Source organism: Panthera pardus, unplaced genomic scaffold, assembly GCF_024362965.1.
Source record: "Panthera pardus isolate Hobbes unplaced genomic scaffold, ASM2436296v1 HiC_scaffold_4, whole genome shotgun sequence".
In the NCBI taxonomy this organism is placed as follows: Eukaryota; Metazoa; Chordata; class Mammalia; order Carnivora; family Felidae; genus Panthera; species Panthera pardus.
In genome coordinates, this window is record NW_026526969.1 from 11,498,138 (window position 1) to 11,635,768 (window position 137,631).

General features: G+C 49.9%; 4 protein-coding genes and 2 long non-coding RNA genes across 17 annotated transcripts; 3 read left to right on the forward strand and 3 right to left on the reverse strand.

Annotated features, from left to right (window-relative positions):
* The first annotated feature begins 589 nt into the window (after positions 1-589).
* Positions 590-22,823, forward strand: RAC1 (Rac family small GTPase 1). Of its 2 annotated transcripts, XM_019422570.2 has the most exons (7): positions 590-854; positions 10,822-10,893; positions 13,566-13,683; positions 19,881-19,937; positions 21,345-21,407; positions 22,148-22,307; positions 22,561-22,823. In XM_019422570.2, the coding sequence occupies exons 1-7, from the start codon at positions 820-822 to the stop codon at positions 22,689-22,691; spliced, it is 636 nt and encodes a 211-aa protein (XP_019278115.1). In that variant the 5' UTR covers positions 590-819; the 3' UTR covers positions 22,692-22,823. The 2 variants fall into 2 exon arrangements, with proteins under 2 accessions (XP_019278115.1, XP_019278116.1); XM_019422571.2 differs by lacking the exon at positions 19,881-19,937 and having other exon boundaries at positions 599-854.
* A 756-nt stretch (positions 22,824-23,579) lies between these two features.
* Positions 23,580-61,269, reverse strand: DAGLB (diacylglycerol lipase beta). 3 transcript variants are annotated; one of them, XM_019422566.2, is made up of 16 exons: positions 61,069-61,269; positions 59,192-59,343; positions 51,066-51,237; positions 49,588-49,846; positions 47,815-47,937; positions 47,110-47,237; positions 45,529-45,655; positions 44,688-44,771; positions 43,165-43,242; positions 40,449-40,529; positions 40,231-40,358; positions 29,574-29,642; positions 29,419-29,491; positions 27,564-27,814; positions 27,283-27,474; positions 23,580-24,425 (listed from the first exon to the last, which is right to left on the reverse strand). In XM_019422566.2, the coding sequence occupies exons 1-16, from the start codon at positions 61,161-61,163 to the stop codon at positions 24,335-24,337; spliced, it is 2,103 nt and encodes a 700-aa protein (XP_019278111.2). In that variant the 5' UTR covers positions 61,164-61,269; the 3' UTR covers positions 23,580-24,334. The 3 variants fall into 3 exon arrangements, with proteins under 3 accessions (XP_019278111.2, XP_019278113.2, XP_019278112.2); XM_019422567.2 differs by lacking the exon at positions 23,580-24,425 and adding an exon at positions 24,512-26,892 and having other exon boundaries at positions 61,069-61,268; XM_019422568.2 differs by lacking the exons at positions 59,192-59,343; positions 61,069-61,269 and having other exon boundaries at positions 49,620-49,846; positions 51,066-51,211.
* A 27-nt stretch (positions 61,270-61,296) lies between these two features.
* LOC128774751 (uncharacterized) lies at positions 61,297-65,832 on the forward strand. The gene is made up of 2 exons (XR_008419207.1): positions 61,297-61,434; positions 65,206-65,832. It is a non-coding gene; the product is annotated as an uncharacterized LOC128774751 (long non-coding RNA).
* On the reverse strand, positions 65,528-83,526 carry KDELR2 (KDEL endoplasmic reticulum protein retention receptor 2). Its single transcript, XM_019422569.2, has 5 exons — positions 83,324-83,526; positions 73,733-73,833; positions 70,063-70,221; positions 68,735-68,987; positions 65,528-67,556 (listed from the first exon to the last, which is right to left on the reverse strand). Exons 1-5 carry the CDS (start codon positions 83,412-83,414, stop codon positions 67,522-67,524), a joined length of 639 nt encoding a protein of 212 aa, XP_019278114.1. The 5' UTR covers positions 83,415-83,526; the 3' UTR covers positions 65,528-67,521.
* Positions 70,188-74,704, forward strand: LOC128774750 (uncharacterized). Its single transcript, XR_008419206.1, has 3 exons — positions 70,188-70,757; positions 74,027-74,089; positions 74,467-74,704. It is a non-coding gene; the product is annotated as an uncharacterized LOC128774750 (long non-coding RNA).
* A 15,273-nt stretch (positions 83,527-98,799) lies between the features above and the next one.
* GRID2IP (Grid2 interacting protein) lies at positions 98,800-135,142 on the reverse strand. Of its 9 annotated transcripts, none has more exons than XM_053893952.1 (22): positions 134,569-135,142; positions 126,314-126,468; positions 118,134-118,382; positions 117,810-117,895; positions 115,157-115,226; positions 114,573-114,667; positions 114,076-114,259; positions 111,192-111,346; positions 110,002-110,148; positions 109,642-109,739; positions 109,349-109,466; positions 108,249-108,604; positions 107,477-107,890; positions 106,870-106,957; positions 105,981-106,058; positions 105,257-105,453; positions 104,759-104,914; positions 104,534-104,620; positions 103,509-103,638; positions 103,300-103,418; positions 102,527-102,691; positions 98,800-102,297 (listed from the first exon to the last, which is right to left on the reverse strand). In XM_053893952.1, the coding sequence occupies exons 1-22, from the start codon at positions 134,980-134,982 to the stop codon at positions 102,226-102,228; spliced, it is 3,633 nt and encodes a 1,210-aa protein (XP_053749927.1). In that variant the 5' UTR covers positions 134,983-135,142; the 3' UTR covers positions 98,800-102,225. The 9 variants fall into 9 exon arrangements, with proteins under 9 accessions (XP_053749927.1, XP_053749926.1, XP_053749920.1 ...); XM_053893951.1 differs by having other exon boundaries at positions 110,002-110,151; XM_053893945.1 differs by lacking the exons at positions 126,314-126,468; positions 134,569-135,142 and adding exons at positions 106,332-106,385; positions 121,031-121,145 and having other exon boundaries at positions 107,477-107,950; positions 109,642-109,742.
* Between the last annotated feature and the right edge of the window lie 2,489 nt (positions 135,143-137,631).

Genomic DNA, 137,631 nt, shown 5'->3' on the forward strand with positions numbered 1-137,631 from the left:
CTCAGTTGGTAGAGCAGGCGACTCTTGATCTCAGGGTCATGAGTTCAAGCCCCACGGTGGACATGGAGCCTGCAAAAGGAAGGAAGGAAGGGAGAACTGAAAGCAAATATCCCAAATATCGGCACCTTAATGGTCTGCCTACAGAACATTATCTCCAGAACTCGTACAAAGCATAGGGCATAGTAAACGCTCAGCATGCTGGAAACAAAATGCATACGTGAGAGAACAAATTTCAACATATTTTTGACCTAATGAACAGGAGTTTTCTTTGAAGAATGGTAGTGTGGTATTTCCTTCTTTAGAGTTTCAGGTTCCGAATTTTCAGGCGGAACCTCCTCCTCTCCTAAGTTAAGGATATCACAGAAGAAGGCTACACTTAGGCCAATCATCAGGCGGCACGAAGATGGCGGCCGGCCGGCCCCGCGCCCCGCCCCCGAGCCGAGCGCGCTCGAATTGAGCCGAGCGCTCCCGAGCGTCTCCCGAGCATCCCCGAAGCCGGCAGGAAGCTCGGGAGGCGCGCGGGCAGGAGCGACCCCGCCCCGGAGCCTGGGAGCGGCGCGCCCGCGCGGGCGGGGGAGGGGAGACCGGATGTGAGTGGAGCGGCCATTTCCTGTTTCTCCGCAGTTTTCCCCAGCTTTGGGTGGTGGCCGCTGCTGGGCTCCGGCTTCCCGTTGGCGGAGGGCGAGGCGGCGTGGACAGCGGCCCCGGCACTCCGCGCCCCGCCGCCCGCAGCCGCGCGCCCGCCCGCCCGCCGCGCCCCGAGTGCGCCGCTTCTCGCCTCAGCGCCCGGCCGCCGCCGCGGCCCAGCGAGCGGCCCAGATGCAGGCCATCAAGTGTGTGGTGGTGGGAGACGGGTGAGTGCGCGGGCCGGGGCCGGGCGGGCTCGCCCGGGGTCGGAGCCGGCCTCTCTGCCGCGCGTGGCGTGGGTCGCGGGCCGCCACTCACTACCCCCGGGACCGGACGGCACGGGCCTGGTTCCGGCTCCCCGCAACCTTTTTTTTTTTTTTTTTTTTTTGGTGGGGGAGGGGGTCGCCGACCCGCGGCCGGAGGGAAAAGTGAACTCCACCCTCCCGCCTTCTGTCGGGCCCGCCGTTCGCCGGGTGGGACCCCCCCCAGCCGCGCCGCCACCCTCCCTCGTCCGCCTGGACACCGGTGGGCTTGGAGTTGCCTTTCTCAGAAAACGACCCTTTCTGGGCTTTTACATCAACCTCTCGAGCCCGGTTGAGAGCTTCCGTGTGTCCCGGCGGTCAGGTCGATAATACCGGACGAATGTTTGCCTGGGCGGGTTTGGTGGCCCTAAACTGATTTACCACGGGCTATCTTCCGCTTGCACTTGGCCACTTGTTAAGATTTTTTTTTTTTTTTAGGTGATTATTTTTGCTCTTAACGTGGAGAAACTTCTGAGATTCTAGCTGCGAGGAGTCGGGTGTGATTAAGACTGTTCTTTTCTCTGAACGTGGTGTGGTCATAAAAAAAAAAAAAAAATTGGCTTTCGCTTCTTGCATTAGGTATGGGATGTAGCAGAACAGGCTCCCTGAGCGGAGCTGCCCTGTGACTCAAGGCATTTCTTTTCATCACTGTCTGTGGTGGTTACAGGCCCTAGAGGAAGACAAGACTTGGCTTATGCAGTTTTTTTTTTTTCCTCCCATAGAAACAAGAATCTCAGTGTAATCCGAGCAAAATTGTGTGTCTCAGCAGGGCTAGAGTAGTTGAGTGTTAACAAGGAAGCTCCAAGAATTACTACCAGTTTCATGAAATTCAGAAGGCAGTGGGTGCATTTTTCAAGTTTTGTAAAGTCTAAGGAAGCGTTCTGGCATCGCTCTATCTTTTGATTAATATTCCCCAAATCAGTCATTAGGACTGATGTGGCTTTTATGCCTCTCCAGTTGTGAATTGGCTTTGTTTAGATTGTTGCAAATTAGACATTCGAAATTGTTTCCACAGCTAATTCAGATGTGGGTACAGTTGAACTGGTTTTTAAAAGATGCCCATCTGGGATTTGTCAGAGTCAACATGCGAAACATTAACACTTCATGGTTCCATGTATATAGCCAACAATTACACCTCCCACCTATTTGGGAATATGTATGGTACCTTTTTTTTTTTTTTAAACCCTTCAGAAGAAAGTTTTATTTTCATCAGGGTTGGGGGGAATGTTCAGTTACTTAATAGGGAAGTCAGTAAACTGTTTAAGTGAAGTTTAAATTTAAACGTTTATCAAGTTGTCTTAACGCTTTAAGTGAATTTCTCTTAACAATTACAAATGTCGGGACGTCTGGGTGGCTCGGTTGGTTGAGCGTCCAACTTCAGCTCAGGTCATGATCTCGTGGTTCATGAGTTCAAGCCCCTCGTCAGGCTCTGTGCTGACAGCTCGGAGCCTGGATCTTGCTTCAGATTCTGTCCCTCTCTCTGCCCCTCCCCCTGCTCATGTTCTGTCTCTCAAAAATGAATAAACGTTAAAAAAAATACCAGAAAATATTAAAAATTAAAAATGTTCAATCAGTAATGCTTAGAATATGAAATAATGCTAGTTTTTAAAAACGCCGAATTGCTGATAATTCAATAACCCTAGTAATATCCTATGTAATATCCTTAATTGAAAATTTCTGGAACTAAAACATAAGCACAGCAGATATATTTAACGCCTACAGATTATGGACCTCTGCTGTTTGTATTGGCTTGTTTATCTAGTCGCATACTTGTTGAACGCCTACTGTGGGATCTGGATCCTTCCTTCAAGTCTCTACCCCGCTGCTTAGGGGGAAACCCTGGGCATATCAGTCATCCCCCACACGACAGGTGCCTCAAGTTGAATTCGTGAGGATTAAACCAGATCCTGGATACGAAGTGCCTCCCAGGTGTCTGCCCTGTGTGGAGTACGTGCTGTTTCTCTTACTCCGAGGCACTGAGGGACTCTGTGAGGGGAGTGGTAGGCATAAGACAGTTCTTGGCTTGGCTTAAAGTTTTCAGTTAGTTTTTTTCGTATTTGACATTGATGTAGACTGGGGGGCTAAGAATCCTGTTAGAAGTGGATTAAAAAAATGTAAGGTATTTATTTATTTTTAAAGATTTATTCATTTATTCAGGTAATCTGTACACCCAGTGTGGAGCTCGAACTCACGACCCCATGATCAAGAGTCGCATGCTCTGCCAACTGAGCCAGCCATGTGCTCCCTCTATTACTTTAAGGGACGGCATATGGCAAACGTTACTTCAGTGAAAAATTTAGACACATAATTTTCCATACCAAAAATATTTTCTGCTTTTACCCAAACAAAACATCAGCCTGATGATATGGTTGGAATGTTCTTTCAAAAGTTGTTAAAGCTGTAAATGTAGGTCTACATTTTGTGGGGCAGAGAACTCCATGGTGGGGAATCTGAGGCAATTAAGGGCAGTTTAAGCAGTAAAGGCAAATTGAAATTGCACAAATTGCAAGCTTCCTTATTTAAAAAAATATTCTTGGGAACTACAGTTAGAAGCTATGTCATAATCATATTATAACTAGGATCAATTAGCCTATATTCTTCTTATGGATTATTTTCTATATAGCAATTCAGTTGGCATTGAGTACAAAATGTGAGTTGAAATTTTGACACTTTTTATGCTATTAATCCTTCTCTTGGTCCTAATTCTGTTAGTCCTTCTTGAACACGGGGTCTGTCATTCTTATTTGATGGACATGTGACCCCAAGATTCTCTCAGTTTTACTTAGGTAAGACAGCATCTCACATTCAGATATTGCTAAGCCATTCAAAAAAAAAGTTTTTAATGTTTTTAAATTTTATTTTGAGAGAGAGAATCCCAATCAGGCTCTGCACTGTTAGCACAGAGGCTGATGTGGGGCTTGAACCCACGAACCATGAGATCATGACCTGAGTTAAATCAAGAGTTGGGAGGCTTAACTGACTGAGTCCCCCAGGTGTCTCTCCCTAAACCATTTTTTTAAATGTTTATTTTATTTATTTTGAGAGAGAAGGCATGAGTGAGCAGGGGAGGGACAGAGAGAGAGAGGGAGAGAGGATCCTAAGAGGCTCTACACTATCCAGAGCCTGACATGGGGCTCAAACTCATGAACCGAGAGATCACCACCTGAGCCAAAATCAAGATTTGGATGCCACCCAGGCACCCCTAAACCATTTTTAATAGTGTTGTTTTGGCTTTGGTTGACCAGGAGGCTGCGAGTGAATGAAGCCCCTCTTAGTTCACTCCAGATTGGGCTAGTAGTCTCTCCAGCCCAGTGTCTAATTTAGGCATTGCTGTCCAGGAATGTTTTTAGTTGAGCATAAAAAATACCTTCCATGATGATGTCATCTTTTTAGGAATGCACCAGTTCCTCTCTACTTGTTTCCATTGAACAATCACTGATGGTCCGATCCATGAATTTAAGTGCTTTGTGAATTGTCTGTGTGTTTTGCCTTCAGCATGGGGTTCCATATGTTTGTGTTTGACCTGTTGTAAAGGTGTTTGAATTCTGCACTGGCTTCTAAGTTTAGATTTGTTTAAAATAATTCTTTTTTTTAATATTTATTTATTTTTGAGAGAGTGTGAGCAGGGGAGGGGCAGAGAGGGAGGGCTACACAGAATCCAAAGCAGGTTCCAGGCTCTGAGCTGTCAGCACAGAGCTTGATGTGGGGCTAGAACTCATGATCTGTGAGATCATGACCTGAGCCACCCAGGCGCCCCTAAGTTTAGATTTGTTGTTTGACTCCGATCTTGGTGGTTAAAATTATACTATGCCTTTTTTTTTTTTTTCTTAACTTTCAAATGATAATCCCAGTAAAAGTTTGGGGTTGGATTCATTAGAGGAGTATCAGGAATCCATTTTTAGAGAACTTAAAGCCACTTTTTATGATGTTCTTTCTTTTGCATTAATCATCTAATGTATTAGTGCCTCCTACTTTTTCACCTCTGTATCACCAGGTAGTTCTTGTAATTTTTAGTCTTCCTAAAAAGGAGATGTTTTATCAGGAATCCTGCTCCCGGGGCAATTACCGCATGTCATCAGAGGAATATTTTTCCTTCCACGTCTAAATATGAAAAACTTCAGAGATACAGGAAAGTTGAAAGAATTGTGTAGTGAACACCTGCCACTTAGATTTTGTAATCAATATTTTGCTATATTGATATTGATCTATTTTCCCATTATCAGGGCGTATTTTAAGAGGATTTGATTTTGAAGAAGAATGAGGCTGATATGCAGTTAGATAAAAAGTCTTTTTTGAACTTTTTTGTATCTTCCGCAGATCCAGATAACTATTCTAGGGTTAGGTTTGGTGTTTCTAGAAGGGGCAGGGGTTCCTCTGTAGCTTAAAGGCTACTTCAGAATTGGACTCTCTTAGGGGTAGCATCTTCAGCATTGAGGGTTCTAGAAGCTACACAGTTTTTGAATTTTTTGAAGCCTCCAATGGTGATAATGGCTGGTTTTCCTAAGTTGGTTGTGATGTCCCTGTTAGTGACAATATCAAAATTTCACATTAGGTTTTGTGTTTTTGTGCGCTAAACTACTCTATTCATGTATTTCCTGAATTTAGTCTTTGCATGGTTATGCATTTACTGAAGGCCTACAATTGGAGCGTTTCCAAACCCCATTTCACAGGGTAAATTGAGGACTTTCATTCAGGGTCTTTCATTGATGCAACAAATATGAATATATATTTAATACTTTCACATTCCACTATGTTCTGTTAATATATCGTTAAGAACTAGGTACCTTTTTAAATTTTTATTTTTTAAAGTTTATTAGAAAGTGTGTGCAAGTGGTGGGAGTTGCGGGAAGGGTTGGGGGGGAGACCATCCCAACCATCAGGCCCCATGCTGTGGGCGCAGAGCCTGATGCGGGGCTTGCACTCCTGAGCATGAGATCATGACCTGAGCTGAATTCCGCCGCTTAACTGAGCCACCCAGGTGCCCCAGGATCTAGGTACTTTTAGACGGTAATACAGGCTCCTTATTTTCTCATTGAAGAAATCTGGTCTTTGAGTCCTAAGATCAGTGTATCTTTTTTTTTTTTTTTTAACGTTTATTGATTTTTGAGAGAGTGCGAGTGGGGGAGGAGCAGGGAGAGAGGGATATAGGATCCGAAGCGGGGCTCTGCACTGACAGCAGCAAGCCTGATGTGGGAGAACTCATGAACCATGAAATCATGAGCTGAGTCAAACTCAGAGACACTCAGCCTATTGAGCCACCCAATAGGTAGGCGCCCCTACCCTCCAAATATTAAACGTTTCCTTGAAGTTCTCCTAATGGGAAAATGAAGAACATAATAGGAACATGAGTTACTGGCTTTAATCTTTGTAATTTCTACTAGAGCAGGAGAGGCACAGATAGGCTTAAAAAAATGTTACTCACATGAACTTTCTTTCAGTAGATTCATGTTCATTTTCTACAGTTGTGGCAGCTTTCAAGGATTAAAAAGAGGTTGAACTCAGTGGTAGCATATATAAAAGTGGAAATTCCAAACCAGATAGTAACTTTCAGAGGTTCTTGGCCGCATCAGTCAAGGTTGTGACCAAATGCAGCTTCCATTCGTCGTGTGGGAGCTGTGTTGACTTTGGCCTCTAGAGTTTATTTGTGGAGTGTTTTTAAAAGGAGTGGACAGATAACACTAATGGGAGGTAAATCACCATTATTTTTTTCTTTTTATCTGTTTTTTTAAAACTAAGTAAATATTTAAATCAGCGTTTGGACATGTACTTAATTAAGTCGGAATTTTATAATTTAATAATTTCTTACAGATTAGTTTATAGCTGTAATGGTTGGTAATAAAATTTCAGCCTATCAGGGTATGCCAATACCTTGAATTCCTTTGCAGTTAAACCTTTCAAAAGATGATGCCTCGGCTAAAGGTGAAGTTTCAGGAAAAGAGATCTTAGAGCTTTTGGTTTATTATTATTATTATTATCATTATTAAAAACTGGTTGAGTTTTGGGGCGCCCGATGGCACCATCCGTTAGGCGTCCACCTCTTTTTAAAAAAAAAATTTTTTTTAACGTTTATTTATTTTTGAGACAGAGAGAGACAGAGCATGAACAGGGGAGGGTCAGAGAGGGAGACACAGAATCCAAAACAGGCTCCAGGCTCTGAGCTGTCAGCACAGAGCCTGACGTGGGGCTCGAACTCACGGACCGTGAGATCATGACCTGAGCCGAAGTTGGACGCTTAACCGACTGAGCCACCCAGGCGCCCCAAGATCTTAGAGCTTTTGAAACAGAGTGGGTCATATTTATAGTAATGGCTTTGTTCCTATACACATGGAAGAGATTTGAAACAGTACTGTTAAAGGAAGTACTACCATGACGTTTTATCATAACCGTTAAAACCTTTATAGCCTCTTATCCTTGATATTAAGAGGCAGTAACTATTACATTTTTACACATTTGTAATTTTGAAAAGAGGCTCAGCAATGATGGCCTTAGACTCCATTCTCTTCCTCAGCTACCACATCCAGCCCATGGCTGGGCCATCTTGTTCTGCCGCACGCCTAGGAAGCTCTAGAAATGGCCCACTTCTTTTTACCCTGAATCTCCCTCGTTGGTTCAAACCACTCTCGTTTTTCTGTCTCCAGTCCCAGCTTCCTTCCTCAGTCCTCCTTTCCACACCGCAGTTGGAGGCTGCTTCTGAAAATGCAAATTTAATGGTTTCTTGGCAACTAAAAACTTTCTGGGACTTCCCGAGTAGGATCAAGTCCCATGTCCTTAACAAGAAGAGATGACAGCCTCCTCAGAGTTTCCTTTGCTGCTTCCCCCTTAGTTCTTGGTTCTTCAGTTGTGCTGGGCTTCTGGGCCTCCCCATCAGTGCTGCTGTTTTTGCCTGGAATGTTCCTCCTGTCATGTCCCCATTCCTCCTAGGCTTCAGCGCACATTGCGACCTCTGTCAGCCCCAAGACTAGGTTAGATCCCTTTGCTGTACATTTCCAGAGCACCTTAAAAATTTTTTCTTTTAATGTTTATGTTTGAGAGAGAGAGACAGAGTACGAGCAGGGGAGGGGCAGAGAAAGAGGGCGACACAGAATCCAAAGCAAGCTCCAGGCTCTGAGCTGTTAGCACAAAACCCGACGTGGGGCTTGAGCTCACGAGCTGTGAGATCATGATCTGAGCTGAAGTCGGATGCTGAACCAACTGAGCCACCCAGGCGCCCCCCCCCCCCCCCCCCCCCCCGCCTATCCCCCCTCACCTTTTTTAAAGTAGGCTTCACACCCAGTGTGGAACCAAATGCAAGGCTTGAACTCCTGACACCGAGATCAAGACCTGAGCTGAAATTAAGTCTGTTGCTTAACCCACTGAGCCACCCAGATGCCCAAAAAGATACCTTTTTTTTTTTTTTCTTTTTTTAAAGTAGGCTCTACACCCAACGTGGGGCTCAAACTCAGGACCCTGAGATCAAGAGCTAGAGGCTTTAGGGACTGAGCCAGCCAGGCACCCCCCAGACCATCTTTAGTAACACTTGTCACACCTATAATTTTATGTAATGACTGCACTCTTCATTTTTTCTTCCAGTTTTTTAAAAATGTTTACCTATTTTTGAGAGAGACAGAGCGTGGGGGTGGGGGAGCAAAGAAAGAGGGAGACATAGAATCTGAAGCAGGCTCCAGTCTCAGAGCCGTCAACACAGAGCCTGACACAGGGGTTGAACTCACAAACCGTGAGATCATGACCTGAGCTGAAGTTGGATGCTTAACCGACTGAGCCACCCAGACGCCCCTATTTCTTTTTTTTTAAGTTTTATTTATTTATTTTGAGAGAGAGTGTGAGTGGGGCAGAGAGAGGGAGAGGGAGAATCCCAATCAGGCTCTGTGCTGTCAATGTAGGGCTTGGTCCCTCGAACCGTGAGATCTTGACCTGAGCCAAGATCAATAGTCTCATGCTTAACAGACCGAGCCACCCAGGTGCCCCATGCACTCTTCATTTTTTTACTTTAATAACTGCACAAATGGGGCACCTGGGTGGCTCAGTCTGTTGGGCATCTGACCTCGACTCAGGTCATGATCTTGCATCCGTGAGTTCTAGCCCTGTGTCAGGCTCTGTGCTGTCAGCTCAGAGCCTGGGGAGCCTGCTTCAGTTTCTGGGTCTCCCTCTCTCTGTCCCTCCTCCACTCACACTCTGTCTCACTCTCTCTCAAAAAATGAACAAACAAACATTAAAAAAAAATAACTGCACAAATTCCATGAAGTTTTGTTCCTTGGAATATCTTCAGTACCTGGTATACTTCCTTGCATAGCACATACTTTGTTGGTATAGATTGAAATAGAATTCATGCTTTCAGTAGTTTTGTGATGGAGTTGGTAGTTTTGCATCCATTTTATAGTTGAAAAAACTGAGGCATAAGGGAGTTGAAACTTACAAAAAAGTCCAGCCTAGTAAGTGATACAGAGGTGGTCCCAGGTCTCAAATCTAGGCTAATGACTATGCATCTCCACCTCCTGCTTATATAGGTTTGACATTGTAAGCTTTTCACAAAATGTATGGTCAATGAGTCATTTTTGTTGAGAAAGCCTTTAGGAGTTGGGAGCTACTTCCTGATGATGTAATGTAATGTTTGAGTCTGTGAGGTCTTCAGGGTGGGGGAGTTCTAATTTTTAAGCCCTTAATAATGTTATGAGTAAAACAAGTATTGGCAAACCGGATGGGCCTGTAATCTGTCTTTGCAGAGAGGTTTTTGCCTTAAGCTAAGAGTGCTAAGAAAATAGAAAAGCACTTCACTTCTTTATAGTGAATCCTAATTCATAGTAGTTGCGATTGGACAACAAATTCTTACAGCTCAGAGCTTCATTGTGTGAGGAGAGCATTTATATCGCTTCTCAGCCTTCTGGCTAAGATCAAGGGTAGTAAGGAGAGCATTTAGTGAAAACTTAGGCCGGGGACCCAGGCTCTCAGAAGCCCCTGAAGTCACCCTGAGAATGTCACATTTGGAACTCATTTTTTGGCTAAGGGCACAGTGATCTTAATTTGTAGGTGATACATTCTCATGAAAATTTCAAGTGGTTGGAAGACTCCAAGCCACCAGTCTGACCTCTGCCCCGTGGTACACTGTATCCCCCACTAGTGGTGCGGGAGGGCCTTCTGTCTCTGGAGAATTTCTACACGATTCTTTTTTACTTTCTCCTCTTTGCAGCTTTGCGAAGTTTATGCCAGCGTCCCTGAGCCGTTAGTTAATATGTCTGGAATATATTGTGTTAGCCGCTCTAAAGGCTTATGGTGATGTGTGAGGATGGGGGTTGCGGAGTGGCAAATGAATACAGATGAGTTAAAGTGAGTTCTGTATGGCTCTTTGTGGCTCACAGTTCTGTGTGCGGTGGTTAGTGACTAAGCACTCTGTTAAGAGAACAGTCCTTACTGGTGCCAGAGGGAAGGCTTTAAAAGGTGGTGGGTTTGAGCTACCACTCTGAGGCTGCAAAACGTATTACTTAGCAGCCAAGTGGAAGTTGCAGAGGAAGGCTGTGTTTGCATATTAGGATGCATCAAAGTGATTTGAGGATAGAACTGAAGATGCTCAGATGAGAGACTCCTACACCTAGTCGCAGAAGAGACTTTCCATTTTAAACTATCGTTCCTCTTCAACCTGTGCTTAATTAACAGCTGGTTCTGTGAATGCTAATTCCTAAGCAGAGCAGGAAGAAGGCTCCTTTTTGAGAAATTCGAGTTTGTTTACTTTAAATTTCAGGATAGAAAATGTGTAGGCTTCAGTAGAAGGTTACAGAAACTGTTTAATGCTAAGTACTTGGTGTATACTTCTTGATTTTTTCCTGTAAGTTTAACAGAATAATGACAGAATTACATGCATGTTGACTAAGCAACTTATGTCGTTTTTCTCTTTCCTTAGAGCCGTAGGTAAAACGTGCCTACTGATCAGTTACACAACCAATGCGTTTCCTGGAGAATATATCCCCACTGTGTAAGTATCTGGAGTTAAAGAAGCAATTTACTTGTGATGTGTTTTTTTAATTCTTTTGACCTTTGTTTTGCTGTAAAGGCATTCTTAATTCTTACGTGAACAGATCTGATTAGTTTTCCACTTAAACGTGAACATTGACCAAAGTCTGATTAATAAGAGAATCGGGCTTTTAAAAAATACTTAATCTGATGTAAAGTTTCTGCGTTGTGATGAAACACACAGCTTTCCTAATTGGTTTTTAGACATTCAGGAAACAAAGTTAACAAACCGAAGTGTGAAGACTGGATACAGTAAGAGTTTCATATAAATTTGGCACTTGAGCATCTGTGTGTGAAGGAGCAAGGAGCCAGAACATGAAATAGTCTGTTCTATTGTGATTGGCCTTTTCTGGCAAGTGATCCCAGTGGTTCCATGTCACTGTTGAGTTATCAGGCTGTGGAACGGAAACAGGGTGGTGCTGGGGGCGGTTACCGGAGGACGGAATTGGCCACCGAGCTGTTTATTCCCTTTCCGCAGCAGAATTGGGTGGAGATGGAAGTGTTTTTCCGATGATAGGATTACTAGGGAGCCCCGTGTAGCACGTCACCCTGCTCTGTCCTTACAGCTGCCATCCTAGTAGAGGAAGCACCTCAAGTCCCACCCATGCTGACCTTGTCGAGCACAACATGTGCGCTGCAGTGTTGCCCAAAGTTTTGCAGAAGTGGGCTCATACTGTCCGTGTTGTTCTGGTTTTATGGTGGGGACTTTCCTTTTCTACACATGTAGGTAGAACTAAATCATGATCACTGTAGGTGACTTTGAACTACTGTAGCTGATACAGTACACCGGTCATGGGTTTGTTTGGGGTTTTTTTGCCGTGTTGAATATCACTGCACGCGTCTTTGTGCACACGTGATAGATGATGACAAGTGGAGGTGTGCCAAATCCAGAGGGAATGGATATTTCGATTTCTGATAGGTTAACTACCCATGTGCTGCCCAAAGGCTGTACTTGGACCAGCTGGGACTGAAGCCGGCTCCTCTGGTTGGACTGTGGGTGACAGGAGTTGAAAAAGTTACTTTCTCATTTGCATTTCTGATCCCCGGTGGGGTTGAAATCCCTCAAATGTTCACCGGCCATTTGTAGTCTTGTGTGGATGGACTGTTGAAATCCTTTGCTTATTTTTTTTTTTTGAGATTTTTTTCTTACTGATGGAACTTCTGTGTACAAGAAATATCAATTCCTCTGTCTCTCCTTTGTCCTCTGTCTTTTTGAACTTCATTATGAGGTCTTCTGCCGTAAAGAAGTTTGACTTTTTTTTGTTTTAAAATTTTTTTTTAGTATTTATTTTCGAGAACAAGCATGAGCAGGGGAGGGGCAGAGAGAGCGGGAGGGACAGAGGATCCGAAGCAGGCTCCGCACTGGTAGCACAGAGCCCGATGCAGGACTTGAACCCGTGAACTGTGAGATCATGACCTGAACCAAAGTCGGACGCTCAACGGACTAAGCCCACCCAGGCGCCCTAAGAAGTTTGATGTGTTTATGTAAATATGCCACTCTACCTGCATGGAGTTTTATGTCCTGCTTAGGAAGACCATTCCTACTTCAGTGATGCAAAAGTATGTTTTCTAGATTTTTGTGGCTAACGCTTTAATCTTTAATTCATTTAGAATTTATTTTTTGGTACAGTAGGCGGGCACGTGATTCTTTTTCCCAGATAAAAAAAAGTCATGATCTTGTTCATTTGAATAACCTGTCCTTTTCTCACAGAAGCGGAATTAGGATACCCCAGACCTTGTCTTCATGGGAGCTAGTGTGGTCGTTACGTTCGTTAAGCCACATCGGAGCCTTACTCAGACTTCGGCTTTGCCGTCGCAGTTTAGGAAGTCCCTGAGTTTCAGTGTCGAGAGTGTGTGAAGGTGGCTTCCGAAATTGTATCTTACAGGCTGCTGTATTGGGTCCTGTTTGGTACTTGCCCTGGTTTGAATGGCAATGCCAGGTTTTCTTTTTAATGAAGTACTTGGTGGTACTTGTGGTTTGCTTTGGTTTTGTGGAAGTCCACCTTACTTTCTGCCTGTCAGCCAGGCTTTCCTGGGCCTCTGCTTATCGTTAAGTAATCACTGGGGTGACTTGGTATGCATGTAACCCAGTACACTCACTCTGAAACGGTCCACGACAGCCTCTCACATCAGGTTCATTTCGTGTTCCCTTCACGCTTGGGTCGCAGGCCTGGCTGGATGACCACGACCTGACTAATTGTTGCCCTGACTCAGTGCGGTGGCCGTGCCGCGCCACCTTGCTGAAGATGAGCCACATGTGGATGTGAAAAATCTCAGCAAGTGGGATTTGAAAGAGAGGGACTGATTTTATACTCTGTTTCTCTGGGGCAGAAGAAACTTAATGTCCTGTTGAAGAGGCAGAGGTTCCTGTTGCTGCCACTGCTTTGTTTCGGGTACATTGAGGAGCTTGTCCTTTGTTTCTTGGGCGAGTTTCTCCAGGTGTTGGTTTGTTTCCCTTACACTCGTCCCAGTTTCCCTCCAACATTAGCTCCGCCTGCTGGCCCGGCAGCCCCCAGACCGCACCTGGCCTTGGTGCATCTCCTCTGGGGCCCTCCCTGGGACAGTCACTCGAGTCCCTGATCTGTGCCCAATGCTCCATGGCTAAAGACTAACCGTTTTTACTCCATTCTGCAGCTTTGACAACTACTCTGCCAATGTTATGGTGGATGGAAAACCGGTGAATCTGGGCTTATGGGATACAGCTGGACAAGAAGATTATGACAGATTACGTCCCTTATCCTATCCGCAAACAGTAAGGATCGTGACTGATTTTTAATGTGTCCTTTAGAATATATGATTTCTGAATATGAAATTGCACATCACCTGTGGGTTTGCTTGCACAGTTGGCCCGTGAACAACACATTTGAACTCCACATGTCTGCTTAGATAAGGCCTGTTGGTACATTTCAGTGAGTATGTTTCTTCCTCCAGATCTGAGGGAAATTTTTTCCCTGGCTTACTTTAGTGTAAGAGCGCAGTACCTAATGCACTTAACATACGACTGTTGATGTTACTGGTAAGGCTTCCAGTCAGTAGCAGGCCATTAAATTTGGGGGAACTTTTGATTGCATGGGGGGGGTCAGCACCCCTCACGCTCCCCCCCCCCCCCCATGTTGTTCAGGGGTCTGCTGTATCGCCATCTTTGGGGCATCCTGAGTAGCAGCAAGCTCATGTTAGTTCAGTAGCGTGTGTCCCCTACATGGGAACCCAGAGTTGGCTTGTTCTCATTTCTCTGGTCTTACCTGGTATAGAATATGGTGCTGTGCAGTTTACATGCTTCCATTGTTGCAATTTATTTATTTATGTATGTATTTATTAGAATTTTTTTAATGTTTATTTTTTGAGAGCTAGAGTGTGAGCAGGGGAGGGGCAGAAAGAGAGGGAGACACAGAATCCCAAGCAGGCTCCAGGCTCTGAGCTGTCAGCAACAGAGCCTGATGCGGGGCTTGAACTCGTGAACCATGAGATCATGACCTGAGCCAAAGTCAGACTCTTAACCGACTGAGCCACCCAGGTGCCCCCCCTCTTTTTAAATATTTATTTTGAGAGTGAGAGTGTGTACAGGGGAGGGGCAGAGAGAATTCCAAGCAGGGTCTGCTCCCTCAGCGCAGAGCCCAGCGAGGGGCTCGACCTCCTGAACTGGGAGATCATGACCTGAGCCAAAATCAAGAGTCGGATGCTTAACTGACTGAACCACCCAGGTGCCCTGTTAAGATTAAGGTTTTTGAAAATCAAGTTAGTGACTTGTCTTTTGGGTTTAATATTATTTTTCTTTCTTTTTATTTTTTTAATTTTATTTGGACTCCATGCTCATGAATCTGAGATCGAGAGCCATGCGTTCCACCGACTGACCCAGCCAGATGCTCTTTAATATTATTTTTCTATGTTACTCATGCTCCTTTTTCTATGGCTTTATTATTATTTGTTTTAATGTTTATTTTTGCGAGCGTGGGTGGGGGGCGGCAGATGCAAGGGCAGAGAGAGAAGGGAGACCAAGGATTTGAAGCAGGTTCTGTGCTGACAGAGCCACATGCAGGGCTCGAACTCACGAACCATGAGATCATGGTCTGAGCCGAAGTCAGACGCTTAACCGTCTGAGCCACCTTTGGCTTTAGCACTTACATCTTCTCAGTGTAGAGTCAGGTTTCGGTTTTGTAGAATTATGTCCACAGTGTCCAGTCAGAAAAACTTCTAGATTGTTTTGCTTCCATTTCAGACGATTAAATGATCCGTGTACCAAAAGCTAATGAGAGTTGGTGGAAATATGCTTAGAGGCCACTTTTCTTTAAATTAGGAATTGTCTTATTTGCATCGTGTGCTTCTCTCATTACACATTTGTTCTTCGTCTTGAAAGTATTTGAAAATAACTCTGGAGACTCAAGTGGCTAACCAGCCAAAGGAATACGCACTAGCACAGACTCCTTAGGTTTCCACCCTGCGCCCTTGCTTCCCAGCTCTGTGACCCTGGCAGATTTCCCCAGGGCTCTCGTCGTCACCTGTCTCGTCATAGGATGAGACGAGCAGTACGTATAAAGCTACCGGAAGGGTCCGGGTACGTCACAGACACTCCAGTGTTGCTGTGGTGAAGACGCACATCTGGAGAGCTCTTCACATCCCAGCTGGCTGGGCCCGAATGACTAGAAGCTGCTGTGCGTGCTCTCAGCAAGCCCGGATGACCAGAGGGGTCAGGGTCAAGGAGACACCCTGGAGAAGGCAGGTGTCAACCCTTGGATGGACCTGACCGTCACCGTCTTGGGGGCGTAGTGTGGGTGAACATAACTGTAGTTCTAGTCTTCCCAAATCTTGTGTTTTTAAATTTAACTTCCTGTTTTTAGTAATGATAGTTTTTTATACTTTTGAGTACAGTTTTAGAATGCAACAGTCATTGTCTTCTGTATTTATTTTCTCCTGGAGGAATTGCCAAATCCAGTTGCTTTGAGCTGTAGATTTTTGCTGATTGTCCTTCAGTTGAATTGTAACCAGAACTATAAAATGGGAGGTTTGAATGAGTGATTGCTCAGTTAACCTCCAGCTAAAAATTAACTGATTAAGGTTTGAAAATCAGTTCATAATCACCAAATGGTTTGAGTTCTTCAACATGTTTAGGAAACTCTTCTGTCCCCAATGGGTGCTTGATAATTCCAGATTTTAAATGGATTTGCTAACCTATTGACAGAGTAGGAGTCTTTAACCCACTGGATCCATCTGGAAGGGTGGGGTGTCACTTCTGAGAAGTGAGAGCCACCTCCTGTGACTCACGGGTCCGGGCAGGGTGTGGCCTTTCTCTCTGAGGGAGTGGCTCACAGTAAGTCAAAGGTGACTTGGCCAAGGCCCCTGCTCTGTATGCCAGAACACACGCAGGTAAAGTGACAGATTGAATCAAGCCGCAGGGTGTTGTCCTTCTGGGGCAGGACTTAAACTTTCTGTGTCCCTTCTGTGTAAGGTGCTCTTTTCCTGCCAGACACTTGAACAGCTAAGGGGGTGAGGCACGACTCTAGCCCTCAGATGGCTCACACGTGCTGTGTGACACATCACGCGCCAGCAGATGGGTGTCCTGGGCACTTCGAGCAGAGAGGAGAGCGGCTGTGTAGCAGTTAAAGATGCGCCCGCTGGCCTCCTGTGGATGAGGACGTTTCATTGGCCCCCGGGGGGGCGGCCCCAAATGCGGAGATTGGTGCCTGGAAGGTCTCCTTCCTTTGGGCCACACTGTCCCCGCAGGGGGAGCAGGCCCGGTGGCTGCCGGCTGGCACCTTGGCAGCGGGGGTGCCTCTGGACTTTGTACTGACTGGAACGTGGTCTCTGGTTGTTGGCTCTATAAGACCTGTTTATGTGGTTTGTCCGTGACCGTGCTCAGACCTCCCCTGAAGGGCCGGTAGACGATTTTGTATCCACATGTCACCCTTAGGGCTTGGTGACTCCCCAAAATAGATGTCATGTTTCCTGTGGGCATTTAATGCTGCTGTCCTCTGTTGGGCAGCTTGGGTGGCGAAGTTAGGTCTGTTGAGGGCATTCGTTTCTGCGTTCTCCAGAAGATGGCAAGCAGGTAGTCCTGTTCAGTAGAGATTGCCCTTGAAAGTTTCATTTTCCTAAATTAAGTAATCCTTAGGGCTTTCCTGTCCTTTAATAAGTCTTAATCTTTATATTCTCTTTTTAAAAACGTGCCGTAATAGGGGCTCATGATGGTTTGGTGGGATAAATGTTGGGCTCTTGATCTCAGCTCAGGCCTTGATCTCATGGTTGGGAGTTTGAGCCCTGCATTTGAAGTAGGCCCGACGTGGAGCCCGCTCTCCTGCACGTTCTTGTGTGTGTCTTGAGTTGACTTGTCACCGTGGCAGCGTGACCCGTGTAGTGCTCGGGCCCAGCGTCGTGCGTCGTGTCCAGTCAGCTGCATTTGCCTTTTTGTCCAGGACGTGGTGTGAGTGGGAACCTGTGTGCCTCGCTGGGGTGACGAGGCCTGAGCTCCGTGTGGGTCCGGAGAGGCCTGCGCTGCCCGAGGTGCCGGGCCTCTTGTGTCCGGGCCTGCGGGGACCTGCGGGGTGTGTGCGCTCAGCTCGGGAGTGCCGGGTGGTGGCGCGGAGGCAAGGAGAATGGCTGTGTTTGGCTTGGCCGTTTGGATTTTCACCTGGCTTTTTCTGCTTTGTTCAGGTGGCCGCCTCTACCTGTGTCCTCCGGCCACAGGTCACTAGGAACACACCTGTGGCTTGAACAAAGTCGGGTTTGTTCATGTGCCCCAAACGAGACCTGCACCTCGGGGACTGCGGGGTGTGTGATTTGGGTGAGGGCTTGCTCTGGATTGGGTGCTGGCAGGAAGCAGGGTAGTCCTGGGGCCAAATCTGTGACTGGTGCAGACACCGTCACACAGTCTCGTTGGCTGCGAGAGGGGGGCGTTCGGGGTTTCTGTAGTTTGCACGGTGACCTTGTGTTTGTGGTTAGACAAGATTGTTAAGTGGTCTTCTATTCGTTTCTTTACTTTTGGTCTCGTGTCAGCATGGTTGCGTGGTCTGACGTGGGCGCTCTGGGAGATGGTCACATTCGGTGGGAACGCGCCGTAGCCTGGCTCCTGGGGTTCGGGGCTGTCCTGCTCTTTCTCCTGAGCAGCTTCCCGTGGATGCCACACACACAGCATCTTTGCTCTGTCCTGTTTGCGCCCTGGTCCTTTGCCCGGTTCCTAGAATGTCTGTAGGAAGGACTATTCCAGGCCTGGAAGTAAAAGCCGGGCGGAAGGCCTTAAGAAGAGAAGGAAACGAGAGGGAGAGACAGAGCGCGCACGTGCACGAGCAGCGCTAGGGTGTTTGGAGTTGGGAGATCCCAGCCACCCCCGAGTCCCCTCCCGTTCTGCCAGGAACCTCTCTGTGGTGCCCTCCGCATGCCTGGTGGAGGCGGTGGACCTGGCCAGTGAGGGAGCGGTGTTTGCGACCCGGAGCAGTCGCTGAAGGCCTGGCGGGAGCCTGTATGGTCGGGAGTCGGCTGCCGGTGTGAGAACAGCGTCCGGGCCAGAGGGAAGGGGAGCCCGTGGCCTGGGGAGGCCCGGGCAGAATAAAGAGGCTCCAGGACACACTGGGAGGAAGGCTGGGCCAGTCCTGCTGCAGGCGGCCCTGCCATGGAGCTCCGGCCTCCGGGGACCCCCGTGGACATTGAGACACCTGCCAAGGTCGAGCAGCAGGAGTCTGTGCGGGTGTCTGGTTGGGAGGCCAAGGCTACAATGAATCCCTCCTGGAAGAGCGAAGTGTCAGAAGGACTAGACGTTTTATGATTTCCATGTTATTGTTTTAGAAGAATTACCACGTTATTCTTTATACCTTTTTAAAGCCTTATTTAGGCTGGGGGAAGAAGAAGAAGGGAACGGGCAGATGGTGGAATGTTAATGTAGGATGGAAAAGCATGTTTCTTGATCAAAAAATATGTTTTAAAAATTGAAAAAGGTAGAACAGATGTGGTTGGAGGATATTTTGGAGCTGCGTTTTTGTGGCCAATCCCCAGGGGTCCCTGTGTCACCATAAAGAGTCGGGAGCACAAATCTTCAAAAGTAGCCCATAGATGAAAGTGGCAACTTTAATATTCTCAGAATCGTGGGTCAGAGAAGCTGGAGAGAGAGGAAATTAAAATAATTCTCTTGTTCATCTGTTAAAAGACGTGTGGGGTTCTGTGTTGCTTGAAGAGCAAGTCTTTCGATTTTTGCTGCAACAGGGGCGAATTGAAAGCCCTGTGGTGGCCGCTGGAGATGCCATCCCCTCTGGGTGGCCGTCCCGTCCAGAGCTGCTGGGGGGGGGGGGGGGGGCGGCGGCGCAGTTCAAGGTCTCAGTGCATTGACACCGTTCACTCAGGTCCTCTAGCTCCCTGAATTCGATCCGCACTTGCGGAATTTGGGGGGAGAGTGAGCGCCAGCCTTGTCACCGTCACAGTGCAGACCCAGCAGTGCTTCTTGGGGCCTTTTCCTCCCAGAGGCCCGGTCCTACGGACAGGTGTGCCTCCCGTTGGTGGCTGCTGCCACTGGGCCCGTGTCTCGGAACATGGACAGAGATCTTTGACCCGTGTGTCTCTTGCTAATGGACGCACGGACACGCCTTTGCTAAGGAGGAACGCACGCTTTCTGCACGTTTCCTGAGTGGACAGAGCCCGTGCGCTTCCTCGGGCGGGCGGGCATTTGTGTCATCAGGCACGGTGGCGCTGCTGCCGGAACAGGAACCTTCTGTGTGCTCCTGTGGGTAGCGCGCCCCCCCCCCCCCCCCCCCCGCCAGAGTGTGCCTGACCTCTGTCTTCATCATGGCCTTCACAGGTGTGATGGAGTTTCGGTGGGGTTTGGCGTCACAGATGCTAGACAGTCCTCTGCTTTTGGATCCTTTGGGAGGGTTGAGACAGAATTCTGATGAAGAAGAAATAATGGATTGTGTTGACTTTTACTTTCCTCAGTTTTTACTAAACTCAAACACAGTTCTCATGCATTACTAGGTTGGAGAAACGTATGGTAAGGATATAACCTCCAGGGGCAAAGACAAGCCGATTGCCGTATGTAAAACTTTCAGTCGACTTCAGTTTCAAGCTTTATCTGTTCTCTCGTTTCACTTAGTTCCCCAGGATTTCCTCTCGAGCCCCACGTTCCTTGAGTGCTTTGTATTCACTTCACTCGAGGTTGGGTTTTGCTTGATGAAATGTGCTTTCAGTGGAGCGAGACAGTTTACCTACTAGCTCGAATTAAAGCGGTTTGTGAACTGCTTGCTTCCCTCCTCCCGCGTGGAAGGAGGGGCCTTCGTGAGGGGCCTCCCAGGCCGTCGAGGCTCCACGTGACGCCCACCCACCGTGGAGCGGGACTGAGCATGGCTGCGGGCGCCTCCTCCTCCGCTTTGGTGTCCCCTGGTGTCTCTGGTGTCCGGGGCGCGGCTCTGCGGCTGAGCTAACCTCCCCCTGCTTCCAAATGATGTAACCCGGTGCCGACCTGCCGCGGTGATTCTCCGACGAGCCTGTGCATGCGCTAGCGTTGGTTAAATGTCATTTATAAAAAGCTGTTGTGTGGGATGTTTCTTTCCCTTTCCAGGTACAAGGGATCAGCCGGATGATTGAAAGTGCTAGCTTGGGAATTGTGTTAGCTTGGGAGATACATTTCACAAAGTAGCAGAATTGCCTTTCTCTAGGAAAGGGATTTATAAACCTAGCATTTTAGAAACTCTTAGGCATTTTTAACACAGCTAAATATTTAAGTTTGACTCTTGACACAATAGAGTGGGGCAGAGGTTTTACGTTTAGTCGGAAATGCTTCCAGGTATTTATTCTGCACGGACTTTTCCTCTGAATCTTTATTTCGGCTACGACTGCCCAGCGTCGAGTCCTCCAGAGCTCTGCTCGGGGCTGAGAACCGACAGCCGGACCCCACTCTGTGCCGGGGACCCCGGTGGCAGTTCTTAAAGCAGTTTAATTGCAACCCAGCGGTCAACTGAAAGTGTACTTAATGTGCACCCGGGGAGCTTAATGAAAAGCATACCGTTTGTACATGTTTTTTAAAATCGACTCCGCTTTTGAAAAACAGACCACGTTTTACAGAAATGAGTGGCACCTTGACCCTGGTTTGGTCCCTGTATATAAATAAGAGCATTAAAGTTGCCAGTGGGAGTTGGGAGTGTGAAGGAAGAAGCCTCCTGGGGGTCTGATTGGAGGCCTCTTCAGCCTCTAGGAAACGCTAGCACATTCTAGTAAATCCTCTCCCCTCTTCTCATAAGTAGCTGGCTGCTTCATGTGCTGGTTCTGGTCTGGGAGCTTCTGACAGAACTGAAGAGTTGTAACCAGGGAGTGAGCTTTAGACACGGACTGCTGGTGCATAACACGCACTTCGTCTCGTGAATCGTCCCCACAGCGTTTACGAAGCAAAGCGCGCTCGTCACCGTGAGATCATTTCTAAATGCCTCTCTTTCCTCTTTATAGGATGTATTCTTAATTTGCTTTTCTCTTGTGAGTCCTGCGTCATTTGAAAATGTTCGAGCAAAGGTAAGCGGGGATGTTTTAGACCAATGTTTTGTTACATAGTGTCATCTTTGGGAGGTAAAACTACCATTTAGTGATAGAAATTTTAATGATTTTGTAATTCTACTTTAGGTAGATCAATTTTTGAAATCATTGACTTTATTATGTAGAATTCTAAAGCTCAAGGTCTGATTCAGAAACGCTGCGTCCCTTGTTAAAATAACACTTTCGAGTCCGTCTGATGGAGTCATCTGCTAAAACAGCGGCCATGACTTTCCACTCCTGCGTCTTTCACACACTTCCAGTGAAAAGTGCCATGCGCGGGATGTTCTGTTGTGATCAGGGATGTGTCCAGTGAGAGTAGTGGTGGCAGGGAGTCCACATAATTCATGCTCACTGTTGAATATATGTAGGTAGGATTCTCAGAGTTCATGTAAGAGCTTGACCCATTTTACCAAAAGATAGTTTTTTGGGGAAGGAAGACTTTCCCTCCCCCCCCCCCCCCCCCCCCCCCCCCCCGACAAGTAGAGCCTGTTCTGTTGGGTCTTTAGTCTTGGAATCCTGGTTTGCTGATCAAACACCCACAGGTAGGCAGGCCTGTGGTTCTTGAAAGTATTGGGGCGGGGGGGTGGTTCCTGCCAAGAGCGCTGAGGGACTAAGGTGGGGTGGTGGGGTCAGTTGGGCACCCAGATGGGTATCGTTTAGGCAAAGAAAGTTCATGAGGGAGGGGAACGTGTCATGACTTTGTTCTCTCTTGCATCTAGTGGTACCCTGAAGTGCGACACCACTGTCCCAACACCCCCATCATCTTAGTGGGAACTAAACTTGACCTCAGGGACGACAAAGACACGATTGAGAAACTGAAGGAGAAAAAGCTGACTCCCATCACCTACCCGCAGGGTTTGGCCATGGCGAAGGAGATCGGTAGGAAATCCTTGCATTTTCACGTCTGCTTTCTTTGCACGGGATTTATTTTCTTGACAGACTGGACTCCAGTCTGGGGAAGTAGAGAGCGTGTTTTCCGACTCAGGGTCGTGATGACGCTCACCAGGTGGGTGCAGGGTCGGGGCTGCTCCGCTGGGCCCCACGTGCCGGCAGGTGGCGGGGCCCGGGGAGCTGCTTCTTCGTCCTTGTCCGGGTGAGAAGAGCGGGGCTGAAAGAGGCTGTCTCCCGGCAGGTGCTGTAAAATACCTGGAGTGCTCGGCGCTCACGCAGCGAGGCCTCAAGACAGTGTTTGATGAAGCTATTCGAGCGGTTCTCTGCCCCCCTCCCGTCAAGAAGAGGAAGAGAAAATGCCTGCTGTTGTAAATGTCCGGGCCCCTCTCCTGCCCTGCCCCCCTCAGAACCTTTGTACGCTTTGCTCAAAAATGGTGGAGCCTTCGCACTCAATGCCAAGTTTTTGTTACAGATTAGTTTTTCCATAAAACCATTTTGAACCAATCAGTAATTTTTAGGTTTTGTTTGTTTAAAGTGTAAGACTTCAAACTTTCACATTATATTAAAATTTAGCCCTAAAATGGCAAGCTTTTTTAAAGCCTTATTTTTCAGAAGCCCCTATTCTTGCTCAGATTAAGAGTTGCCAAAATACCTTGTGAACTAAATTGCATTGTTGTGCTGAGAACACTAAGCACTAAACCGTTTAAGACCTTTGTCTTCAGAAGAGACCGCAGCCAGCCTCTCAAGTTCGGACGCACAGACCCCTGCTGGCTGGTCTCTGCCGGGAGAGCCCCCAGCCTCCTTCCGGAGACCGGCTGCCCCAGGCCGGGCTGTGTGTCCTCCTGGAACGAGCGTAATGACTCGGCTCTCTGATCAATCTTTTTGATTTTGTAGTGAGATTTTTTTTTTTAAAGTAGTGTATTCGCTTTTGCTGAGATTTGGAACCGCCCTCTGGCTCCCGCCCCTGTGATGAAAGGGTCCGCTGTGGCCGTGGGCACCTGGGGTGGGTGTGCGGGCCGCGGGACGCGATCAGAGGACGAAGACAGTATTCTGACAAAACACTACACTGTGCACGTCATTACTAAACTGAAAGTGTCACGGGTAAAATCTTAAAAGGTTAATTTCTGTCAGATGCAGTAAATGATGAAAGGTCGGTATCATCACTAAGTGTTTTAAGCTTTTTTTCTTAGACTCCATCCCTCCTGAGATCGGGCATTTAATTCATCTTTGAACTGGTCGTTCCCATAGTTGCTGACTTAGTGCTTTTCTTATAGAACCCCTTCTTAATGAGCAATATGCCTCCTTGTATTATAAAATCTTTCTGATAATGCATTAGACCTTTTTTTTTGTAGATTAGTGAAAGTGCATTCCTGTTCCCTTGTTACTTTATTCAGAGCTAATAAGCGCTTTCCTTAGTTTTCTAGTAACTAGGTGTAAAAATCATGTGTTGCAGCTTTACAGTTTTTGAAATATTTTAGATATTCCTAAACTATGAACTTTCGTAACATCACTGTCTTGCCAGATCACCAGTACTGTACCTTGACTAATGCTGACCCTCCTCCTCGCCGCCTTCCCCCGGACACACGCTTCCTGTCGCTCTGCCTAATCAACCACGTTCCTTTGGGTCTGTGAGGTTCTGTAAGCCCGTGCTCGTGCTAACCAAGTTCTGTACAACTTACCCGCTGGCAAGAATACAAGGTTGGACCTTTCAACCACTAGAACAAAGTTTTTTAAATTGACCGTTGCAGACTTGTGGAGTGTTTTTACATTGATCTTTTGCTAATGCAATTAGCAGTTATGTTTTGCATGTGTGACTTAATAAATCCTTGAATCATATGACTGTAATACTTGAATTCTTGAGAGCTCGAACAGCCTCCTGGGGTGTGTGTTCGTTTGCCTCACCTGAAAATCCTAGGCGCTTGGAAACACATTTCCAGTGCAGGTTTTCATGCTGGGGGACGGGGAGGGGCCCCTCCAGGGGAGAAGCTGAAGAGTCAGCAGGGACCGGTGGGGAGTCAGGCTGGGTTTGGGACCTTCGGATGCGGGTGGGACGTCCACACGGGTGCCCGAGCAACTGGGGCCAGAGCTCTGGGCTGAAGCTGGCAGCTGTTGGGAGCCCGAAAAGGGGGGGAAGGAGGCCGATTATGACTTTAAGCCTGAAACTGTACTTCAATGAACAGGTCATGTCAGAATCCATCTTCTAAATCCTTTATATCATTCTGAAGATTGCTTTATTTTTGAGTATTTTTTAAAGATGTTTTTAAAAGGCAGTTTCAAGACCATGTAGTTCTGACAGTTTGCTACAAAAACCGCTGTCTCCCATCACACCCTCCCCCAAGGCAACCAGTTTGAGTTCTTTTAACCTTTGTTAGTTATTTATCTCCATATGGCTAAGTGATGTAGCTTTTTACCGCCCAGTTTTTATCACCAGTTGCTTAGCAAAGAGAGATGCGTAGGGCCGGGTGTGGGGGAGAACACAGAGCCCCCACGCGGTTCCCAGCTCCCTCCCCACCCCAAATCTCCCCGTGTTCACCCATCCAGACCGCCAGCTCTCTGGACCCGTCCCGCTGGGTGTCTGGTGGAGGCTTCGTCAGAGAGGCGTGTGTGCCTGATGCGACCGCCGGCTCTTTGCTTCACCCTCCGGCCCCTCTCCCCTCCGTGGGGGTCTGGCGAAGTCACAGGACCTTGGTGCTGGCTACTGCAGTTTTCAGATTCAGCCGTTACCACTGGTCCTCCCGGGAGCCCCGGCTCTTTCCCAGTGGCACCCCGCCCCCGGCATACCCTTCCTTCCCGATCCTGGTTGGTGTTCGCTATTTAGCATCCGTGTTACTGTGCAGATGCGCCTGGCTGAGCCACTGAGGAGCAGGACTGTGCGGCACAACTACTCGTTTCTTTGAGGATAATTAAGACTATTTGCTCTTCTGTGTGCTTCACGATTTAACTGCAGACTTCCAGCCGATACCGAAATTCCTCAGGATGTTTGCTGTTTCAGCAATTTGCATTTTCCTAGTCTCATCCTCTGGCCACCACTTTTCTTACGTGTCGATGTTGAGTTTATTTTTTTGTAATCTCTACCTCCAATGTGGGGCTCAGACTCCGACCCCAAGATCAGGAGGCACTGCTCTACCTACTGAGCCAGCCGGTGCCCCCGGCTCCTTGTCTCTTAACTTGCTTCCTCTTGCTGAACACATTCTCCGGGTGTTTCCTGAGAAAGAAGCATGTGGGGAACCCGTGCTCTCACGTCTCGGCCACTGCAGTTGTGTGGGATGTCTTCCCGCCTTGCACACCCCGTGCGGCTGCTGTCCCTTGTACTTCCTTCCCCCTCTGTCCTGCCTGCCCTTCTGCAGGTGGCTGCCGCCTGGCTGCTTTGGAGTTCATCTTTCTTGCTTTTAACTTTCAGGTGTTCTCACTCTCTGCCACTTTTTCAGTTTCCGGATCCGTCTTCTCTGTCCGCAAGCTGTGGTGGGGGTAGCTGGAAGTTTCTCCCGGTCGCTTGTCGCTCACGTGCCTGGTGGTCCTTGGCCCCAGGCTTAAAGGTCGACAGCCTTTACAAAACAGATTGGAAACCAGCCCACAGGTGGCGTCCACGGGCATCTCAGATCTGCCAGCTTTCTGCCCCGAGTGTACAGGAACTGTGTCTAGAACCCAAACTCACAGCAACTGGACATTACCGTGGCATCTCAACTGGAGTTTTCTAAATGGGCCTTTGCAGGTTTGCGGAACCTAAGGCGTTAATGGCTGTGACAGCTCAGAGGCCCTGAGGGAAGGGTCTCCAGAGGTCAGATAACTTGGAGAATCTTCATGAAGGTTCTGGCAGCCAAGGGTGAGAAGCTGAGAGACCTCATCCCCTTGCCTTCAAGTGCGCTGCTGTCCGGGGCCCCCTCCACCCCAGAGCGAACCAAGGGCCAGATTTCTTCCAGCTTTCTGGCAAACCAGCTCACCTGACTAGTCCTGTGCCACCCTCTGTCCCAGGTGCCTGGGGAATCTGAGCTGTAAACCAGGGCAGTTCTGGTCTTTCCTCCTCCACGTAAGATCCTGTTTCCTCCAGTCAACCATTTGTTCCTTCTCTTCTTTCCCCATCCTGGTGTATTTATGCTTTTTAAAGAGACCAATTGACCGTCATTTCCTAGCGCTTCGGTGGGGGTTAAATCAGATGCCTCTGCAATCTCAGTCTTTAGCCCGAGCTCCAAGAAAAAAACTATCCAAGAAGACTTCATTTTTGTTCAGACAGAAAGCTTTTCAAACGCGATTGCTGTAAAACTACCCAGTAAAACAGGCCTTCCCGCAAACATCCAGTGGAAGAGTACGTCACTGTACAGACACGAACGACACGTGTAAGTGCTTTATTATAAACTCCCTCGGAATTCACTGGCTGACGTCCAAAAGCCAAAGTAATAGGTGAAAATAAAGCAGCTTGATGTTGAGCTGGAGCGCCAAGGAGCAGTGGCCCCAGTTCCCAGCCTGACCTCGGGGCTGACCCTCAGCGCCACCCAGGAGAAGACCCATCCGTACCCTTACAGTGACGCACTAAGACTGTGTAGCCAGGAAAATCCAGTCTGCCGGGTTCAGACTCCTAAACAGTGGTAAGACGAGACCCTGTCAGTGAAAAGGTGGGACGGGGGTGAGAGTCCACAGATCCGTCAGGTCCTTAAACCTGGCCGTGGATCCCAACTTGTGCTGGGACGGTTCTGAGATCATCAGGGAATTGCCCTGGAGCTTCCCGAAGCTTCCTACACGAGTCCCGTCATCTCCGTGTTCTCTCCTGACACCCGATCTTGCTAACGCTGTGACCAAAATGACTTCCCAAATCGTTCCGTGATTCAGAAGACCACCAAATCTAGTACCTGTCGGGTTCCTATCGACGGACATCCACCGGCATCACGGACGTCACTCTGCTACTGTCCACGTAAGAACAAAAGTGTGAGTCTGCCGTCCTCGAGCGGTTTAGAGTAGCTCTACTTACACCACGTCCACGTTGGAGCCACCTCCGGGGGGACAGAAAACGTAGGCGGCCCTGTCGGACACCACGCTGTCCAAGGCTTTCATCAGGACGTCGGGCATGTGGTCCGTTAACATCTTCGGGCCGATGAGTATTTTGCCGAACTGTGATTCGTGTGCCCACCTCGCACTATACCGAGCCGCGGCGCGGCAAAACCTGAGACAGACAGAAGCTGAACTCGCGGAGCGCCCCCCCTGGCTGGAAGCGCGCGTCAAGGGGGACCGAGCCACGCCGCCCGCACTCACCTCCCCGAGGTGCCTTCTTCCTCCAGGTGGATGATCCTGCCGGGAGGGTAGAGATGGGGGTACTTGGCGGGGGACTCCAGGGGGGAGTCGCTGGAGAAGCTGTATGTCGGGGACCCGTGCGTCAGCAGGCTCTGCTCCCCCAGAAGCGGCTGCGTCAGGTGTCCCTGGGCGCCCCCGTCCAGCTCTGTTGGAAGGTTGTCAGGGTCGCCTCCGAACAGCTCATACCAGCACCCGCGCAGCAGGATCTTGTACTGAGGGGAGAGCGAGAAGGCAGGTGCCTGTCACCCAGTCCTTCCCGGGCCACACAGACCTTGGACCACAGCACTTGCTGCGGGACGGTGACTTCAGAGCTCAGATACCTCCCTGGTTTGTTTAAACCACAGGTCTTAGGAGCGTGGACCTCGGTGGCCCGAACTCCTGTATCTCTTGCACAACGAAGCCACATCAAACTTGAAGCAACAGTAAAAACCACATCATGCAGATTTTGAGAAAAAGTTACCCTTAATTCTTTTTAGGCAGTTCTGCCAACCAGCTTCATTCTTTCCCTTAAGCACATTACTTTTTAAAAATTTGAGGAGTTGGGGGTAGTTGGTAAGGAGAAAGCTTATTAAAAGAATTTTTTTGAAAGTCAGAAAACTTTGTTTTCATAGTAAATTAAATCATCAAAAACTCTACATCCTTGGGGCGCCTGGGTGGCTCGGTCGGTTAAGCGTCCGACTTCGGCTCAGGTCATGATCTCACAGTCCGTGGGTTCGAGCCCCGCGTCGGGCTCTGTGCTGACAGCTCAGAGCCTGGAGCCTGTTTCAGATTCTGTGTCTCCCTCTCTCTGTGACCCTCCCCCGTTCATGCTCTGTCTCTGTCTCAAAAATAAATAAACGTTAAAAAAAAAAAATTTAAAAAAAGAAAACAAAAAAACTCTACATCCTTGTTACCACCTATCATCCGCTGCCTTGAAACATACCTCTAAGAATCATGTTTATATTACTTCTTTAAATGTTCATTTATTTTGAGAGAGAGAGAGAGACTGTGAGCCAGGGAGAAGGGCAAGAGAGAATCCCAAGCAGGCTCTATGATGTCGACACCTGACACGGGGCTTGATCTCCTGCACCGTGAGATCATGACCTGAGCCAAAATCAAGAGCCAGATGCTTAGTCAACTGAGCCACCCAGGTGCCCCTGAGAATCCTTTAAAAAATAATAATAATAAATAAATTATATGTGTGTGTGTGTGTGTGTGTGTATGTTTCTTTTGAGAGAGTGAGCTCAATTGGGGGAGGGGCAGAGAGGCGAACAGAGGTTTGGAAGCAGGCTCTGAGCTGTCAGCCTGGTGCGGGGCTTGAACCCACGAACTGAGAGATCATGACCTGAGCTGAAGTGGATCATTTTTAAATCTGCCCTTAAAAAAAAAAAAAAAAAAGTTTTTTTTTTTCTCAGTACATCATGGATATCTTTCTCTGTTGGTAAATGTAAATTTATGTCACCATTTCTAAGGACTACAACATTCCATGGTATACTAACAATTCTTAAACTCTATTTGGCAGCCTTATTTTCTAAGCTTTGGGACCAAAAGCATCAGAATACTGTTGGTCACAAGACAGGGCAAAGAAAGCGCATCACTGAAGTGGAACAGGGAAGGTTCTACCGCAGTCTCTAACCGTGGCATTTCAGGACCGAGCCGTGTGCTTTCCTTGGCACCGGCCCCGAGCCCCAGATGGAAGCTGTACCCCGGGGAGAGAGAGCCTCAGGCAACGGCATCGAGTGCGCTGGGCTAAGAGCCTCTGAATTGAGAAACTTCCTCTCGGGGCACACGCGGCCTCCAGCTCCTGCAGACCCTCTTCCGGGCACCCCCAGGTTACCTTGGGCTTGTCACAGTGCGCGATCACTCGCAAGATTCTCTTCTTCAGATCTCCCAAGTTGGTCACACTTAACCTGTTTAGCAGAAGACCAGATTGAAGCTCGAAGTCCGGTCTTTCAGCTGCCCCGAGCCCCGAGGAAGCGCCGGCAGACTCACCTGGGGATGATATCCTTGCCTAGCACAAGCGACACGGTGAAGTTCTTGGAGTGTTCATAAAGGGATTTGCTGAAATTTCAGAAAGATAAACATTCGTCAGGTTTCAGGATCATATTGCCCGCAAAGAGCTCCAAAGAGAAACCAAGCAACTTTGCCAGGTGACGAGGTCAGTTTTCAGAGACTTGGGCTGTTCTCTACCCTTTAAAAAAGGGGAAGAGAAAGTAGAGAGCATCCAATCGGAGCGACTCCTTCCCCGGGTTCTAGTAAAGCCACAACAGCCGTCAGCCGGATTGAGACGGCAGACCACGCGCGTGCTTGTACCCTTCGCCCCCGCAGCCCCGCTTGGAGGGACCTAACAGACACTCTTGCCGGGCTCCCGGGGGGCTCAGTTGCTTAAGTGTCCGACTCCATTTCGGCTCAGGTCATGATCTCACAGTTTGTGGGATCCAGCCCCAAGTCGGGCCCTGCAAAGACAGCGGGAGCCTGCCTGGGAATCAATCTCTCCTCTTCTGCCCCTCCCCGGCTCGTGCAGGGGTGTGCGCGCTCTCTCAAAATAAATACGCTCCAAAGAAAAAACACCAGCTGGCAAAAACGGAGAAGGACAGATACAAAAGGCTATCACTGCTTATAATAGCAGAGGCTGGAAACCCGAATGTCCACCCCTGGAGAGCTGTTCAATTCATAAACCACAGTACGTCCAGGGAGTACCGAGTCCTCAGCAGCAGGAGAGTGAGGGTGGCCTGTGCTGCTGTGGGGTGGTCTCAGGACACACGGTCAAGTTACAAGTTACAACAACACCCACGGCAGCATGAAGACTTAGCTACCTTTTATCGAAGAGGAGGAGGAATGCAAAGTTGTATCCGTATTTGCTTTTATATGTAAATAGGTGAGAATTATGGAAAAGCGAAGTTAAAAACTAATGGTGACCTCAGGGAAGAAGGATGGAAAGGAGATTTCTCTGAGTGTCTCTTGCTCTGTAGAGTTGTCTTTGGAACCATGTCAGTGTTTTACATAATCATAAAAATTAAAAGAAGGAAAGCACTTCCTAGCATCGAGAGTGAAAGAAATGAACCTAGCGGTGTATTAGCCAAACGGAAGGATTATTTCAGGTGACCTTCCAACAACAGAAGTCGGCTGTCCATCCCTGGGGGGGATATTACATAAGAACAAAACCAAGTGTAAAAAAACCCAAACCGCCTACAGCAACCCTCCCACTATCAGCATTCCGAAAGTGGTCAGTCTGTGTGGCCTCTGCACACATACATAGGTGCGCACACGGCTCTGCGGACCTACTAAAAACCGGGCCTCAAGGAAACCAAGATTTTTAGCATAAGAGAAAAAAAGATACAATTTCGGTAAAAATCCCGATCTTTAAGTTGAAAGTGTCAATATGAAGTAAGGATACATTTTCTCTTTGGGGTAACAACAGCACTTCCTACCTCTTAGCACTGAAAAGGCCTAGAAACCGTGACCCCGCCTGGCAGGAATGGGGCACCCGGTGCCCGGGTGACAGTCTCTAATACCATTTCCTACTCAAAAACAACACAGTACTCCATGGAGAGACGGTTGCTGCTTCCAGATGGCAGGACCGGGCAAGAAACCTGAGAACGTTTTGCGGTGCCAGAAAGGAGACACCTGTCCGGACACCCAGGGCCGTGGCAGGGTGAGAAGTCTGGTTTGAAGGGACTCCGCTGGCCAAAAGGGGACCGTGGGAACATCAGCAACTCTGCTGCAATGGGCTGAGATAGTTTCAAAGAATTAAGGTCCACCTCTGGAGAATGCTAGAATACCGATTCAGCACTCGGCACACAGCTAAGGACAGGGAAGGATTCAAGCATTCATGCATCTGTTCTGCTTAAACTGTGAGAAGCTTATACCTCAGATAACCAAGTACTTGGAAGAAAAGTTTTTTGTTTTTTTTTTAATTTTTGGCTAATAACTGTAGAAGGAATGCCAGAATATCAACATCTTGCAATCTCTAATAAAATATGTACATATCAGTTATCAGCTGCCAACGTCACAGAGCCCAGCAGACCGGTGCCTCCTGAGGTGATCCAATAGGAATCACGTACCATTCCCACCACGCATTACTGTCAAAAAAAATCAACCCCGAGTCTGTCAAGTTTCTAGACATAATTACCATCTTCTAGGACACACAGCCAGCGGTACGCAGGAACGTGTTACGTGACATGGTGAATATACGAGAAAGGAAATCCAGAATGTGGATTCTCCACAACAAGTAACCTTGTTTCGGAAATAAAGAGGGAAATGAGAAATCTATACATTAAGAGAGTTCACAGAATTTCTGTTGTCTGGATTGCCTGCATGTACACTACTAAATGTGATTAAAAACGAACAAAAAAAAAAAAACACAGTTACAAGACAAATCCACTATATCCAATGTGAGAATCTTGTTTGGAATTTATAACTTTTATGAGATCATTGGGAGAACATGATCAGTTAGTTACCGGTACGAAGAAATTATTAACTTTTTAAAAAAGTGCTCTACGCTATAGAGATCAGCATATTTACAGATAAAATGATAGGTCTCAGATTTGCATCAAAGTAATCTTGCCATGGGATCTGTGGGAAGCAGGGGGTACCTGAAGATTCATCGTGTTAATAAACTACTGAAGCTGATTAAATGGTGGCTTCTGCTCTTTTGACCTTGGTTTGAATTTGTAATTTCTGTATGAAAATTCCATTTAAAAAAAATTTTTTTTTTTTTAACGTTTATTTATTTTTGAGACAGAGAGAGACAGCATGAATGGGGGAGGGGCAGAGAGAGGGAGACACAGAATCGGAAGCAGGCTCCAGGCTCTGAGCCATCAGCCCAGAGCCCGACGTGGGGCTCGAACTCACGGACCGCGAGATTGTGACCTGAGCTGAAGTCGGACGCTTAACCGACTGAGCCACCCAGGCGCCCCTGAAAATTCCATTTTAAGATGATCATAAGCACTGAAGAGAGCATTAGTGATCTCGTAAAGAAATCCGAAGAACTATCCAGAAGGTAGCACTAGAAACAAAGAAACAAGGTATGAGAGACAAGTTCACAACGTGCAGTAAGAGCAAGGCAGTAATGCCTGTCTGATGGGAGGCCCCCAAGGAGTGGGAGACCGCAGAGGCAGCCATCTGCCACATGTGACTAGGCCTTCACAGATTGGGGGATCTAAACCTTTCAAGCAAGATACATTAAAAGGAGATTCTACAAGCACTTAGGAAAAAAGCAAACACCCATGTAACCTGGATGCACCTTACTGAGTAAAAGAAATGCAACACAAAAGACAGTGTATTGTAGGATTCCATTTATGACATGCTAGAGAAGAGAAAACTACAGTGACAAAAAGATCCTTGGATACCTGGGGGTGGGTGGAAGGGACTGACGGCAAAAGGACACAGGACATTTTAATGGTGATCAGCCCCGAAAGGAAAAAAAAAAGAGAAAACTGTCATTTGTGAAGTTATTATATACAAAAAAAAAAAAAAAAATCTGCAGAGGAATTCTAATTAATAGGTAAATTTAACAAGGCTGTTGGATACAAGAGGAAAGACAAATTTCTATGAGCTTGATCTACGTCAGCCAAAGGAGAAAATGATAAAATTTAATTGGAAGACATTAAAGGGTCCCGGAATATTTGAAAAGCGACTTTATGTTCAAAGGCTGGAAGGCTCAGTAATGTGTTAGTTACCTCCAGAGTGAACTAGAAAGTAAAGGCAGCTGAAATAAGAACTAAGCCTTTTGTTTACGGAACTTGCAAAGTTGATCCCAAAATTGATATGAGGTGCAAAGGGCTAAGAACAGCCACGAAGCTCTTGCAAAAGCAAAAGGCACGGGGATTTGCACCACTAGAGGCCAACACTTTGTGTTGGCAGCAGGGGAAGGGCTACGATGTTGCACTGTGTGAGGGGGAAATGACTGGATCCCAGACTCACACCGCACACAAAAACGCAATTAAACACAGACTAAAGATCTACCTAAAGGTGAAAGGCCAGACTAAGAGCTGTTGGAATAAAGATGAGCTTCGAATCCTTAGGATAGAAAAAGATTTCTTTAAAAAAAAATTTTTTTTTACATTTATTTATTTTTGAGAAACAGAGTGAGACAAAGCGTGAGCGGGGGAAGGGCAGAGAGAGAAGGAGACACAGAATCTGAAACAGGCTCCAGGCTCTGAGCAAACGGTCAGCACAGAGCGTGATGTGGGGCTCAAATCCACAAACTATGAGATCATGACCTGAGCCAAAGTCAGACGCTCAACCGACTGAGCCACCCAGGTGCCCTGAAAAAGATTTCTTAAATAAGAAACAAAAATCATAAATGAAAAGGCTGACAAATGAAGGTTAAAATCAAGAACGCAAGGAAGTGAAGACAGGACTCAATGCAAGTACAGGGCACATTGAGGAGCAGGAGAGCATATTCACGACACTTACTTGCAGCCTCAAAAGAACGGACTACATAATATACGTGTTTGCAGATCGAGAAAGCAAAAGACGACCTGACAGAAAAATGGGCAAAAGGAACACCACCAAAGTGGAAACTCAACAGACAAGGAATCCAGTTCTATAAATTCTGAAACCACACAAATCCAAACTGCTATGTGGAGACCTGAATATAAGCAGCAAAACTACTTTTTAAAGCAAAGGAAGAGGGGCGCCTGGGTGGCTCAGTCGGTTAAGCGTCCGACTTCAGCTCAGGTCACGATCTCGCGGTCCGTGGGTTCGAGCCCCGCGTCGGGCTCTGGGCTGATGGCTCAGAGCCTGGAGCCTGCTTCCGATTCTGTGTTTCCCTCTCTCTCTGCCCCTCCCCTGTTCATGCTGTGTCTCTCTCTGTTTGAAAAATAATAAACGTTAAAAAAATAAATAAATTAAAAAAAAAAAAAGCAAAGGAAGAATTTTCACAAAGGTCAAGACGTGGAGTATCTGCAGGGAAGGAGAGGACGCACAGGGAATTCTAAGTCACTGAACACTTGGTTTCTCAACGTGGGTACAGAGCGCTGTATTTTTAAATCTACTTTGTTGAGGTGGACACAGCAAAATCACCCAGTGTGAGTGGACAAGTCCTGACAAATGCTTTAACTGCTTAACTGCCACCACCATCACAATAAAGAACGTTTCCAGCACCCCCAAGAGCCCCCCTGTGTCCTCTGGCCATCAATCCCACCCCCACCCCAGGAGGTGAGATAACTGGAATCCTACAATAGGTCTTGTGTGTAGACTTTTCTTCACATGGCAAAATGCATCCACATTGTAAAGATGTTTGCTTATCCTTCTCAGAAAATGTAAATTTTGTATTAAATGTTTCACAATCTAAAAATTCAGTTAAAAAAGTCATTCCTGGGGCACCTGGGTGGCTCAGTCGGTTGGGCGTCTGGCTTCGGCTTAGGTCATGATCTCACAGTCTATGAGTTCGAGCCCCGCATCGGGCTCTGTGTCTCTGAGAGACAGCTTGGAGCCTGAAGCCTGCTTTGGATTCTGTGTCTCCCTCTCTCTCTGCCCCTTCCCTGATCACACTCTGTCTCTCAAAATAAAATAAAAACATAAAAAAAAAAAAAAAATTAAAAAAAAGTCATTCCTGTTGGGGCTCCTGGGTGGCTCAGTCAGTTAAATGTCCAACTTTGGCTCAGGTCATGATCTCGCAGTTTGTGGGTTTGAGCCCAACATCAGGCTCTGTGCCGTCAGCTCAGAGACTGGAGCCTGCTTCGGATTCTGTGTCTCCCTCTCTCCCTGCCCTCGCCGGCTTCCTCTCTGTCTCTCTCTCAAAAATAAATATTAAAAAAAAATTTTTAGAAGTCATTCATGTCTTTTGATATGTATAAATGTATATTTTAACATAAAAAGAGCTTTAAGGGGCACCTGGGTGGCTTAGTGGGTTAAGCTCAGGTCATAATCCCACAGTTGGTGAGTTCGTGTCCCGCATCTGGCTCTGTGCTGAGAGCTCAGAGCCTGGAGTCTGCTTCAGATTCTGTGTCTCCCTCTCTCTGCCCCTCTCCTGCTCACACTCTGTCTCTCTCTCAAAAGTAATAAACGTTAAAAAAAAGAAAAAAAAGCTTTAAAAATTGGAAAGGTATACAAATATTTATATATAAATATAATGGATGGAATTATAATTACTAAATATAATTATAATTACCAATAGTACCACAAAATGTAAATTTCCATCCATAGAATAAATATGGCATAACCAGACAACAGAATACTCAGCAGCTACATAAAAAACATGCTCTCAAACAATATTTAAGGATATCATGTATACAAAATATTATGTCCGGGTGACTGGCTGGCTCAGTTGATTGGGCCAACTCTTGATTTTTAGCTCAGGTCATGATCCCAGGGCTGTGGGATCCAGCCCTGTGTTGTCAGACTTGACGCTGAGCATGGAACCAGCTTAAGATTGTGTCTTTCTCTCTTTCTGCCCCTCTCCAGCTTCTGCTCTCTCTCTCAAGTAAGTAAAAAATGTTAATATGTAAAACATAGCCACACACAAGCAGCTAGAAGTAAACAAACCTAAATAGTTACAATGTGATTTCTGGGTAGAAAATCTCTGATCTTTCCACTTTTTTACATTTTCCAAAACTTCCATGATGGATACAAATTTCTTTGTTCCTCCCCTTTTTCCTTCTTTTTAAATTATAGCACAAACTTCTTTTATCATTAGGAGAAAAAATTATGTAGGATTAAGTATGTTAAGTAAGAAAAGAAAAATATACTTTTGAACTTAAAAAAATAATCAGGAAACAAATTCAGGAGAGTTGTAGGCTACAGGACGACCCCGGACATAACACGGGGCACAGTATTACGCAGGTTCGGTTGCAGTAAAGCAAATACTGCGGTACAGCGACTAACGTGAATCGTTTGGTTTCCCAGCGCAGAGAAGTTCTGTTTACACGCGTTGCAGTCTATTAAGTGTGCAACGTCTATTTAACTTTTTTTAACGTTTCTTTATATTCGAGAGAGAGACAGAGCTCAAGCGGGGGAGGGGCAGAGAGAGAATGAGACACAGAATCTGAAGCAGGCTCCAGGCTCTGAGCTGTCAGCAGAGTCTGAGGCGGTGCTCAAACTCATGAGCTGCGAGATCCAAAGCAGCTGAACCAAAGTCAGACGCTTAACCCACTGAGCCACCCAGGCGCCCCAAGTGTGCAATGTCTATTTAAAGTGTGCAATGATGTGTCTACAAAAACAATGTACACACTGTAATTAAAAAATACTTTATTGTGGGCGCCTGGGTGGCTCAGTCGTTTAGGCGTTCGACTTCGACTCAGGTCATGATCTCACAGTTTGTGAGTTCGAGCCCTGCCTCAGGCTCTGTGCTGACAGCTCCGAGCCTGGAGCCTGCTTTGGATTCTGTGTCTCCCTCTCTCTCTGCCCCTACCCTGCTTGTGCTCTGTCTCTGTCTCTCAAAAATAAATAAACGTAAAAAAAAATTTTTTTTTAAATACTTTATTGCTAAAAAATGCTAACCGCCATCAGAGCTTTCAGTGAGTCATAACCAGCCATCACACGTCAACATAACAAAATAATGAAAAAAATTGAAATACTGCAAGAACCTTTAAAATGTGACAAAGACATAAAGTGAGCTGATGCTGTTTGAAAAGTGGTCCCAACAAACTTGCTTAAGGCAGGGCTGCCACAAACCTTTATTTATTTAAAAAAAATTTAAAAAGTGAAGCAGTACCTGCGAAGCACAATAACACAAGGTATGTACTTGTATACAGGAATCTGTTGTTGGCATAAGCTAATGAGCTATCGGAAAGAAAAATAAGAAAGCAATCCGACTTACAGTTGCACCCCAAAAACACGAAGGAATCAGTTTAACCAAGGAGGGGCAAGACGTGTGCACTGGAAACCCTAAGACCTGATGAAAGAACTGAAGACAAGAATAAATGGGAAGCTTTCCATGCTCGCGGACCGGGAGAATTAATATTGTCAAAATATCCACACTACCCAAAGCAATCTAGAGTCAGCTCAATCCCTATCTAAATTCCAATGGCATTTTTCACAGAAATAGACAAAATAATCCTAAAATTTATGCGGAACCACAAAAGACCCCAAATCGCCAAAGCAATCTTGAGAACGAAGAGCAAAGCTGGAGGCATCATGCTCCCGGATTCCAAACGATATTATAAAGCTACAGTAATCAAAATAGTATGGTATTGGCATAAAAACAGACACACACCCCAGAAATAAAGCCAACTAATTTACAACATAGCAGCAAGAATATATGAGGCGGCCAGAACAGTCTCTTCAAGCAATGGTGCTGGGAGAACCGAAGCCACTTGCAGAAGAATGAGCCTGGACCCCTATCTTACACCACAACACGACCCAACTCAAAATGATGAAAGACTTAGATATAAGACCTGAAACCATAAAACTCTCAGAAGAAAACAGGCAGTGAGCTCCCAGACATTGGTCTCAATGATGACTTTTTGGATCTGACCCCAAAAGCAAAGGCAACAAAAGCAAAACTAAACAGGGAGGGACCACATCCAACCGAAAAGCTTCTGCACAGAGGGAACGACCGACAAAACGAAAAGGCGATCTGCGGAATGGGAGAAAACATTTGCAAATCATACCTCTGACAAGGCGTTGATACCCAAAATATATAAAGAATTCACACAACCCACTAGCAGAAAAACAGTAAGATTTAAAAATGGGCAGAGGAGCAGAACAGACATTCTTTTTTTTAAGCAATACTTTGTGGTTTTTTTGTTTTTGTTGTTGAGAGAGAGGACACCAGTGAGTGAGGGGCACAGAGAGGGAGGGAGAGAGGGAGAGAAAGAGAGAGAGAGAGGGAGAGGGAGGGGGGAGAGAGAGACAGAGAGAGAAGCAGGGCTCACCCAAAGTGGGATTCGAACTCACAAACTGTTAGATCACGACCTGAGCTGAAGTTAGATGCTTCACTGACTGAGCCACTCAGGCGTCCAATACCTTTTTTTTTTTTAAGTTTATTTTTGAGAGATAGTGCACACGCGTACAAGCAGGGGAGAGGCAGAGAGAGAGAGAAGGAGGGAGGGAGGGAGAGAGAGAATCCCAAGCAGGCTCCATGCTATCAGCGCAGAGCCCCACATGGGGCCTGATCTTGTGAACCATGAAATCACGACCTGAGCTTAAATCAAGAGTCAGACGCTTAACCGACCTAGTCACCCAGGTGGCCCTAAACATTTTCTTTTTAAGTAGACTCCACACCCAGTGTGGAGCCCAACACGGGGCCCAAACTCACGACCCTGAGATCAAGACTCGAGCCAAGATCAAGAGTCGGATGCCTGACAGCCACCCAGGCACCCCGAATGGACTTTTTTCCAAAAAAAGACATGCACGTGACCCACAGGTACGTGAAAATGCTCAACATCACTACTTCTCAGGGAAATGCAAATCCAAACCACGACGAGATATCACCTGACACTTGTCCGAATGGCTAGTAAAACAACAAAGGTCCCCAAACAAGAAATAACGAGTGCTGGCGAGGATGTGGAGAAAAGGCAACCCCGGTGTCCTGCTGGCGGGAAAGCAAACTGGTGCAGCCGCTGTGGAAAACAGTGTGGAGTCTCCTCAAAAACCTAAACGTGGAACTATCATGTCACCCGGCAATTACACTTCTGGGTACGTGTCCAAAGAAAATGAAGACACTAACTTGAAAAGAGAGCTGTACCCCCACGTTTACTGCAGCATGATTTGCAACGGCCAAGACGTGGGAACTACGTAAGCGTGCATCAGCACATGAATGGAAAAAAAGTGGTGTGTGTGCACGTGCGTGTACAATGACCATAAAATACAATGAAATTCTGCGATTTGCAACCACACGGATGGACACTGAGGGCATTATGCTAACTGAAATCAGTCAGATAGACTTATTTACTTTTATAAATACTGTATGATCTCACTTATACGTGGAATCTAAAAAAAAAAATCCCCCAAAGCCAAGCTCACAGACACGGAGAATACAGGCTGGTGGCTGCCAGAGGCGAGGGCTGCAGGGCAGGTGGACTGGGTGAACGGAGCCCAAGGGCGCAAAGCCCGAATTATAAATAAGTCACGGGGACCGATGGGGATGGAAGTACAGCATGGTGATGAGTTACTAACACCAGATGGCACATCTGAAAGCTCCTAAGAGAGGGGCGCCTGGGGGGGCTCAGTCGGGTGAGCGTCCGACTTCAGCTCAGGTCATGATCTCATGGCTTGTAGGTTGGAGCCCCGCGTCGGGCTCTGCGCTGACAGCTTGGAGCCCGGAGCCTGCTTCGGATTCTGTGTCTCCCTCTCTCTCTGCTCTTCCCCCACTTGCGCTCTGTCTCTCTGTCTGTCTCTCTCTCTCTCAAAAATAAACAAACACTGAAAGTTGCTAAATGAACCTTAAAAGTTCTTATCCCAAGGAAAGAAATTCTGTCATGTAAGGAGACAGAGGTTGCCTAGACTTCTTGTGACCATTTCACAACGTATTCTGTAGGACATCTGATGTGAGCCGTCCCTCCGTGTGGAGAGTCTCCGCTCTGTGCCCTTTTGGAGAGCAGAGCTGTGCTCACGCAGGCCTGTGAAAGGCTGTTCGGTGTCCCTGCAACTGTGCAGTGCTTGAAGCAAACGGGCTGAGCACGAGAGATCACGAGATCACAGCTCCAAGACCGGTCTGGAGCACGCGGCACCCTGTCACACGCCTGCCAGAAACAAGTACCTCAGCAACCCCCGGGGCGGGGAGAAGGCGTAGCACCGGAGTTGAGGGTACGAGCTCCTGAGCATGATGGCCAGCAGGGCCGCGGCGCCGGCCCCCAGGCTGTGTCCCACGACCACTAGCCTGTATTCCTGCGGGACAAAAGCAGAACGTGTCGTGGTTAAAACGAAGCAGACGGCAGATGACAACGACGGGAAGGAAAAGAAAAATGAAAACCTCACGGGAGCAATGCTGAACGCTTGGCTCAAGATCCCATCGTTGATGAGGCGCTGGTACACATATCTGGCGGCTTGAGAAATCCCCTAAAAATGCAGACGAGAGAAGGTGACTTTTGACCATCAGACGAAATGAGTTCCGTTATGACAAGTGACAGGCTTACACCGTGCACACTCATTTGTGACGGTCTCCCCAAGGCGGAGACCGGCACCTGGGGATCAGCGGCCACAGCTACCACTCGCCCTTGTGTTCCTGGTTCCTGATGCAGAGTTCGGCCTGGAGAGGGGGGCTCCATGGCTGTTTTCATGAACCAGTGAACGGGTAACATCGGGAACACACGTGCACGGCAAGGGGTCTTTCTATGGCTTATTCTGAAGCTATACGATATTTTGCTGTATACACATACCACGGTTTACTTCAGCCAAGTCCTGACGGATTGTCAGGTTTAGATTTTAGGTGGCCGATCTTCTAACATTAGAACATAAAACATTAAAACATAAAGTTCCGAGTAAGTGATATTCGTCAAGCATTCAGTTTTGGCAAAGGCAAAACTAAGACCATCGGAAATGAGTTCTAGGGAGGTCAGATTTTAGTTCCATTTCAAAGAAGAAATGAAATGTAAAACCTCCTAACAAATACAGCTGTCCTAAGAAACAGGCTTCTTGAAAAATGGAGCAGTTTCAATGGAGGACGAGACAAGGCCGGCGTGGCCCCTGTCCTCGTGCGGCTGCTCTCCTAACAAGACCGAAGGGGAGAAATCCTGTGTTCAGATGCGAGACGCGGGAGAGCCTCCCGAGCTACTGCAAATCCCTGAGTGGGTAACGACTGAATTCTGTGGGAGGCGGCGGGACCTGGCCTCACACGAGAGAGGCCCGGCTCCGGACAGACAGAGCCAAAAGTGACCCGGACACCACTGCAGCTGGCCGAGTCCCTGGCCCGTGTCACACACGCAGGCCAAGACTGTGCTCGCTTGCACGGTCGTGAACTCCAACGACTCCGGCCAGTATCGGGGCCAAAACGTGTAGGAGTGAAGCCAGAGGCGGAGAGCAGCAGTACAGGCCCTGAGGCCTGGAGCTCCAGCAGCCACCTTCCTGGCCCGAGGGAGGAGCTGCTTCTGGAGGGACCGGGACCAGGCTCAGAGCGCATCTTGTGGTCGCACAAAGCCTGCGGCTAGATTCTAAGACCAGAGCCACTACCCAGCCCACGGAACCGCATCCTGTGGTTGGCTAGTGGCTGTGTCTCGGTAAGAAAGTCGAACATTCTCACGTGTCCGACAGTTAAACTGGATTCCTGTGTGACTCGAGGCACAAAGAGACAGCTAGGGGTTGCGGGGGAACATTCACTTCTGAGGACTGTCAAGCTTCTAACGGGGGGCAGAACGAAGCCTCCAGTCTGGCCCCGCACTGTGAACTATCCAGGCAGGACGCTGGCTCAATCAGCTCCACTCCGGCTCTGACACGTTTATATAAAAACTAAGCATTTTGCTGAAAAAACGATTACTAGAGAAGTGATACGGGTTTTGGTTGAAAAACCCCCCAAGTGCATAAAAACAGCACAGGCCCACCGCCCTCCACCCCGACAGCCCTGGCCCCGGAAGCAGCCGCCATGATCTCTGGGACCGGACATTCCCCCAAACGTTAAATAAAACAGCCTGCTCGCGACAGCATCAGTCATCAGGGAAACGTGAACCCAGACCGCAGCGAGACACCGCTTCGCACCCCTGGGATGGCTGTCACCGAAGCCACGGAAGATACGTGTGAACGAGAACGTGGAGAACGGGAGCCCTCACACGCTGCAAGCGGAGCGCCAACTGGTGCAGCTGGGCCAGAAGACGGTTCGGCGGCTCCTCCCCGACTGAAACCCAGCTAACACCCCGAGACGAGGCGGCCCCGCTTCCGGGTGGAGTCCCTACAGAGCGCAAAGGAAGGGCTGCAGCAGTGGCCGGCGGGCCCTCCAGTGGACAGACGGACAAGCCAAAGCGGTCTGTGCACACGGCAGAAGGTCTCTCAGCAGCTGCCGAGAGGGGACTGCTGAAGGGACAGTTTGTTCGGGATGATGAGAAAGTCTGGGCACAGACGGTGGTCACGGGGACGGGCATTTGGAATCTATCTACCGCCAGCAACCCGTACGCTTACAAGTGGTTAATGTGACACGTCACATTATGTCATGTCATCGAAACCGTTTAAAAAAACCACCTCTGCTCTAGGCCCTTTGTATTCCTGGAGGAGGAGCCCGCAGCCCCACGCCACCGGCACAGAACCAACAAGACGAGAACTCGTGTGTTGTGTCCTCTGCACAAGAAACCCTCGGGTGACAGGACAGGGCTGCGGGGCCCCTCGGGGCTCCTGGGCGGGAGACTCGCGCGCTGGACGCTCCTTGGACCTCGACTTCCCCACGACAATGTGTGACTTTCATCAAGGGAAGAGCATTCGACTGGGGGGTCAAATGCCGAGTGCCACTTATCCTAACAACTGTGTGGCCTCTGGTAAGTCCCTCGATGGCTCAGAACCTGCTCCTTCCTCTTAAAGAAACAAAAAGCAACCTGGTGGGGCTGTCGTGGGAATCTGTACTGAAAGCGAAGAGAGCACTCACTCGGCACTGGCTATCTGCTGTACGGTTAGCAGGTTAGCATTCACGGGACAGTCAGACTTGGAAAAACCCTGGCCCCTCTGAGCTTCTCTTGGACGGAACATTCCCGAACACAAAACCCAGGGCTCGTACCTTGTGCGCCGAACAGTCTTGCACCCCACAGTCCAAGTTCAGGTCCTCGCTCTCCGCTGACAGGTCCGTGAGGATGTCCTGCAAAGAGCGCATTGGAAGAGGCCGCCGGGATGAGCTGAGAGCAGACGCTGCGGGGCGGGTCCCTCTGAAGGACAGTCTCCTGGGTCAGACTGAGGACTGAACCTCACACCCAAACTCAGGAGGGAAACCCAGGTGGCCAGGAAGCCTGAGGGACCCATGGCAGGGAGGGGGCTGTGGGACGCGTCTAAGACACGCCTTCTGCCTAAGTACTCTGTACACCCCTCTTCTAAGTACCACAGAGCAGAGCCCTGTACCTGGGTTTTGAACAAAGCATGGTTCCTATCCTCAAGGGGCTATCAACGGCTCACAGAAACCTAAGGGAGGGTAAGAAATGCATTGGGGTGGGGGTGCTTCCTGGAGGAGGTGACGCCAGAGACTAAAGGAGAAACTTACTTTCAGGAAACAGAGAGGTGGGCAACCCCAGGCGAAGGGGCAGCAGGCCCCAGCTTGGCTAACCCACCAGGGATGGGACTCCGGAACATGTGGAGTGCCTGGTGGGAAGTGGCAAGGCAGGGGGGCTCAGGTCACAAAGCTCCGATAGAGCCATGATAAGAGACACGAATTCTGTGTTAAAAAGCAACGGGGAAGGGGGTGCGGTGAGGGAGGTCCTGAGGAGTGGGAAGATCGGACCCACATTCTGGAAAGCGTCTCTGTGGACGGTATGAGGACTGACTGGAAAATGAAAGACCAGGGACAGGGACCCGGGTAGAAAACTGCTTCCCTGGCCTGGAAAAGGGGACGGGGGCACAATCAGGGCTACGGCACTGTGCACAGAGAGATGGCCAGAGAGAGCCGGGCAGGAAGGCAGGACAGACATCGAGGACGGCTTCACCCTTTCTATAGGGGACAGCTGGGGGCTGCTGCAGAATTACCAGAAATCGGGGCCCAGACAGCGGGTCTGGAGGAGGCGAGGTGCCTGTGGTGTCCGGCCAGCACCCCCAGGTGCACCCCCGCCCTGTAGAGGGTCAAGGTCTCTCTACACTTTCTGGGGCGGCAGCAAAATGGGAATCAGGAAATGAGATTGAGGAACCAAGAACAGACCGAAAAGCACATCACGGAAACAGGGAGAAAAAAGCCACCCAGCATATCCCCAGGGCAGGACGGGAGAGGTCTCGGGCTGGGGACAGATAAGTGGCAGTCCTCGAGGCGTCCGCATGTGAGCACCAGGAGTGGACTTGGCAGGCGCCTCTGTAGCAACTTCTTGAAGGGAAGCCCCCCATCTCCCCAACCCCACCAGTCTGTTTCTGATGCTTCTCAGTGAAAAGGAAAATGACTTCCTGGGTTTTTCCAAAGGGAGTGTCTCACAACCGGGGTCTGCTTCAGCAGCTTCTGTCCCAGTGTTCCCCCCAACGCCTGCTGCCCTGCCTGATGCCGCCTTGATCCTCAGCTCCTGGCGCCCGCGGCTGGCCGTTCGCCCCACCCCTCGTCCCTGGGCTCCCTACCTGGAGAGACATGGTTCCTCTCACTGCCACCACGACGGACTCCTTCCTGTGGTCCAGAGCCACTAAGAAGGGAAGCTCGTAGACCTGAGGGTGAGGGAAAGAGGCAGGAGGTCCCGAGGGTAAGAACGTGTGGCTGCGGATACAGAGTTAGGCCGGCCCCCGTTGCTAACGGTTCCGCAGCCACGACTGCCAAGTGCAGCTCCCTGTCCTTCAACAGGAGGCGGGCTACGTGCAGACACGGTGCAGGGGCATCTGGGGGGCTCAGTCGGTTAAGTGACTGACTCTTAGTTTCAGCTCAGGTCATGATCTCACAGTTCGGGAGTTTAAGCTCCTGCTTGGGACTCTTCCTCTCTCTCTGTCCCTGCCCTGCTTACTAGCAAACTGTCTCCCAAAATAAATAAATAAACTTAAAACAAAGCCAAACCAAAAACACAGTACAGTATCTCTATGAAGACTTCTGGCTCCATCTACGTTAAGCCGAAACAGTATGCAAAGTGTGTGTGTGTTTGTGTGTGTGTCTCCCCAAGTACATTTTTCTGGGGAAAATAATCTGTAGGGGCGCCTGAGGGGCTCGGTCGGTTAAGCGTCCCACTTCGGCTCAGGTCATGATCTCGCGGTTTGTGGGTTCCAGCCCCGCGTCGGGTTCTGTGCTGAGAGCTCGGAGCCTGGAGCCTGCTTTGGACTCTGTGTCTCCCTCTCTCTCTGCCCCTCCCCCGTTCCCACTCTGTCTCTCTCTTCTCAAAAGTAAATAAACATAAAAAAAAAAAAAATCTGTAACTTCTGTCAGAATCTCAAGGGACTCCAGGACCCCAAAGAAGTTCAGAAGCGCCATTACACCTACCTTGTCATGAAAGCTTATGTGAATGAAGTCCCTGTACTGTAGCCCTGTCGTCTGCAGGATGGAGCCAAAATGGCAGCTGAGCTGATCGCCTCCAACCAAGTCATATTCTGCTGTCCTGGTTCTACAACTAAAAACACAGGCAAGGTTGGTACTCTGCCAACCTGAGCCACTTACCAAGGAACATCGATCCCCACTGTTCTGTCTTCCCCAAATCACGAGGACCCAAGTTTACAATTTTCAGGCCTTACTCTGGCGAACATATAATGGCCTTTAAAAGACCATTACATTCCTGTGCATACTTCTTACTACAGCTTTCATCTCTGGAGTTGTGTCGATGTTTTACATATACAAAAAAATCAATATTAAGAATGGGAGATACTTGGGGCGCCTGGGTGGCTCAGTCAGTTAAGCATCCGACTTTGGCTCAGGTCATGATCTCACAGCTTGTGAGCTCGAGCCCCACGTCGGGCTCTGTGCTGATAGCTCAGAGCCCGGAGCCTGTTTCACATTCTGTGTCTCCCTCTCTCTCTCTCTCCCTCCCCCACTCATGCTCTGTCTCAAAAATAAATAAACATTAAAAAAATTTAAAAAAAGGAGCGCCTGGGTGGCTCAGTTGGTTGAGCATCTGACTTCAGCTCAGGACACGATCTCACGGTCCGTGAGTTCGAGCCCCACGTCGGGCTCTGCGCTGACAGCTCAGAGCCTGGAGCCTGCTTCGGATTCTGCGTCTCCCTCTTGCTCTGCCCCTAACCCACTCGCATTCTGTCTCTGTCTCTCTCAAAAATAAATAAAGCATTAAAAAAAAAGAATGGGAGAGACTCTAAAACTCTAGTAACGGGACAAACTGACCTCTTGCGTTTGCTGATATGATGTAATTCTAAGAAGGGCGCAATACCCCTCATGGGACATTCCTGCCAAAAATGTGCATCTGGACTCTCATCAGGAAGAAACCATCTGACAAATGCAAATTGAGGGCCGTTCTACAAAATACCTACACTGTCCTTTCCAAAATGTCAAGATCATGAAAGACGAAAAATGACTGAGGAATAGTTCCAAAATAGAAAAAAACTAGGGATGCAGGTCAACTAAGTGCAATGCGTAATCTTGACCTGGAGGAAAAACCGTTACAAAGGATACTATCGTGGCAACTGGAAAACTGTGAATACAGAATATAAATGAGTTATTGCTTAATGGTAACTTTCTCTCTCTCTCTGCCCCTCACCCCACTTGTACTTTGGCTCTCTCAAATTAAAAATAAAGAAAGGGGAGGGAGGGAGGGAACAGAAATACAGGCTGAAGTAACCGCAGAGAAGGGGCATGCTGATTGCATCACACTTCCAGTGGTTCAGGAAGAAGCTATGTATTTATAGTAACACAGCACATGTGACCAAACCGAGTCACAACTGGTGGCCCCATATAAAGGATATATGGGAGTTCTCAGTACTGATCTTGCAGTTTTGAAATATCTCAAAACAAAGTGTTCTGAAAGGGGAAACCGGATCATTTTTAGGAAATAAAGGACACACTGCGTAGCAAGTGACAACCAGAAGGAAGACGGAGGCCTCAAACGCATCCACCTACCAGTCCCCACCGATCTTGCACAGCCCTGTGAAGGGGTTCCGATAAATGTACAGGGGCCACCCGTAGGCGGCTGCTGCAAACTGCATGTAATGATGGCAATTTTCTAACTCTGCATCTAAATCAGCTTCCTGTAAGAGAAGGAAAACAAGCTTTTTGTATCAGGGAGCCCCTTACGGACAAGACCAACTCACCAAGGTCATAAACCTGAACCCAAACTCCGGAGTCTCCCCTTCCTGCAACAAGTGAGCCGCGAAGACCTGGATGGCGGGATGGGGTGCAGAGAAACGTATACTCCTACGTGCCACCTTCTCTTTCAGAAGCATAAACACCCGTGGCAGGAAAACTCATCAAGTAAAGCTGACCCGTTTCCGCTCCCCAGGCGCAGAGCACAAACACACCCAGGGAGATCCAAGCCCGGTCCCTGAGTTTCTGCCACGCAGACTGCAACAGCCAAGTTCCTAAGAGAGAATGCTTTCAAGATACATGGATGTGAAGCAGCCAGGAACGGGCTCCGCTCCCTGAACTCCGGGTGAGCAAACGCCTTACCTGACGGGTGAAAAACCACAACAGCAGAAGCCACAACTCACGTTCCAAGCCAGCTGCTCCTGAAATTGGTGCTGGCCAGGTTTTTCTGTTCTTTGTTTTTTGAAGATACATAAATAGGTATAAATGTCAAAACTCTACAACCCAACAGAACGGGCTTACCTGGGGGGGGCCTGGGGAATGGCTGATGACCTCATCAGGCTCCTGGCTGTTCCTGATGTTGTCCTGTTGCTGATGGAGAAGGGTGAGGCCCGCCGCAATGTCGCTGGGGACCAGATCTGTGTCCTGGGTGAAAACGGCGGCTTGTCATAAAACTTAGCAGGGACTGCCCGAGTTCCTCAAAACCCAGTTTTATACAGTTCACATGCACACACAGTTATGTGTAAAGGGGTATCTTAAAAAGTATTTTCCTTTCAAGACTTCTGCATGTGAGCTTAATGTTTTTTCCTATCCTGCCCTCAGACAAATCCACTGGAGAACAAAAAAATGTGGCCGAGCTCTTATTTCAACTTTCACTTTAAGTAACTGAACCACTTAATGGACTTCACTTCTTTTGTAAAGCTGGGGAGCAAATGGATAAGTAAATTCACCATCTTTGCTAGTAACAGCCGGTTTTAGCCCAGACTTAGATGCTTGCTCAAGATGCTGTGGTTTTGTGGCAAGAGTCCCTGGGGCAGAGATTCAACACGGAACTTAAATACACCAGCTACTGCAAGCCTCCGGGAGAAGCCCACTCCAGAACAGCAACAGAGCAAGCCGCCTGCCCCTGACTTTCCCCTCCTTTCTCCGGGTGGGGTATGGAGCAGGCAGGAATGCTCAGCTGCCTCCAGGCACTTCCAGTCCAGAAGGAGCAGGTACTGGCCACTCAGCCCGAGTCATCAGCTCTACCTGTGATGCAGGTGAAGACACCTGCTGAGAACACTCAGATGCTCTTCTTCCTTCTTCCAAACTTTAAAAAAAAAAAAAAATTTAATGTCTATCTTCAAGAGAGAGAGATTGAGAGAGTGAGTGCATGCACGCATGGGAGAAAGGGAGAGAGAGGGAGACAGAGGATCCGAACCAGGCTCTGCACTGACAGTAGAGCCCCACGCGGGACTCGAACTCACGGATCATGACCTGAGCCAAAGTCGGATGCTCAACCGACTGAGCCACCCAGGCACCCCCGCTTCTTCCAAATATCTTAAGACTAGGCAGAAGCACTCCTGGGGATTAGTTTAGGGAGACCCTTGTCCACTGTCTACACAGAGGCTGCTGCTACCCGCCTGGTGTCAGCCTACGGGGCCAGCCCTGGACACTGCTGACTCGGACGCCGCAGGAAAGGGACCAGCAGTCACTCAGGATGGCAAGAGAACTCCTGTCCCTTACTTGGTCTCAATACTGAACACGATAGTTTACTAGAGGATGTTACACAAAAGCACTCGATGTGAAAGAAAACCAAGTTTTTCTAAATCACTGAAGAAACTGCTCTAGAGTGAGGACACCTTCCTGCGCTGCAAGGACACATCCCATCGTGCCGTAATGTGGCACACGAGGTCTGACACCACCCCGGATGCAGGACACTGCTTACACCTGCCTGCACCTGCAGCACACCGGCCGGAGGACAGAGGATCCAGGTGACTGGCAAATTACCCGCGAAACACACAGGTTCCATTATTCGCCTCCTTAAAAACTAACTAACACCCTTCACGGTGCAAAGAACCAGCAGCAATGCAGGACACACTGACCGGAGACACGGCGTCCGAAGCGCAGGGCCCCGGCTTAACGCTCCGGAGCCCACGTCCCGTGAGCATCTCCCCTGCTCTGCCATGCACAGACCACACATCTGCAAGAGCTGTTTTATGTCAACGGGGGCGCGGCTCAAAACACAGAGGGCTCATCTTCACGGAGGAGACATTTACTCAGGAGAAGAGACGAAAGCAGACCCCTTCGGCTTACTGAAAAGTAGGTTGAGAAAAGCTCTGCCGTACTCGAAAAAGCAACTCGAGTATGGTCATCTTTCCCGACGCAGCAGCACAGTAACTTGATCCTGGTCTCCCACACGCTGGTAGCTGCTGTCTTGAGGCCGTTAAGTAGCTGGCTCGACTCATGACTGTCCAGGTGGTTGGGGCCAGCAGAGGAATACGGAGCCATCTTCCCCCCCAGTGGGTCAAAGACGACGATGATGGTAACCACAGTGGAGACGATGATAATCCAGCTGCAAAACAGAGAGAGGAGAAGGCGCGATGACCGTGGGTCCCACGTCCACATGCATGAGCCAGGGCTCCCTCCTCAGGGTTCAGTTTTTACATCTGTACAGCCGTGGCTCTAGTTACTGAGGAAGATGCGGATTTCCCAGAACCAGGCTGAGGTGAGCGACTTGTTTTTTCTAGAAAGTTCTTTATGCATCCACGGCTGACCCAGGCCTCACAAAAATCAGAGCCTTAAAAGTAAAGACCACAAAAGGGGCGCCTGGGTGGCTCAGTCGGTTGAGTGTCCGACTCCTGATTTGAGCTCAGGTAATGATCTCACAGTTCATGACATCCAACGCTGTGTTGGGCGTGGAGCTTACCTGAGATTCTCTCTCCTTCTGGCCCTCCCTGGCTTGTAGCTCATGCATGCATGCGTGCCCTCCTTCCCTCCCTCCCTCCCTCCCTCTCTCTCTCTCTCTCTCTCTCTCAAAAAAAAAAAAAAAAGTAAAGGCCACAAAAAAGACGTCTAGTAGGTAGAGTTGCAGCCTGTGCGTGGAAGCAGCTGGAACCTGCTCTCCACGGGCCACCAGCACGACCCAGACTCCTCCGTGCCTCAGGGTTCTTCCCGGCAAAACCAGGAGAACTTTGCCACACTGTGGAAGAGTCCAAGAGGTCTTTCCTTCATATGTGTGAGTGTGTCCAGACAGCGCACAACGTGCCAGGCACTGTGGCTCAGGGAAACGCGTGCCAGCAGAAGACGCGCCCCCGTGAGGGGATTCTGCCACCGCTGCCTGGGCGGCTCGGGAAGCCCCCCTTTCCTTCTCTGTAACAGGACGGGAATTAACTTGATCAGTTCTAGGACCGTTAGCCTGGAAAACGTGAAAGCCTGACTCCCAGGCAGCAGCCCCCGTCACAATTCCTGGCACTGCGTTTCTACTCCTCTTGCCTTTAGTTTTTGCCCTTGGTTTGGTATCTGGGTTTTCTTCCTTCTCATAACACAAGGGACGAAATGCAGAAAAATGAGAACCAGTGAGAAAGAAAATGACATCAATACATGCATAACGAAAGATGAATTATTTCTCATATATGAACAAGCGTCTCCCCATGACCTACTCAAAGAGGTCCAATTCCTAACGATTTCAGGAAGCCCCTGTGCCATTGGGCTATCCGCAGTTACCCAGAAAGTTCTGTTGACTTCCATCTCACCCGAGACAAGAAGCTGAGAGAGAAGACGGAAGGCCTCACCTGACAACGACAGTGGCAATGATGCCATTCACAACCGTCTTGTCACACTGAATGTCGTCTGCTATCCAGGCGGCCCCCAGAGAAGCCCAGCCCATCTCTGGCAGAAAGAGCGCCAGGCGGATGTAAAGCAGCTTAGCCATGGATTTCCGCGGTCCAGGGTTACAAATGGTTCCTGAAACACAGAAGATGTTCAAACTGGTCACCTGCTTCCTCAGACACTTCCTTCCCCCAGAAACAGCAGAGCACCTATTAGCACGGTACGCACCTGGCTCCGTCTACTTGTAACTGGTACTCAAGGCCTAAGACTGACCGTCAGTGACCGATGAGGGGTGGGAACATGACAGAAAGCCTCCGGGTTACTTCCGAGACTTAACTAGGGTTTAAAGATACTTCAGGGTTCTACCTGAGGCGACCATATAATCATTGGCCAAACTGGGACATCCCTGAGAGAGGAAGGAGGGGCTGTTCATAATTATGCTGGAACGGCTGGCACCAAACAGGGCCGTCCCAGGCCAACAGACCTACACAGTCACCAAGTTCAAGCAGCCACAAGAATGACTCCACCACCTACTCGAGACCTATGGCGTTCAGGCACCATCTGAAACACCTCACGTCTATTATTCTGTAATCCTCATGACTCTGAAAACAGTTACCATCCCTTTTTTTTTTTTTTTAATATTTATCTTTTGAGAGAGAGAGAGAGACACGGAGCACGAGTGGGGGAGGGCCAGACAGAGAGGGAGACACAGAATCCCAAGCAGGCTCCAGGCTCCGACCTGTCAGCACAGAGCCCGACGCGGGGCTCGAACTCATGAACCATGAGATCATGACCTGAGCCGAAGTCAGATGCTCAACCGACTGAGCCACCCAGGTGCCCCCACCATCCCATTTTACAAATGAAGAAACTAAGGCTGGGAGAGCTTGGTAACTACTTTCTACAACATAATCCAGGTCTGTGTGGTCCCGGCTCTGTCTCACCAACGAACTCACTTTTGAGAAGTGAACAATTCTGATGCGCAAGATCACGTGAAGAGGCCTATTCAGACACGGACTTTTTAAATTTTTTTTAAACGTTTATTTATTTTTTGAGAGAGAGACAGAACGTGAACGGGGGAGGAACATGGAGAGAGGGAGTCAAAGAATCTGAAGCAGGCTCCAGGGTCTGAGCTGTCAGCACAGAGCCGTATGCGGGGCTCGAACCCATGAACTGGGAGATCACGACCTGAGCCGAAGTCGGATGCTTAACCGAGTGAGCCACCAAGGCGCCCCCAGACATGGCCTTTTTACTCTGCATACAAAACAAATCCAAGTATCAAGAGAGAGGCCTGGGTGCTTCAATTCCTGATGTTAAACATCAACTCTCTCCCTTTGGGAAAAAGTTGTGATAAAATACTGATTTAGACAACATAAAAATGCCATGATTAAAACAAAACAGTGAAGGAAAAAAGCCCCCAGAGCAATGATTGAAAACAAGATCTAAAGAATGATTTGGTGAGGAAATAGCTTTTAGGTTCCAAAAATGACCTCAGAGTCACATTTTAAAATGTTAGACACCATTGGGCCCCATTTTTGGCACAAAGACAAAACAGAAGGTAACCAAAACAACACCGTCTCTCTCTGAGGGACAAAGTGCAGGCATATGAAAAACCAGTGCTCCATTTGGAGCCCGCTACTAACAATAGGCGATCACCCGCAAAACAGGAAACAGTATCTGGGCTCACCCACGGGGCGCACCGGAAGGCAGTAGCTCCGAATAAGGGAATGAATTCCCCAACAGCACCTGGGCCCGAAACTCCCAACGTCCTGATACTATGCGAATGAAATAAATACATAAATAGGGAAGCAGAAAATGGAGTTCTGATTAGGACTCCAAAGAGAAATAAAGACGCTGAAAAAAATCTCCTTTATATAGTCATTCCTATGAAAACGTTTTTATTTACATATAGATCTTCCTCTCAAGGCAAGGGGTCGCCAGGGCGGACTCGGCTGCTGCAGTGCGCGAGGCTGCTGCTGCTGCTGCCTCATCATGAGCGAGCATAACTTCATCCTTGAATGGAATGTCCTCGGCACAGCCTTGGTCTTCATCAGGCACAGCCATTTATGTAAAAACCACAAAAGGCAGGCCCGTGTCACAGAATCTTTGGCTCAACACCTCCAGACACTGCCGTGATCTCCTCCAGCACGAAATGAGTGCGAGCTCGCATATAAATGCAGAGGAGATGCAAGGAAATGTCCCACAATCAGGGTCAAACACAGTGAACGGCAGACCCTGGAGGGTGAGGGTGTTCTTCCAAAATGTGGCTGTCACGAGGCTGGACCTTCCCTAATCAAACCTCCTACATGGGACCAACAGCAGGATTTCATCAGAACCTCAGAACCTCAGAGAGGTTCTCAAATCAAAACTGGAAACTACCACAATATCAAGATTCTTCCCAACTACGCTACACAGATGACCAGGAAAAAGAGGACAGGTAGATACACAGGCATCAGTCTTCTGGGCAAAGATGAGCTCCACTGGTTCCAAATGTGTCCTCTGCAACCGGGGGTGTTTCCTTTACAGAGTAATGTCAGCCAAAAGCTACATAAACACTGTCTTTCAGTACAAGTGACAGGTTAATTACCGAGATGCCTCCCGGAACAGAAGGGGCAAAAGAAATTATCCGTGTATCAAGAATAAAATTAACCAATGTGCTATTACAAAATATAACTAAGGTGTGCCTGGGTGGCTAAGTCAGTTAAGGCGCCTGACTCTTGATCTCAGCACAGGTCTTGGTCTAAGGGTCATGAGTTCAGGCCCCGCACTGGGCTCTATGCTGGGTGTGACACCTGCTTAAGAAAATAAAAATAGGGGCGCCTGGATGGCTCAATTAAGCGTCCGACTTCGGCTCAGGTCATGATTCCGCGGTCTGTGGGTTCGAACCCTGCAACAGGCTCTGGGCTGACAGCTCAAAGCCTGGAGCCTGTTTCGGATTCAGTGTCTCCCTCTCTCTCTGCCCCTCCCCTGCTTGCGCGCTCTCTCTCTCTCTCTCTCAAAAAATGAATAAACGTTTTTTAAAAATTAAAAAATAACAATTTACATACATATACAAAACTTACAATTTACAGAAAACTCATCAATTTTGTGCAGGTAATGCATGTAAAAGGAAAAAAGTTCAAACAGTTCAAGTAGGTACATAGTATTAAGCGTCTGTACCCCAGTCTTTCGGTTGTCTTCTCTTCAGGAAAAGGTAGCAAACTACACACAAGGTCCTATACCTCAGTGTATTGGAAATCACTCTTTACCTGTCCACAAAGCAGTCCTCATTCTTCGTAAACGTGCAAAGACCCAACCCATGGCCTAGTGACAGGAATGGGGTTTGTTCTGACCTTTCATACCTACAAATAGCACTGCAATGAACATCCCTACGAGGACATCTCCCCCCCCCCCCCCATTTTTATTTACATTCTAGCCAGTTAACATACAGTGCAATATCGGTTCAGGAGTAGAATTTAGTGATTCGCCACCCACACGTAACACCCACTGCTCATCACAAGGGCCCTCCTTAGTACCAACCTCTTGCCTCCCTCCATCAACGCTGTCTGTCCTCTATTGTTAAGAGTCTCTTAACATTTGTTTTTCTTCCCTTCCTATATATCCATCTCTTTTGTTTCTTCACCTACAAGGACTTGTCTGCACACGTGCAAATCTATACGAAAATACTGCCTAATACACAGTGTACTTCCCAAATCTGGCTTCCAACGTATACTTACAAACAAAACGAGCTGCTTATTTCCGCACAGCCTTGCCAACTCCATGTATTATGTGGGTGACTTTTTGTTACGGCGACTGAGGCTGAACATTTTAGTACATGTAAAAGTCACTTATATTTATTTTACTGTTTATGACCTTTGCCCATTTTTCTACTGACGATCAGTCTTTTTCTTATTTATTGTAGTAGGACCCCTAATACATGAAGAAGATTGGCTTTAAGTCTCATAGTCTCATACGTTACAATATTGTTTTCATTTTGCTTTCTTCAACCTTATGATATTTTTTCTGAAATTTACACTATATATTTTTTAATGTTTATTTATATATTTTGAGAAAGAGAGAGAAGGTACGTGCCCACACGCACGCAGGTACAAGAGGGGCATAGGGAGAAAGAGAATCCCAGGCAGGCTCCTCACTGTCAGCACAGAGCCCTATGTGGGGCTCAATCCTTCGAACCGTGAGATCATGACCTAAGCCAAAATCAAGAGTTGAACACTTAACTGAGCCACCGAGGTGCTCTTAATAAGGCATACAATATTATTTGTAACACATTGGCAATTAAACTAACATGCTTTGTAAAGTACTGTTTTTAGTTCGGTTGTGGTATCTCCAGCCACAAGTAACAAAAGGTTTAAGAACAGGAAGGACCTGTTCTGACTTCAGGGACTGCAAGTGCAGAGCCAAGACCGGTGTCACGGGCATTCTTGCTTCTCACGGCTCTGCCCTCCTTTGTGTGTCAGCTCATCCTAGGCTGTGAGTAGAGATACAGCAGGAATTCAGCAGCTTATCCATACACAGAATCACCCAGGGCAAAAACTGTGTTCCTTCTGGATCTTTCTTACAGGAGCAAGGAATTGGCTCACATGTCCACTGGCTCATCCATGAGAATCATTCCTGAGCTGGGTGGAGGGTCAGCTTATCTGACACACACACTTCCTATGTGAGCGAGGGGGGGAGGAGGGGTGTCCTGAGTAAAACTGGAAGAGGCTGCTGGACGGGCAACCTCCCTATAACACACATACAACCAGCACATAATGCTTAACATGTACACCGACATGTTAAAAAAATATATTTTTTTTAATATTTATTTTTAAGAGAGAGAGAGAGAGAGAATAGGAGTGGGGGAGGGGCAGAGAGAGACCGGGAGACTCAGATCAGAAGTAGGCTCCAGGTTCTGAGCTGTCAGCACAGAGCCCAACACGGGGCTCGAACCCACAAACTGTGAGGTCATGCATGACCTGAGCTGAAGTCAGACGCTCAAACAACTGAGCCACCCAGGCGCCTCAACCCGTTATATATTTTCTGAGCCCTGACCATGAATGTGAGATGGTGCAGGCATTGAGCAAAGGCTCAGGAGGAAGAGCCTCAGTGAACATGGCCATCCATCACAGGGTGTGAAAGTGCCCTGACACCACCAAAAATATCAGGAAAAAAATATTTAAGGGGGGAAAAAAGCTACATTACTGCTTTAAATCTGAACCTCCTGATATAGCTGTACACTTGGTCTCCTAACCAGAATATGACATGAACAAAAGGGCAAATAAATGAGATGATGCTACGGGCACCTGGGTGGCTCAGTTGGTTGAGTTTCCGACTTAGGCTCAGGTCATGATCTCACAGTTCATGGGTTTGAGCTCCACATCGGGCTCTGTGCTGACAGCTCAGAGCTTGGAGCCTGCTTTGGATTCTGTGTCTCCCTCCCTCTGTCTGTCTGTCTCTCTCTCTCTCTCTCTCTCTCTCTGCCCCTTCCCGACTCATGCTTGGTCTTTCTCTCTCTCTCTCTCTCAAAAATAAACATTTAAAAAAAATTTTAATAATTTAAAAAACTAAAAAAAATAAAATAAATGAACAATAATAAATAATAAAATAAATGAGACGATGCCATAGCTGAAATGACACCAATCTAACTACTTCATCTTTCAGAAATTCAGACTTCATTAAAAAACTGTGCTGGGGCACCTGGCTGGCTCAGTCAGTAAAGCATGCAACTGCTGACTGCTGAGCTAAGGGTCGATTCAAGATCTACGGTGGGGATAGAGTTTATTTCAAACAAAAACAAAAACAAAAACACAAAGGTACCTCTCCCAATGGGGAATTACACAGATCACAAAACTGGGACGTTCTTCATGCATTCATGTTTCCAGGGCCATGCTGAAATACCCAGAGCTCTCTTTCCTATACATTTCTCTAGGAAGTGGGCACAAGCCACACTCCTTGGTCATCCAAAACCCTATGGTCTTTCTCATGAAACACTTGGCCACTGAGCGACCACCAGCTTTTAAGTTTCAGTTGGTCATTCCAAACCATCAAGATCGTGATCCTGCCACCCAGTTTTACCATCTTCATTTTGAGTGTGTAAGCATGCCTCCTGCAGCCCCATTCAAGCAACGATGAAATGCACTGGAGAGCAGCACACCATACATCCTTGCCTTTGATACTTCCTAATGCACCACACTGCTTGGCTCATCCTGTGAGCCTAAGCAATCATATAGGGAAAGTTCCCAACATGTTGGGTGAAGTGACTAGTAAAAACCCTAACACAGAGAAAAGAATTATCACTTAAACAAAATTTTTGTTAATCTTTATTTATTTTTGAGAGAGAGAGAGAGAGAGAGAGAGAATCTGAAGCAGGCTCCAGGCTCTGAGCTGTCAGCACAGAGCCTGACGTGGGACTTGAACCCACAGATTGTGAGGTCATGACCTGAGCCAAAGTCAGACACTTAACCGACTGAGCCACCCAGGTGCCCCAGAAAGAATTATCATTAAGAATAGACAGGACTCCTGGGGCACGTGGGTGGCTCAGGTGGTTGAGCGTCCGACTTTGACTCAGGTCATGATCTCGTGGTTTGTGAGTTCAAGCCTCGCGTTGGGCTCTGTGCTGACAGCTCAGAGCCGGGAGTCTGCTTCAGATTCTGTCTCCTCCTCTTTCTGCCCCTCCCCTGCTCATGCTCTGTCTCTCTCCATCTCTCAATAATAAATAAACGTTAAAAAAAAAAAAAAAAAAAAAAAGAATAGACAGGACTCTTGGAGTGCCTGGGTGGTTCAGTCGGTTAAGCAGCCGACTTCAGCTCAGATCATGATCTCACAGTCTCTGAGTTCAAGCCCCGCATTGGGCTCTGTGCTGACAGCTCAGAGCCTGGAGCCTGCTTCGGATTCTGTGTCTCCCTCTCTCTCTCTGCCCCTCCCCCACTCATGCTCTGTTTCTCTTGCTCTCAAAAATAAATGAACATAAAAAAATAGAATTCTTATAACTCACTAATAAAAATGACAAATAACCCCACTTGAAACTGGGCAAAGGATCTGAGTAGACACATCTCCAAAGATGATATACAAATGGCCACTAAGCATATAAGAGGATGCTCAATACCATAGTCCTCAAGGAAATGCAAATCAGGGCGCCTGGGTGGCTCAGCTGGTTAAATGTCTAACTTTGGCTCAGGTCATGATCTTGCGGTTCATGAGATTCAGCCCCGTGTCGGGCTCTGTGCTGACAGCTCAGAGCCTGGAGCCTGCTTCGGATTCTGTGTCTCCCTCACTCTCTGCCCCTCCTCTGCTCCTGTTCGTGCGTCCCACCCCCCCCTCAAAATAAATAAACCTTAACAAAAAATTAAAAAAAAAAGGAACTGCAAACCAAAACCACAATGAAGTGCACTAGGATGGCTATGCTCAAAAAGGCAGACAATGAGAAGTGTTGGTGAGGATGTAGAGAAATGGAAACGCTTCATAAACTGAAAGAAACATGGTACAGCTGCTTGGAAAACAGTCTGGCAGCTCCTCAGAAGGTTAAACACAGGGTGACCACATGATCTAACAATTCCACCCTAGGTACGTCCAAGAGACACGAAAACGTCTATGTACACAAAAACATGGATCTGAATGTTCATAGCGGCATTATTTATAATAGCCCAAAAGTGTAAAATAACTCCAAATCCCCACCAACTGGCAAACGGATAAGTAAAATGTGGCATATACATTCAATGTAATTAACATTACTCAACCATAAGAAGAATGAAGTACTGATACGCTAAACATGAATCAACCTTGAAAACATGCTAAGTTTGGAGCCAGACCCAACGGCCACATGGTGGATGATTCTACCTATATGATCCAGAAGGGCCAAACCTACAGACGGAAAGCAGATACATGGATGGCTAGAGCTGAGGAAATCCGGAAAAATGAGGAATGATTGCTAATGGGTATAGGATTTCTTTGGGGGATGATGAAAATGTTCTAAAACCGTGGTGGGGGCTGGACAGCTCTGTGAACAGACTAAAAATCTTTGACCTGCACACTTTAAATGGGAGAATTGTACAGTATGTGAATTATATCTCAATCAAGCTGTTAAAGAACAGGCAGCAAATAGAAAAGGCTTTACCTTTCATGCTGACACATACGATGGCTGTCAGGGTACATATTATAACTGCTAGGAGGACAATAAGAACAATCAAGTAACTGCTGAGGAGGACACCGCCAGCACAGTCCAGCTTGCCTCTGTGCAGGAGGTACAAAGTCAAAATGCCAATCCACCTGCCAAGAGATAGGGAGAGTCAGAAATGGAATCCAAGGAACTACTTTGCAAAACATAACAGAAAGAAATAAAAGGAGTTAACATTTCTAATTTTTTTTTTTTAATATTTAAAAATAAAAATTTTAAAGGAGTTAACATTTCCCCAAACAAGGTGAAATTTACTTTGGACTAAAATTTTCTTCGATAAAAGATCTAAAAAAAATAAAAAATCTACTAAGTCAATTAAAAAGTATGACTTTAAAAAAATTAGCTTTATGCTTTCTGTGCCTACATGACTGCCCTTATTCTATGCCTGCTGTAATTCATAAGAGGTATTTAACGCCATACGCAAACATACTATGAACTGCTGAAAAACAGCAACCCCATAATGACTCAGAAAGATGCAACCGTAGGAGCACCTGGGTGGCTCAGTCGGTTGAACATCTGTCTCTTGGTTTCAGCTGATACCATGATCTCGTGGTTCATGAGTTCAAGCCCCGAGCTGGCAGTGCACAGAGCCCGCTTGGGATTCATTCATTCATATTCTCTCTCTCGACCTCTGCCTCTCTCCCACTCAGGTTCCTCCCCCCCCCCCCCGCCCCCAAATAAATTAATGAAAAAAAGAAATAGGCAACTGTAAATCAACAAAGTACATGCTTGCTAAATTATTAACAAGATAGTTTACTCCTGTGTATTAATGAGAAATTGACACATTGTAATCTGCTGTGTGATACAAACGCAGCAGGCAAGAAGTTATCCAAAGACCATGGATAGTGAACACTGATAAGCGTCAAAGGCCAAGTATTGCGACTTCGAGATTTCAGTGCAGAATAACAATAAAGACAACCCCAAACAAGGCAAAGTAATAGCGACCGGTCCCCAGAGGTACTTCAGCAAAGGGCAGAGCACCCCTGGCAAGAACGTTGTATTAAGGATTCAAGCCCAGAGGTGGAACTGGACTAGATAACATCTTATGCTTTTGTCAGTTTTGTGTTATTATGACTTTGGGTCTGGAAATAATATTGGGAAATGGTTTCGGAGGCTCGGCTCTGGAAATTACCAAACTACTGAGAAGCCACTTCCAATATCTCGTGTTTTTGTATTCCTTTCCCCTCAAGAATGTGTTTTTAAAAAATTACAGTGGTGCTGTTTTATTCCCTGCTCAGACCGGTTGGGAACAGACCTCAGGAGCCCAATTCCAGTTCCCATGGGTTCCACACTTGGAAAGACGAGAGGGTACATATTTCCCGAGCCTGAGCCTGACTGCTCCTCATGCATGGAACTCGGCCACAACCGGCTCGGGAACGGCAGCCAGGCTATTATGTTCCATCTTTCCTCTGGCGGACAAAAGATGCCCTGCGTTTCCAGGCCGAGCGCCGTAATCATGCAAGGGCTGCTCCCCGGCTCCAGGAAGCGGAACCGGAGGTCACGGCCTTTGGTCGGCAACGACGTTCCGGAGGCTCCCAGGACCAGGCCTAGGCGCCGCACGCGACGGGCGCCGGTGCCACGGGACCCACCTGGGTGCCCCCGGGCCTGGCCGACCCGCTCCGGCCTCAGTGAGCCCTGCGTGAAATGAGTAGAGCGGCAGCACCCAGGTCCTCGGCGGTGGGGAGGCCCCGATGCGGGAACGTGGGGCCCGAGTCGGCGCGCACAAACCCGGCGACACGGACGCTACTCCCGGACCCGCTCCCTGCGCACCCCGGCCGGCCGGCCGGCCGCCAGCCCGCACAGCCCGCCGCCCTTACCACACCACTCGCAGGGACAGCTCGAAGAACCCCGGGAAGACCAGGTCGTCACTGGCGATGGCCCAGCGCCGACCGAAGAGCACCATCCCGGGCATGGCGGAGGCCCCGCTGCCCGGCCTCGGGCCAGCCTGCCGCGCGCCGGCGGCCACTCGAAGCCCCGCGCCCTCCGGGAACCGACGCCAAACTGACTGCGACTCCGCGCAGGCGCACGCTAGGGCCCGGTCCGGCGCACGCGCACTGAGCCCCCTCGCAGCAGCGAGACGCTCCGCGCCTGCGCAGATACGCTGACCCGGAGGACTCTGGTTGGCTTGATAGCTGTTTTTGCACGGGAGTGAAGTCCGTTCTGACAATATTCCCATTTTGTAGGTAAGGACTCTTCAGGCCCGGAGAAATTGCCCTCCCCACCGAGATCCACGGCTGTTAATGGCGGATCTGAGGCTCATCCCAGGTCTGTGGGCTTCGAGGCGTGTGACCATCGATGCTCCCTGCGGTCAGGAGTGCCGCGTTAGGACGCCTCTGAGTTCCGAGTCTGAAACCACCTGGCGGCTCGGGGCTGGGGCGTGGGGGTGATAGCCTGATCCGCGCCCCTTCCCCGCGAGCAGGCGGTCGCCTAGTGGCGTGGTTTCTGAGCACTTAGCACCTCCACTCTCCTCCACCCTCGTCCCAGCCCCCTTTGCCTTATGCCTGGTCCGATCTCATTGTGCCCCCTCATTCTGCTGTTACTCCCCTCGCCCCCGCCAAGGTATTTCCCCTGAATACACTTTGTGCGTAACATTGACCCCAACCCCCCACCCCCACTCCGGAAAGGTTTTTCCCTGGTAGTCACACATCAAGTCTGTCAGTGCGTGATTGTATGTCTCCCTGGGTTTGGGTTACCATTCTCTCTCTCCGTCACCCCGCTGCCTGCCGCCTTCCCCAACCCCCAACCCCCAAATACAGCAAGTTCATTGTCGCCCCAGGGCTTTTACATTTTCTGTGTCCTCTGCCAGGGCTGCTCCTCCCCAGGCAGTTCCATGTCTCTCTCTCAGTTCATTCAGGCCTCAGCTCCAGTGTCCGGGTCTCAAAGACGCCTTCTCTGGCCACCTTATCTAAACAGTTGTACACCCACCTGTTTCCATTCCCTTACCCTACTTTAGTTTTTCTCATAATAATTACTCGGTGACACTGCACCATGTTTGTTATACCTCTCCCACCTTAGGGTGTAAATTGCATGAGCAATTTACCCTGTCCATCTTGTTGACTGCTGTGCACGTGATAGAGCACATTTCAGGCACTTACTAAATAGTTGACGAATGAATAAATAAATTCATTAAATGTCAAGATTTTCTAAGTCTGAAGTTCCTTCTAAAGGGCAAAATTTCAGGGTTAAATATAAAATTGAAATTGTATTGATGGTTGTGGAAATCATGCAGAGATTGTAAATGGGGATGTTACAAGGTTTCTATAGAAAAGAGAACTATTCATTATAAAATAAGCACTTGAGTACTTGGTGTGGCCAGTGACTTAATCAGAGAGGTCAGGGAGGACTTCCCTGAAAAAGATACTAAAACGAGATTGGAGGAAGAGTAGGAAAAGAGGGTGATTCTGAAGTTAGAGAGGCCTGTGTCTATGATCCGAATATTCTCAAATGTAATACTTCCCTTTTGAAAACAGGATTTGTAAGGCTTAGGAGTAAGAAAATTCTTCTATATAAACTTTTGTTAGTAAAGATAAGCTGTCAACTTAATGTTAAGAACAATAACAACCCACAAAACTATCATTTCAAAGAGGTAGTGTGCATATTAAAAAACGGCTCATTCGGTTGAGCATCCGACTTTGGCTCAGATCATGATCTCACAGTCCGTGAGTTTGAGCCCCGCATCAGGCTCTGTGCTGACAGCTCGGAGCCTGGAACCTGCTTTGGATTCTGTGTCTCCCTCTCTCTCTGCCCCTCCCCCGCTCATTCTCTCTCTCTCTCTCTCCCAAAAATAAAAAAAATTAAAAAATAAAAATAAAAAACGTATTTTGAATAGTTCTAATCTCTGCAAGTATGTCCTGGTATTTCCGTATAACATTCCATTGGTTGAATTAGAGCTATTTTATTTTTTAAAGTTTATTTTGAGAGAGACAGAAAGCACGAGCAGAAGAGGGGCAGAGAGAGAGGGGGAGAGAGAGAATCCCAAGTAGGTTCCATGTGGTCAGTGCACAGAGTCTGCTGCGGGGCTCTAATTCACAAACTGAGATCATGACTTGAGCCAAAGTCAGACACTTCACTTACTGAGCCACCCAGGTGCCCCAAATTAGAGCTATTTAAAAACATTAACTTGGAGAAACAGTGATCTTTACTTTCACTTTTCCAAATCAACTGATTCATTTCTTCCACTATTCCTTTAGGACTTAATTTTCTTTCATATGAGTAAATCCCTGTCCTGAGTAAAATTAATACCCTTGCATTTAGACTCTGTCAGATGGGTGTCGGGCAATGTTAGCTAGGTGATCTTTCAGGAATTTGGACAGTTGTTTTTCTAAGGCCTTCTTGACAGCCCTGAGATCTTCAATTCTCAGAATTCCAAGTAAACTTAAGTGACTTTTTTAGTTTCGGGGCACACCAGTTTCCCTATTACACAACCATTAATTGTCTTAGAACCCTTATTAGAGGAATAAATACATTGTGTATTTCCATTCTGTTTTGGTAATAGAGTCAAGTGTAGTGTAACATTTGCCTTGAGACTTTCACCTTTAAAGTGCTCAAGGCGATCAGAGCGCCTGGGTGACTCAGTTGGTTGAGCATCCAATTGACTCAGGTCATGATCTCACGGGTCGTGAGTTCAAGCCCCGTGTCGGTCTCCGCACTGGCAGCCTGGAGCCTGCTTTGGATTCTGTGTCTCCCGCCCTCTCTGCGCCTTCTCCACTCATGCTCTGTGTCTCTCTCAAAAATAAATATTAAGAAAAAAAAATTTTTTAAATTAAGTGCTTGAGGTGAAACTAGGAGTGGAGACCTGGAATATTCTAATGTTGTAAAAAAGTGTCCCTTTTTAAAAGATTAGTGCTATATTATGCTGCAACTTTCTTTAAAATCCAATGCTAAGAGGGAATTGTTTCAGAATCAGTAGGAGAAATACCCACAGCACCTACACAGGATGCCGCCACGCTACAAAGGCTAACTCAGAGGGGTGAAGGGAGTGTCCCCTGTACTGAGCAGGGCGTGTTTCTTGCTAATTCCACATTCAGTCACTAGAGGGCGAAGGACACAGGAGAAAAAAAAAAGCCCACGTGGAGCCCCAATTCAATCAGCCCTCATTAGATGGCACTCAGGTGGTTTGGGGAAGGTACTTAAGAGTCAAGGTCTGCAGATGCATTGCTCTCCCAACAAGGGCAAAATTGACCAATGTTCTCAAATAGGCCCCAGGAACTCCTGCCAGAAGTGGTTTCCAGCCAGCTTGCAAGGCAGCTGTCCCCAAACTAAGCACAATGGGAGGGGAGCAGGGGGTCACAGAGGTGCTGAGCACTTAATGTGTGTGCCTCAAGTTCTATTTTGAGCTTCACAGACATGGGCTCATTCACACCTCACAAAAATCCTACAGCAAGAGTCTGCAGGTAACAGAGGGAAGAGACTCGTTAATCCAGGGTCACAGAGCTAGAGTGTGAGGAGCTGAGACTCCTACAACGAGGCTGATCCCAAAGCTTGTGATTTTCTTACTCAGGGTTACCACTAACCACTTAGGATTTTTTTTTTTTTTTAAGTTTATTTATTTGGGGGGGTGGGGGAGAGGGAGAGAATCCCAAATCCCAAGCAGGCTTCGCGCGATCAGCACAGAGCCCAACTAGAGGCTCAATCTCACAAACCATAAGATATGACCTGAGCCAAAATCGAGTTGGACGCTTAACCGACTGAGCCACCTAAGCGCCCTTAACCACTTTTTTAAAGTTTATTTATTTATTTTGAGAGAAAGCAAGAGAGCACAGTAGGGGCAGAGAGAGGGAGAGAGAATCCCAAGCAGACTCTGCATCGCCAGCATGGAGCCCGAGCTAGAGCTCGAACCCACTAGCCTCGAGGTCATGACCTGAGCCAAAGTCGGAAGCTTAACCGATTGAGCCGCCCAGGCGCCCCTCACTTGTGATTTCTATTGAAAGGAAATCTTTGCTTGACCTTTCCAGGGAGTCATCCAACCTAGTGGCATCTTGGGAAAAACTGGACTGGATCTTCTCCCAAGGGTTTCCACCTGCAACCTTCCCCTCCCCCCCCCCCCCCCCAACCTTTTCTCTACCTACTTACTCCCCTCGTGACCAGACTGCAAGGAAGCAGGACACGTTACTCTGACAGCAGCTAAACTGGACCAGGGAACGGATTAGCGCCTGTAAACAGCCAGCAGCTTTTCACAGACTGATCACTCAGTGGACAAACTGGTTAACTTTGCTGGATTTCTCATGCTTTCACTTTTAAAACGAATTCACACAAATAAAACACCTGGATAAAAAATATAATTACCTGATAACCTTTATTGGAGACGTGAAAGGGACTCTGAAACAGTGCTTTATAAAGCGCATCATACAAGGCCTTCGTTTCCTATGTGTGCGGAGACGTGGCCCCAGTCCCGCACTCCCGCTCAGCCACCCTATTTATGAAGATGTCATCCTAGTTGGCCACAAAATGGTGGTCCCATCTTGGCCGGCTTTATTTTTACGTGGGCACAGTGACTAGAGAAGGCGTTGATACTTCCCAAGCCAGGCGGCCTGCTGAGGTCCCAGATCTTGTCGTCTGCACTGTGCTCTCCCCCAAGTGGTCCCAGCTCGTGTTTGATTTACATGCACAAAAACAGTGTGAGCCTCCCACCCACCCCCAGTGTGGGCAGCAAGCAGTCTGCTCCACTTCTGTGGCGGTTTCCCACCCTTCCTCTGTGCTCTCAGAATCTTCCAGGGAGGAGGAAAACAAACTAAACCAAGACTAGAACGCTAGAAACATACGGATACACCAAAGCAAAACCATGAGGCATGGAGTGCAGGGAGCAAGATGAGAGAGAAAGACAAGAGGTTAAACTATGCAGTTACACTGCCAGTTCAGAAAGAGGGTAAGAGACACACTAGATAAAAATAAAACCCATCTAGCTCCCTTCTTCCACAAACTATTTTAATACAGCAAGCAAAAATACTACATCCTGTAGTAAGCACTGTTAGTATTCAACACTTCAACATTTTATGGTGCATCACATAAAAACAAAGTCATATGCTTTTGCATAAAATCAAAAAAATGTAGCAGATCAATAAAACAGCAAAATCAGGAGGAAAAACTCCAATTTTTCCTCAAAATACAGATAGTTTTAGATTCATTAGTGGACAGTAAATGTTTATGGCCCTATATTGAGCTTTTGTAGCCAATCAAAAAATGAAAAAAGTCATCCTGACATAGAAGACAATTTGTTCTATGTTTAATAACATGTTTATTTAGGATGGTAACAAGATAAATCATGCAAGAGCTCAGTAAAAACAAAACAAAAACAAAAAAAATCTAAAGAGTATAAGGAATGGCAATTGGTGCTGCCAGTTAAGAAAAAAACGTAAATCAATTTACTACCCGAAAGTGATACGAAAAACCGTGTGAATCTGAGCATGGACATGGTTGTAGTAATCTTTTGAAAGTGAAAATAAAGGTGACAGGTGACTGCTTGGGTTCCGTTCCTCAGAGGACATAATCAACGTCCCTCACATCCCACACCTGGGTGGCAAGCGGCCTAGAACCCCCGTCCACCAAGTTCTTCGACATCCTCGGGACAGTCTCACACTGACTCTTCTTAGCAGGAGAAGAGGGCGGGCACCACTGGGGACTCTTAAACCTGACTCCTTCTACGTTCAGAATCTTAAAATTTTGGTAATGAAAACCAGAAGACTTGCAAGCCATCCTTACCGGCCTTACGTGTAGTGTTGTCATGTCCGAGGAACGATGTCCACGTTAGGTGGGAAGAAATTTGAACAGATATACCAAATTCAACATAGTGTCTCAGATTTCAAACAAATATAACTCATCTTTTGGCAAAAAATAAATATAGTGGAATGCAAGTTTGATAGATGGAAGAATATATAATCTACCAACTGTCAAGGGAGTACAATTTCATTGCAGACACAAAGAATCAACAATTTCAAAGAATTAAAAAAAAAAAAAGGTTGCACTTATTCCTCACAAAATCTTCACTTTTGGAACTACCCCAATTGAAACTACACACTGAATTTATTAATACAGCATTAAGTTCCTTTGTGTAAAAAAATCTTTGTACATAGTAATAAAAAAAGATAAGGCAAGATGCATTAAACAGAAACCTTCTGGCTCTTTTCCTCGGGGTTCCTACAGAGCCACTGATGACTATCTGAACAAAAGAGTTAAGTTTCTGATTTTCCGTATCAAGCATCTTGTGCCTTTGCTGTGGTAAGAACTCTGTCCGAGCACCCTGAGGGACAGATGCTGGTGGTGGTCTTTGGCACTTACGCTGGCAGACTGAGCTTCTTTCCCTTGAGTACTAGGATTTTAAAGAGAGGAAGAGAAAACAAAAGGTTACTGCTATTGATAAGCTTACAGTTTCCTTTTTCCCGTTCCCAGGGGCCTGTCACACTCAAGACACTACAGAATAAGGTCCAAGGAGACAAGCTTTTGGCGCCAACAACCACTTGATTTTGGTGTCAATAAACAGAACCCTCTGAGCTATGAATACGTCATGCACACATACACTCGAAATTTCTTCATGTACCTCAATGCCACAGCAAGTGAATTTAAGAAACACACATTCGATTGAAATTGTCACCAAATTCACAGCAGCGTTTTATGACTTTCTCCCCTGATTCAACATATATTAAAATGTAACTGTTACTGTGTATAAAAGTCTATGAAATATTGGAGCTTAAAAAAGAGAGCAGATCTATGTGCTCTTATATCTAGCCATTAGGAATCATACCGTATAGCTGTTTAGCAAGGGTTCTTAGCCTGGGTCAGTGGCTGCGTTTCAGGGGTTCCTGAATCCCCTAAAACTGTATGCTTACATCTGTGTGCACATGCATAAATATGTCTTTCCCCCCCCCCCCATCAGATTATTGTGACATTTGCATGTCCTATATTCACATAAATGGGACAATGTATATATACAAGGATACCGATTAAGCACTGGATTTTAATAGCAGCTAATGAGTAACAGCCTGAATACCCACGAACAGGGGGCTGAGTAAGTAAATTATGGTAATACACATAATGAAATAGTCTATGGCTACTGAACACTACGTAGATTTCTATCTACTGACTTGAAAAAATGTAAGTGGGGAAGGAAACCCAGATTACAGAATAGCACGTATATTGTAAAAACCCGCCATCTGTGTATACACATAGACACATCAGGAATTACATTTCCTGAAACATTAACAGCAACTATCTCTGAGTGCTAGGGTTTCAGGTGACTGCTTTCAGAATGATGAAAGCTAATTAAATTTTTTACAATAAAAACATGCTGTCACAGAAAAACAATAAAGCTCGGAAAAGCAAAAAGGCTGAAAACCTTGGTCCAGAATTTTATTGGATGGTCGTTAAAATGTTTTTCTGAAACGAGCTGTGCTTTTGGAGCGAGCGCCAGATTAGGAGCGTGCTGGGCCAGGTCGCTCCTGAAAACACGCGGCGGGAGGAACAGGGCGGGGAGCACGTAGGCCGAGGTACCTTTTGTGATGTACAAGTAGAAGAAGTCGCAGTACAGAATGGTCTGGACGACGCCGGCCACCACAGCAATGAGGTCAAAGAAGCCCTCGAAGTAGAAGCGCCAGATCCAGTTGACGAGATAGAGCGCGCGGTAGAGGCCCAGGAAGAACAGGTAGTGGGTGGTGATGGTCTCCGCCTCCCCTGTCTTGCTGATCATGAAGAGCTGGGGAAGGATAGCCACGGATTCCAGGTAGATGGAGAAGGTCCACAAAATCTGTAAGAGAAACCACAAGCTTCGGTCAGTACCCACCGTGAGCTCACGGGAAATACTCTTGCTTTATCGTGGAGCAGCTCAAACAGCAGTCTGGGCATCTGAGCACAAACGGAGTAGCTTAGCAGGTGATAAATCACAGAAACTTTAGCTACATTTAAGAGGCACGACACTCCCAATTGACAGGCTGGGTAACTGGACGCCTCGGCCGGTGTGAATTTTCATGACCTCGTCTCTCCAACATCTCCTTCCCTGTACAATTTTCTGTGAAACTACAGACACGTTTCTCCCGGATAAGCCTGACCCACTGCGAATCTAGGCTCCCGAGTGAACGCTGCTCTCTGCCGGGGCACACGACGCTGACAGCCGGGGCCACCCCTTTCCCACTGCTGGTCTGCCTCACCAGCTGGTCTCCTTCCCAGAGGATCTCAAGATTCTCATCATCTTTCTTATTCTTTAGGCTTTTTCGGTGTGGCTAAATCAAAGGGGCAAGTAATGGGAATTGTAATTATGCAAACTCTCTGTCCCACACGGCACTTTATTCATGCCGACGACAGAAGGCCTCGCGGGGAGCCCTGAGTGTCTGAATCCATGAGCGGCAGTTTCCCCAAGACACGAAGGGAAGGGCAAGGCACCTAGGAGCAGGCACGGCTCTGTGCAGCGCAGGGCGCCATGCCAACCACTCCCCCTAAACGCCAGAGCGCAGCAAGGCTGCTGAGGGGATTCGCACATGGTGTCCATGCACGACACCCTTACGTGAAGAGGAAACAAAAGCTGGGTCAGAGTGGAGAGAAGATCACGTTCTTCCAGCACTCGGATAGGCAAGGCACTGCGCTCACTACTGCAGACGCCTACTTTATGTTCTAGGGGAGAATCTGGCAATAATCCATCAGCAGACACCCAAATACCTGGGGGCTTTATTCCCGTCTGTTGACTTATTTACACCAAATAGTATATGCTGCCCCAGAAGCTTGCCAAACAGAAGACACAAGCGAAACAGAACCGTCCCACGTTATCTGCAAACACAGCTATTTCCCTGGGGAAGGAGATATGCCCACTAACTAGCCCCCTGACTCACCTCAAGAGGAGAGAAATCATGATTGACTAGAAAGGAGAGACCTCCCACGGGGACCACCAGGAACTCCACTCGGAAGGTATCGTGGTTTCCGTCATAGGTCGCCTTGAATTTCATGTAGATCAGGTACACCGTGGCGTAGGAGCAGGCGATATAGATGAGCTAAGAACGAGAAAAGCACCAGGTCACGGATACTTCACGGCGGTTCCAACTCCCTTGGCTTCCTTCTACATCATTCGTATGCTCAGAAAGGCAAGATTTACTTCTTCAGCTTTTTTATTTTGATGCTTAAAGACAATAAACTTCATTTTTTGGGGGTGTATACTTCTGAGTCATATAACCACCACCACGATCAAGACACAGAGTAGTTCTATCTTGTGACCCGCCAAAACCCCCTCATGCCGCGCCTTTGGAGTCAAGCCCTCCCCCCTCAGGCCCAACCTCTGGCGATAACTGATCTGTTCTCTTTCTTTTTTTTATAACTGATCTATTCTTGGTTTCCACAGTTTTTGCCTTTTCCAGAATGCCACATAAATGGAATCGTATGGTATGTCTCTGCTTCTTTCACGCAGCTAATGCATTCTTGATCCAACCATGCCGCCGCGTGTAGTAACCACGGCTCTCTTCTGCTGCCCAGGAGCGGCTCACTGCGTGCGTGTTACCACAGTCTGTCCGTCCATGCACGAGTTACAGGACAGGTGGGTCGTGTCCAGCTTGATGGATGGGAGATACAGTTGCTAGGGACATGTACGTACAGGCATCTGTATGAAACTAAGTTTTCATTACTCTTGGGTAAATACCTAGGAATGGGATTGCTGATCTTATGTTAAAAGTGTACATTTAACTTTGTAAGAAACCGCCAAAGCGTGTATTTTTAATCTCACTTCAAACTATTAGCAGCTTAAGAAAAAAAAACGAACACAAAGTTCACTCAGTGCAGTTCAAAACGAGCACACACCCCCTCCGCTAGTGCTTGTGTAAAGATAAGATACCATGTAACTCACATTTGACTTTACAATGACCATTTTTGCTGACAGTGTGTTACTTTAACACAGAAAAGTCAGATCATTTCTATGAAATTTTGTCTGGTAACATAACAAAAGCAAAACCAAAAGCTGCCTGCGCAAGGGAGCTCCCATAGAGGTACAGCTGTTCAAAGGCTTACAACCCAGTTATGTTCTTCCACGTTCAAAAGGCCAAACACCATATATTCATCCAACCCAAAGGAAAAGTCTGATATTTTGAAATTATAGCAATTTTCGGGATGTGGAACTTTAGGCCCAAGAACCAGGGCAGGTTTAGCTTATGGATAGGAACGACTGGGGTATCAGCTACACTGCCTGGGACTCCTTATCCCTGGGAAAACCACCTGGTGAAACCTAATGAGGAAACATCTGGGCAAAGGACTTAACAGGAAAAGGAGAGCAATCATCAAACCCTGTCATATGCTTAACAACGAAACAAAGACACTAAACTGTCCCCAGCACCTCATCATGAAATTATATTTGCAAATAGCCAACAAGGTATTAAAATTGGTCATACCCATATACCAAACTCCAAAAAAAAATCAAGGAAGATTAATATCTTACTTATATTGTGAGGAGTTCTCTCCACATACAAATATGTGTGTGTGTGTATATATGAATAAAATAACATATCATCTACATGGATCAACAAAATATATATACATTTATACACAGAGTCCCCTCCAGCAGAACATCCAACCAAGTCATGTCAAGGTCCCTCCTCAGCACCCGGCCTTCCGCCAGCCAAGATCATGTCCGCAAAGGCTTCGGTGGCCACCAGGGAAAGCAGCTGTTGTCTCCTCTCACCAATGCTTGGCTTTTAAAGTGAAAGCAATGAGGGGCGCCCGGGCAGCTCAGTCGGTTAAGCGTCGGATTCCTGATTTCGCCTCAGGTCATGATCTCACGGTCATGGGATCGAGCCCTGCATCAGGCTCCATGCTGACAGCTCAAAGCCTGCTTAGGATTCTCTCTCCCCGCCCCCCCCCCCTCTCTGCCCCACTCCTGTGCTCTCTCTCAAAATAAATATAAATAAAGTCAAAGCCATGAGAACATAAAACTTGGCCCTCACATCTCTGATTTTCAGGACATGCCTGGAAACTAGAATCAAACAAGAAGGAGCCCTCTAAAGCTACGTATCCTGAGGAGAATGGAGGAAAATTCTTGCTCACACGCTTCTAATACCTGCAGCTTTAACTTGCCTGGACGACAGGCAGGGACCTAGCCATTTTAAGTAAGCAAACTATTTCCTGATGACGAGGCTCCCATCACCTAGTAATGAAGAATGGAATGATTACAGGTAACTCAAATTTGCTTTTTAGTAAAGACCTCAGGTCCAAATACATTCTTTGTCTCCCCTACGTGTGTTTACAAAAAATGCTTTTCAAGTGCCACAACAGGCTTCAGCTTAAACGCTACTTCCTCGGGTGTGCCGACAAACGCCGACAACAGGGCCCCGCACACAGGTGCTCAGTAAGCTACGCAGAACGAATGAGGGAAGAAATGAGACTCCTCCTGCACAAGGTGAGAGCCCCATACTTCTCCTTCCCAGTACCCATCCCAAACTGCGGTCATTCATTTGGTGCTGGGATGATCGGTCTACCCTTCCCAACCAGACAGTAGGCCTTCCTTCTTAGCTTCTGCCCTGTCCTCAGCGCTAGGGGAGGGCCAGTGCTGTGGGTGTTCAGGAAGTGTAAGTTTCACGGCTGTGTGGAACCGAGGCCTCTGCAAGTGAAACACGTGCACCCCCAAAGGTCCACAAACATTCTGCATTTTAATTTTTTTTTTTTTAATGTTTATTTATTTTTGAGACAGAGAGAGACAGAGCATGAACAGGGGAGGGTCAGAGAGAGAGGGGGAGACACAGAATCTGAAGCAGGATTCAGGCTATGAGCCGTCAGCACAGAGCCCGACGCGGGGCTCGAACTCACGGACCGTGAGATCATGACCTGAGCCTAAGTCGGACGTTTAACCGACTGAGCCACCCAGGCGCCCCAACATTCTGCATTTTAATAACTACACATTTTTTTTCATGTGGATAACGACACTAACGCCATGGATACTAATGCTTAGGACAAGGTAAAAGGTTTTAAGAACACACTAAGTAAATGATGGTACGGATGTTATTTAGGCATGGCAAAAGCAATAAAGATGGCCCATAAAGTTTATAAAACATGGATTTAACAGGAAAAAACAAAGGAGAAGCCTGCACATAATCCCTCGCGCAACAGCAAAACAGGCACTGCAGCGAGGAGCGCTGGTGGCTTTCATTTCTAGTTCTGAACCAACCTGCTGGGTTTCCCAGGGAGTCTGTAATTTCCCACTGCTTGAAAACATAATAGTCACCCCTCTTTCTCACAGGTTATCAAGAGCTTTAGAAGTTTATCATACTCAAGGAATTTAAGATTAAAAAATCTCTAAGTGCAAAGCACTTCAATTAAATAGATTCTGCTTTGAAACAGAAAATATGCTTGATGATAACACTATTCCCACTTCTACATACAAGGTGGTCTGAAAGTGCTTACGTTGAGAACAGCATGTTTAGACATCCCTCTAGAAGACGTTTAAGCACGCCACTGGCCCAAACTTCATAGCTTCCATCAGCCTGTGAACCATGGATAAAATGCATTCTGTTGGCTGTCATACCATACCTTCATAGATGTATTATATAATGAAATAAATGAAGTAAAAAGATCCAGGTAACGAGTTGTGAAGACCAGTGCAAAGAGAAGCTGGCTTTTTCCAGAAATACCTGAAGAAACAAAAGGAGAGTGTTAGCAAAGTGTCTGTGAGAGGAGCTGGCAGTTTCCTGTGGAGAACACTGCAGAAAGGGCACACGTGGGGAGTGGGCACCAGGGTCAGTGGCTCACGTCTGGGAGGACTCCGTAAACGAGAGCTGCTGTACTTTTCCTTTCACTTAACATTCTTTTTGTTTTCTTTCCCAGTTAACATTTTTGAACACGCTCCTCCGGGGAGGTTCTAACCACTGTGCAGTCTTATCATGCCAGGTAACTACGAAAGTGCCTTAATTATGCCAGCACCAATATACCAGGATGTGTACTGTTCAAATGAACATTATATTTCTCAAAGACTTGAGATAGGAATAATTTCCCTAATTCCGCTGTTAGTGTTGTAACTGGTCTGCTACCTTTAGCATCTTTCTTTCCACTTTAAAACAATGTATCTCATGGTGACAAATCCTTCAGGGGATGGTGTTGGAATCTAACCCGATTAAGCAGATGAGGAACCCAGTTAGGTGCACTGCTTCAGGTAACAGTCTGAGCAGTAACCCCCGGGGGCAGTGGAAGGGCCTCCCAAGGTGGCTTACTTTGCGAGGGCAGCATTTCTTGGACATGTTAACATTTAAAAAAATTCCACCTCTTAGATTCGTCATACAACCATAAAAATGTTGCTGTGGATGCCGGATGCAACGACAGAAGGGTGGGAACCTGCCACTACAGCCAGTCCTCAAAAGCAGCACTTTAAAAAAAGTTTGGGGGCACCTGACTTTGGCTCAGGTCATGATCTCACAGTTTGTGAATTTGAGACCCGCATCAGGCTCTGTCCTGACAGCTCGGAGCCTGGAGCCTGGTTCAGATTCTGTGTCTCCCTCTCTCTCTCTGCCCCTCCCCTGCTCACATTCTGTCTCTCTCAAAAATAATAAATAAATAAAAATAAATAAATAAATAAATAAATAAATAAATAAATAAATAAAATCTTTGAATCTGTTTCCACCTCCAACAACCAGGCCACCTCCAGAGTGCTCTTGCGGCACGTGGAGACTCAGCTGGGGGAAGTACCGAAGGTCACATAGCATGTGCACTAAGCTTTTCTGACATCTGTATGTGGCCAGGTATTTATGTGACAAAGGATGTGAACTATGGGTTTCAGATGAAGATTGAGCGAATTCATGAAGAAAACTGAATCTTTCCAGGTCAGAACCCACCCACCCTCCTCTACGTTGCAAACTTCACCCCATTAGACATTGTTTTAAAAAAATTTTTTTAGGGGCGCCTGGGTGGCGCAGTCGGTTAAGCGTCCGACTTCAGCCAGGTCACGATCTCGCGGTCCGTGAGTTCGAGCCCCGCGTCAGGCTCTGGGCTGATGGCTCGGAGCCTGGAGCCTGGAGCCTGTTTCTGGTTCTGTGTCTCCCTCTCTCTCTCTGCCCCTCCCCCGTTCATGCTCTGTCTCTCTCTGTCCCAAAAATAAAAATTTTTTAAGGTTTATTCATTTTTCAGAGACAGAGAGACAGAGCATGAGCGGGGGAGGGGCAGAGAGAGAGACACACACAGAATCCGAAGCAGGCTCTAGGCTCTGAGCTGTCAGCATAGAGCCCAACGCGGGGCCCAAACTCACGGACGGAGAGATCATGACTTGAGCCGAAGTCGAATGCCCAACTGACTGAGCCACCCAGGCGTCCCACCCCATTAGACATTTAAGTAAGCATGTATTTAGTGGAAATGTCGCTGCACGTAATTATCGGCAATACTCCTATGGATGTGAAAATCACATTGTTTTTATTTTTTTTTTATATTTTTAAATTTATTTTTGAGAGAGAGAAAGAGGGAGACAGAGAACCCAAAGTAGTTTCCCCACTGTCAGTGCAGAGCCCAACACGGGGCTCAAACTTATGAACCATGAGATCATGCCTGAGCAGAAGTTGGATGCTTAACCGACTGAGCCACCCAGGTGCCCCCAAATCACATTGTTTTTAAATGATATTTTATGAAACACTTTTGCCCATTGTTGAAACTCAAAGCCTGGATACAAGAATGTTACTTACTACCTATGAACATTTGTAGTTTGAGTCTATTTACAAAACACCCAAACAGAAACTGAAGAAAAAGTTGACTCTCTTCCTTCTAGATCAATAGTAACCAATTTCAAGGGTCAAAGGTGGAGATGCAGACATTCTGCTCCTTTTAGTCTTCCCCAGTAATGGGGAGCTGCTTTTTCTTATCAAAGATCAATGTTCCAAAGGAGAATAATGAAGCTGTCATTCACAAAGAGACATGGGACAGAGAGAAGAGAAGGGCGGGGAAAGGAAAGGGAACATGCAGTTCACATTTGAGATCCGTTGAGGCTTTGAGAGAGAAATTCCCAGTTCACTTCCTATATGGTTCTCTCCAACATTTTAAATAAAAAATTATAGGGTACATACAGGCAAGTTTATTATAAAGGATTTATTCTAACGGAATTTTGGAAGCCAGATACATTTGAGATTTTGTCCCCATTTTCAGCATTCCGATAGCAAAAATCCAGGACTCTCATATCGTTTCTACCACTCCCTTTTGAGACCCAATTCACATATCACTTCCCCTGGCAAGCTGTCTTTGAAGACACCTCCCTTGGTGCTGTTAATTCATTCAGCAAGTACATAATGGGAACCCCTTCCCAGCAGCTGCTGCCCTAGCTCCTATTAACGGTCTTATAAAATACACTGTGATTATCTGGTTGCCCATCTTCCCTCTTTCCCCACAGACACGGAGATCTCCAAAGGTTGGGGTCATGTCTTTTCTGTTTTGTATTCTCTGTGCTCAGCAATGGGTTTGACACACAGCAGGGCTAAGAAAATACCTGCTGAATGAATGAACAAATGGTCAAAAAAAAAAAAAAAAAAAAACTCGTTTTATTTTCATGTCATGGGGTAAATTCTCATTTTGGAATAACACTTGCAAAGCGTTTCCAAGTCATACCATCTCTACGACTGTAAATAGGCAATGTTCTTTGGGCTCTGCCCTAATTTACTGCCAACCAGAGGGTAGGAGAGCCCCCTGCGCAGGAGAGAAGAGAGACAGGCGGCGTGTGGCCTGCAGCTTGTCTCGTGGTGCAGAATCCACGCAGGAACTGCTGTATTGGAAACCTGAATGTACTTGTGCACTTCTATCCCATTCGTCCTGGTCTGGGGTCCTCATTAACAAGCTGCAGCTTTCCCTTTAAAACAGAAAAACAGTCCTGTCTTCACAAGATGGCAGGGATCCCAGCTGAAGACAGAGGGGGCAGGGGCAGGAATCTCCTTGTGGGCGGGGACCTCTTGCAAAGCCTGAGGGGCTCCCTCAGTCACTTTCTCCCTGTTTTGAGACCAAAGCATGTGCATACTAGCAGGTCAATCTCTCAATACTCACTCTAAATGTTTCTGAAACAGCCATCCCAATACCAAATGCACCAAATATCCGTATTAAGGAGTAGAACTTGTTATGTGGAAATCAGTCGTTAAACCTAACACCATTTCTGTCTTTTCCCATTGGGCCAAGTTAAGTTTCATAAAATCCTACGACTATACACTACAGTGTACATTACTTTAAATTGTGCTGCAGGTTAAAAGTTGACTCTCTTATATTCCCACTGGTTTATAGAACAGAACCCTCAGCCAAACAGAAAAGCTTCCCAAGAATTATTTCTGTCCTGGTAACAGCTGAGCTGCGACCAAGCCCCACAGGTCAAAGCACCAGGACAGTTTGCAGGGCAGCATTCAACAAGGGCCCCTGGCACCCCACTCTGGACCCACTGTCTCTAAAGAAGTCGATCCTCTCCTATCTCCTAAAGGCCATGAACCTTCCCTGGAACAGCAGGCTAATAGTCAGGAAATGATGCATAACACAACTCTTGTGACTTAGGGAAAAAGAGGCTCTGGAGCCAAATGGACTCTGTTCAAACTCAACCCCTGAACACACAGGATAAGCCTCGGCCCATTACCTATATCACCCCCCCCCCACCTCACTTTCTGCATCTGTCAAATGGGGACAAATCTTAACAACTCGATGGGACTGTTGGAGAAAAAGTGTTTTATATTATACCTGCCACACTGCAAATGCTTGATAAATGACAGCTCTTACTATGTAATGTTTTGTCGTTTTTCTCGTTTTCAAAGAAATACATGCTATTTAATTAAAAATTTCAACTGGGTTAAAATATATGTAATAAAAAGCAAAAGGACCTTTTAACATCCCTCCCACCTCCACTTTAAATGCAACTTTCCAGGCTTTTTAAAAGCCCCTTTCTATACATGTGCTTGTATACGTACCTGCATATATGTTTGCCCCTTAATATGGGTCCATACAATCTTTTGCTCTGCAACTTTTTTAAAGGTTTTTGTTTTTGTTTTTGTTTAAGATTTTATTTTTATGTAATCTCCACATACAACGTGGGGCTTCAATTTACAATCCTGAGATAAAGAGTCACATGCTCCTCCAACTAAGCCAGCCAGGGGTTCCTACAATTTGCTTTTTTAACTTAACATCTCAGATTTACCTTCTGGGTTTTTTTCTATACTTTACTTTTTTTTTTTTTTTTTTAATTAAGCTCTTATCTTCCCCTGTTAATACTTCTAGCTCATTCTTGTTAGTGGCTGCATAATGTTCCATAGTGTGAATGTGCCAACATTTGAGCAACCACTCCATTAATGGACATTTGGGTTGTTGATGATTTTTGTTCTTATGAGTACTGCACAAACATCTTTTTTATCTATAAACAGTGTTTTGCACATACTTAGGTACAAGGAACATCTTCACACCTATAGATAGTTTGTGCACATAGGTTTCTGTAGTTCAGCTTCTTAAGAATTGCTGGGATAAAATATACAAACGTCAACTTTAAGTTTTGCTGATTTCCCCTAGGAAGGCTATGCCAATTTTCATACTCAAGAACACCAGATGAGAATGCCCTTCTGCACCTTTGCATATATTAGATGTTTTGAACGTCTTTTCCCACCCAGCAGGCAAATGATGGTATGCATTGCTGTTTTACTGTCCAAGTTTCTATTAGTGAGGCTGGGCATTCTTTCATGATTAACGGGCCTTCTGTTATTCTTCTGTGAACTGCCAACTTTGCCTATTTTTCTGTTTTTTGTTTTTTTTTTTTATTTGTAGGAATGTTTCATTATGTATATTAACTTTTTGTCACTTAGATATATTGCAGATTATTTCTCTCAGTTTACTGTCTTTTAACTTTGATGATATTCTGAATCAGTAAATTAATTTGGGAAGATGAATCATCTTGCTTCGTTATCAGCCTGCCTGGTCCTATCCAGGACCACAGTATGAACATACACTCAGGTCATCTTCTGTGTCCACCAGGAAAGTTTCATATTTTTCTTCACATGGGTCTTACATACTCCTTGCCAGGAAGTCAAGGGTCCTTTCTCTGGGATCCTTCTAGCCATGTCACACCTATTGGATTTACTGTCTACATGGTTTATTTTTATTTTTAATGTTTATTTATTTATTTAGAGAGACACAGAGAGAGCAAGAGAGCGTGCAAGAGAGAGAGCAGGGAAGGGGCAGAGAGAGGAGGAGACAGAGAATCCCAAGCAGGCTCCAGGCCATCAGTGCAGAGCCCGACTCAGGGCTTGATCTCATGAATGGTGAGATCATGACCTGAGCCAAGATCAAGAGTCAGATTCTTAACCGACTGAACCACCCACGCACCCTTAATGTCTACACAGTTTAATATTTAATACCTTTTATTTTTATCTTTTTATATGTGTCTCGTTTCAACTCCATTGCAACTTTCTCGACAGCAGAGACTTTGATAGCTGCTCTGAATTGTGTCCCCAGTGCCTTGCAATCAGTGGGTGGTCAACAGATGTTTGAGAGCAATGATTAGCCAACAGACTGGCACTCAAAAGAAGAGAGGTGACAGCTGCTACAAAGAGGGAGCTAGGCATGTAATACAAAAGCTTCGTGAAGTACACCATGACCACAATAAAAGATGAGATTCTGTACTTCAAAATTATAAGCTATCCAATCATGAGAAATGCAGGGACACTGTATGTTCCTGTCATGTTAGTATGATAAAAGTCTGTAAGACAACCTACATAACCACAGCTAACAACAATCAAAGCAGCAGATGCGGGGGAGGGGAGAGACTAGGAGAGGGTTGCTGGGAGTCATGGATCTGAGAAGGACCCCACTAGTAATTTAAGCACAACAGATAGAGCGCTATTAATAACTACCAGCCAGCCTACAGGAAAATGTTGCTAGGAAGTTCTTCATCTACAATCCAAGGCTTGTTCTCCCAAGGCTATCCAGGTCAGCGTTTAGGACACGGATAGTGATAACTTCAACATACTGTGGATCCGGTTGCAACGAAGGTTCAAGCATATGAGAAAAGTCACATTTCATTCGGGCACCCCTGTATAATGACAATGGCAGACAAAGGCACAGGAGACTGCCAATTCAACACAGCTATGCTGAGATCAGCTCTCCTGTCCCTACTTTAAAACAGGCCCTTTAAGGTGCTCATTCTCAAATTAGATGCTCAGGAAAACAGAATCTCCAGCTTCCTCACTAACCCATCTCAGCCCTTACTCTAAGGGAAAAAGCCCCATGGTTCTGGCTACAGGCATGTTCAGAACAGGTGCCAAAATCCTAAAAATGAACCCCAATACCAGTATTTTCAAAGCGAGAAACACAACCTGAATGTACATGTCTCTTATTCCAGTTATTTGAGAAACTCCTATCAAATTCTTACTCGTTCAAAAGCCTCTAAACAACTTTCATAATTTAGAATGGAAAAACAAAGCAGCTAGTCAAATTTAGCATTTAACTCTGAATAAATCATCTTGGTGATTCTGATTTTTAAAAGGCCAGGAATCTCATGTATAAGAACTAAAATGATCCTAAGTCCAACAAAGAGAAGTTTAATAATACCCTATAACTAGAGCATTAAATTGTAGGAATACTTGACAAACACCCGTGAACTTAACTATTTATCTTCTTTATTATTTTGGCGGAAATATTTTCAGTTTTCCTAAATGCTCCTAAATTTCCCAAATGAAAATAGTGAATATTAAAAAATGAACAAAATAGCAAACCCTCTCACTTTCTCTATATAACTCGAGGTTTCCTTAAGAATTCTATACCTGGGGGCCTGGGTGGCTCATTCAGTTAAGTGTCTGACTCTTGATTTCAGCTCAGGTCATGATCTCACGGTTCGTGAGTTCGAGCCCCACAGCTGGTTCTGTGCTGACAGTGTGGAGCCTGCTTGGGATTCTCTCCCTTTCTCTCTCTGCCCCTCCCCTGCTCACACTCTCCCTCTCAAAAAATAAACATAAAAAAAAAAATTCTACACCTGGAGGTGCAGTAGCTTCTCCCCAACATCTTAGTTTAGATACATATTTAAGAGACAACATGCTTCCGCACTTAAGGACTTGACAGAGAACGGGTTTCTGAGAAATACGTGAAAGATGAAGGGACTCATACAAAAATTTTGGAGCAAAAATCAAGATTAAAAGTAATATTTTCAGACTGAGGGGTGGATGAAATGGGTACAGGTGACTGAAAGGTACAAACTTCCAGTTATAAAATGAGACCTGGGGATGAAGGTATAGCACAATGACTAGAGTTAACAACACTGTATTGTATATTTGAAAGTTCACAGGAGAGTAGACCTTAAAAGTTCTGATCACGAGAAAAAAAATGGTTATGTGTGGTGACGGATGTTAATTAACTAAGCTTGTTGTGACCATTTCACAATATATACATACAGCAAATCGCTATGTTGACACCCAAAACTAGTACAATGTTCTGTGTCAACCATATTTCAATAAAGCAGGAGAAAAAAATTTCCTGAACGCAACAAAAACATGACCTAAACTACCGGTCTGCATCAAACGTTTGAACTAACATTACTTAGGCCAAAATGGACATTGATTCAAAAGCCTTCACTGTGAGCTACGCTGCTTGTGTTTCAATCCTGGCTCTGCCACCAATTTCCTCATCTCCCTGAAGACTCAGTTCCCTCCTCCACAGAACGGGGACAACAGCACTTGGCTCTAGGATTAAAGACTAGGTGGGATAAGCTAGATCAAGCAGTTAGCGTCCTACCTAACGCACAGCAAGTGCTTCGGTGCCAGCTATCACAACTGCTGCAACTACTTTGCTTTAACTGGAAATCATACAGCTGAACCTCTCAGAACAGGTACGAAACGCGAGATCACCTCCAGGCCAGACAACACCGGTTTCGGTACATGGACTTTGTAATATCCATTTTGATCGCTCAAAGGTCTCTTTTGCTTTTGCTTACTTCCTCCATCTCGGGTATGTTCTGGGGAGATAGGTGACTCCTGAAGACAGCAAAGATGCGGGGTGTTACTCTAGATGGGGCAATTTCAGAAATCAATCAGGTAAACGGGATCTCTGCCACCCAGGTCCTTTAGGACTCCCCGTCTCTTACGGCCTCTGCAAACATTTAGCTCTTGCACTCAACTTATTTCACTGAGGCCATGGCATCAAAAACACGTTTAAAGGCCACACTGCGTTTTAAGACATCCTTGAAAACTTCACCGCTCTTACGCTTCCAGGGTTAATGCGATGTAAAACTTCACAGCTATGATCTGGGAAAGATTTGTCTCGCTGCCTCCCGGCAATGCATGCATGAAATGTGTACTCCAGAGGAGGGAGTCGCCAGCTCACTGGTGACGTGGAGTGAGAATTACAGGAGACCACATGAGACCTCGGCGGTACCCGGCGCCGCAGGCTTAAGAGAACCCGTTATTAGATGGAGGCACTCGGAGTTCGACAAACTAGTTCGTTTCTCAAAGCAGCACTGACGGTCCCCAAGAAATTCACTTACGAGACCTCCTCACACCCCCCTCCCGTGGCGGGCGTGATCCTGGACCCCAGGGCTGGGGTGAAGCCCACGGCACTCTAGGGACAGGCCTGACCCGACACCCTAACCTAAAGGCCAGTCGTCGAAGGGGCAAGGGTGGGGAGCGGGGTGACCTCCCCGCGCCCGCTCCACCTCCCGGGCTGGCCTGGCTGCCACGTCAGGCCGAGCGGGCCGCGGGCCTGCCCATCCTCCTCCCTCCCGTCCCATTGATTCGCGGGCTCCCCGCACCTCCGGCCCCTCCCGCCCCCTCCTCCCCCCCGGCGCGGTGCTGCACCCATTAAAGTCACGGGCGGGGGGTGGGGGCGCGCCAGCCGGACTCCCCCGGCCCCCGCCCCATCCAAACTTTTCCGACAGAATGGGGCCCAGCGCAGTCCGGCTGGCTCCTCCTCCGCCCCGACGGCTCAAGTTCGGGAGTCGACCCCGCGCCGCGCGGGGCCCACGGCGACACCCCGCCCGGCCTGAACGCCACGCAATGTTCCCTCCCGCCCCGGGTCCGGGCGCCCGCCGGGCCGGTCGAGGGGGGTGTGTCGGGCGCCGCAGGCCCGCGAGCCGCGGGGCGGCCGAGGTCGGCGGGTCCTCAGAGCGACCCGGCCTGGCGCCCGAGCCTCTCCGGGACGTCGCCCGCCGCTCACCGGCGCAGGAGCGCGTCTTCCAGATCTTCAGCAGCAGGATGACAATGGCCGCCAGGTGGGACAGGTCCCCGGTCAGCCGGAAGATGTTCATGGCGGCGGCGGTCGGCGCGGCGGCCCCGGGGCTCGGCGGCTCAGGCGGCAGCGGCGGCCCCTGAGAGGAAGCGGCGAAGATGGCGAGAGCGGGCGCGACGTGGCCAGGGACGTGGCCAAACTGCCGGCGCGCGCGGGGCAGTCTGGGAGGGCGGGCCGCAGCCAGGCCCCGCCCCTGACCCGCCCCTTAAAGGAGACGCGTCCAAGCTCAGGCCGGGCCCGAAGCGCCTGCTCAGGGGCTCCCTCCCCAGGACCCGGACCCCTCGTCGACTTCCCCCTGTCGGTTTCCGGCTCCCCCTCTGGTGCCAGCGATTTCCTTTAATTTTTGAAATGACACTCCCTTGCAAGGGATTCCACCCCCCTCCCCCCCATTGATTTTAAGAGCTCTGCAGGATTACTGGACGAAAAAGTGTAAGAGGAAAATAAACATTAATCCGCGATGGATTCGCTCAAGATAAAGTCGATATTGGGGGTGCTGCGGAGGATGCGGCTTATGCGGGAGGTGATTGAAGCTTTTACCATTCTGGGGAGTTTCTTTGAGGAACAGTGCAAAATTAGGTGGAAAAGTGAACATTTCTGTAGGGTGAGAAAATGAACCACAGGAAATTACAAACAGAACAAAACTGACAAGCTGGATCCGCTGCATAATTTGCGGAACCCAGTGCAAACTGAAAACGTGGGGTTCCCGGTTCAAAGGCAGGAAAAGAAAATGCTGTTTCAAGGAACCAAAATATAAAGCTTTTCCCTTTCTTTTGCAGTCTCTCTTGGGGTGTTTCCTGTTTGCTATTTAATGTTCTGAAGAAGAAAAAGCCTTCAGTCGTGATCATGAGTTTTACAGATTGTCTTTACATCGGACCATGTCAGTTTTGAATGGAAATACCATAAGACTTAATTCCAATGCTCAGTGGCCAAAAGAACACAATTGCTGTTTCACGACTTGTCCCAGAGCCGGCCAGAGAGATGAACACAGGCCAGACCCAGGAAGGTTGGAAGGATGAAGGGGGGTCCCCAAGGCACAGAGCAGGCCAGGGAGGGCATCTTTGGGCATGGGATTACTGGAGGGGCCAGTGCCACCACTCATGTGAGGCAGGGCCCGTCCTGGACTCCAGTGGTGTGTGCGCCTGGGCCTGATGACTGGCTGCTGGTTCCCTCCTCAGCCAGCTGACATTCCTGGGGCAGGGAGGGCAAGCCAGGCAGCTCCCCTTTCCATGCTCAACCCACAGGCAGAGGGCAACCCTCCAGGGTATCGCAACCTCAGTACTAGGACACACAAAGTGCCTGGATCAGGGCAAGGTGACAGGCTTGCCCCTTATGGGTTGGCCACCAAATGGTCGGATGGCCACCTGCCATACTCTGCTCAGAGAGGCTACAGGGCACATCAGTTCAACCAGACCCACTCTGACCCAGCCGGACCCACCCTGTACCTGCACCACTTCCTAAGTGGAGGGTGCCAGGGCACAGGGGAGCAGGCAGTTTAGAACCCATCCTGGGGAGGTAAAAAGGCAGCAAGACTAGAGCAAGGCAGGAATCGAGGTTCCAAGTCTCTGCTGTGTATCCCACTGTGCCACAGGACCTCACCTGCAAAACACCAATTCAAAGATAAAATTATTAAGAATTTGAAGACGGTGACTGCAGAGCATCAGGCTTGACTGAAGGGCCCTTCTGTCCCCTGAAACTGCATTGGTTGCTCACCCATGATCTCAGCACAGAATCCTGAAAATACTACAATATTTTTATTAATTAACAACCTTGCACACTTCTGTAATACTCCTACCTCTTTTTTTCACTGTATACTCTTCGGTCACCTCTATGACTATGATTTTGTGTGTGTCCAGGTGTTGGGAATAAAACTTGAACAGTGCAGGGGCGCCTGGGCGGCTCAGTCTGTTAAGCATCCAACTCTTGATTTTGGCACAGGTCATGATCTCACAGTTCCTGGATCGAGCCCTGAGTCGGGCTCTATGCAGAGCCTGCTTGGAATTCTCTCTCTCCCTCTCTCTCTCTGCCCCTCGCCTGCTCGTGCTCTCTCTGTCTCAAAAATAAATAAACATTAAAAAAATTTAAAAAAGGGGCACCTGGGTGGCTCAGTGAGTTGAGCGTCCGACTTTGGCTCAGGTCATGATCTCGCAGTCTGTGAGTTCAAGCCCGCGTTGGGCTCTGTGCTGACAGCTCAGAGCCTGGAGCCTGTTTCAGATTCTGTGTCTCCCTCGCTCTCTGCCCCTCCCCCGCTCATGCTCTGTCTCTCTCTCTCTCTCTCTCTCTCTGTCAAAAATAAACATAAAAAAAAAATTTTAAAAATTAAAAAAACTTCAATAGTGCAGAACACTGATTTTTTTTCTATTTTTGTATAAGATATAATTGACATAACATTATATTAGTTTTAGGTGTATAACAATGATTCAATATTCATACACATTATGAAATGATCACCACAATAAATCTAGTTAACATCCATAAGCACACAGAGTTACAATTTTCTTCATGTGAGTCCATGGTGAGGACTTTTTTTTAGTGTACTTATTATTTTTGAGAGAGGGAGAGAGAGAGAAAGTGGGGGAGGGGGAGAGAGAGAGAGGGAAACAGACAATCCCAAGCAGGCTCCACACCATCCGTGCAGAACCCGACTTGGGACTCAAACTCATGAACCCTGAGATCATTAACTGAGCTGAAAATAGGAGTTGGAGGCTAAACTGACTGAGCCACCCAGGTACCCCTTATGATGAGAACTTTTAAGATCTACTATAAGCAACTTGAAAAAATATAATACAGTATTGTTAACTATAGTCAACATGCTTTAAATATCATTCCCAGAACTTATTTATTTTATTATTAGCAATTTGTACCTTTGACCGCTTATGCCCATTTCTCCCACACCAAGTCCTACAATAATTTCAAAATATTCTCTATAGAGAGAACAGACAAATGACCTTTTCTCCAGCATGATTGATTGAAAAATAGTTCAATCCATCAGAAATAGTTGAAATGCTAGCTTGGAAATGTTTCTTTCATCTTCCCAAGTTGTCATCAGTTACACCATGGAAATTTGTAGGACTGTTGTCACATTTGGGAAAACCTCAAGTTACTTCATATAAAAGCTGCAAGATTTCAGGACAATTCTAGTTTTCTTGTGCAGAGATTTACATGAGACTTTTTGAATTGGTGACACTAATTCACCAGCTTGTTGGCATGTCTTGTTATATTTCATGATTTTGAAATATGTCCATAAATTACTTGATCCTTCCCTTAAGAGGGGGACTTAAGGGGCACTTGGGTGGCTCAGTCGGTTAAGCATCTGACTTTGGTTTAAGATATCTCTCTCTCTTTGTCCCTCCATGCACTTTCTCTCTCTCAAAACAAACTTTTTTTTTTTTTTAAGAGAGGGGCTTAATCCCTCTTCCCTTGAATGAGGACTGGATTTAGTGACTTGTTTCCACCAATAAATAGAATATGGCAGAAGTAGGGCACCTGGGTGGCTCAGTTGGGTGAGCGTTTGATTTCCATTCAGGTCATAATCTCATGGTTTGTGGGTTCGAGCCCCACGTCAGGCTATGTGCTGACCCCTCAGAGCCTGGAGCCTGCTTTGCAGTCTGTGTCTCCCTCTCTCTCTCTCTCTGCCCCTCCCTCCCCCAAAATAAATAAAACATTAAAGCTTAAAAAAAATATATGGCAGCAATGATGTCATTTCCCTTCCAAGACTAGGTCCTAAAGGTATTCTTTTATCCTCCTTATTCTCTCAGATCACTCACTCTGGGAGAAGCCAGCTGTTGACAACAAGGACATCAAAGTTGCTCTTATGGAGAGGGTCACCTGGTAGGAAACTGAGTCTTCCTACGAACAGCCAGCAAGGACATGGGGCCTTCTGCCAACAGCCTTATGAGCGGACTATCAGGGAAGCAGCATCCCAGCCCCTGCCCAGCCTTCGGATGAATGCAACCTCAGCTGATGTATCTTAACTGCAACTGCCAGGGAGATGGAATTCAAAATAAAATCTCCTGCCAACCCAATAAAACCTCTGCTCAAAACGTAGGGGAGAGTGAAGCAGTTCTCTTCTTACACTAAGTTTCTATTGTTTTTATTTTATGTTATTTTTTTTTTTTTCGAGAAAGAGAGAGAGTGGGAGAGAGAATGTGCTGGAGGGAGGGCAGAGAGAGAGGGAGAGAGAGAGAATCCCAAGCAGGCTCAGCACGGTCAGTGCAGAGTCCAATGCGAGGCTATATCCCACAAACCGTGAGATAATAACCTGAGCCAAAATCAAGAGTCTGATGCTTTTAACCAACTGAGACCCCGGGCTCCCCGAAGCAGTTTTATTATTGCATAAGCATCAAAGCAGACTGTGATGTGGCTCACAGGTAATCTGCTTAGGAAATTTCAAAGACAGAAAAACCTCACCCTTTGGTACAGCCGGGTAGATACAACCCATTTACACATGTAGGTTGTCTTTGTCCAAATGAAAAAAAGAGAAGTTGTCATATCTTTTCAACAAGTGGAAAGTTAGAACATGAAGCCAGGCACATAAGCTCGACTCCCACAGAGACAGGGAGACAAGGTGCCATCCTCCTTGGTGTTCACATTTCAAAGACATGGTTCCACAGCCCCCAAGAAAAGACTGTCCTGGGATGCACAACTGGCAAGGGGCTGGTTTCCCTTTAAGATGATTTATATACATTTGAAAGAGTCAGAAAAGGTTTGAGATTACAGGTTTTCTAAAGGAAATGCTGAAAGAAAATGTACGGGGGGGTGGGGCAGGGTGCAGGAGGGTCTTTTCCCTTTTGACACCAGGGAAACTTTAATTTTTTTAGATTTTTATTTACCCAAACTCATGATATTTCCTGAGCCAGAGGCAGCCAGCTAAGTCAACCCCAAATTCCTGGCTGTCCAAAACGGTGAGATAATGTATATGTGCTGTTTTGGGATGCTGAGTTTGGGGGTAATTTGTTACCCGGCCACAGATAACCAAGACAGCAGCAATGCATAAAACATGCATCTCAAGACGCAAGTGATGGGGGCCCCTGGGTGGCTCAGTCGGTTAAGCTCAGGTCATGATCTCGCGGTTCTGGATTTCAAGCCCCCCACGGGGTGCTGTGCCGACGGCTCAGAGCCTGGATCCTGCTTGGGATTCCGTGTCTCCCTGTCTCTCTGCTCCTCCCCAACTCGTGCTCTGTCTCTCCAAAATAAATAAACAAAAAATTAAAAAAATAATAAAGACACATGTGATGTCTCACACAGAAGTACAGAGGAACTGTGATCATTCTATTTCCCTGGACTCCCATAAAAACCAACACGAATCATGTGTCCACAATTGCATAAGCTAGATCTTTGAGTCTATTCACCCAGGAGAGAATTTCCACGGTGATGCAGACATACAGAACACTCAGCCCTCTGCTTACCATTTTACATTCTTACTGCTTGGAAGGATTAAAAAAGAATTTTTTTAATGTTTATTTTATTTTTGAGAGAGACAGAGAGACAGAGCACAAGTGGAGGGGCAGAGAGAGAGGGAGACACAGAATCGGAAGCAGGCTCCAGGCTCTGAGCTGTCAGCACAGAACCTGATGCGGGGCTCAAACCCACCAACCGTGGGATCATGACCTGAGCCCAAGTCAGACACTTAACCGACTGAGCCACCCAGGCACCCCTAAACACCTTAAAGAGTTCCACAAGTTTCCAAGGATAAGAGTTCTCAATAAAATGTTTCAAAAGCAAACAAACAGCAAAAAAACACACACAAGGAGAAAGCCACTGTGAGATAGAAATAGCAGAATCAAGAAGCTGCAAAACCAGACTTGAAGACATTTCAGTTACTAGAATTAGCAGGTTTTAATGTGTTAACACATTAAATGTGTTTAACACATTTCTATAGATAAAAGAAAAAATATGAATGGGAAGCAAGAGACTATCAAAAATGATCAGGCACCCTTGAAAAATAACCAAATAGAACTTTTGGGGGAGGGACGCCTGGATGGCTCGGTTGATTACTCTTGATTTCAGCCCAGATCGTGATCTCACAGAGTTCATGAAATCAAGTGCTGACAGCAAGGAGCCTACTTAAGATTCTCTTTTCCTCTATGGGGCGCCTGGGTGGCTCAGTTGGTTAGGCGGCCCACTTCGGCTCAGGTCATGATCTCGCGGTCCGTGAGTTCGAGCCCCGTGTCAGGCTCTGTGCTGACAGCTCAGAGGCTGGAGCCTGTTTCGGATTCTGTGTCTCCCTCTCTCTCTCTCCCCTCCTCCCCCGCTCATGCTCTGTCTCTTTCTGTCTCAAAAATAAATAAATGTTAAAAAAAATCTTTTTTAAAAAGATTCTCTCTCTGCCCCTCCCCCCTCAAAATAAATGAATACACCTTTAAAAATAAAATAAGTTTTTAAAAAAGGTTTTATTTGAAAGCAGTATACACTCAACATGGAGCTCGAAACTCCCAACCTTGAGGGGCGCCTGGGTGGCGCAGTCGGTTAAGCCTCCGACTTCAGCCAGGTCACGATCTCGCGGTCCGTGAGTTCGAGCCCCGCGTCAGGCTCTGGGCTGATGGCTCGGAGCCTGGAGCCTGTTTCCGATTCTGTGTCTCCCTCTCTCTCTCTGCCCCTCCCCCGTTCATGCTCTGTCTCTCTCTGTCCCAAAAATAAATAAAAAACGTTGAAAAAAAAATTAAAAAAAAAAAAAAAAAAAAAGAAACTCCCAACCTTGAGATCAGGAGTCACACACTCCACTGACAGAGCCAGCCAGGCACCCCCCAAACAGAACATTTATACGTAAAAGACATAATAATTGATATTAGAAACTCACCAGGTGAATCAAACAGAGATTAAACACACCTAAATAGAGAATTAATAAACTAGAAGTTAGATATGAAGAAATTAAAGAGAATTTATGGGGCAAATAGATGGAAAACGCGAAAAAGAGGGTTTGAAAGAGACATAGAGGATAGAGGAAGAAAGAAACAAAGTATCTAACTGGCGTTTCAGAAGGAAGAAAAAAATGGAAAGAAGGAGAGAGAAGCAATATTCAGAGAGATAATTACTGAGAATTTTCCAAAACAGAGGAAATATCCCACTTCTTGGATTTAGGAATCCCAATGAAGCCCAAGTGAGATAAAGTAAAAAATTAAAAAAAATTTTTTTTAAATGTTTATTTTTGAGAGAGAGACAGACAGACAAAGCAGCGTGAGAGGAGGAGGGGCAGAGAGAGGAGGAGACACAGAATCCGAAGCAGGCTCCAGGCTCTGAGCTGTCAGCACAGAGTCCAACGCGGGGGTCGAACTCACAAACCGTGAGATCATGATCTGAACCGGTCAGACACTCAACCAACTGAACCACCCAGGCTCCCCTAAAGAAAGTAAAATCTTGGGGCACCTGGCTGGCTCAGTCTGTGGAGCACATGACTCTTGATCTCCAGGTTGTGAGTTTGAGCCCCACATTGGGTGTGGAGATTACCTAAAAATAAAATCCTTAAAAAAAAAGAAAAGAAAATATCTTTCTAGACACAGAAGAAGGCCAAGAGGAAGGAGAAAACTTTGAAATTAATCACATAGGAAATACATACAACCTACTGTGCGGGGTTGAATAGTGTTCCCTCGCCCCTCACAAATTCATGTCCACCGGGAAACTCAGAATGTGACCTTATTTGAAAATAGGATCTTTGCAAATGTAGTTAGTTAAGATGAGATCATATTGGATTAGAATGGGTCCTAATCCAATGACTGGGGTCCCTTTAGGAGAAAACTGAGATGCAGACACACACACACACACACACACACACACACCCCCCTTATGAAGACACAGACACACACAGAAAACACCGTGTGATGGTGGGGCACATCTACACGCCAAAATGGCGCCAAAGGTTGTTGGTAACCACTAAAAGGGAGGGGAGACACATGAAACAGATTGTTCCTCAGAGCCTCCGAAAGGAACGAGCCTGGCCAACACCCTTGATTTTAGGTTTCTGGTCTTCCAAACTGTGAGAAAATACATTTCTGTGATATTAAGTCACCCAGTTCGTGGTAATTTGTTTACAGCAGCCCTAGGAAACAAATACACCTACTTTTTACAACAAAATAATTATTAGACGGACAGCTAACTTCTCAAGACCGAAAATGGAAGTCAGTAAGCAGTAGAATGGTCTAGCTTCAAATTGATGAGAAAATATAACTGTCAGCCTAGAACCATATACCTACTAAAACCATCTTTCAAGAATATGGGTGATAGAAAGACATTTTCAGATACAAAAACCGACAGAATTTACTACCAATAGCCTGTCATTACAAAAAGTCCTAGGGGCACCTGGGTGGCTCCGTAGGTTGGGCATCTGACTTCAGCTTAGGTCATGATCTAGTTCATTCATGGGTTCAAGCCCCACATTGGGCTCTCTGCTGTCAGCACAGAGCCTGCTTTGGATCCTCTGTCTGTCTGTCTCTCTCTCTCTCTGTCCCTCCCCCCTCCTCTCAAAAATAAAGAAACATTAAAAAAAAAAAAGTTCTAAAGTAGGGGTGCCTGGCTGGCTCCATCAGAGGGGCATACAACTCTTGATCTTGGCATTGTGAGTTTCGAGCCCTATGTTGTGTGTGAAGATTAAATACAAGCATACTTTTATAAATAAATAAATAGTTTTAAAAAGTTGCAAAGTAAAATATGTACTTTAGAAGAGTGAACATGATCCCAAAAGGTTCAAGAAGCAAGAAGGGATGACAATTGAGAAGGATGTGACGGTGAGAATTCTTGAGAGGCGGAAACTGGGAGCCAGAGAACAACACCAGAGCTCGGCGGCCAGGATTTCATTAGGCGAAAACTCTGCATCTGGAAGACAATGGGCCCGATTGTTTCCCAGGATGGAGTTTTCCACGTAGCCAAAAAAACAAAAAAAAACAAAAAACCTCACGAACTAAGAAATATCTCGGAGACCGGTGAACCCCCGTGACTCAGCAGCTCAGCTCCTGAATCAGCGTTTTAGTCATTAGTGTCCGTTTCCACAGCCTCTTTCAGAAATACTGGTTGGTACTTAGTGTGAGGAAAGGCTGGTCAAGGTTTGGGGATGAATTTCTTGAGCACATGAGAATTGGCTCTACCCTCTTGATACAGGTGCAAAGACTCTCATTTATTTCGGGAACTTTAGATAGTTTTTGGTAACCATGTAATGTGTCTTCTGCACATATTATGTATTTGAAGTACTTTTACCAACTGGTAAGTACAAATCTGAGATCACTCTTAATACTTTGGGTCACTCGTTGGCAAGCATAATTTTTTCACTGACCCTCTATTTTTGGACATCCTGGCTGCTTCTGATTTGACCTACTCCTTGGAAAGCGTCACAAAACAGATGGAAGCTGCTGCCAATTATATAAATATTTACACGCAGCCTACGCCTGTATATTTCAGCAGTGGCACAGGGTCCTATCACCTATTCCACTTTTCATTCACAGGCATGGGCAGATTCAACAGCTTCCCATCAGAGCAATACAAAGTTAAACACGGAAAGTATTTAAATACTTTGAAAAAGCTGTCCTCTGCTAATCTCTCCCTCTATTTGAGGTACAGTGTGTATGCCTTTCTTGGTATAGAGTAAGCTTTGGCACGCTTTCTAAAAAAATTTTATTTATTTTGAGAGAGAGAGAGAGGCAGAGAAAGAGGGAGAGAGAGAGAGAATCCCAAGCAAACTCTGTGCTGTCAGTGCAGGGCTCGAACCCGCAAACCGAACGGTGAGATCGTGACCTGAGCCGAAATCAGGAGTTTGTTACTCCACCAACTGAGCCACCTAGGCGCTACACCCTTCTTTTGTGTATAAAATTCTAGCACCTAAGCTCATATTGACAGTAGCTCCTAAGAGATTTATCATTTTTTTTCACTCTTTTGTAGAGCTTATGAGATAAAGCTTCAGCTTTAAGTAAGCATCATCAAAACTTTCCGCACACATTTCAGTTTGTTACCGAATGCAGCGATATAACATCGTACCTCATTTTCTCTTCTCATTTCTCTTTTGCGTGTAATTTGCTGCGGAGATGCACGTCTCTGAACGTGAATGAGGTTATATCTGAGATTTATTTCTGCCTATTGTATATCTGAGCCCATGCTGACTTCAGAAGAACGATGAATTGCTTTCTACGTGTGTATACACATATACATACATAGATATGCCTCAACACACACATGCATGCACATGCTTTTGAATAATATGAAATTGTTTGAGGACAACTCTCTGCAGATTCCTTGACCAGTGAGGATGAAATCAGTGTGTTTAAAGGCCCTTGGCAATCAAGGATAGTTTCTCACGGATTAGATTTAATGGCGGAGAACACTTAGAGATGGCAAAACGGAGGGGCACCTGGGTGGCTCAGTCGGTTGAGCGTCTGACTTCAGCGAAGGTCTTGATCTCGTGGTTTGTGAGTTCGAGCCCTGCGTCGGGCTCTGTGCTGACAGCTCAGAGCCTGGAGCCTGCTTCGGATTCTGCGTCTCCTCCTCTCTCTTCCCCTCCCATACTCATGCTCTGTCTCTCTCTGTCTCTCAATAATGAATAAACGTTAAAAAAATTTTTAAAAAGAAATGGCAAAACAGATTAAATTGCATGCACCTTGCTCTTCTCTCTTCCTCTGCAGACCGGTCTCTGCATCTCTGCCCCACCTGGCAAGTTGACATCTCTCCTGTTCTGAGAGATCAGAGCCTGAAATCTCTGTATTTATTTAAAATCTCCTTGGGTGGGGTTCTGATTGGCTCAACTTAGGCCAGGCATCCCTCAAAGTCCAACAAACCAGCCAAGTGGGCAAAGACGCATTGTGGAAGATGGCTGCCGAGGGTCCGTTGGGTTTATTGGGACACCCAGGGGCACTGGGTGGGGTCCACACAGACAACCAACGGAGCTGCCCACCACATGCCGTGGGTTGAGGGCAGGCTCCCCGCCTCCTCTGAAAATATCCCAGGCATCTTCTGGCTTCAGAATTCAAGCAGAAAGAATGGTCGTCTTCAGCCCAGCATCAGGCTTGCTCTGATTCATTTCAGGGCCCAAGACTCACCTTTTCAAGGATGACCAATAGTACGATTTACCTTTCCATCAGGAGAAGACTCATCTCCCAGAAAGGCGATCCCGTGGAAGTTAGCATTAGGCGTCCCCCAGTGTCCACGTTGTTCAGTTCTGAGCAGCGGTGCCACAGACGCGGACGACCCAGTCCAACCTGATACCCGCCCACGCTTCTCCTTCTCCTCCCCTCATCGAGACTTCAAAAAACTCATTTCAGGGGTGCCTGGGTGACTCAGACGGTTAAGCGTCCTACTCTCGATTTCGGCTCAGGTCATGATCTTGCAGTTCGTGGGTTCAAGCCCCACATCGGGCACTGCTCTGACAGTGCAGAGCCTGCTTGGGATTCTCTCTCTCCCCCCTCTCTCACGCTGCCTGACCCTGCTTGCTCTCTCTCTCAAAGTAAATAAACTTAGAAAAAAAAAAAAAACAAACAACGCCTCATTTCAGCCAAGGTCATCTTGTTACCTCCAATTTTGTATATTTTTTACTTATTATATCATAAGCATTCTCCCATGACTTAACTCTTCAACATTTTAATTGCTACGTTCTATTCCAACATGGGACTGTCATATATTTTATTTCACAAATCTTTTTTGTTTCTGGACATCCTTGTCGCTTCAGATCAGCTCCACAAACAAACAAACAACCGTGTGTCTCCATGTCTATTTGCATTTCTGACCGTTTCCATGGGGTCAATTTCCTAGTAACCGATACGACCCATTTCACCAGACCGGGGCATGCGGTGACTCCATGTGGGTTCCTTCTGTAGAAAGCACACTATCCCCACACGGTCCAAGAACACACAGTCGGGAATCCATCAAACTCTTTTTAGAGAAAATATTTTCCCTCCCTTTCAGGATGCTGTCAAGGTAAAGATCTAGCTGATTTGCACAGCTCAACAGACCCTGTACCTTTTGGTCTGTGGAACGGCATTTGGTTTCATGGTAACTCACAGTTTCCCGCCTCTCCCCTCCCAACGCTGTGTGGGGCCCACCTTCCTGTGACTGAATGGTCCATGGAGTGAATTTCCTCAAACAAGGGCATCTTCAAAATAAGGCAATCAGCATCTTTCCATCCGGAAACTGGAACCGCCAACGAGCCCCAAACGCAGTTCCCTTGTTAAAATTTAAAAACGTATCAAGTCCTTTTGTATGGGGTACCCCACTGTACCCCAGGGTGGCATGGATGTGTCAGCTGGTAACAGATGCTTTATTTCGGGGGTTGCAGATTCACAGCTGGGCTCCATCTGGCTCACAGAAATGTTTCCTCCGGCTCATAATTGATCATCTCCATTACAGTTTTGAACTGGCTGCGAACATTTCACCAGGGCATTTTCAAATTAAAAAAAAATCTGGATTTCTAGCTTCCTTTGAGAAAGCCTGCCGGTCAGGCATCACGAGGCTTGCCTCCCCACCTGGAAGTTCCACAGGCTGGAGCGGAGCGGAGGGTCCCCCTGCAGACAGGGCATCTGCTCTCCAGCAAACCCCCCCCCCCCCCCCCCGCCACGGTCTCTACTGTTCTTCTGTGTCAACCACCCTTCTCTCCTGGCCTCCTGTGGATTTCCTGCACCTGCCCACTTCGTATGTGTGGACTGTTACTTTGCAACACTTGTTTAAGCCTTTCAGATACACGTGGCCAGAGTACCTTACAGAGAGCAGCTTAGTCCCTTGAGCAGCTTAGTGGCCCCGTGTCCGTGTGCGGATGTTACTTCAGTTTGATTGAATGGGTAGTTATGGAGCCCTCGCTGTGTGCAAAGGCTAGAAGCAGCTGGGCCAGTGGGAAATCAAGCTGATGACGGGGTTATCGGTGCATAGACGCCTGGTAGCCGAAGCCTGGGTGTGCGAGAATTTGCCAAGGGAGGGTAAACAGCGCCCAGGGTTGCTTCAATAAAGGCCAGTTAAGATAAGAACGGCAAGCGACAAGCGTGCCCTGTGGCTTCCTGTCGGGGAGATAGCAGGTTGAGGGGGACGATGGGAGAGAAAGCCAGGTGGCCAAGTGCTGAGAGGTGAGTGGATGGTGGGGACAGAGGCAGGGACGGTGGACAACAGTTCAGAAAGATGGGCTCTGAAGGGGCACTGACCAGACATCAAGCACTGGGGTCTAGACTGTTCTGGGAGGGCTGCAAGGGGAGCGGGAGGGGTATTTACAGGAGACTGGGAAGGAGCCTGTGGAGAGTGATTTGTGTTCACAGAGCGCCCTGGGAGGCTGGGGACACAGGAATGTAGCACAGACAGAGAATTCACTCCGAGTTGGAACTGAGAGCAAGGCCTGAACATGGGATGAAGAGAGGGAAGGTGGGAACATCCCGCTCAGAAGCCTCTATTTTTTTTTAATGCTTATTTATTTTTGAGAGGAAGAGAGACAGAGCATGAGCGGGGGAGGGGCAGAGAGAGGGAGACACAGAATCTGAAGCAACTCCAGGCTCTGAGCTGTCAGCACAGAGCCCGAAGTGGGGCTCCAACCCACGAACTGTGAGATTATGACCTGAGCTGAAGTCAGATGCGTAACGGACTGAGCCACCCGGGCTCCCCAGAAGACTTTCTCTTTGGAGCATCAGATCAGTCCAGAGATTTTTGAGGCCTCCTTGGGATCCGATAAGGGACCTCAGAACGTGAATGCATTTGGACATGGGGTCTTTATTTTTATTAAAATAATTTTTTTTTTGTTTTTAATGGCATTTGTTCGTCATGTCTGAGCGGAGACAAGACCTGTTTTATTTTTTAAATTTTTTTAATGTTTATTGTTATTTTTGAGAGAGAGACAGAGAGACAGAGTGCAAGCAGGGGAGGGGCAGAGAGAGAGGGAGACACAGAATCTGAAGCAGGATCCAGGCTCTGAGCCGTCAGCACAGAGCCCGACACGGGGCGCGAACTCACGAACTGTGAGATCATGACCTGAGCCGAACACTTAACAGACTGAGCCACCCAGGTGCCCCTGGAGATGGGGTCTTTAAAGAGATACCTCAGGTTAAATGAGGTCATAAGGGTGGGACTCTATAAACCCAGAGGACCGGGGTCCTTATAAGAAGAGGAAAAGACATTAGGAATGTGCACATGCACACACAAGGGGCCATCTGTAAGCTGAAGAGAGCAGCTCAGGAGAAACCAGACCTGCTGACATCTTGATCTTGGACTCTCAGCCTCCAGACTGTGAGGCAGAAAACTCCTGTGGTCTAAGCAACTTTGTGGTATTTGTTGTGGCAGCCAGAGCAGACTAAAGCAGGAAAAACAGGAGAAGCGAGAAAAGAGCTATATAGGGCTTTATGTTGAAGTCACCAGTATCTGTGGCCCTGGAAAGACTAATATATATATATACATATATATATGTATACACATATATATACACACACATATATATATGTATGCTCATATATATGTATACACATATATTTGTGTATGTATATATATATTAATATTTTAAAATTTATTTTTGAGAGACAGACAGAGCATGAGTGGGGGAGGGGCAGAGAGAGGGGGAGACACAGAATTTGAAGCAGGCTCCAGGCTCTGAGCTGTCAGCACACAGCCTGATGCGGGGCTTGAACTCACGAACCAAAAGATCATGACCTGAGCTGAAGTTGGATGCTTCACTGACTAAGCCACCCAGGTGTCCCTATATGTATTTTAATTGTGTTGAGGGATGGCTGGGTGGCTCAGTCGGTTGAGCATCTGACCCTTGATTTCAGCTCTGGTCATGACCCAGGGTCATGGGATTGAACCCCTCATCCGGCTCTGCACTGACAGCGTGGAGCCTGCTTGGGATTCTCTCCCCCTCTCACTGCCTCCCCCCACTTCCGCCATGCTCTCTCTCTCTCTCTCTCTCTCAAAAATAAATAAGTAGGGGTGCCTGGGTGGCTCAGTCGTTTAAGCGTCTGACTTTGGCTCAGGTCATGATCTTACAGTTTGTGAGTTCGAGCCCCGCCTCGGGCTCTGTGCTGACAGCTTAGAGTCTGGAGCCTGCTTCGAATTCTGTGTCTCCCTTTCTCTCTGCTCCTCCCCCGCTCATGCTCTGTCTGTCTGTCTCTCTCCTTCAAAAATAAATAAAGACACTTAAAAAATTTTTTTAAATAAGTAAACATTTTATTTTTTATTATTAAAAATGTTTTATGTATTTATTTTTGAGAGAGAGAGAGAGCACGAGCAGGGGAAGGGCAGAGAGCGAGGGAGACACAGAATCTGAAGCAGAGCCCAATGCAGGACTCGAACTCACAAACCGCGGGATCATGACCTGAGCTGAAGTCGGATGCCTAACTGACTGAGCCACCCATGCGCCCCAATAAATGACATTTAACAGAATTGTGTGGAGCAAGACAAAGAAGATATTTCCACGCAGAGGATGGCCTTTCATGTAGACAGAGCTGAGTGTTTGATCCAGCAAGTCACAAACCTGAGTTTCACTTTTTATTTGTAAAAAGGAGATCACAAAACCCACCTAGGAGGGTCATTGTGAACTTAAAATGAGCTGAAATATGTAAAACGTTGGGCACACTACCTATAAACATTTGTTATTAGGAAAGGTGGCATGTAATTAGGCTATGTTATTTTGTTAGTATTATTGAGAAATAAATAAATTTCTGGGGTATAAATGCTTGCATTCACATCTTGACACTTGGTAAGGAGTTGGCGGGGGGTGTGGGGGGTGGGTATGGCGCACATATTGGCTCACATATAGGGCTTTGTACTGACTCGGGTGTAGAATCACCATGAAGTATAATCCCAGAAAACCAAACTCAGAAAGGCTGACCCATAAAGATGTCTGCACTCAGCATGGTGTCTGGCACATAGTAGGCAGTCAAAAAGTATTGGCGGATGCATTTATGAATGAAGAGCTCTTGCTGAGAATGGTAAAAGACTGAACATCTATAACCATCTGTGGGTGGGTGTATTATTCAACCCTCTTAGTGCTGCAAGTGACAGAAACGCATTCAAACCAGCCTAAGCCAAAAACTTAAAATAAATTTTAAAAGTTTACAAATGGAGGGGGAGAATTTGTTGGCTCAGAAACTGACAAGTCCAGAAGTCTGCTTCAGGCATGGTTGGATCCAGGGACAAAAGAGTTGTATTGAGTAGTCTGCTCTCCTCTTCTTCCCTGTATTAGCTCCATACCCAGGCAGGTGTTCTCCATGTGGTGGTCCTGAGAGCCCCCTCCGGGCTTCTACCCTCTACGTATCCAACAATTCACCCAGAAAAGAGGGAGCTCCCTTTCCAAACAGTGCTAACATGAGTCTTAACTGGACTCTAAGTCAGCCAGCCAGAGTCACGGGATCATCCTTGTTCAGTCAGCACTGCTCAGGGCCTGTGAGTAGGGGAGAGATAATTTCCCAAAGGAAAAACAGGGTGCTGTTCCCAGCAGAAGGGAGACTGGTTGCTAGGCAGGCACAGGCCATTGCTGCCCCCTGGACCCAGTGGAGTCAGGCGACTGGGTGAGACAGAAGGAAGCAATGCCACCTGGAGGACATAAGGGGGTGGCTACCCAGAGCTGTGCTGGGTCCAGGCAGGACCGAGGCCACCGAGGATTTAAGGAGGCTGGGATCTGTACCAAGAAGTCAGGCCAAGCGGCCAGGTGGTAGACTGATTCAGAAAATGGCCCTGCTTCTCCACCTGTCCTGAATCCACACCCTCTGCAATGTGACTTAGCATCATCTCTCGTCAGGAGTGGAGCCTACTTTCCCTCCCTAGAATGTGGGCTGGCCTTTGTCACTTGACATAGACTGTGGGGGGGTGGGTGGCAGTTCTGAGCTTAGGCCTCAAGGGGCCTTCTGTGACTCTGGTTCCCTTGGACCCCTGCCTCCACCACGTGAACGGTCCTGGCTATTTAGCTGGGGGATGAGAGGCCATGTGAAGCTGTCCCAGCTGTCCCAGCCACAGCCCCAGACACAGGAGAGGGCCCTGCATGGCTAGTAAAGCTGTCTAGCTGACTCACAGATGACCGTCCACACATGAGTGAGTCCGCTGAGCCCAGCTCAGGTCAGAACTGCCCAGGTGACCCGCAGAGTCATGAGCAGTAGATGGCTGCTGTTTTAAGCCACTGAGATCTGGGACTGTTTGTTACACGGCATTGTGTGGCAAAGTAGGTTCCTGATACAAGGCATTTAGAGAGAAAACAGAGCTAGTGCTTGGCTTGCCAACCTGTGCCCCCCGGCACGGGGCTGGATTTACTTTGGGGATCACGTCTGCTTACAGCCTGGTGGAGTCTATCATGTCTGTGGATCTCACACAGGGATTTTAACTGTCCGACATGTTTCTCAGAGACGTGGGCCTTGGTAATTCCTGAAATTATCTAGCTTGAGCTGCCGGGGACCAACGTGCACCACTAGCCACATCCGAACCTCTCTCCCTACCCCCGCTGAATTGCACGCTTCGATGTAGCCATTTTTACACGGTGGCTGTGCGTGGAGAACAAGCACAGAACATACATGGCTTCAAAGAGCAGTCTGTGGGAGACTGGGAGGAACTGAATGGGTCCCAAATCCCATCCGAGAGCAACATCAGGCATTTGGTTGTAGGGAGAGAAAAAGAATGCAAGAGACAGGTTTAAAGTGCATTTCGGACTTCTCTGGAAGAAAGTTAAGGAAAGAGGAATCTGCCTTATGCCGGAAACTGCCCACTGGAGCAAGGACAGGATGAAAGAAGTTAACACATCTTCCCCACCCACAGCATCCCTGTCCCTAGGATCCAGGTAACTGTCTCCTCTCCTCCCGTCCTCACGAGGGCCTCCAGGCACACACGGGAAACAGCCTCTGGGGGCCCCAGCATGTCCCACTGTGTCGTCCGCCGCTACACCTGCTCTGCTCACGTGACCTCTTCCAGGGAACGTCACTGCCACCCAGCTAGGCAATCGGCCACCAAATCCTGCTCACCCAGAACCGAAACATCTCTCTGTCCTCCCCGCCCCCACCTTGGCCACGCCATCCCATTCTCAGACGCCCCACTTCAAACTCGCCACTTCCAAACTGGACTTAAATTTGTCTGCAGGATAAAAACCCTCAATTCTACCATCTGACGAGGCGTGCCTTCCTAACCCAGTTCTCCCCCTTATCCCTGCCCAGCATCTCTCCTGCCTGCCCTGCTGGGCTGCCATCAACTGCAGTTCTTCCAGCTTCCGAGACCCAGGCTCCCAGGTCCCTGCACCTGGGGGTGTCTTTCCTCCCTGCCTTCTTCCAAGCAGTCCCAGGAGGCCGGGGCTGGGTGAGGGACCACAGGCCTGTCGTGCCCATTGGCATGGCGTGTTCGAGGGCATCCGTCACCTTCTCTGGGGTCCGGGTGTGTGTTTTGCAAGGGTGTCCCTTCAGCCCACTGGGAGCAGACTTGGAAAGGAGATTCCAACGTCCCCACTTGGGGCAGAGTGTGCTCTGGCCGAGCTCTGAGGGGCAGGTGGCAGACACTGCCCCCGACTGGGGGCCACCTCGCAATCCACTTGCTGGTCACGGCCCCCACCCCCACCCCCAAACCCTCCCCCGGGACCAGACCAGAGTCCCGAGGGTGCGTACAGCCAGCGGCTGCTTTGAAGGCCCCTCGGAGCCAGGAGGGGCAAAGCCAGGCCCCCCAGTGTGAGCACACCTGCGGGCAGCCGTGGTTCACGCTCCGCGGGGAGTTGGCGCCTCCGCTCTGCCCCACGTCCCCGTGCTTGTTTGGAGCGGGGGCCGAGGCCCACAGAGGGAAGCCTGGATGACCCTGAACCTTCCCGGCACCCAGAGCCCGACAGCTGAGGTAGCTGGAGATGCGGGGAGGCCGGGCCCCACCTCCCGCACCCAGGCCACTCGGGGCTGCTCCAGGCCACTGGGCTGGGCCTTGGGCAAGATGAGCTCCGGAGGTCACCAGGCCAGGGGCGAAACCATCCCTGAGCTGCGTGGGCCGTCCCCAGCTTCCAAGTCACTGAGTGCTCGCTGGGGAGGAAGGGGCACATGGGGAGGGGCTGGTCAGCGGTCCAGGGACCCCTGACTCCCCGCCCTGCCTCATCTCCCCACCCAGGGAGCCAGGGAAGGGACCTATTGGCCCCATGGGGGTCCTGTCACATTTGCGGGGGGCCCTTTCCCAATCTGGGCTTCATGGAGGCCTCATTTGACCTCCAGAGGGACTTCTAAGAGGCCTCTTCGGCCTCTCATCACAGCTCACCTCAAACTTGCTCATGAACTCTGCAAAGATGCCGAAGAAGGCCTCAGAGGTGGTGGCTTTGGAATCCTCGCCGAAGAAGGCCAGCGCCCTGCCCAGCTCGTCGGTGGCCTCCCGCTGCAGCGCGTCCAGGGCCCGCAGCACCGGCTGGGCCGTCTCTAGGAAGGACTGATTGCCCCGTTAAGGAAACTGCCAGGCATCCTCAGGTTCTCAGGGCAGTGACCCCAGGCTGAGCCTAGCTGCCACATGCCCTGTGCTCAGCCAGGAGCCATGCTTGTTCGGGGGGCTCCAGTCCCCTTCGCACACTGCCCTCTCAGCTGGCCATGAAGCCCACCACAGCCAGTCAGCCTCGTGGCCTTCCACTTGTCTTCTCTGTAGGGTAGCCCTGTCTCCCCTGTGGGCTCTTCTCAGATGCCGTGACCCCTTCCTCCCCAAACACCCGCTGATAGTATCTCCCTGTCACTCTCTAGGCTTTGATCTCTCTCTTTTTTTTTTTTCTGTAGCATTTGCCGCTATCTGTACTCTGTGGCAATGTCCCCCTCTCCTGACTGCCTGTGACTTAAATCTGGGCTCTATGGCCCAGAAGGACAGATGGGGCGAGGCAGTGGCTTTTGGACAGTCAAAAGAACTCCTCTTCAGTTATGCAGACTTCGTGTAAGTGCTTGGATTCTAAATCACCAGGATGGACCCTCTGCCAGGACCCCCGGATCCCAGTGGCCACTGGGGTTACAGACAGCTCCCCATCCCGGTGCTGGGACCGGCTGCTCAGAGGATACTGTCATGACCACAGCAAACTTGTCCTCAACGGAGGGGGGCGTGCTCTGGCAAGCAGCCTGTATCTCACTGATGGTGCCATGGAGGTCAGCTAGGTCACTGGTCAGGGCCCGTTGATTCACTGTAGGGAAGGGAACAGAGCCTCACGAGCACCGGCCTCCCAGCCCGGGACAGTGGCACCTCTGCTTCCCCGCCCATGCACTCAGCCTACCTTTGGCAGCCAGGGGCACAGTGGGCAGGTCCTGAGCAAAGCCGAGGAGTTCTGGGAAGTGCTGGCTCAGCGATTTGGCAAGAATGTGCAGGAAGGTAGATTTCCCATCCACAGTCTTCGTGGAGTTCAGCTGCAAGTGATGCCCAGCAGACATACTCCTCAAGGACCCCATCAGACACCTGATCACACAGGTCTGGGTACCCTTGGTCCCACGTCTCCTGGACTGTGACAGCAATTCCTGGCCCTTGACACCCAGCTACTCCAAAGTTGCCAGTATTTCTTCCTCTGAAGCTCTGCTGGGATGCCCACAGGCCTCCTCAGGAGTTTGGAGGTTCCCTGGCCCAGATCTTTGAGACATCCTTCCAGCCCCCCAGGAACCAGGCCCACAGCCATCGGCTAGAGAAGGCCACCAGGTTTTCTGTCCTTGGCAGTGAGGCCTTGTCAGCAAATATAACCCCAGATTTTCTGACCCCTGGGTGACGGTGGTGGGACACCATTCACATGTCTTCCTTCTTGTGATTTTCTGGAACCATATGTGGCCCTCCTGGGCTTCAGACATCCTAAAACATTCATATCTACAAATGGAGTTTTTCTTCTTCTCTTTTAAAACAATCAAAGGTACCATGGGGAAAGGTCCCAGAAACAGTGGGAAGACCAGGTATTCAAGCTGTCCTTTCTCAGATCCTAGATCTTATAGGCGTAGGACGGCCTGACAGTGGTGGTGGTATTAAGGACACAGAAGCTACCAGGTGAGATTCTCTCCTTCCTCTTGGAGTCTTCCCTCCCTGTCCCCCCACCCTCCATTTTTCCAGATCCCAAGGCTTGGCTTGGAAACGGTCCCCCACCCATCCTTTACTGCAATTACATTCTGGCCTGCTGGCAGCCAGCTTTTCCTCCTGGGAGAAGGGCGCTCCTTGGCCATGACATTCTCTCCTCCCCTCTGCCACAACTTGGGTTGGGCCTGGCCTCCCCAGCCTCCATACGGTAGAGCAAGCTCATACATTACTGCCAACTGGTCCCCTCACCTCCGTCAGGAAGTTGATCTTGAAGCCTGTGGTCTTGTTAGTTTTGGGCTGTCCATCGTTGAGATAGTTGCCCATGGCCAACACAAACTGCGGAAAGAAAGGTGGGCAGGTCCTGCCCAGGTGCTCACCCCGCACCCCAGACCACTATCAGGATGGGCCTCCAGATTGGAAGCCCCAAGGGGCAGACAAGCAGGTGGAGTGATCGGAGAGTGGGTGCGCCCTGACCTCCAGGATCTTGGCGAGCTTCCGGCTGTTCTTGAGCTCAAGGGAGGCTTGGCGCAAGCACTCCAGGCTGCCCCGGATCTCTTCTGTCTTCTCCTGTAGGGTGGCCTGGAAGTGGAGACTGCGCAAGCGGGTTTTGTATTCCGGAACCGACAGCATCTGTCACGAAGTCAACGCCAGGATTGCACCCATCCCACCAGGGGGCCCCACCGCCCCACCGCAGCCTGGGGTGGGGGTCAGCTGGCCGCCCGGCATTCCCCTCAAGAAAAATAAGCACAATCCCAAAATGAGCACACAAAAATAAGCACAATCCCATCTACCTTGAACCCCGGGTGGGAACTGGCCATTAAAGGTGTAAAACTGGGACTCGGAGGCGCGAGCGCAGTGGCGGTAGGGGAGCGGGACCCACGCAGCCCCGGTCACAGCGAGAGCCCCGATGGAGGCGGCCGAGGCCGCCGGGCAGCACCCCCCGACCCCGGGCGGCGGTCACGGCCGCGGCACCTGCAGGACGAACTGATCGGGCTCGCTGAGGCGGCCGGGCGCCTCGCGGAAGGCCTGGTAGCGCTGCTCCTCGTCGGCGTCGGGCGCGAAGAGCAGCAGCTGCGCCAGGTGCGCGGGCTCCAGGCGCCGGGGCTCCATGCTCATGAGCACCTGCCGCAGCTCCGCGGGGCTCAGCTTCAGGTGCGCCAGCAGGATGGCTGCGGGCCGGGCCGCGAGCGTGAGCCGGGGGCGGGGCCGGGGGGAGTGGGCGGGGCGCCTAAGTTCCCCGGGGCTACCGGGAGGGGCCTGGGCGGGGCAAGGAACTGGGCGGGGCAGGAGCCGGCCCGGAGAGGCAGAGGGTTCTTCCCCAGGCCGAATAAAGGCGAGGACAAGGTTCTCGAAGACTTAGACCTAGATTCGGGTGGGGTCTGTGGGCGTGGTGCCAAAATGAGGGAGGAGACCCCGTGAGGGAGAGTAGAGGATGCGGCTGGAGGCGGGGCCATAACCCGGAAGCCGAGGCCTGTAGAGGTGGGGCCAACGAGGGGGCGGGGCCAATGAGGGTGGAGCCCAGCGCGGCACCTGCGCCGGGGTGGGTTCCTTGACCTAGGAGGGGGCCTTCACCCAGCCGGTGTCGGACCCCCACGGACTAATGTGTCATCCACCCCCGCGGATCCAAAGCTCTGCGGCCCAGAGACGGGGCCGCCTCCTGTCCCCCATAAGCCCTGGGACTCCCCGAACCCCTCACAGGTGTTGTAGGCCTTCTTGTGAGACAGGATCTCCACCACTTCTTTCTTCCTGAAGGGTTCGGGCCCGGGCAACGGCTCTGGAAGGGAAAGTGGTTTAACGGGAGGACACTAGGCTGGTGGGACGGCCCAGGAGGGGTGTGGCCACACCCAATGGCGAGACACCCCTTGACAGGGCCGTGACTGAATCAGCTCCTGGTGTCCACAGTTCCTTCATTCCTCAGTCTCCCACTCAGGTGTAACATACTCAGCATGCGTGGTGGGTGCCCCTCCCCTCCCCGCCCCTCCCCCTCCCCCCGCCGGGGCCCTTGGGACTGAGCTGCCCGAGTAAGGTGAACCAACCACCTCTTCACCTTGCAGATGCTTCCTGGATGGACAAAGGCCTTTGTCTTCCATCCTGCAACCACCTGTCACACATGATACCCCTGGCTGCCTGGAACCCCCCCCAACAATCCTATAGGGAGATACCCAGAGAGGGGAGAGGGGACAGAGAGACTAGAAGGGACATCTAGTCTCCTAGATATGGATGCCTCCTGGTCACCTGATTCTGGCTCTGTGACTTTAAGCATATTATCTAGCCTCTCTGTGCTTCTTCATCAAGAAGCCAGGGTGGTCACAGTCCCTGTCTCTTAGGGTCATCACGGGATTGATTTAGAAACAAGGGTGTCTGGCATTTGGGAAGCATGCAATAAATGCCAGCTATTACGGTCATCTCCACTTGGAGACGGGAGAACCGAGGATCTACGAAGTTAAATAACTCAGGGACACGGTAAGCAAATGGCAGTCGGTGCGGGCCTCTGGGACTCTAGGCCCCGGGATGCCACAAAAGGCAGCAGGTGGACTTCCAGAGGGGCTTGTGGAGGGTTCCCCCAGGGCCCTCGGGCCACTCACTAGCAGGTTTCTGGGTGCCGAAGTGGAGCTCCAGATCGAGGTATTTTACCATGTCACTCAGCTTATCATAATCAGAATCTTCCCCGAGCTGCAAGGCAGAGGGTGTCACAGTGAGGCCCTACCCTGGCAACCGCACTGCCACCGCCCACCCCACCCACCCTCTAAGGGCTGCCCTGGGAGCTACTGAAGGGAGAGCCCTCGTCAGGCCCTGGGGTACACGTGGGGGCCAGAGGAGACTGCGGGAGACACGAACTCGTCCAGGTTATCAGGCGGTGAGCCGCTGCCTCCTCAAGTCCATTGCATACGTACACCTGCAATACTCCCCCTGCAGAAGCCAGCAAGCTGCACTGGGGCAGGCGGATGAAGGGACTGCAAAGGGGCCGCAGCCAACCGAGGGGGCTTAAGGAGGTGGCCAAGAGCTCTGGCCTTGCTTGGGGGTGTTCTTTGCAGGGGGTGCTCTCACCAGAGCTGTCCTGGGTTCACGATGCTAGGGAAACGGAAGCGGGAAATGCCAGGGGCTACAAACTGGACAGGGGCTTGTCTTCAAGGGTGCTGCCCAGGCCACCTACCCCTGGTGCAGGGCACCCCCAGGCCCCAGGTCACCTACCTGACCCCAGATGGTGCCTTCCGAGTTCTCCACCTGCTCCCACCGTAGGCGCTTGACGCTCATGTGGCTGGTCTCACTTCGGCGGTGGCCCAGGCCCCGGGACAGCATGGGGGGTGCACAGGGCACCGGTGGGGGCAGGGGTGGCGGGGGCGGTGGAGGGACTGGGTGGCTGAGTTGGGTGAGGGGCTTGACCAGTGTCTGAGCAGGGCCCCGAGGATCGGGGGTGCGGGAGCTGGGCTTAGGGTCATGGAAGGGCAGAGGCGGCGGAGGCGGGGGGCTGAGCGGGGGTGGGGGGATGTGGTCGGAGACGGAGGAGTAGGTCAGGGAGCTGCCTTCCTCACTGCTGCTGATGCACTCGCTAGCGCTGCTCCGTTCGTTGGTCACAAAGCTGCCCTGGTCATCGTGGAAGCTCATCTGCCAGGGCGGAGCAAGGTGAGGGAGAGTGGGATAGCCTGGGGCAGGGGGTGGGACAGCCTGGGGACAAGGATAGGACAGTCTGGGAAAAGGAACGGGGTAACCCGAGATAAGGTATATGGGGTGGCCTTGAGTGGGGGGTGTCATAGCTTGAGTCAAAGGGTGGGATAGCTCAAGCCAGGGGGGTGGGGTAGCCTGGGACAGATTCTGGGATGGACCGGGGCAGGGAGGGAAGTAGCCTGGGGCAGATTCCCAAGGGCAACAGGCTTCTTGTGGGAGCCCAGGGATACTGTTTCCCCTTCCAGACCCCCATGGCACACGTGGGCCCCTCGCCCTCCACACCTGCTTTCACGCTCACCTCCTCATAGTCATTCTCAGGGCTCAGGAAATCATCCACGACAGTGACCCGGGGGCCCAGCTGCTCACTGAGCACATCCAGGAAGCGGTCAGTATCCCGGCTTCGCATGGGGCGGGAGAAGGTGAAGAGCTTCCTGTGGCTGGGTGGGCGGGCAGGGTCCGGACTTGGGGGGCTGTCGGAGCGGATGGGCCCGGGGTCTGGCTGTGGGGAGGGCGCCCTGCTGCTGTCCAGGCTGGCGTAGGGGTGAGACTCAGAGCTGCTGGGGGAGGCCAGGCCCCCTGAGCACAGTGGGTAGTAGCAGGGGGAGGGCAGGAGCCGCTCGCTGGGCCACGAGACGCTGGACAGGGTCCTGGGCCCTGGGGTGGGGGATAAGGTGTGAGGTCTCTTCAGTCAGCACCTGGGTCCCAGGTGCAGGCTGGAGAGGAGGGGCCCGGGGCAGGGTGGCTCTGTGTCCCTGGGTACCTTCCTTTCCCTCTCTGGACACAGCACAAGAAGACCCTGGATGCCCCTGCCTCCCCCGGCCCTTCCCTAAGGGAAATCAAAGGTCAGAGTAGGTGAGGGGGAACAGTACTTAGCCCCAGGACAGGCCAGACCCCAGCTCATCTTGGTCCCACCTAGGACTGACCGAACACAATTCAAAGGGGAGATGGGCCTTCTCCGGGCCCCAGACCAAGGATCATGAGGCACCTCCCGCACCCGACAGGCCCTTGGCTGACAGGAACACTGCCCTGGCATCCTGCCTTCTGAACTGCAGAGAAACTAGCTTCTCAGTTGGGCCATTCACAGAGCAATGCATGCACTTAATAGTTTATCCAACAGCCACATGCTAACTCAGGGCTCCTTAGGGGAAAGACCTAGGCTCTTCTAAATCTATAGGAGGGGTAAGGATTGGAGGGGACCTGGGAAGACCTGCGACAACCCTAACCTTGATGGACCTTTGCCATGGAGACCACTGAGGTTCCCCACAACTCAGTCATGGAGTCATGCAACAAAGGGGAGGCTCGAAGGATGTGCCTCAGATGGGGAAAACACCCAGACCGACAGCCCAGTGGACAGAAGCTAGTGCTGCCCTCAGGAACCCCAGCCGGCTGAGCCCCTACCTGCTGCACCTGCCGGGCTGGGCACTGGCGGGGAGGCACGGGATCTGGACGTGGTCCCCACCTTCCCTTTGAAACTGCTGCTCAGTCGGGACTCGAGCTCCGCATAGACGGCTGACATCTTTGGGGAGAGGAGGCCAGGGTGAGTCCAACCCACCCTCCCCTCCCATGTGAGGCCCTCACATGGCCTCAGAGGCCAGGCCTGGGTGGTCTGGGAGGCAGGGTTCTGCCCCAGCCCCAGGAGCTACCTATTCCCAGCAGCCAAGTGAACCACCAGGAGGGTGGTGAGGTCTCACCATCTTCGGATTGGGGGTCTCAGGGAGGGACGTGCCGTCGCCTGCTTGGCGCTCGCCTGGGATTAGAGGAAGAGGCATCTCGGGACAGTCACCGGGACCTGCTGGGGGAATCGGGGAGGGTGGAGTCCACCGTGGAGACATCCAGTGACCCTTCTGAGCTCTAAGGCTCAGGTTCCATCCCAGGCTCAGTGGGCAGCCATGGAGAAAGAACTAGCAAGCCCTGCAGACCCCCGAGGGCCATGGCTCAGCCCCGCTCAACCCGTTCTCCGGGATCTCTCGTCTCACCAACCCCATTTTGCAGGTAGGAAAACGGAGCCCTGTTCCTCACACCCAGTCCCGCCTTCCCGTCCAGAGCCTCACCGCAACTGAGGCTGGCCTCTAGGCCCTGGGACCGGAGGCTGCGGCGGCACATGGAGGAGGCCCTCAGGGAGCTGCGTCGCTGGGGCTCCAGCACCGGCTCGGGCTCAGGCTCGGGCTCAGGCTCCAGGTCCAACTCGGGCTCTGGCTCTGCTGTGGGACATGAACAGGAGACGGGCCCCTTGTCCTCTCAGCCCAGGGGCCTCCCAGGAGGGGTGAAGGCAGCAGCTGTGTGCACCGATCTGTGACCCCAGGCTCTGCTTGGCAAGTGGAGAGAGATTGTACACCTACTGCTCAGCCTATGCCCCGAGCCTCTTGCTAAAACCCTCGAGCCTCTCCCAGCAAATTGTGGGTCCCCAGGACTAGGGATGGTGGGCACACAAGGGCCAGCACACAGGTCTGCAGACTGTGACCTAGCAGGTGCAGAGTATGTAGAACATGGGCACAGGGTTTGGCCTAAATGATGGGTGCGGCTTTATGGCCACATGGGGGACACTGTAAGAGATGGGCAGCTGTGGGAAGCTGAGGCCACACATCGTCCGGCAGGCCCTAGTGTGTGTCCGTGTGCATGGAGGCACACCAGCCAGGTGTGACCTGACTGTGTGCTCACTCTCCAGCTCTGTAAACAGCAACCACACGAATTTCCTGGTCTGTGCCACATTTCTTGAGGTGCAATGCACGGCCACTGAGGTCACTCCCATGTTGTGGGTGAGAAGCCTGGGCTTCCGGGCGGACAGGCAGGGTGTCTAAAGTCTGAGATAAGACTGCAGATGTTACTTAAGGGTGAAGCTGAGGGGCACCTGGGTCGCTCAGTCGGTAAAACATCCGACTTTGGCTCAGGTCACCGTCTTGGGATTTGTGAGTTCGAGCCCCACGTCGGGCTCTGTGCTGATGTTCAGAGCCTGGAGACTGTTTCGGATTCTGTGTCTCCCTCTCTTTCTGTGCCTCCCCTGCTCACACGCTCTCTCTCTCTCAAAAGCAAATCAACATTAAAAAAGAAATAATAATAATAAAAAAGGTCAAGCTGGCAAGGCGCATCCGCGGGGCCAAGTGTGCGACCAGCCCGGGTGTGTCGGGCACGTGTCTGCATGACACAGGGGTGCATCCGTGTGTGGAAGAGGCCCAGGTAGGCTGCGATCTGAGAACAGGTGTCTGGCTCTTCGGTGGGCGGGGCAGCGGGAGAGGCTGCTTACCTGTCATGGCCGTGTAGCCCAGGAAACACGCGATTTTCTCCCGGCACAGCTCCTGCTCCTCGTAAGTCAGCAGCTGGTAGATGAACTGCCAAAGGACTTGCTTGGCGGGTGTGTCCAGCACAGGGTAGACGTCCACGATGAGGGTGTCAATGTTCCTGGGGGAGGGTGCAGGAGCAACGGCTTCATTACTCAGGGGCTCACCATAGGGGGAGGGAGAGATGGACAAGGTAGGGGGGGCGCTTCCAGGCCACAGAACCCTGCGGAGACAGGGAAGGGAGGAAGGCAGGCCTGGCGATCGGCCACCCTGATTCAAATCCTGGCTCTGCCACTTACCAGCCAAGTGACCTTTCTCAAGTTACTTAATTTCTCGGTGCCTCAGTTTCCTTATCTGTAAAATGGGGATAAAAATAGCATCTATCTCATAGAGTCACTGTGAAGACGAAAACACATAGAGCGTACTGGGGAGGCTGACTCACTACCTCAGGGATTGGCAAATGATGGTCCGCAGGCCAAATTCTGGACCCCCTTCTGTGTCTGTAAAGGAAGTTTTATTGGAACACAGCCATGACTCTTTGTTTATATATTGTCTACGGCTGGTTTTTTTTTATTTTTAAAAAATGTTTATTCATTTTTAAGAGACAGAGTGCGAGCAGAGGAGAAGCAGAGAGGGAGACACAGAATCAGAAACAGGCTCCAGGCTCTGAGCTGTCAGCACAGGGGCCGACGCGGGGCTCGAACTCATGAGATCATGACCTGAGCTGAAATCAGGAGTCGGACGCTGAGCTGACGGAGCCACCCAGGCGCCCCTAAAATAGTAATTTAAAAACTCAAAATAAAAAGATGTCACTTTCTGGCTGAAAGACTGCAGGTATGAGTGACAGCGGTGCTCTGGGAAAATATTTGGTATTACTTTGTCAAACTAGGTACACAAGGGGCGCCTGGATGGCTCAGTCAATTCAGTATCCGACTCTTGATTTCAGCTCAGGTCATGATCCCAGGATTGTGGGATCGAGCCCCACATTGGGCTTCGCACTGGGAGTGGAGCCTGCTTAAGATTCTCTCTCTCTCTCTCTCTCTCTCTCTCTCTCTCTCTCTCTCTCCCTCTCTCTCTCTGTCCCTCTCCTACTCTCCCTCTCAAAATAAATAAATAATTTTTTAAACGTTAGGTAAGCAAATACCTTAAAAGCCAGCAATTCTGCTCTGAGACGTAAATTTCAAACGAACTGTGCACAGCTCCGTGGGGAAATGTGCAGGACGAAAGTGGGATGCCCATAAGTGATTAAGGAAGGAATTGCTCTGATGGGCCATGGACAGGCTGGCTGGGGGCTGTCAAACAGGGGTCTTGGAAGGCAACAGATTGTAAAGTTGCCCAAGAGATCCAGGGCCCAACCCAAAGTCCAACACACCCCATAGTCACGGTCTTTCTCCCAGATGAAGGCTGAAAAATCGAATTAGTACCTAGACCCAGCTTTACGTCAGAAAGAATGTTCACCAGTGTTCACCAATGCTACTGTGATGGAACACAGTGGTGGCAAGGCGGGGTCTGTCACTGGCAGGTAAATACCTCAGACACGGCTGGCGGGGGAGGTGATCTACAAGAATCTGGTTGCAGTTATAAACAATGTATTCCATGTCCGCGGAACAACATGGACAGATCTAAACACACAGCACTTGGTGGAAGAAAGTCACACACGGAATGTGCAAAGAATAGCACAATCATGATGCAGAACAAAAAGGTACATCATATGTGGGGCGCCTGGCTGGCTCAGTCAGAAGAGCATGTGACTCTTGATCTTGGGGTCATGAGTTCAAGCCCCACGTTGGGTGTAGAGATTACTTAAATAAAACTTAAAAAAAAATACATCATATGAAACAGCAATGCCTACACTTGAGGAACACATCAGACAAAAGGATGCCCGTTAAATTCATCAGACTGGTGCCTTGGCAGGGGAGGGATGTGGGAGACGGAGAGGAGCTAAAAGGCAATGAAAGGTGGAGACAAGCCCAGCATCCAGATAGACAACATGTGGTCTGTCCACAAAATGGAATGTTATTTGGCTACGAAAAAGGAAGGAAATAGATACCGTAGCTTGGATGGACTTGGAAAACACAATGCTGGGCGAAAGAAGCCAGACGTGAAAGCCCACATACTGTGGGCTCCTATTCATGTGGGAGTCCGGAACAGGGAAAGCCACAGAGACACTGAAGCAGATTCATGGTTGTTTAAGGGGTGGGGGGAGGGCAGAGGAGGAGGGGGTGACAGTGAAGAGGTGTGGGGTTCCTTTCTGAGGTGATGAAAACGTTCTCAAACTGAGTGTGGTCACGGATGCACGGATGTGTGCATTAAAAATCAGTGCCTCGTACCCTTAAGTGAGTACATCGTGATGGTGTGTGAGTTATATCTCAACAACGCTGTTTAAAACAAAAAAAAAAGAAAAGGGCACGGACAGGTGAGGGGTTTGCATGGGCCGTGACAATGACCCTATGGACTGAAGTTACAAAAAGGAAGACACTGACCTAAGCACCCCCTCCCCCCTGCCCCATGACGGCCGGCCGGCTGGTGGCGAGCGCCCACAAGCCAAAGTCTTGTGAGCGGTCCATGACCAGTGCAGCTGGTGGTTGCTGCTTCACCTTGCAGAGGCTAGGTCACGTGGCTGGGAGGTTTAAGAGTGAGGGTTTGTTGTGGGGCACCTGGACTGCCCACCCCCCCCCCCCGGGGCCCCTGGTACCAGCTGCTGCTTTCTTTGAGTCCCCCCCCAGCACCCCTCCCCCAGCCCAGGAGAACGGGGTGGAGGAGACCCAGGCAGGGAGACCCCGATGGTGAGTCTGGGCAGGATTTGGGGCCCACCCGGGGCTGGTCCCGCCACCTGTCTGGTTCAGCCACCTGTGTTGGAAGAAGCTCTCAAGTGCCCGGCAGACCCCATAGCGCTCGGGAGGCGTGAGTAGGTGCTCCAGCTGCTGGCTGAAAGTCCTCCCCTGAACCCGGATGCTGGAGGGTAGGATCTCTGCCACCCACTGCAGGGAGGTGAGCGCCGAGGACGGGTTGGGGGAATCCAAAGAATCGGAGTCTGTCGGGGACCACGGGCAGGAGAGGCACAGGTGACCCAGGATCCCCAGGTTGGATGTCGTGTCCCTGGCAGCTGGGGGGAGTGCCGGGCACTGGGAGCCACACTTGCTGCCAGAAGCTGGGGACAGGGATGCAGGGACAGCCCCTGGCAGGGTCCCTGAGGCTGCCCCACTGGAATCTACGGCACCACGTGGGGAGGGAAGCTGCAGGCTTAGGGGGAAAGGCAGAGTCCTGTGCAGACTCGTAAATCCCACACACGGAGCCCTGGCAGGGTGTCTGTGAGCCGTGAAGCCTAGTGGTAGTGGGTGTCTCACCGCTGGCAAACGGGACAAGCCCCTCCTCCACCACCAGCGTGGGCACCGCGCCACTGCCTTGAAGCATGGACACCACCTTGTCATGGGAGCAGTTCCTGCCGAGAAGAGATGGCCCAGGAGGGCCTGACCAGGATGAGCCCTGTCCACGGCCACCCACCAGACCTCCTTGTCCTGCTGGTAGAGGCCACTCAGCATGCCCACAGCTAGGCCAGGACCAGAAGTCGGGTCCTGCTCATTCATATCCTCTGCAGGAGATGCTCCAGGCCCAGGACCAGCTGGACACTTCTGGGTGCAGAGGGATTGAGCCCACATCACCCCTAGGCCGGGCTATCCTCAAGGGCAAGACACTCATGGTCCATTTAACTGTGTCCCTTGCATGGAGCTGGGGTGTTTTCTGGCTGGAAGGATCAATGACATCCTGGCTAGTGTAGGGGGACAGATTCAAGGGTTCCCACAGGAAGAGGGGCAGACTGTGGGGACCAAGTGGTCATAGGAGATTGGGACCATGGCCTGGGTGTCCCAAGAGGCAGGAGTCTTGGAGGATGATGTGTCACCAAGCTCTGATGTCCCCAGTAGCCTCTGACCTCATGTCCAGTCCATTGAGGAAGAGGATCCGGTCGCCTGACTTGAGGGAAGCATTGTCAGCCGGGCTCCCTGGAAGGGAGAAGAGAGCGCGGGCCGGTCAGCTGGGCAGGGCCGCGCTCTGCGAGCCCATTTCACAGGAACAAAACGGGAAAAGCGGCAAAGGACAGCCAAATTCAGGCCAGCAGATCCCACATTAGACCCAGTACTCCTCTGCTCTCAGCTGCTCTGAGCAGGGAGTGAGCCCCTGGGTGGGCATGGGAGGGTTTGGGGCACAGTGTGGACCACCCGCCAGCCCTGAGCTGTTGAAGCAGTGCAGAAACAAGGAAGGTCTTGGGAGCGGTATTTCTGCAGCATCTGTGCACCTGCTGAGAGCCCCGGTCCATACACCGGTCTCTGCCCCTCACGTAACAGTTCACGTGGCAGATTCCTCCGTGCCTTTGTCATCAGGAGAAAGTGCGTCTGCCTAGAGGGACGCATGCGTCTCCCTCAGGCTGTGAAACATGGTGTATTAATCATGCTTGTTTGTTTCTGTGCTTCCTGATGCTTTGGCATCTTGGGGGCAATGGTGACCTGGGAAGCACTGCCCTCCCAGGGCTAGCCAACTCCTATGTGGTAAATGACTGGCTCGGAAAAGTGTCTCTTGTACACAACGGATCCAGAGCCTACAACCAACCAACCTCCTTGTCTACGGGGCTCTCACACCCCGGGCCACTGTTGCCCTGCCCTAATCACCCAGGGCCAGGCACCTCCCAAAAGGGGACAGCTCCTATGCCCCAGAGCCTGCTGAAAGCATTCAAGCTCATCCTACACCTGCTTAGCTTGCTTAGCCTGCTTGGCTCGATCCTTCCCTTTCCCATGTGGCCCTGTGTGGTGGTGTGGCCCTGCATGATGTGGCATGTCCCTTCCTCTTGGGAACTGTGAAGGACACGCTCTTTTTTCCAATGGTGATTATCTCCTGATCTGTTGGCCTCACTGCACCAGGATAATAATAAAACCTGCATTTTAAACCCAAGATAGCAGTGGACTCTCACTCGGCTTTGATGGCCCTGAAGGTCAGACCAAACCCAGTACCCACCACCTGGGGAGGGGCTGGGTAACCTTGCTCCTGTGGATGCAGGTTTTTTTCCTTTCTGCCTCTTTTATCAGGTGCTGCTCTAAATTTGATTTGGAAGCAAGTGGGGGAAGGGACAGATGCCTAAAGAAAACATACTCTCATGAGGCTGTGGGGACTGTCGGGGCAGAGGGGGCAGGGGAGAAGGCTGCTCAGGAAAGACTTGCTAGGGAAGCAGAGTCCTTTCCCTGGGGCTGAAAAGGGGGAGAGGAGAGGGTGATGGTGGTGGTGAATCCAATCTGGCCTGTCTGGAAGCTTGGGCCAGCCTGGGGTAGGAGGGCCGGTGGGGTTGTAGCCGGGGAATTCAAGATCACTGGAACAGGAGTCAGGAGATCTCAGGTTCTGGTCCTTGCTTTGCCAGAGCCTCTAAAGGCCTCAGTTTCCCCTTCTGCAAAAGCTCTTACTGAAGCATTGGTTTCGCTTCCTATGACAAGGAAGACAAGGGGAAGCCTGGACACTGGGTTGGAGAGAACAGCACATCTAGATTTTAACATGGCCCTAGGCAAAGGATCTCCGGCTGGACCACGTGGGTGGAACAGGAAGGTGGTGGCTCAGTTGGAAGAGACAAAGAGGAGAGATTACTCTTTTCTAGAGCACCAGCCCTTGGGCCTCTTCCCTACGACACTGTGTCAACAACTTAGTGCACAGATCCGAGAACTGGAACGCATCAGTCATCTGAGATCCCCGTGGTGGGAGATGCTAAGGCACTGAGGCACTTTCCTGGGGATCAGAAGATGTCCATCCCACAAATCCATGCATTGGAGGTGTGAGATGAGGAAAGGTAGACAGGACTCAGTATCAGCGGGTCCACCAGTGGGGATGTGTCACCAGGAGCAGCATGCTCAGGTGCTGGGAGGTTATGGATGCAGGTGACCCAGCCCTGGGAGGTGGTTACCAGGAGGGAAAGTTCAGTTTAGTGCCAGGAGACATTCCTGCCCCACAGAGACCTTTCACAATGGAAGACCCCTCCCCACCCCACACCCCACCTCCAGAGGGGGGAAAGGGAAAATTCCTGCACTAAGGCTCTGCCTTTTTCAAGATGCCGCCATTCCAGGAGCACCCCACCACCACCATAAAAAAAAAGGGAGGCAGGGTGGGGGTGGGAGGAGAGTCCAGATTGGGAGGAAGGGACTGGATAGTGGGCAGAGGCCCTGAGGGCCTGATGCCTCTCTGAGTCTGACCCGCCCAGCAAGTGCCAAGTTCACAGTGGGCACCCAGCACAGAGCACGCATGGTGTTGGGGTGTGGCCTGGGCAGGCATCAGGTGTGTGTCCTGGCTCCCCCAGTGTCTGGGACGGCGCCCTCAGCCCCCCCTACGTGGACGCAGGAAAGGTCTGGATGGAGAACTCGGGTCACTTGGCTCAAAGGTGACCCTGAACTTGGAGGGCGTGTGCCCCAACTCAGACGGATGTATCTAGGATACTTAGAGGGCACAGGCTACCTGAGATTTGAACCTGGGGGGTGGAAGCGAGGGGGCGGGTTACTGAGTATCGGCCTAACAGGGTCCTTCACTCCATCCAGGACAACCCGCCTACCCCTCACCAGGCAGGACAGACTCGATCCAGACAGGCCCATGGCCGCGCAGCGTGAAGCCGAAGCTCTTGTTGCCCTTGTAGACTCGGACTGTCCTGGGGAGAAAGAAGGGGTGGAGTGGGGGGGGCTGGCCGCGTGCCCCGCCCTGGGGAGAGAGAGGCTAGGGGGCATAGGGGATAGAGATGTCCCGTGTCCCGCTGCCCTTAACCTCTCCTGCCCCGCACCCGCACCCCCCAGGTGTCCACGCCCCGACCCCGCGCGCTCTGCCCAGATCTCCGCCCCGGCCCACCGACTAGGAAGCACCCGCAGCCCGTGCGCGCGCGCCCCGGGTACCTGCGCGTGCCCCCCGGGCCCGCGCGACCGCCCAGCAGCGAGGAAGCCTTGCGCGGGGGCGGCTCGTCCGGGCGGCGCGGGGCGGCGCTGGCGCGAGTGGACACCAGGAGGCGCTCGGGCCGCTCCTCGCTGCGGCTCCGGCGCAGCCGCTGCGCTCCCTGCGCCCGCCGGGCGCGGCACAGCTTGCCCAGCAGACCCTGCGACACCACCTCGTCGAAGCGCGCCCGGTGCTTCTTGGGGATGAAGATCCTGCGGGCGAGGGCCGCAGAGTCGGGGCGCGTCCCCAGACAGCGCCCCGGTCGCGGCAAGGCGCGGCCTAAAGGCTCCTTCTCGCGGGCGCCGCCCCGGGCTCTCCCGCCCCTACCCCAGGGGTAACCGGGAAATCAGTAGCCCGCGCCCCACTCTCCCCCTCGCTGCCGGGACTTGCGCCCCAACCGGCCTGCGCCACACAAGAGTCACGGCGCCCGGCTCTCGCCTGGCTCGCTCCACCGCCGGAAAGTCACATTCGGACTGTCCCCGCTACTCTGGCCTTGAGGGACCTGAGCGCCCCCAGAGCGCGCCCATGGTCCTGTTCCCCTTCCTGCCTGTGTCTTCCCGTTTCTGACCTCTTCCCTAACTCCCTCGTTTCATGCCCTTGCACCTGCCAGGCCAAACCCCAGCCGGGGATCCCCCCACCACTCATCTTCTTCTTACCTGATTCCAGGCAACTCCGCAGGAGAAAACTGAAGCCACAATCTGCCCCGGGGTCAGACTCTCCCCAGACCCTCCTTACACTCCCCGTCCTCCTGCTCGCTTCTCGGGCCAGTCCTTTCTACACCTGCCTCCTCGGAACTTGCCAGGACTCCCACATCCAGTCCTACCTTTTACACTTTTGCCCAGGCTGTTGCCCCTGCCTGGTACCCTCTGTTTCCTAGCTACACTGGGCTCGACCCTCAGCACCCAACGCTGGCCTTCCTCCAGTTTAATCCAACATGTGACATACAGTAAGACCCTGCTACCGGTGCCAGCCAGGCACTCAGGTTCAGAGCTGACGGCACCGTGGTCCCTGCCCCCAGAGAAGCCACCTAGAAGTGGTGAGAGGCAGTGGGGAGGCTTGGATGGCCTCCCCGTGTGGGATCCACACCCTGGGCTGATTTCCTTGGTAGCTGTGGATGTCTTCTGCAAAGCTGGAAGCTCTCTGAGGGCTAGGTCTGTGGCTTGGCTGAGGGCCACAGTGACCAGTCAGGGTTTGGCACAGGGGAGGGACCCAGTGACTCAGTAAACAGGGGTCCACCAGCAGCTCAAGCACACCTCCGAGTAATGGCAGCAGTTAGCATCCTGGCGGACTCCCCGGTCCATAGCACAGGATCTGGAGGCTCAGAGAATTTCTGTAACTTTCCAGGCTTACACAGCTGGCCCCCGGCACAGCTTGGACCGAAGGCTGGCCTCTGAGCCTCAGCTCTGTGGCAGGACTCTGCCGAGGGACTCCGAAGTTCTGGTTGCTAGTGAGGCCTCCCTGGCTGCATCCCAAGGCTCCCTTCCATGTTCTCTGTACCAGGAGCCAGTGCCAAGGGCATGGTGGGGAGGAGGGAGGAAGAAGGGCACAGTGGCTTTGCAGCCAGCTGAAATATAATCCCTCTGAGGTTGTCCAGTGGCCCCCACCCTGTTTCCCCCAACCTCTATGGGTAGGATTAAGAAGACCAGGCAAGCGGAATAAGCTGGCCGATAGGAAGGAAGGGATGTGGATCCTCCAGGAGGAGGGGGCATCAGGGCTGCCCGCCCACCCCACCCCCACCTCTGAATGTTTCAGGCGACCAGGAGGCCAGGATGAAAGGCCTACTCAACTCTTCCAGGAGCATCCTGGCCTGATGCTGTCCTTGCTCATCCACAGCGATTCCCGAAAATATAGAGCCTCAGCCTCATTCCCCAGATGGTCACTCAAGGTCTCCGGAGCCTGACACTTCCATCTGCCTGGCCTGCACATTCCCCACACCCTCCCAGACCCACCACGTGTCTCAAGCTCAAGCAGAGGGATGACAAGCGGGAAGTTGTCCACCTCCCACCTGGGGCTCCAGCCCCAGGCTCCAGAAGGCATCGGCCCCGCTCCCCCAGCCCCTAGGTCGAACCTGGGCATGGGCCAGATGACCACCCAGCTCCACCCTCCAGCAGCAATTAGAAAAGGCCTTATGCCCCCTGGGGTGGTAACCACAGTGAGTCACCAACTGCACAGGTGGGAAAAGATTGGTGGCCTTTTCCCTGCTTGGTGTCCTCAGGGCTAAGCCAGAGGCCAAGGCTGCCTTGTGAACCAGATGCCCTTCCTGGCTGTGTCGGCCTCCATGAGGCTCAGTCTGGCCAGGTACCCCAGCCCTGGGTCTGTTCTGAATCCACTAAGCCAGGACAGCCAGGCGCATTGGGGCCTCATGGACCACTGCCCCTCTGACTCTGCGGGTATGGCTGCCCCAGGACTCTCAGATCCCTGCTATGCCAACGGGCTTCTCTGAGACCACAGGACTCTTCCCTGGCCACACAACTTCAGTCAGTCAGCTCTGTTCTCTCTGCCTGGGGGGTCAGGTGTAAATCCATCCCCAGGTTCCTCCTAGGGGTTGCCCTAGGGTCCTCTCTCTCCACCACATTCCCTGACATGGCTCTCTGGCCAGTTCTCTCCATCTGCCCAATCGTAGGAAGGAGAGAGGGCTTTTCAGTCTCAGCCCTTGGTTTCCCCCCACCCCCATCCCGACCCCTAGAGGCGCAGGCAGGTTCCAGGCACCCAACGCGGGGAACTCGCCCCCGTGTGCCGGGTGGGTGTCCACCTCAGTGCCCCAGCCCCACCCCTTCTCAGGCCGCCCGAGGGGGGTGCGCCGCGCCCAGGGCGCACAGTTCCCGGGGGCGCGGGGCGCGGGGGGTGGGGGAACAACTACCGAAAGTGCCGAGAGAAGCCCTGGTCCTTCCCCATCTGGAGCCGGCGGCGGCGGCGGCGCGGCAGGTGCCGACAGGTAGGGGTGGCCGAGCCCGCGAGCGGAGCGAGGGCGCCGCGACTCCACGCGCCTCTGCCGGGCGAGCGCACTCGGCCCCTCCCGAGCCGCCCGGGCCCGCGGCCCCGCTCCCGCCCCTTCTCGGGTGGCCCCGCCCCGCCCCGCCCCCACGGGGGACCCTTCCGCTAGCTCCGGGGCATCTGGGGGGAGGTTCGGGGCTGTCAACGCGGCTTGCGCTCGGCCGGCTTCTTCAGTCCCTCCCCAGGTGCCTCGCCTCCAGCCCCTCGGGCCCTGGCGCCCAGGCCCCCTGCACCTGGCTGCGGCGAGACTGAACCCCACAGTTCGGGAGAAGCTCCGACTTTTCTTTTGTAGGCACGGGAAGTCTTTCCGGAGAGGGTGGTCTTAGCGTTAGGCTTCAAGGAGTGGGTCAGCGCGGGGAAGCCCTTCTCACCTACCCCGGAGAGAAGCGCTAATCAAGAGGCTAGAGAGGGAGGCCTTGAACGCCATTGTCAGCGGCTGAGACTGAACACTGAGAACCTCGAGGAGACAGGGGAGGGTCTGTTTCAGGATTTAAGGAGAGGCGGAGGGACCCCAGAGGTTTTGGTGCACCAGGGGAGTGGGTGAGGCTGGGAGGGGAACAGGGAAGGGTGTGGGGTGGGGTAAGTGGCTAGGTTCTAAAAACACAGAGGAAGGAGAGTACGTGAGATCTGGTGAGTGAGGGGAAGTGAGGAGGGGCGGCCAGGCTGGGGCAACTCCCAAGTGAGGCTCAGGAGGCCAGCCGGCCTCCTGTTGGGAGAGAATCGGAGGAACAGCTAAGGGGAGAAGTGGGAGTTAACAAGAAAGGGGGTCTGGACCCTTCTCTGGCTCTGGGCCTGCTACTCCCTGGGAGTCAGAGCAGGAACTGACCCCAGAGAACCAACTGCATGGTCATTTCTGGCTGATCAAGTCCTGCTCACTCTCAGGAAACACAGACACAGGACATCTTGAGGGCTTCTTGGGGGACATCAACAGAAAGCCGTCTCCTCACCACGAGGTGGCCACTACCCAGAGAGACTGGCACTGCAGAGGCAGAAACCCCCTGGCCTATAGGTCTGTGTCAGTCACTGGGAGGAAGGAACATCTTACGTGGTCCTGCCTAGGGGCTCCTGCAGCCGGTCACAGGGAGGCCCCTGCAGGACTGCATGGTCAGACCTGGTACTCAGTTCAGACCATGCTGCCCAGTCCACCCGCAGCCCCACGTTCCTGGCCCCAGTGAGGCCGCTGCCCTCATGTTATCAACCAGGCCTGCTTCTCTCCCCGCAGCAGCAGCAGCAGCAGCAGCAGCAGGAAGCCGGAGCCAGCACTCATGCGGCATCCTCCCAGGCCTTGTCCTCAGCCCTGCCAGGGACAGAAATGCCCGAAAACCTCCAGAGTCAATACAGCTCCCTGACATCTGCAGGGCCACCGCTGTCCCATCACGAGCCGTTTCTGTTTGGCTCCGGATGCAATGGCCCAGCATCCAGAACCAGGCCTGCCCGAAGGCCATGAAGACGGTCGGTCCACCTTGCTGTGGGCAGAGGAGGTGTGAGCACAGAGCAAATGCCAGACACAGGCACAAGTGCACACGCCGCCTTGGGGCCAGGTGTCACTGTCGCCCCCTGTCCCCGTCCCTGTCTGTCCACAGCACATGCCGCCCCTCTGCCCCAGCAGCCCAGCGCACAGTGAAGGCATCAGAAGGGGATAATATCTGCACCTGGCCAGATAGCCCAAGACGACATGGTGGGGGGTGAGGGCAGGGGTCAGCCGACAGCTGGCCTTTGCCGCAGAGCCTGCCCCACAAGAGGATGCTACTAAAGGCACATCACTCTAGGACAGCAGTTGTCAACTGGGGAGTGATTTTGCCTCCCGGGGGACATTTGGCACTGTCTGGAGACAATTTGGGCTGTCACAAAGTGACAACTGGGAGGAAAGTGTGCTACTGGCATCTAGTGGGTGGAGGCCAGAGATGCTGTAAGCATCTGACAACATACAGCACCCCCACCCCCCGCAACAGAGAATTATTGGGCCCCAAATGCCAACAGTGCCAGGAAGAAAGAGATCTTCCCCAGGGGAAGCCCACACTAACTGAGCACATACTATGTCCCTTGTACTTCTGCTCAGTTTCATAAGAATTCTCCCAATCGCTTGGCATTATGGTGCCTCGGACATTTGTCATTAAAGCAGAAGAGGATGAAGTGGGGTGTAGGTGTCCCCTCACCCCAGATTCTCAACCGATCTCTTCCTTGCTTGTAGCTGGCACACTTCATTTATGTGATTTCCTACCGAGAGCCCTGCTGGGAACACGTAAGGGTTGGCAGCCCCATTCAGACAAACTGTAGAGGCCAGTCAGCCTGCCCAAGGCTGCATGGCCAGTGAGTGGACCCGGGGGTTCAAGCTAGGTCTGTTGGGGTTCCAGATCCCAGCTTCCTCCATCACGGCTTTTGCTTCCCTCTCCTCCCACCCAGCTGCCCCTCCGGCTCCTTCTAGATTCCCTGGAACACAGCAGACTACAAAGCCACCTTCGCTCCCCTGCTCCCTCCTGACTACGTCACACTTCCCAAACTGCCTGGCCCGTCCTAATTAGGAAGTCATTTTATCACTTCATCAAACTGGGATCCCTTTGGGGATAGATCCACATTAGGCTCTGAGCTGCAGAACGAACCCCTTGGCCTACGTTACCACCGCTGACCCAGATCTTACCCTCATGGCAGCACCGACCAGGAGAACTTTCTGCGGCGATGGACACGTTCTAAATGTGCACTGTCCCGCACGGGAGCCACTAGTCATACGTGGCTACTGGGCACTCGAAATGGGCCCAGCGAGCCGGAGAGGCTGAATTTTAAATTTTATTTAATAATCATTAAATTTAATTTTTAAAAAGGCACACGTGGCTGCTGTGCTCCATGATCTCACCGCTCCCTCTGCTTTCTCCCCAAGCCTTCTGATCTGGCCCCTGGGACCACCCCTCAGAGGTCACACGGTGATTGGGGTGGGTTCCAGCCTCTGCCAAGCTCGCTCGCTCTCTCTCTCTCTCTCTCTCTCTCTCTCACACACACACACACACACACACACACACACACACACACAGGTTCACCGACCGCTTGCTGCTCAATCTCTCATTTAAACCTTGTCTCTCCCCAATGGGACATCCCAAGGCTGCAGCGGTGGCTCTTTGTGGCCACCCACCCCAGCAAGGTGGTTCACGGCCGGGTACTGTTGGGTGCCCAGTGTTGGGTACCGAGCGGCACCACCCTCGCCTTGGCAGGGTCCACTTCTGTGGCTACATGCCTGGCCCTGATGAAATCTTCTAGGGGGCTGTCCTCCCACCCCCATAGGACATACTGCCAGACTCGGAGGGTCACTGAGCCACAGCAGGGGCACCTGCGGCCTCCTCCAGGGAGCCTGTCCTGATTGCGCCCTGCTGAGTTAGCCCTGGGCTGCTGGCACTCAGCCCTCAGAATCACAGGTAACTGTATCTGTGGCTCCTCCATACCCCCTGTGAGCTCTCCCACAGAAGGTGCTGCACGGGCATCACTGCCGCAACCCTGGAACCCAGCGTGTGGGCCAACAGAGCCTGGGAGTGGGGGTGGGGAGGTGGACGGTAAGGAGATGGGGGCGGGGGCGGCTGAGGCCACACGCTGCCAAGGTACCCCTCTCCCTGCAGAGCCCAGCTGGGCGCCGCCCCCTCTGCCAGCATCCTCCCCAATTTTCCTGTCGAACTTGACAATCGCTGACAACAGAGCTGCCGGTTCATCCTCCCCAGCAGCGCCCCGGGGATGCTGCGGGGACCGGGCATCCCCGGCTGTCCAGGGTTCCCACTTCCCTGGGTTCTAAACCAAGCACACCCAAGGGGGCGCCTCCCCCACCCCAGCTCTTCCTGACCCACTGCCGGTCGCCTGGGGACTAACGAACGGGAAAGCAGGCTCAGGGAGGCAGACAGGCTGTCCTGGGAGACAGAGGCGACAGAGACGGAAGCCGGGGCAGCTCCGAAGGGAGACGAGGGGGACCGAGAGGGCCAGCTGAGTCCAGCTGCTAGCAGCCTCGACACAAGTGTGCCAACTTCCCAGGGGACGGCGAGCCGCCCTCGCCCCTAACCCAGCCCTGGTGGAGATGGGCGGGGTGGGGGGCTGCCCATCCATCACCTCCCCAGGGAGCCCTCAGCGCCAGCGCATCATCCGCTGAAAACTAGGCTGTAGAAATAACTTTTTTTTTTCTCTCTCTTTGGATTTTCCTAGCAAGGGGCAGGCCCCTAACTCACCCCAGGCAGCTCATGGTGGCCTCTTTCGGTGGCCTTCTGTGCTCCGCTGCAGAGCTGAGACGCTGCGCCCGGGCTTGGTGGGGGGGTGGCCAGCCCTGTCCCTGACATTGGCCAGGCCCAGAGGGAGGGGCAGGCTGTGGGGTGAATGGCAGCAAGGGGAGGGGGCGGGCTGAGCCCAGGAAGGGGGAGGGGGGAGCCATCGCAGGCCCTGGAGGCAGGGTGAGGAGAGAAAGACCCCGCGGGATCCCGGCAGGGAAGGCATCAGGCATCACTCGGAGGGGGCCTGATCAAAGCTGTGCTGTGCTGGGCTGTGATGCCCTGGTGGGAGAGGGGGTGGGTGTAGGGGGCTCAGAAGACTCAGGGGCCACGCCAGGTGTAAACCCACCAGGAAATTTTTTTCCTAAAGGATAAACTGACAGGGTCCAAAGCTGAGCAGAACACAAAGTGCACAGCTGATGGGTTCATGGTCCTGTGACAGCACTCATTTGCTGTGTGACTTTTGGGCCAGCCTCTTAACCTCTCTGAGCCTCAGTCTGCCTCCGAGAAATGGGCATAATAATAGTGCTGGGGTGATTCAGCCAGAGAGTGTTTCTCTAGGGCCCTGGTGAGGTCCCTGGCGCACAGCAGGCATCATCAGAGGGCAGAGAGCACACACTGTTTGTAGCACGGGGCGTCCTTCCTGCAGGAGATGGGTCCTCTCTGCAGCCTGTCCCAGCCCAGCATCCAGCAGCCATCCCGACTCGTACACAGTGATGCCCTGGCACCCAGCAGAGCCAACAGCCGCCCTTCCCAGGGTCGGCCTTCAGGCCACCGGCCCACCTTGCGAGTGGGTCAGTGTTGGGGTTCAGTTCCGTGGCAGGACGCACAGCATAGCGCCTGGGGCAGCGGCAGAACAGCGGACATCTCTAAGCAAGACACACTCTGCCCGCCCAGTCCTCCCCCAACGAAGGTACCTGAGGTTGTCCATGAGTGGTGCACGGGCCTCTCTGGGCAGCACCAGGGTGAGCGCCCACACCAGGTCATCAACTCGCTGCTGTGCCGCAAACTGCTTCAGGGCAGCGAACACCCGTTCCTTGGCAGTTGGCTGGTCCCCCAGGATCTCATCCACCTGCAAGGAAGGGTCTGGTGAACGACCACAGGGACCCAGAACAGAATACTGCTCGCCTCCGGCGCCTCCCTCAATTTCCCTCCGCAGGACAGTTGGAGCACTGCCTGAGCTCCGTCGTGAGCTCCTTACCCAAGTCACGTCATTTCCAGCCTCACGGCAGCCATACAAGGCGGCAGGGCTGAGATCCTCATTGACATCTAAGCAAACGGAAGCTGGTAGAGGTGGGGTTGATTTGCCCAAGGCCACGGGGTCAGGACTCGAACCCAGAGACCGCCCTTCCACTGAGTATTGTAAGGATCAAAGGAATCAATACGAGAGCTTTAAAATGTGCCAGGCACTCAATAATTGCTAGTTACTATTATTATAACACTATACTCCCTGCCACCACACGGTTCGCTGAGAGATCCCACAGGGAACGTTCTGGCACCACAAAAAAGCCCCGGGGTGTGTGCCTAGCCCTGAATTTGGACTCCTCCAGTGCTCTCTCTGGACTTCTGTTTTCTTCTGCTTTGTGTCCAAACCAGCTGGTACCAATCAAGGTACATCTACTCAGAGGAGTCCACGCAGCCGTTGGAAAGGGGCATGCAAACGGGCACCGTGTTTCTGGAGGGAAGCTTGGTAAGTGTGTTCAGAGCCTAAAAATGCACCAGGGCTTTACCCAATGATCTAGAAACGTATCCTAGATCTGTCCTGAAAGACAAGACTATGCACAAAGATTTATGAGTGAAGAGGTTCACTCTGCATTGTTCATGGAGACATTGGAAGCAATACAGAAATCCTGATAATACTGGATAAATACCTGTAGCACATCCATTTTTTGGGGGGGGTAGTTGTAGTCCTGGCTATTCAGCCAAGAAAGGGGGAAACCCCAAACCATGTGGGGGGCAAGACTCTGGCAGTTATGGGGCAGCCAAGGGTAGCTTTGGGCAGTTGGAGGCTCTTGTCCAGGGTTTTGCCTCTTGAAAAGATGATGCAGAGATAGGGGGACAGCAAAGCTTGCTCAGGGTGGTGGCAAAGCTCCGCAGTGCACCCTGAGCGGACTTGTCCTAACTGGGTGGTTTAGGGCAGCTGGACCTCAGGTTGCTGGTCCTGTCCCGGTTCTAAGGCTGGATCTCCAGTGCCAACTCTGTGAACCGTCCCCCCCCCCCCCCAATCCCTTTCTCCTGCCCAAGTTAGCACAGTCAACTTCTGTTGTTGGAGAGCCAAGTTCACCTGATACCCTGTGGTACTGGACATCGTTGATTCTGGGGGCGAGCATCTCTGAAATCAGGATGTATCTTATGGCTAATTGCTGTTCCTGCGCGTGTATATGGATGTGGTCATAGATGTTCACCGTGTTACTTGAACTGACTTACGTGCATTGCCGGTACTAAATATGTTCCAAATGAGTCTAGAAATTCTCTTTCAATGACTACTAAACTAAATGATGAGTAAGTAATAAGGAAATACGGGTCATGGGTTAACTGGCACAGGTTTTTCTCTGTTGATGGTCAATAAAACGGGCATCTTGCAATTGATGGTGCAAGATGGCATCTTACGTTTGATGTAAGGTGGGACTATTTGGTCAGAAAAAATGGTGCTGAAGATCTTTATTTAAAACCATGAAATGGAGGGGCGCCTGGGGGACTCAGTCAGTTGAGCGTCCGACTTCGGCTCATGTCATGATCTCACAGCTTGTGAGTTCGAGCCCCGTGTCAGGCTCTGTGCTGACAGCTTAGGGACTGGAGCCTACTTCAGATTCTGTGTCTCTCTCTCTCTCTGCCCCTAACCCACTCTCATTCTGTGTCTGTCTCTCTCAAAAGTAAATAAACATTTAAAAAAAAAACATGAAATGGAGAGTGATGGCTAAGTCTGTGGAGGTTCTTTTGGTGGGGTAACTAGAGTGTCCTAAAATTGATCGTGGTGGTGCCTGGGTGGCTTAGTCGGTTAAGCATCCAACTTCGGCTCAGGTCATGATCTCACGGTTCCTGGGTTCGAGCCCTGTGCTGACAGCTGGAAGCCTGGAGCCTGTTTTGGATTCTGTGTCTCCCTCTCTCTCTCTGCCCCTCCCCTGCTTACATTTTGCCTCTTTCTCTCAAAACTAAACGAACATAAAAAAATAAAATTGATCCTGGTGATGGTTGCATAAATCTGTGACTATATCCAAAACCACTGAATTGTACACTTTAAATGAGTGGATTGTATGACATGTGGATATATCTCAATGAAGCTGTTATAAAATATACAGGAAAATGTGATAAACAGGCAAGTGAAAAAAACAGGTTACAAATGGGATATGCAGTGTTACATGTTTATACATATACAATTACGCATATATCTATGAATTGGAAATATGCACTAAGTTTTAGAGTGATTTGGATTTTTTAAATAAGTCAGTGGTTTCCATTTTCTCTACAGTTTATATGGTTTATACAGTCAGGAAAAAGAGTGCATGTTATCATTTCTCCCTTTATTTTTTCCTGTAGTAAAAATGCACATAACATACAATTTACCATTGTAACCATTTTAATGTGTACGATTCAGTGGCATTAAGTACATTCACAACATGGTTTAACCATCACCACCATCCAGTTCCAGAACATTTTCATATCCCCCCAAATGGAAACTCTATGCCCACGAAGTCCTCACTCCCTCAGCCGCTTTCCCCCAGCCACATGGCAGCCACTAATCTGTTTTCTGTGTCCACGGATTTGTTTACACTGGATACTTCTTGTGAATGGAATCACGAGAGTGAGGTGGCTTTTTTTTTTTTAATTTTTAAAAATGTTTATTTGCTTTTGAGAGAGAGAGACAAACAGAGTGTGAGTGGGGCAGGGGCAGAGAGAGAGGGAAACACAGAATCTGAAGCAGACTCCAGGCTCTGAGCCATCAGCACAGAGCCTGTCGCAGGGCTCGAACCCAAGAACCATGAGATCATGAGCTGAGCCAAAGTCAGACGCTTAACTGGGTCACCCAGGTGCCCCCAAACACTTCTTTTTTAATGTAGCAGTTAGCCATGGTCTGTCATACTCCACGAGAACCCTCCCTTCATGGTCAGGGGTTTGAGGTATGTCTGGACACTGACAACCTGAGCTGACCCCGAAGCAGAGGTGGGAGGCTGGGCGGCAGAGCGAGCCTGTGAGTTTGCCACGCATCTCTGTTAGGGGAGTGCGGGCGCAGCCTCAGCCAGAGCTGGGGCTGTCCTGTACCACCTTTTCCACCTTCCATCCACCTCCAGACATCCACAGACAGCATCCTTCCCCACAACCCTCTGCCGCCCGAGAACCAAGAGCTCCCCACTTCCTGGTCAAGGTCAACCCTCCAGTCCACAGACACCCCTCTGCCCCACCTGTCCCCACCTTCTCTTCCTGCCACCCACTTGTCACGTGGCTCTCCGCTCAAAAGTCACCTCCTTGAGGACACTTCTTGACCACCCTGGCCAAATGGCCCCCATCTCTCTCTCATCTCCCTGTTTATTTCTTCACCTCCTTGATCGTTATGCCCAGATAGCTTGTTTATAGATTTGTCCACTTCCTGTCTGGATTTTCCCCACAGGAACATGAGCTACAGGGGAGCAGTTTCCCCGCCTGCCCTCATCACGGCTGTCTCCCCAGCCCTGGCGCATCACGCCCGTAATCAATGATGGCGAAACACATGGAGTCAGCGTCTCTACTGCCTCCTTCCCTTGAGCTTTTACAAATGTTCAAGTCCCTCCCCACCTGTAAATACATGAGTACATCAAGTCCTTCTTGCCCTGCAACCCCATCATGCCCTTAACTTTTCTGGCCCAGAGCTATCTACACTTGCTATTTCTATCCAACTGCCCTGACCCACTACGGTGCGCCCCCTTCTTGCAGCATCCTGTGGCAATTCTCTGGGCAAGGACCCCAAATGGTGACCTGGACCTTGATCTTCAGCCCAGAGCCTGCTCCTGAACTTCAGAACTGCATGTCTAACTCCCTCCTAGATAGACGCACAAGGCGATTCAGGAAGGCTTTCCAGAGGTGATGATGCCATAGAAACAGCGGTTCAAGGGCGTCAGGCCTGAGTCCTAGCACACGCACCCCACACGTCTGTCTCCTCCGCCTGGTAGGACCTGATGCGACGGCCTGAGACCCAGACCTGAGCACAGGGCCTGGCACATAGTAGGCACTCACTGGATGTTTCTGGAACTGAACTGAAGAGCCACAGTGGTGGCTGGCTGTCCTCTCACGGCGTTTCCTGCAGCTCCCCTGCCGACCTCAGTTTCCCTGGTGGTGAGCAGGGTGGGCTGCAGCACCAGCACCCCCTTCTCTTACACCCACTGTACCGAGGAAGGTTAGTGGTTTTGAAATCAAAGTCAGATGCAGCCTCAATTCAAAGGAGAACATGGCTAGCTGGAAAGACGTTTTATGTAAGAAAGAGGAAAAAATAGTTCCTCCCCCCTGGGGCCTGTGCCACAGTGCGGTTTTGGTGTCAGCTATTACCCAGATGCTCCCAACCTATATCTAAGCGTGAGGCACCATCACGGGACACTAATGGATTTCTATTAAATATCAGAATCTTCAAGGAGGAAAAACTGGGGCAGGGAGAGCGCTGGAAGCTAATTGTCAGAAAGCCCTTGATTGTCCTGAGGCAGTCTTTCCTGGGGATTTGCTCTCAGTTTTTGGAGATGCTTGGTGAGCTCTAACCAGAACCCAGCACTCCCCCTCTCCAGAAAACACATCATGGCTGGCCTGGGCGGCCGGTCACGTTCCTCCCCGCGCTGGTCACCACCCTGGCCCTGCTTTGTGGCCAGGTCTTCATATCCACCTTGACCTTCTGGGGGTTCTGACCATGCCCCCTTCCAACTCGCCAGAGGCTGGACGGAGCCTCGGGCAGGCCTTCCAGGTCATCTGGAATTCTAGCAGGCATTACTAGTTGCTGTGGTCTGAATGGTGGTGCACCCCCTGCCCCACCCCCCGCTCATATGTTAATAACCTAATGTCCAGTGTGATGGTATTACAAGGTGGGGCCTTTGGGAGGTGATTAGGTCATGAGAGTGGGGTGCTTGTGGGTGGGATTAGTGCCCTTATGAAAGATGCCCCAGAGAGCTCCCAGCTCCTGCCCCCTTGTGAGGACAAGAGAAGTCTGCAAGCTGGAAGAGAGCCCTCACTCCATCATGCTGGCTGGCACGCTCATCTTGGACTTCTGGCCTCAAGAACTGTGAGAAATAAATCCTCGTTGTTTCTAAGCCACCCAGTCTGTGGCATTCTGTTACAGCAGCCGGGACGGATTGGGGCACAAGTGCTCACCAATATTTCGAGCTCTCCTCCCTGGACGCACAGAAGACTACATTTCCCAGCACCCTTTGGGAGCAGCAGCGTGACTAGTTCTGGCCAATGAACATTGACTGCAGGTGCAGTAGTTTGCTTTTTGAAGTCCCTAAAAGCTGATGCACAATTTTCCATGCTCTCTTCTAGAGAAAATCCTGAAGCCTCGCATTGAGATGGGGGCGTCTTGGGATGTTGAGGGCCTCATGTAGAGGTCAGCCACCCCAGAGTGTTGCCTGGACTTTTAGAGGACTTTGTATGGATGAAAAATAAACCCGTGGGTTGTGCAAAGACATCAAGATCTTTGATGTTGTTTGCTACGATAGCAGAGCCTATTCTGGGGATAGAAAGGAAGTCATATCTTTTGAGGAGCTGGACACTGCTGACCTAGGGAGGCCAGAGCTAAGTGTTGTGTGTATGAGAGAGTGACTGCATATACTTGGCTACAGAGGCTGGCCTGCTCAGGGGCATGGGCTGAAAGGCTCAAGTTGGGGTCCTGCCCAGACAAAGGGTCATACCAGGGTACATGGTGGAGCTGAGGTTCCTGGCGGGGGGCGGGGGGGGTAGGTTTAGAAGAAGGGAGGACTGGACCAAGCTTGGGCACTGGAGAAGGCTAGGTGAATGGAGGTCTGACACTGGGCAGTGGGCTGGGAGCCATTTCTGCAACAGCCAAATGCAAACAGGGCTTCCTAGCCCTCTGCTCCCCCAAATCTCATGGTCAAGCTCTGCCAAGAGGAGGAATGAATAGTGACCTTTCCATGGAGGACAAGGAAGGGTGTCCCAATCATCAAACTGAGTTCCCAAGGTGTTGGGCTCAGCATCCACATCTGAAGGCCCTGGAAGACAGTTATACGAGGGGGGATGGACTGAGATGGTTGCTGCATGGAGACCTTGCCCATGGTCCCAAACAGACATGACCGTACTGGTCAGCCTCTTCCTCCATGACTGTGTCACACCCCAGTTTCTTGGGTTTGCCTGGATTTGTCCAGAAAAGGGTCAGGTTTCTGCAAATCAGGGATTGCTTGGGATTCTGGCCTGAGGCCAACACCATCCTCAGACCTTCCTTTCCAGCCCTGGGTCTCCACCTCTCCTGGTGGCCACCCCTTGCTTCCTGTAGGTGACTCAGACCTTGGGCCCTTCTTGTGGTCATTCCAGGCTGTCACTCTCAGTCCTCAGGGAAGCCCTAACTTCCCACCTGCCACCGCTCAGGGCCCGTTCACGCCAAAGTCTGAGAGGAAATGCTTTTGGAAGGTTGGGGGACATGAACCAGGGCCTCCTATGGCCGGCTAGCCAGCCACACTGCTGTGTAAGGCAGGGCCAGATCCCAGTTTTGTGGGGGCCTGAAACAACTGTGACTCTTTAAAAAAAGGAACACTATGTGCTATTCTCTGAATGTTTGTGTTCCTCCTAAATTCATATATTAAAATCCTAAGCCCCAAAGACGATGGTATTAGGAGGTGGGGCCTCTGGGAGGGCTCTGGGTAGAGCCTTTCCGAAAGGGATTTGTGCCTTTAGACAAGAAACCCCAGCAAGTCCCCCTGCCCCTGTCACCACAGGGAGAAGGCACCAGCTATGAACCAGCAAGTGACTCTCACCAGACACCAAGTCTGCTGGTGTGCTGAGAACCTCTACTTCCAGCCTCCAGAATGGTGAGAAATTAATTCCTTTTGTTTCTGAGCCCCCTGGTCTCTGGTGTTTTGTTACAGCAGCCACAACAGACTAAGACACTATGTTAGTAATACGGGCAATGGAAGGGAACATCCACTACCACAGGATGTGGGTGACAGTCACGAGCATAACAAGAAGCCCAGCGCCAAAGAGAACGTGCTGTGCGTCCATTAACATCAAGTACATCCATTAACACCAACCTCACAAACAGGCAAAAGTCATCTCTAATGTTGGAGTTCAAAATATCAGCTACCTCTTGGGGCGCCTGGGTGGCTCAGTCGGTTAAGCGTCCGACTTCGGCTCAGGTCACGATCTCGCGGTATGTGAGTTCGAGCCCCGCGTCGGGCTCTGTGCTGACTGCTCAGAGCCTGGAGCCTGTTTCAGATTCTGTGTCTCCCTCTCTCTCTGACCCTCCCCCGTTCATGCTCTGTCTCTCTCTGTCTCAAAAATAAATAAACGTTAAAAAAAAAATTAAAAAAAAAATATCAGCTACCTCTTGATGGGGTGAATAGGACAGAAAAAAGAGCACGTAGAAACTTTCCGGGGAGAAGGAATCATTCTGTTTTCTACATTTGTCATTATCTATATTCTGTTGCTCTACATTTTGAGGAAGGTGGTTGATTACAAGGGTGTGTGCATACGTTAAATGTGTTGATCTGTACACTTGATGTACTTTATACCCCTGTGTATGTCAATAAAAAAGAAAAGCAACTTCTACAAAACAACCGAACAAGAGTCAACAAAATTACGGGGCGCCTGGGTGGCTCAGCGGCTTAAGCGTCCGACTCTTGGTTTCGGCTCAGGTCATGATCTCGTGCGTGGCTCATGAGTTAGAGCCCTGCATCAGGCTCTGTGCCGACAGTGTGGAGCCTGCTTGGGATTCTCTCTCTAGCTCTCTCTGTCCCTCCCCCGCTGGCTCCTTCTGTCTCTCTCAAAAATAAGTAAATAAACTTAAAAAAAAAAGATTAAGAATTACAAAATTAGGTACAGGGCTTTGAAGCTTGAATGTCATTATATTTCTGGTAAATATGTCTCCAGAAGATTCCTCAGCTCCAGGTTATGGGAGCCTCAAGCTCCAGGCCCACAACAGGCCCGTGCCCAGGGTCCCCTGCCCACCACCCCGACTCCTCACCCCTCACCCCTCACCCCTCGCGGCTCCTACCTTGCGGCTGAACTCCTGGGCCTTGCGCCTGCGCTCCCGGTGCACGGCCTCCGGGCGCTTGCGGCCCGTCAGACGCAGCAGCTCGCGGCCCAGGGAGAGGCCTCTGCTGGGGCGCAGCGGCCTTAGGGCTGCGGTCGGGGACGCGCGTCCGGATCCCGCGGCTGGACCCCCGTCGGGGCCCGGGAGCACCCCGAGGCTGGGCGGCACGCGCGGGCAGCGCCGGGCCAGGCGCACGAGGTGCTCGCGACTCAGGCCGCCCACGGCCAGCCCCTCCACCTCCAGGATCTGGTCCCCGGGCCGCAGACCCCCGGCGTGAGCACTGCTCCCTTCTGTCACCTCCAGGACGAAGCAGGGGCCCGAGCCGCCTAGCCGGAAGCCAAAGTCTTCGGGCCAGCCCTGGTTGGTGGTCGGCATGGCAGCGCTGGTGGTGCGGCTGGAGAGGGAGAGACACTGTCCAGGGGATTCCTTGTGGCCCTGCAGGCCGCTTAGATGCCCAGGAGATGCGCCAGTCTGAGCCTCTAATTCTCTCTGCCTCCACGTGGAGAATTAGTTCTTAAAACAGTGTCTGAACTCCTGGATCCAGCTGTGCCTGAAATTCACCAACTTCCATGTGGCAAAGGGACTTCCCAGTGACATGAACTCACAAATTCCCACTGACTTGGAGGTCTCTAGGCTCCCGGCTGTAGGAGAGCCTGGCCGGGGGCGGGGGGTGCCTCTGTCTTCCAAAAGAGGCCAGATGTGGGCACCGGTGAGGTGGGCTGGGGCCACAAACCTTAATGGGAAAATTAATAATGGGAAACCTCACTAAAAGGGAGCCAGGAGGCCAGAAGGGGGAGCCATAACAGTCTACCTCAACTGTAGGAAGAATGATCTATTACCAACCCCCACAGAGGAATCATCAAACAGAAGAGAATCATCCAGTTCAGGTCCAACAGGGCAAGATGTGCATAGCCTCTCCTCCAAGAAAGGGAGCGCCCTGCAACTCAACTGAGCCAATGAGGAGCTGTCTTTACCCCCATCCCTCACTTTTCCCAGTGGACTTTCCTTCAAAACAACCCTTCCTGACTTCCTCCTCCTTCTCTGCGAAAGAAAGTTCCCCTCCTTGGTTTGGTGGACTAGCCTATGATTTTTGCCATAGGCTTGTCCTGAATTACCATTCTCTGCCATTCTTGAGTCAACCCATTTTTGCCGGAAAAATAATTTTTATTTTTAAGGTTAACGAACACAACCTGGAGGGGGGGGGGAGGCCTGTCCTGGATGGAACGACCCATGTTTCCCTGTGTCTATTTAGAACAGCAGCCCAGGGACAGCCTCTGAAGTTGTAGGTAGTATGTGGTGTGAAGGCTTAGTTTTCCGGGGAAGAGTCCTTAGTTCTGAGGACTTCCTGACCCTGGCTTCGAAGAACCATGGACGGCTGGTTTTGAAGGCCCTCCACAGATGCCTGGATCCCCTGCACAGAGTCGGCCTCCCGTGGCTCCCTCTCCCAGGCACCTGAAAATGTCTTTGAGGTTGAGGCGGGGAGGAGACCCAGGGTTCTGACAGCATCGTGGGCCAGGAAGAAACGGTTTTAAGCGACAACCAGTGAGAATCTGTCTCGCCTGGCCACCAGAGGACACAGTGTGAGCACTCCTCACCCTGGGTGTGGCGGAGGCTGTCACACCCCAAGACCGGCTGGCTTACTCCTGAACCCATCCCAGGGGACCTGGTCCTCCTCTGCCAGTGGCCATCCTGCCATGGGGTCTCAGGGACGCGTTTTCCGTCGCTTGGAGGCAGTGCTGGACTCTTGGGTCCATAGGGCCCAGATGGGGTGGGGGCATCACCGTGTCTTAAAGGAGCCTGAGGTCAGTTCTTGTACCGCGAGGGAGGCGGCCAGCCCCCCCACAGTCAAAGAGGGGCTGGCTGGAAACTCTGAAGCTGGGGCTGGGAGCCGTGCTTCCCCTCCACATGCACACCTGTTCTGGCCAGAGCACCAATGGCAAGCTGCCTACCAGAGGCCGGAGCAGGCAATACCTCACACCTCTACACACAACCTGGGGAGTCCACAGTCACGGGGACTGAAAGCCACTCAGACCCCACTGGGCTTTTGCACCGTGCCAAGCCCTCCTATTTGTCCCCAGCCCTGCAACGCGACCCAAGCCCTCCCCCGCCCACCCCGAGCTCCTGGTCCGGGCCACTCTCTGCTCTCTCACCTTCCCCTAGAAACAGGAATCCAGGCTCCTGGCAGGGCTGATGGGCTATCTTGGGGCATCAGAGGGAGGTGTCCCAGGGCCACCCATCCCAGAATGTTGGCTGATGACCCCCCGCACCCCCAGATCGCTCACCTTCCTCACTGGTGCTCTCAGTGGTTGCGGGGACGGAGCACGGGGCCCGTGGGATGCCTGGGGACACTTGCTTGTGGCCAGCCCTCCACCGCTCAGGGCCTTGGCATCGGTTACTGATGCGCCCGAGGTGACAGCTGGAGTTTCTAAGGCAAGTGATCCTCCGAGTAACCTGAGAAGGCCCCAGTTACAAGGCAGGCCAGCAGGATGGCTGGACAGCTTGGCCAGGGCCCAGAGTGGTCGGCCCCTGCTGCGTGGTCCTGGAGGGCAAGCAGTGATGTTCAGACGGGAGTGAAGGCTGGCTGGAGCTGGGCCATGGCTGGGTCCCCCCATGAGGTCACGGAGCTTGGTGGGTGGGCCGAGAGGGTTTCTTCAGGCTGGTTTGAGGTAGGAGGTATCACTCAGTCCAGTGATGGCAGAGGAGAATGATGAGACTCAGTAAAGCAGGGGGATCCAGTATCCACAAGGAATATCAACCCAACGGCCAGATTTACCATCATCAGAAGAGGAGGTCCAGGCCATGAAATAAGGTTTGGATGGGAAAGGATGCTCACCTAAGTCATTTTGGAAATGAGTGGAGTCCATAAAGCTAAGCACACAGCGCTATACTGTAGCTGGTGAAGTCGGTCCCCACTGGGGTACAGGTTAACAACTGTGAAATCACCACACATGCATGCTGGACTTGAACAATTAAGTAAGTGGACTGCGGGGGCCAGGTTACTCTCTGGCAGAGTGGGAGGTCACA

What these genes read in the sequence shown, in the direction of transcription:
- KDELR2 (XM_019422569.2), bottom strand. Translation starts at nt 83,414, where the DNA reads ATGAACATCTTCCGGCTGACCGGGGACCTGTCCCACCTGGCGGCCATT. An exon ending in GAAGACGCGCTCCTGCGCCG is followed by an intron (nt 73,834 to 83,323) that starts GTGAGCGGCGGG and finishes TTGTTTCTTCAG; the next exon opens with GTATTTCTGGAAAAAGCCAG. An exon ending in TATATAATACATCTATGAAG is followed by an intron (nt 70,222 to 73,732) that starts GTATGGTATGAC and finishes TCTCGTTCTTAG; the next exon opens with CTCATCTATATCGCCTGCTC.
- RAC1 (XM_019422570.2), top strand. Translation starts at nt 820, where the DNA reads ATGCAGGCCATCAAGTGTGTGGTGGTGGGAGACGG. An exon ending in TGTGTGGTGGTGGGAGACGG is followed by an intron (nt 855 to 10,821) that starts GTGAGTGCGCGG and finishes CTCTTTCCTTAG; the next exon opens with AGCCGTAGGTAAAACGTGCC. An exon ending in GCAAAGACAAGCCGATTGCC is followed by an intron (nt 19,938 to 21,344) that starts GTATGTAAAACT and finishes TCCTCTTTATAG; the next exon opens with GATGTATTCTTAATTTGCTT.
- DAGLB (XM_019422566.2), bottom strand. Translation starts at nt 61,163, where the DNA reads ATGCCCGGGATGGTGCTCTTCGGTCGGCGCTGGGCCATCGCCAGTGAC. An exon ending in CGTATGTGTCAGCATGAAAG is followed by an intron (nt 51,238 to 59,191) that starts GTAAAGCCTTTT and finishes TCTGTGTTTCAG; the next exon opens with GAACCATTTGTAACCCTGGA. An exon ending in GGCTCCAACGTGGACGTGGT is followed by an intron (nt 24,426 to 27,282) that starts GTAAGTAGAGCT and finishes GGCTCCCAACAG; the next exon opens with CTGCCAGCTTCAGCCCAGAG.
- GRID2IP (XM_053893951.1), bottom strand. Translation starts at nt 134,982, where the DNA reads ATGCCGACCACCAACCAGGGCTGGCCCGAAGACTTTGGCTTCCGGCTA. An exon ending in CCGATCAGTTCGTCCTGCAG is followed by an intron (nt 104,915 to 105,256) that starts GTGCCGCGGCCG and finishes ACTTCGTGACAG; the next exon opens with ATGCTGTCGGTTCCGGAATA. An exon ending in AGCTCGCCAAGATCCTGGAG is followed by an intron (nt 104,621 to 104,758) that starts GTCAGGGCGCAC and finishes TTCTTTCCGCAG; the next exon opens with TTTGTGTTGGCCATGGGCAA.